A 144,179-nucleotide genomic window follows, 5' to 3' on the forward strand; every position below is an offset into this window, starting at 1 on the left:
GCATCAAAGGTACTTAGAGGAAGAAACTTCAGGTGTTGCTTGTACTTATGAGTCAGGTTGGCAATGAACAAGCGAACCATTTCCTTCTCCTTGGGAGGATCCACCAAAAGCGCAGCTGTTTCTCTCCACCTGCTTAGGTAAGTGGTGAAGCCTTCATTCTCTTTCTGTTTGAGAATGGAGAGTTCACGTTCAGAAGTCTTGGCCTGGATGTTACACTTGTACCGATTCATAAAGCTTTCAGTAACATCCTCCCAGGTCGCGACATGCTTGGATTCCAGAGAATAGAACCACTGTTGACAGGCATGTTCTAAGGAAAGAGGAAACACCGTAGGGAAGAGTGTCACATCTACTCCTTTAAGAGCCATAGTTGCAGAAAAAGCCTTCAAATGGAAAAGTGGATTATCAGTAGGCTTGAACTTGGGAATATCAGCAGTGGAAAACTTCTCAGGAAGCTTCTCTCTTATAGACGAGGAGGTGATAGGCTGTTCCACATAAGTGAACTCTTCGGAAATCTTGCTCATTTGTTCCTTGATCTTGTCCATCGCAGCAGTAGTGACACTGTTTTTCTTGTCTTGCTCTACAGTGCTGACTCTAGTAGTGAGTATCTGCATCATGTCAGACAATCTTTCGATTGTCCTGTTAAGGTTCTCGATGTCTTCCTTAGTGGCCATTGGTTGAAAGTAAACTGGAGACGGATCTTGTGGAGATGACTGAGGTGGTTTCCTTGTACGCCTCTTTGGTATAAGAGGTTAATGAGGTATGGACTCGAACCGTAACAATCTACCCTTGCTTCTTGCCCAACACCGAAACAAACACACTTTTAATGACCAAACTTGACCTTAACCTATCCGGATTAAAAAAAAGAAAAAAAAAATTTTATTTTATTTTATTGAAGCTCTACTTATGAAATTAAAGAAAACATGGGAGGATACCATCCGACTTACTCCGAAAAAAAACGACACAAAAAACGAAACTTCCCTAAAATACGGTCAAAAGTGGTGCATGACTAAAAAAAGTGTGTAGACATAATAAGTGAGTGATTAGGTGAGGTTATAGACGCGTGTTTTGACCGTATAGCTAGACACGACTCAATACTGGACACAAAAATTGAGAAAAAAGACTGACAGGACACATTCCTGGGCACCGTGTCACGGTGCAGACTGGCGTGACACGGTTCAGTCTACCGTCAGACGGTAGACTTTCCCGTGTCACGGCACTGTTCACCGTGACACGGCAGAACATGTCGTGACACGGTGCGCAGTTCCAGGTCAGTTTTGTGATTTTTCAGATTTTAATCGATTTTAAGTCCGTACTAATTACTATGTGAGAATAAAAACCCTCGATCATGGGTTAAACAAAAAGAGCAAACACATGAGGGTTAGCACCAAAACAACACATAGCATTTAGGCACGATGATGTAAAAAAGTTCGCAACCTAAAGTCAAGATCTATGTTCAACTATTGGTCAAGCTTTGGGTGTCAAAATGGTACCATGGTTAAGAGTTTGGACGCGTTAGCAAGACAGCCTCCCTTGAGGGTGTATGCCAACGAGCGGCTCCGCGATTTCGTGATGAAATCGAACTCGACTCCATGGTTTGGGTGGATTTAATGACTCGGATGAACCCTTATTGCCATGAGCGTTTTTGGGTTGATAGAACTTAAATCCCCCGAGGCTAAGACGCATGTAGAACACATACGTTTTTTCATAGAAATCGAAGGAAGTCGACTGTGAGAAAAGAAAATAGGCCACCGGACTGATTTTAGGACTGCCGTGACACGGCAGACTCTGCCGTGACACGGCCGTCAGAAAATCGGACTGGTGCCCTGTTTGCTTTTGCGCGCAACCAAGTTATCCAATTTTTCCTACGGGACAGACCTGAATACAACGTTAAAACGTCTATGCAGATGCAAAAATGCCAAATTAATCACAGGAATATTTTTGCAAGAATCTTTCAAGTCTCATCCACTCATCTTAATTAAATATCGATCACTCAAATAAATAAATAATTAAGAATCCTCCCCAGTGGAGTCGCCAAATTGTAGGCGTCGCTCGAAGGCGCCTACGTTAAAAGCATGTTGTGAATATGCTTGGCACTCATAGGAAGTGGGAATTGACATAATACGATTAGGGACAAATAAAGTAGGGAGCCGCCAACAAGTTTTTAAGAAACTTGTAAACCGTTCACGGATCATAAAAGGCAACCACGAATAAGGGACAACGATAGGCAACAACGATTGACCCGTGAAGGTTACACCCCATTCATAATCCATGAGATTACTAACTCCATATGGTTCGGAACCAAGAAAGGAGGATCGGGGATGATGGTACGAAGTGAGTCATGGAGTCACATTCGCCCGTATTGGCCTCTACTTGATTCTTATATTGAAAAGCATTCCTGTGATCTCAAAGGCATACAAACAATAATTCAATTCGCTCCAAACTATTATTTAACTAAATTGGTTAAATATTAATGCACACATAATTCTAAAAATTTGGTGATCACTTCAATTAATAATAAGATTAAAAGGGATCCTAAACCGGTTGTCCAAATTATCTTATTAGTCGTGATTTTCAATTACATATTCCCTTTAAACATGCAATATGGTGATCAATAAAATAAAATCAACATTAATATTCAAAACCAATTTAATCACAATTCCAACAACATAAAAATCCCAACTAATATTTAAGGGGGACTAAAATTACCATTTTACCCCTGGCAAGCGTCAAAGCCTGAAAATGTGCCAAGGGAGCACACGGAACCCTAAAATGATAAAAACCCTAAAAATGTATCCCGTGACACGGTCAGACTGTACCGTCAGACGGTACACTTTCCCGTGACACGGTCAGTTTTGGAGTGACGCGGGAAATTTTCAGAAAACGGAATGAAAAACGCGTTAAGGGTTTGCGCGGAAAGGACACGGAACATCCCGTGTCACGGCAGACCTCCCGTGTCACAGGAAGTCCCACCGTCAGACAGAAAGGGTTCCCGTGACACGGTCAAACTGTACCGTGACACGGTCAGTTCCAGTCCATTTTTCCGTCTAAATTCATTTTTAACCCTAATTTCTTTCGGCTTTTTAAGTGCCGATTGATAATTTCGGGCTTTTTTTCTGACTTTTACTATTCGGGCTAAAATAAGAAAATAATAAAATAAAAATAAATAAAATGTTTGGGCCAAAAATAAATAATAAAATAATAAAATAAAAAGGTTTGGGCTTAAAATTAATTAACAAGCTTGGGCTAAAATTAAAACTATGCTTTTACCAAACATCAAGACTAATCCATGGACCTTTCAAAAACATGAATTTAATAAAATATGATTTTTTAAGCACTCTCGGGATTAAATACTAAACCCGACCAATAGTGGCGGTGAAAGGTTATTTATCATCGGGTTTGGTTTTGGGGAGACATTTTTAGGTGTCTACAGAAGTCCCCACTTTGACTGAGTTTGTAGAAACGCCAGTTTCGAAAACGATAGTCAAAGTAGCCGATAGGGACGGAGAATGATTTAAGACGTTCTGCGATCCTAAATCACTCTGCATACGCCGATACCTGTAGAAAAATGTTAATTCCACAGATAAAAGAGTAAAGGGATAGAATACGTATCTGGCACCAGTGTGTCGGTGACAAACAAATTTGGCAGCTTCCTAAGCTTGAAGGAATCTACCGAGTGACATTGGTTGAAACGCTTTCCATGCTTGAGGAAAACCGACTGAAGAGTTTGGTACCTTTCTAAGCCTGAAGAAAGCTACCGGATAATACTTTCCATGTCTGAGGAAAGTCGACGAACGAATTTGGTATCATTCTATGCTTGAAGAAATCCACCGATAATGCCTTCCATGCTTGAGGAAAGCCGACAAAGGAATTTTGTGGTTTTCTATACCTGAAGAAAAAATCCACTGATGATGCTTTCCATGCCTGAGGAAAGCCGACTTGGCGGTTTTCTATACTTGAAGAAAAATCCACCGATAACGCTTTCCAAGCCTGAGGAAAGCCGACTTGGCGGTTTTTCTATACTTGAAGAAAAAATCCACCGATAACGCTTTCCAAGCCTAAGGAAAGCCGACTTGGCGGTTTTCTATACTTGAAGAAAGATCCACCGATAACGCTTTCCAAGCCTGAGGAAAGCCGACTTGGCGGTTTTCTATACTTGAAGAAAAATCCACCGATAACGCTTTCCAAGCCTGAGGAAAGCCGACTTGGCGGTTTTCTATACTTGAAGAAAGATCCACCGATAACGCTTTCCAAGCCTGAGGAAAGCCGACTTGGCGGTTTTCTATACTTGAAGAAAAATCCACCGATAACGCTTTCTAAGCCTGAGGAAAGCCGACTTGGCGGTTTTCTATACTTGAAGAAAAATCCACCGATAACGCTTTCCAAGCCTGAGGAAAGCCGACGATTGCTGAAAATTAATAAGTGTATGGTGGTTCGATTATCCCCGAACGTGGGCCACAGATGATTCACAATTTTAAGCCGATTATCCGACCATATTAAATGCTTAAAATGCCGAAAAATAGGCTTTGACGCTTGCCAGGGGTAAAATGGTAATTTTAGTCCCCCTTAAATATTAGTTGGGATTTTCCGCGTAACTGTAGCGAAAAATAATCGCCTAAGAAACTCGGAAAATCAGTCAAACTAGTCAAAAAGCCAAGAATATTCCCTGACCAAGTGCAGTTTTGCCGCGCCACGTCAGCAGGTTCCCGTGACACGGTCAGGGCTTCCCGTCAAACGGGACAAGGATCCCGTGTCATGGAAATTTTTTATTTATTTATTTTTTTTTTATTCTGCTGCTTTTGAATCAGTCACATGCAACGGTTACTTCTCCTTTGTCCTTTTCTGTCTTTAAATTCGCATACCCTGCTTTCATACTTCACCATTTCACATTTCTTCTTCATACTTGCTTTCACACTTCACCATTTTTGCTTCTTGCTAGGAAAAAATTGTCGCGCCACGCTTAGAGTTAACCGCCGGCCGTCGAAGCTCACCGTGACACGGTAATGGCGACCGTGACACGGTTAGTCTACAGATCTGATTTTTTCCTTCTTTTTTTTTTGTTTTGCAGCGGTTTGTTTCTGCTGTTCTGCGCTGCTTCTGTCTGCCGTTGCTGTTTCTGTTTCTTTCCCGGAGCTGCCGCCCAAATCGTCGGAGCTCCGTCAGCCTTGAAGGTCGCCGTGACACGGGACTGCTTCTCCGTGTCACGGTTAGTGCTGACCGTGTCGCGGCAGTCGCGCTGGTGGCCGGAAATTTCTTCGAGTTTTGGAGTTCGAATTTCACCAATTTTGCTGTAATTTCTCGATCTTCTCCTCATTTTCGACCCTCTTCAAACATTCATGTAAGTTTCCTTTGATTTTTGCTTTGAATTTGCTTCACATAAACAATTTCATGACAAACCCTAAAAATCAATTTGGGGTTTTTTTTATTTTGAAGCTTTATGTTGAAATTCTTGCCATGATCTTATTTGTATATGTATACATGTGTGTTTGTGAGAAATTTGAGACAAAAATTGCATGAGTTGATGGAGAATTGAGCAAATCACCATTTTTGGGTGCTACTTTGTGAAATAATGTTCATGTTTTGTTCTTGAAATGGTGAAAAGATGGTGGTGAATCTTGTGAAATGATGTGTTGATTCATATTTTGCATATATACTATATTGTCATGGAGAACATAGTATCATGCAGTAGGAGAACTGTAGTATTAGTTTGTCATGGAGAAACTAAGTACCATAATTTTGCCGATTTTTAGCCTTGAGGTAAAAATTTAGCATATAATTCAATAAACAACTAAATAACTTAGGAAATGATGCCAAGTATTTAGATTTTTATTATGATAAATACGCAATATAAAATGTTTAGGAAATGATGCTAAACACTTAGATTTTAATAAAATTTAGCATATAATTCAATAAACAACTAAATAGCTTAGGAAATGATGCTAAGTATTTAGATATTTATTTTTTATTATAAATATGCAACTTAAAAATGTTTAGGAAATGATGCTAAACATTTAGATTTTTATAATAGCATGCCTAGACGACGAGATTGCGACCTTTCTACCCGCGGCCGGCGTCGGGCTTTTCGGGAGGACACTCCCACTGTCCCTGAGGGCGTGGACGACGACGTCTTGGAGTCCGAGCCTCGGACTTCTACGAGTAGGGGTAGGTGGGTTCCACCTCCGTGGACCCCAGACCAGTTGGTTTTCTGCCGAGAAAATCACGTCTCTCACCGCGCACTCTCCGGCATAGTCGATGGCACACTTCGCCAGCATGGTTCCGGGGCCGGTGATTTGATCCCTCGACTTCACCAGGTCATTACGGGGGATCCTGCTACGAGCGCCCTATGGGAGTCGTCTGGCTTGGTCGATTTCTACGCGGCGGTTGTAGGGTTTCGCATTCTTCGGGGTTGCGGCGCGACGGTTGTTCGCGCATTGTTGGAGTATTTCTGGGATACTACCAACACGTTTCACTTTGCTTGGGGGGAGATGACGGTGAACCCCCTAGACTTCAGCATGATCAGAGGGCTGCGCTTTACTGACTGGGCAGTAGGCTAGACTTGTGTGTGTGTAGTGTTGACTCATGAAAATCGATATGTATATTACTCGAAATGCAGAAAAACAAAAATTTCCTTCATTTTTGTGGAGGGTACCGACTTTCTCCCGAAAAAGAAAGACGCAAAAAAAGAATCGAAGTGTTTGAAGGTGCATGTTGAATGAGCTTAGTCAAATGTTGTGCAAGGATTAATTCATCCTAGGCTTTCTCAATTGTTGACTCCACGATGAAAGTATTTGGGTAACTTAGGCACGGAGGCTAAGCACTTCATACTTTGTGATGCAATGATGAGTGATGTTGATATGACAAGGCATGCTTCAATGTTGTGTTAAGATTCCATGACAAAGGGTTCCTAAGGGAAGTATATTTGGTCATGTATGTGTGATGTGTGTGATAGTGACACTAAAGTTAGGCTGCAAGGGCTAAGTGTGTGGGAAAATATTATTTCAAGAAGAGTCAAATGATGGTGACTCTTAGGCTAGGTAAGCTAATGATATAGGGATCAAGCCCCAAGTCTAGCTCTAAATGAATAGGGATGAACACAGAGAATCCCTTGATATGATCACGGTGTAAGTGTGTGAATGTGAATATGAATGCATTTTTATTACGGCCGCACCTCGATGTGAGGTTGCCTACGTATCCGTTAGGAATCAGGTCGAACGTAGCTCTAGCCGAACCTCGCACAAGTGTGTGTATACCTCAAAAAGGTCTTTTAAGGTTTGTAATGTGGTAAGGCTAAAGGTTATAGAAGAAGGGGATAAAGGCTCAAAACCCTAGATAAGCCCCCAAGGTGTGCAACCTTGCTTTTGAATATTTGTATTTTCATGCTTGAGTTTCTACTCCTTTTTTTTTTAGCTCCTTTTGCTTTAGCATTTATTTTATTTTTATAAGTGTGGGCAATCTCGATCATGCGGTCAATCACTCACTTGGCATTCATGTTTCTCAGGCACGGTACCGAGCACTCGATAAGAGACGCAATATGAGACGTGTTCATATCGAAGACATTTTCATATCAATGACATTGGAACACTTGCCCTTTTGTACACTTTTATTTATTTTTGCTTTTATTATTTTTGCTATTTATTTTGATCTTTTGAAATCACTCAAGCTTTTTTTTCTTTTAGAATTTCATAAGTTACACACCATCCCATCCCAAGGTTAGGTAAATGTAGGTTGAAAAAAAGAAGGGTCTATCGTTAGACGAGGCTCAAAGTGGTTTATGAAGAAAGGATTGTAAAATTGAAAGGTGAAAGGTGAAAGGTGAAAGGAGATATGACGTGGCTACAAAGGGGTGCCTCAAATCATTGGTATACCTTGTGCTTAATTCGACATGGATTTTTATTTATTTATTATTTTTATTTAATGCAATATAATGAAATGATCATATATAAGAAAATAAATGCTCTTTTTATTAAAAAGGGGAAAAGGAAAAAAAACTACAAAATTAATCTAAAGGAAAAGAAAAGGTATCTATGCTAGACTTATTGGGGAAAGGATAAAAAAAGAAATAGAAAAAAAAGAGGTCACGAAATTTTATCGTTGAAGCTCGCCTCTTGTCTTGTGTTGTTTCCTTTATCATCACTCGCTCTTCTTGTTAACCGGAGGCATGGGAAGCTTGTTATTATCAATCAAATGTTGGATAGCCTCCTTTAGCTTCCAACAGCTCTCAGTAGTATGACCCCTACCTTGATGGTACTTGCAATAGGAGTTTGGATTCCATCTCAAAGATCGATTTTCTGGTGTTGGATCCTCGGTAGGGCCAATAGGTTTGATTAATCCTCGATCATAGAGACGATCGAAAGCAGCATCGTAGGTCATTCAAATGGGTGTGAACTCTCGTCTGGGTTTCCTTTTAGATCCTTGATTGTCCATGGCTAAGACACCATTATGGTCAAAGGTACTAACATTATTACTAGAGTGGGCGTTTTCGGAAGAAGAAGGATTGTCGTTCTTCTTTCCTTTCCAGCCACCGTGGTTACTATTGTTAGTAGCTTTTAGCTTTGCGAGGTCGTCTTCGATCTCGATACCTATGTCATAGACGGCTCTGAAAGTATTCAAGTTGTGTTGATATTTTAAGTGCTTTGAATACTTTTCTTGGAGATTCTTGATAAACATCTGTTGAGTCACTTAAGGTTTTGAGTGATGACAAACAGCTGACTAAGCTGGTTCTTGTTGGTTTTATATCATATCAACTGACATTTTGAACAGGAACAGCTATCCCAAGTACTTGAGGCAATATGAAGTCCTTTTGAATCAAAGCATTCAAGAAATATGTATCAGAATGTTCTATCAAGGAAGGCCGTCAAGACTTGAAGATTATGAAGTCTCTCAGATTAGGATAGTTGATCTTTGTAGTCTTTATAATGTTAAGTGTGCATGGATGTTTGTACGTAAGCTATCTGTATCCCTTACTTAGAATATTTAGTGTTGTAGAGATCAGGAAAAGTTGACCTGATCTCTAGGACACTAACAGGTTAGGAAACAGCTGCTTCGTAGCTTGTTTCGTGAACCTGGACATTAGTTCAGTAAATATTTTCTGGAATATATATTTCCTATCCTTAGAGAATATTTACTAAACTAATTGATTCAGTTTATGCAGAGTTGGAGATGAATTATTTCGCATATAACTTAGAATATATTATTCTACCCATTTATGGAAAGTAGAATAATATCTTAGAATATCTCTTATTTACAAAATAAAAGATATTCTATTTTCCTAAGTTATGATCTGAAAAGATCACGAAAGAATTCATCTCCCAACCTTATAAAAGCATAAACTCGATCAGAATTTCGAGTGAGCTTTTCTGAAAAACTTCTCTATCTTTGAAAGCTCGAAATACACTCTAAGGGAAATAGTTAGTTCATCTCTTACAAACTATTTATGCACACAGTAAGGATTGTTTTGTAATTATCTCTTGTAAGCTTTGAGTGGAAGCATTTAGAGGGAAACAAAGGGTTTGTATTGAATCACTAAGAGGTTAGTGATTGGGTAGCATTTACGAGTGTGAGTGCAAGTGCTTGTGAGTTCAAGTGCGAAGTGACACCTAGAGTTAGGTGTGGGGATCACGAGTGTGATCATTTGTAATTGCTTTTGTTTTTCAGAGTTGATTAATAAAAGTAATTAGGGTAGTGGAGGACGTAGGCTCAGAGTTGAGCTGAACCTCGTTAAATCTTTGTGTTGATTATTTATTGAATTTTCTGTTTCCGCTGCAGGACCAGTTCATCACCTGGTCCCCCTACATAAATAGAGAAGAAAATCCAATAATTCTTAACACTGCCCTGTACTCAATTCAACCCCCCCCCTTCTTGAGTACCAGCTGCACTTTCAATTGGTATCAGAGCCTCGGCTTCTTGTAAGGGTAACACCTAGAGAAGTAGATCATGAGTACTCAGGAAATGAATGCTATGGGATATGACAACAAGACACCAAAGTTCAATGGGAAGAACTATGCATGGTGGAAGAACAGAATCAAGAACATCATCATTGGCATTGATTATGAATGCTGGTTGGTTGTTAAAGATGGTCCCTTGACCATTGAGAAGTCTGATCCAGAAGGGAAGCTAGTCCTAAAGACTGAAGATGAATACATCTCCACTGATTACAAAAAGCTGGAGAAAAATGCTAAGGCTATGTCAATACTGCAACAGGCCATTGCTGAGAATGAGACAAACAGGATCTCAGCATGCACCACTGCCAAGGAGATCTGGGATACTCTTGAACTTGCCTTTGAGGGTACCAGTGAGGTAAAGAGGTCTAAAATTGATTTACTTATGTCAAAATATGAATCTTTTAATATGTTTAAGGATGAAGATATTAATACTTGTTTTGGTAGATTCATGACTATTGTAAATGATTTAAAATCTCTTGGTAAAAGCTTTACTGATGAAGATCTTGTTAGAAAGATTTTGAGAAGTTTGACAGGTGAATGGACTCCCAAGGTTACAGCCATTTATGAAGCAAAGGATCTCTCAATTCTATCAGTTGAACAGCTGATAGGTTCCCTCATGACCCATGAAATGCTGGTTGGATCTAAGTCAGAGAAGGTACCAGCAAAAGGAATTGCACTAAAGGGAACAGTCGAAGATGAGGATGATGAAATAGGAATGATGGCTAGAAGGTTTGAAAGAAGTTTCAGAAACCAGAAGGGAAAATTCATCAAGGGTAAGTTTAATAATGCATCAAATAAAAAATCTAACAATTTCTCTGCAACAGGATGCTTTAAGTGTGGTGAGAAGGGACACCTTGTGAAGAATTGTCCTCAATGGAAGGACAACCAGTCCAAGGAAGCAGACAAGATGGCCTACAAAAAGGCCATGGTTGCTGCTGTCTGGGGAGATACAGACAGTGATGAAGAGGGAGATGATTCAAGTCAGTCAGATGTATGTATGACAGCAATACTGAATCAAAGTTCAGAAGAAGATACCAGGTACAGCAGAGGAACCAGCTCAGATGTCCACTGCCTCATGGCAAAGAAGCACCCCTTGGATCAACATCAGGTAAACATTGATCAGATCAAAAAGGATATGCTCTTTTATGATAGAGAAAACTTGATGGAATGTGCTAGTAGTGCTTTAGATCAATGTTTAGAACTTGGAATTGCTTATCATGATTTTAAGAGAAAGTTTAAAGAAAAGTCAAAAGAATATGATATTGCTAATTCAAGTTGTGATCTGTTGGAAAGTGTCTGTGCTAACTTGAAGCAGGAAGTAGCTGAACTAGAGATTGCTTTAGATCAAAGCAAACTTGAAATTCAGAGAATAAAATCTGATATGGGTTTGTGTGATGACAGTGATGATGAATGTGAGAAACAGTTTACAAGTTGTGTCATTAACGTGCTTGATTATAGTGGTGATGACTTGTACGACTTTGATAGTATAAAATCTAGGGCAAGTGCTCTAAATAGGTCTAAACTGTTAGAAGGATTCAACTTGTTAGTTGATGATGTAGAGAAACTATATAAAGCATATGTTCTAGTTAAGGACAGCAAAAGTACTGGTTCTGAAACTGTTTCTAGTAATATGCATGATGAATGTGAAGCTAAAATTTGTAGCTTGCAGGTTGAGTTAGCCCAGCTTAGAAAGACTAATTCATGTGATTCTGTAGTTTTGCATGATTCAAGTATTTCAAAATTGCAAGCTGAGCTTGAAAGAGCTAAGCTTGACTTTGAGATAGTTGTTGACCAGAATTTATCCCTGCATGAAAAAATGAACTTAAAGGACAGAGAGTTCATAGAATTTAAGAAGAGAATGGATAAAGTCCTCCAATCCCAGAACTCATTGAACCAGTTTAACTTTAACTGCTGGAAACAGTGGTAGAAGGGGACTTGGTTATACTGGGAAGGGGAACAGGAGGAACTGGTCTCCCAGAGATACTACATGGTTACAGGAGTATAAGAAAGGTAAGTATGTCTTAGCAAAAGACATGCATGTGTGCTATCATTGTGGCAAGAATGGCCATAAGAAATATGAGTGTAAAGACAGGAAAAGTAGATTGGATAAAAATGAGAAAAATATTAAACAAATTTGGGTTAGAAAAGACTTGCTTGAATCTGTTGTTGGAAAGGGACCCAAAAAGATTTGGGTTCCTAAAGCTAACGTTTGAATTTTTCCTGTGCAGGCTGAAGTGAGAGACAATACCTACTGGTATTTGGACAGTGGCTGCTCAAGACACATGTCAGGGGATAGGAAACAGTTTCTCTCACTTACAGCTCATGAAGGGGGAAAGGTGACTTTTGGTGATAACAGCAAAGGTACCATTCTTGGAATTGGTAAGGTTGGTAAGTCACTTTCCCATGCTATTAGTGATGTATATTATGTTGATGGTTTACAACATAATCTCTTGAGTATTTCACAATTATGTGATAAAGGTAATAAAGTTGAGTTCAAAGACAACCTTTGTCACATAGTGAATTTGCAAACAAATGGACTTGTCTGCCAGGGATTCAGACATGAAAACGTTTACATTACTTATTTAAACCAAATCCCTGAGAACAAGTCCATCTGTTTGAGTGCTGTTTCTGATAGGGACCAGTGGCTTTGGCATAAAAGGATGGGACATGTCAGCTTTAGACTTCTTAACAAACTCAGGTCTCAAGAATTGGTGATAGGCCTGCCTAACATCAAGTTTGAAGCAGATAGAGTTTGTGAGGAATGTGCTAAAGGGAAACAAGTCAAATCCTTTTTTAAGCCAAAGAAAACTATCAGTACCAGCAGACCTCTAGAACTTATTCATATTGATTTATGTGGACCCATGAGAGTCCAAAGTAGAAATGGTTCTAGATATGTGTGTGTCATTGTTGATGATTATTCCAGATACACATGGACTCTATTTCTGTCTTCTAAAGATGAAACTTTTGATGAGTTTGTTGTATTAGTAAAGCAGGTTCAGAACAAGATCAATCATCAACTGGCTGCCATAAGATCTGATCATGGATCAGAGTTTGATAACTCTAGCTTCATAGAGTTCTGCAGGGAACATGGAGTTTCTCACAATTTCTCTGCCCCAAGAACTCCTCAACAAAATGGAGTAGTTGAGAGGAAGAACAGGACTTTGGAAGAAATGGCAAGAACAATGCTCATTGAGAGTTGTCTCCCCAAGTCTTTTTGGGCAGAAGCTGTAAATACAGCTTGTCACATGTTAAATAGGTTGATGTTAAGGCCTCAAATGAAGAAGACTCCATACGAACTTCTTAGAGGAAGGAAACCAAACATAGCATACTTCAGAACCTTTGGTTGTAAGTGTTATGTGCATAATAATGGTAAGAACAACTTGGATAAGTTTGATCCAAGAAGTGATGAAGCTGTTTTCCTTGGTTATTCTTCTCACAGTAAGGCATATAAAGTATTCAATAAGAAAACTTTGTGTGTTGAAGAAAGTGTTCATGTAGTCTTTGATGAATTTAATATGTGTTGTGAGAATGTGCAGGTTGATGACTTAGATGAGATAGGACTTTTGTACTTTACAGGAGAATCAACTGATGTTTCCTTAGAAAAACCAGGTTCACATACTGGTTCACCAGATGCTGCTGGTGAAGGACTTGGTCACAATGAAGGAGATCCTCAACAAGTGGATACTCATGAGGATGGAGATGAAGGCCCCCAAGTAAATGGAGAAAGCAACACCTCAGGGGGAACAGAAAACTTTCAGGACAAGTTTTCCACCCAGGTAAGGGAGGTAGGGGGAACATCTCAGCATACTGGTCCATCTGCGCAAAACCAATTCGATGGCACAAATGAACCAGGGATGCATGATGGTTCTGATGGATTAAATGAGAATGCACCTAGATCTAGCATTTTTAAATATAAATCTTCTCATCCTACTGAACAAATTCTGAGTGATATCAGTAAAGGCATTCAGACTAGGAGAGCAGTTTATGAAAATTTTTGTGCATTTTTCTCATTTTTATCCAATATAGAACCAACTGACTACAAGATGGCTTTAAAAGATCCTGATTGGGTTTTGGCTATGCAAGATGAATTAAATCAATTTGAAAGAAATAAAGTGTGGCATCTTGAGCCAAGACCTGAGAACAGGTCAGTCATAGGTACCAGGTGGGTCTTCAGAAACAAATTGGATGATCTGGGTACTATAGTCAGAAACAAAGCTAGACTGGTCGTGCAAGGTTATAATCAGCAAGAAGGCATTGATTATGATGAAACCTTTGCACCAGTAGCTAGACTTGAGGCAATAAGGATCTTGATTGCCTTTGCTGCTCATAAGAACATTAAGCTCTTTCAAATGGATGTTAAGACAGCATTTCTTAATGGTTTTTTGAAAGAAGAAGTATATGTCGAGCAGCCCCCTGGCTTTGCTGATAGTCGATTCCCAAATCATGTATATAAGCTGGACAAGGCACTCTATGGTCTTAAACAAGCTCCTAGAGCTTGGTATGAAAGGCTGTCCAACTTTCTGATGGAACATGACTATAGAAGGGGAACGGTTGATAAGACCCTCTTTATCAAAACCAGGAATTTTGATTTGATTGTAGTACAGATATATGTAGATGATATAATATTTGGTGCTACTAATCAAATTTTGTGTAGTGAGTTTGCAGATCTGATGCAAAGTGAATTTGAGATGAGCATGATGGGAGAACTAGGATTCTTCCTAGGATTGCAAATCAAGCAAACAGTTGATGGGATCATGATACATCAACAGAAGTATCTAAAGGAACTAATCAAGAAGTATGGATTGCAAGACAGTAAATCATATGCAACTCCAATACCTACAAATGCAAAGCTAGACAGTGATGATAAAGGAGAGAGTGTGGAAGCTACACTGTTTAGAGGTATGATTGGTTCTCTTCTCTACTTGACAGCTAGTAGGCCAGATATAGTGTTTTCTGTGGGATTGTGTGCACGTTTTCAAAGCAATCCCAAAGAATCTCACCTAAAGGCTGTCAAGAGAATACTTAGATACTTAGTAGGAACAGATGATCTGTACTTGTGGTACCCCAAAGGTGGTTCAATTGAACTATTAGGATACACAGATGCAGATTATGCTGGATTCCTAGTAGACAGAAAGAGCACATCTGGTATGGCACATTTCTTAGGTCCCTGCTTGATTTCATGGGGATCAAAGAAACAAAATTCTGTTGCTTTATCCACAGCAGAATCTGAATACATAGCTGCTGCAGCTTGCTGCTCCCAGCTGTTGTGGATAAGGAACCAGTTGAAAGATTTTGGTATTTTCTATGAAAATGTACCTATTTTATGTGATAATACAAGTGCTATTAACATTTCTAAGAATCCTGTGCAGCATTCCAGGACAAAGCATATTGAGATAAGACATCATTTCCTAAGAGATAATGTTGAGAAAGGTGTTGTAGAGCTGAGTTTTTGCAACAGTGAAGAACAAATTGCAGATATCTTCACTAAGCCATTGGGTAAAGAGTCTTTCTGCAAGTTTAGAGTCATGTTAGGTCTGACTAGGTCAAACTAAGAGACCTCTCTCAGCTGTTTTCCCCAAATGATTGGCTAATTAAGTATTCTTTAAATGTGTGCGTGCATCATACCTTTGCAATCTGTCTATTATCTCAGTGTTAATTGCTTATCTCTATGTGAGCAATATTGTAGCTAATTACTTTCAGGATTGAAGGTCATATTGAACAGATGAGCAACTGTTTCAGTAACCCTACCAGCAGAGGAAACAGCAGCAAATACAAACGGATTAATTTTGAAATTAATTTCAAATTAAACCGTGAGAAAATATTTTTTATATTCTTATTTGATTTTAAAATCTTTTAAATATGGCAGTTATTTTCCTCCAACGGCAATTTGTTCTGACAGTTGCAATTATGGGCAGTTGTTCATTTATGGAAGTTATTTCCAAATTAAAATAACTTCCAAATATCTTCTGATCCTCTGATTTTATTTCTGATTGTCTCTATAATTCCTCTTGCTATATATTTGCTTCCCTTTCCTTGCTCCGTGATTATTCATCATTCATCAAAAATTCTCAACTTCTCTCTCTACAAGATCAATTCTTCGAAGCTTAGACAAGCAACAATGGTGAGAAAGGCTGGAACTGGAAGGAAAGGAGGAAGGAAAGGAGGTTCCAAAGCAAGTTTGGCTAGTTCCCCCTCTTCAAAATCTCAAGAATCAATCAAGGATGTTCTTATGAACGTCTCTGAGCAGACTCCTTCACAAGCAACACCAGAAATCAACCCCTCTGAAACTGAACCCATCAAGGCCGTTCCCTTGAGACAAACTCCTTCAAAAGAGAATGTCTTGAAGGAAAAACCTGCCTCACCATCAAAGACTAAAACTTTAACCCCTTCTCCACAAAAATCCAAATCCAAAAAGGCCCCAAAAGAGAAATCCATCGAAACCCTCACTCAAATAACTGAAACCGTTTCTTCAAACCCCAAATCACCTTCTGAGGGGGAACCTGTTAAAAAGATAGCCAAGAAACTTGAAAAACAGTTAGAGGAACTGGCTGATGAAGGATTGGATGAGGAGAAGGAGGACAAGAAGATGGAGGAGGATCTAGATGTAGTGGTGACCAAGGTGGTTGCTGGTACCACTACTGGTTCTGTAAGGAAAAGGCAGACTAGGGCTGCTTCAAAGGTCATTAAGGGCTCAGAAGAGAAGGAGACTACACCATCTGAGCCTAAGAGAGGAGAGAAAAGGAAAGCAACATCATCTGTTTCCCGTATCTCCAAGGCTGCTAAAGGTAAAAAACCTGTTAACCCCAGTACTGGTGCAACTTCTTTAAGTTCTAGGACTGTGTTATCTGGTTGTGGTGTTGAGAATGAATATTTTGATATTCCTGCTTTGAGTCAAGTTAAGGAACTTCTTGAGTTCCAAGGATGGATGTCTCTGTTTAATGATTTAAATGATGCTTTTGTTGGTCCTGTTCGTAAGTTCTTTGTTAATCTGAAGCAAAACATTGATATGTCTGTGGTATCAACTGTTTCTGGGAGTGTTGTACATGTTTCTGAGTCTGTTTTATCTGAGTTGCTGGGTATACCTAGAGATGGTTTTGGTAGATATAGCAGTGATGGGTGGCCCCTAATGGGAGGAGTAACACCTGAGGTGGTTACTCAGTTTTTGTTTGGAAAGAAGGAAGAAGCTGGCTCCCCTAGTGACTTTAGGGAGGCAATTATGTTGGTTCTGCACTCCATGTGTTTGAAGGTCTTTCTGCCCAAAGGTCAAGGCAGAGGTACTGTTAGGATCATGGACATGGTCCTGATCTATCTGATCCTGAAAAAGGTTAAGGTTAATCTGCCTGCTCTAATGATGGAGCACATGTTGTACTGCCATGCTTCATCCCACAACTCCCTGCCTTATGGTTCCTTTATCTGCAAAATCATCAAGGAGCAGAATCCCAAGTTTTCTTTTTCTGGTGAAGTGGTGAGTCTTCAGTTGTTCTCCAAGAAAATACTCACTCAAAAGAATATTGACTACTCTGGAAAGAGGCTGACTTTTGTAGGTCAAGAAAGTAGCCCAAGGGATGCAGGGAACCAGGAGGAAATCACTCCTGAGGATGTGGCAATGCTTCTTGCCAAGTTGGAAAGGCGGGATGACAGGATCATAAAGTTGGCTGCCAGTCTAGTGCTGGCTGAAGAAGAAAGGAAGCTTGATAAGCTTCTGAACAATAGGAAATTCCTCACTATTTGCAGGGTGATTGATCACCTGTTGCCCCTAGAGTCTGGGATGCAGTTTGACTCTACACACTGTAGGATCATTGAGACGGATGATGAGGAATCCTCCAGTGAGAAGGGTCCTGATGCTGAAAAAGGAGAGGGTTCTGAAGAAGAGGAAAATGAATCTGATGAGGAAGAAGAAGAAGAGACAGAGGAAAAGGAGAAGAAGGAAGAAGAAAAGACAGCTGAGGAAGGTTCTGACTTCGAGGAGGAGATCAACCCAGAGGATGAAGAAGAGGATGAAGATGATGATGAATGATCACTTCAGTCTCCCCCTCCCCTTCCATTACCTGCCATAATATTTGCTGTTCCTCCACACTGCTAGACTGTTTTTCATGCAGTGTGGTTTCTATTATGTTTCTAACCTTCTGGTGTGTAATCCTGAACAGTTTTAAGCTTTTTCTGTTTCATGTGATTGAATAACCTGTTTGTGCTAACCTGCAGCATTGAGATTGATCAGTGGTTGAAACTACTGATTTTTGGCTTACTTGCGATATTTTGGTGTGCAATTCTATTTTTTGAATGCTTTTTAATGATGCCAAAAGGGGGAAAAGCAGGTTGAAGTTTCTGAAAAGGCCTTGTTAGACAATTAGATTGAGTCTTTTATTTCCTTGAGTCAGATAATCACAAAAACAAGTTAAAATAGAGAGAACAGTTAGATTAACTAACTGTTTCAGTGTCTTTTTCCAAAAATCCAAAAACAAGTTGTTTCTTTTAAATAAAGATGGCTATCCTGGTCAGTCATCAGTGTCATAAGTCTTTTACACAAGATATCCCTTGTGTAGAAAGTCTAGTAGAAAGTCTTGTCTTCTTAAGTGTAGATTAGAACTTTCTTTACTTTGCTGTTTCTCACTAACGTGCAGGTGCAGGAAACTTCAAAGTGTTTGTCATCATCAAAAAGGGGGAATTTGTTGAGTCACTTAAGGTTTTGAGTGATGACAAACAGCTGACTAAGCTGGTTCTTGTTGGTTTTATATCATATCAACTGACATTTTGAACAGGAACAGCTATCCCAAGTACTTGAGGCAATATGAAGTCCTTTTGAATCAAAGCATTCAAGAAATATGTATCAGAATGTTCTATCAAGGAAGGCCGTCAAGACTTGAAGATTATGAAGTCTCTCAGATTAGGATAGTTGATCTTTGTAGTCTTTATAATGTTAAGTGTGCATGGATGTTTGTACGTAAGCTATCTGTATCCCTTACTTAGAATATTTAGTGTTGTAGAGATCAGGAAAAGTTGACCTGATCTCTAGGACACTAACAGGTTAGGAAACAGCTGCTTCGTAGCTTGTTTCGTGAACCTGGACATTAGTTCAGTAAATATTTTCTGGAATATATATTTCCTATCCTTAGAGAATATTTACTAAACTAATTGATTCAGTTTATGCAGAGTTGGAGATGAATTATTTCGCATATAACTTAGAATATATTATTCTACCCATTTATGGAAAGTAGAATAATATCTTAGAATATCTCTTATTTACAAAATAAAAGATATTCTATTTTCCTAAGTTATGATCTGAAAAGATCACGAAAGAATTCATCTCCCAACCTTATAAAAGCATAAACTCGATCAGAATTTCGAGTGAGCTTTTCTGAAAAACTTCTCTATCTTTGAAAGCTCGAAATACACTCTAAGGGAAATAGTTAGTTCATCTCTTACAAACTATTTATGCACACAGTAAGGATTGTTTTGTAATTATCTCTTGTAAGCTTTGAGTGGAAGCATTTAGAGGGAAACAAAGGGTTTGTATTGAATCACTAAGAGGTTAGTGATTGGGTAGCATTTACGAGTGTGAGTGCAAGTGCTTGTGAGTTCAAGTGCGAAGTGACACCTAGAGTTAGGTGTGGGGATCACGAGTGTGATCATTTGTAATTGCTTTTGTTTTTCAGAGTTGATTAATAAAAGTAATTAGGGTAGTGGAGGACGTAGGCTCAGAGTTGAGCTGAACCTCGTTAAATCTTTGTGTTGATTATTTATTGAATTTTCTGTTTCCGCTGCAGGACCAGTTCATCACCTGGTCCCCCTACATAAATAGAGAAGAAAATCCAATAATTCTTAACACTGCCCTGTACTCAATTCAACCCCCCCCTTCTTGAGTACCAGCTGCACTTTCAACATCCTCACAGACTCCTTTTTGGTGGGGACCTCAATCACCTTGGCGGAATTTTCCCTCCATTTATTAAAGAAATAAGTAAAGCCTTCATTCTCTTTTTGTCTTAGCATCTCAAGTTGTCTATGGTCGGTTTCAACTTGAATATTGCACTTGTACCTTTCAATGAAAGCGTTTACTATCGATTCCCAGGTAGAGGTTTTCTCCTTGTCAAGGGAGAAGAACCATTGTTGGCAAACGGTTTCAAGAGATAGAGAGAACAGAGAGGAGAAAAACTTTCTTATCGATACTCTTAATACTCATTATAGTTTCGAAAGCTCTTAGATAGAAATAAGGGTTATCTGTTGCCTTGAACTTAGGGATGTCAGTGGCGTTGAACTTATGTGGAAGAATTTCCTTGTCCAGCGAGACCCCTTGTGAACTCATGCCCTGAAATTTGTAGTCGCTAGACAGCTTGCTTAAACTTTCTTGCATGAGGTTCATTTGTTGTTGCTTCGCAGGGTCATCAATCTTGAGTGTGAGTAGCTTCAGTGTCTCAGTCACGGTAACCAATTGGTTCCTAAGCTCATTGACTTCCTCTTGAGTTGCCATTATTTTCTTAGCCTTCCTCTTTTGACGAATTGGTTTATCAAAAAGCGAGACCTGAATAAAGAGGTTGTCCTTAATTAATCGCCCTTCTCTCCTCGACCAAGTACTGTGGAAAAGAAATTTTGGGATATTCATTGTTAATTATTTGGCTTAAACTTTATTCAACATGCAATGGATGGAGGAAGTGAAGAAAGGTTGGAATAGAATGTGAAGAAGAATGATGGAGGTAGAGGGATATGAAGAATTAGGAATAGATTATACCCCCCAACTTAAATGACGGAAAAGACCGACTCATGCATGAACTTAAGACATGGTCATGGTGACATATACTCAAAGTGTGTGCTAAGACTAGTGAGTGTAGATGGTGCGTTAAGACTCGTGTCATGACCATGTGGCTAGACTATGTGACTAGACTCGATTAAAGACTAAGTTAAGACCTCACGTATATGCATTAAATTGGATAGGCTTTGGTATTTTAGTCATAACTTTTGATATGTGACTCTGATTTAAATGAAACTAACTTCAAATTAAAGATAAAACTCGGGGCTACAGATCCATATGTTGTACGACTCGTAGTTCTTTCTAGAACGCCAGATATGACCAAAACAAGTTAACAATTGTGCAGAATACGGGAATAAAAATCCGGGTTGACTTAAAGGAGCTATGACTCGATTTTAGGTATATTTATTAGCTCTAATTAATTAATTAATTAATAAAATAAATTCCTTTAGTCATTAATTAGTTTATTTAGGCTTAATCACAAGTCAAACAAACGGTTAGGAAAAACACATAGAGTATGCACAACAGATAATGCACGATTAGTCAAGTAGGCCCAATATGATGCAATGAGTTTGCAACCTAACCATGGCTCTAGTTCTCTAAAGTTCAAGGTATGGTTTATTCAAAGAGGGTCCATGGTTAATTGTCCGGATTCACCGTGCGGAAGCCTAACCGTGAAAGGTTGGCGCGAGTGGATGGGACACCGCGAGTTTTAGAGAAAACTCGCTTCCATGGTTTGGTGAATTTAACATTCTCGGATGTACCCTTTGTTGCACGGAGCGTTCAATCAGGTAGATGGAGCATGAATTCCCAGAGGGTTATGTCCATATGTAGAACACATATGGGTTTCGGAAATGTGAGAAAAAATTCAATTAGGAAGTAGGATCGAGCAAACAATACGAAAAACCGATCGAAATTAGAATGCATATTTCTGGCTCGGTATTGGGGGAGGTTGGCGCCAGCAATCAGAGCCTGGCGCCAGTTTTTAACTGTAGCACCTGGCGCTAATGCTAGCGTCTGGCGCTACGGATAAAACTCTGGCGCCAAGCTCTGGCCTCTGGCGCTACTTCCCACATGCCTCAGCAGCTTTCTATGCTCGATAAAATTTTCCAGTTTCGCGCAGTGTTATTTCGGTCCTAGTTGTGAAAGATATTTCTCAAATTTCCTACGTGTAAAATCCTATGTTTTTAACTCATTACGGATGGTCTTTCCAATGAGATCTTTTTTATGCATATCACAATAAAGTTAATCAAAATTACGCACATGAAATACTTAGAACGTTTCGAGTCTCATCCACTCATTCTAAATCATTGCCGAAACAAATTCAGGAATTAAAATAGAAATCCTCCCCAGTGGAGTCGCCAAAAACTGTAGGGAATGAATTTCAAGCGTTAACCCCTAGCTCGAACCCCATTGTGGTCATACACTAAAGTACGGTGGCGTCAAAAAGGGAAGAAGATAGGCAAAAGAGTCGCCAACAAGTTTTAGGAACTTGTAAACCGTTCACAGGGTGAAGGTTACACCCCTTAACGATCCAAGAGATCGTCAACTCCATAAGGTCTTGAACCAAATAAGGGTTCGGGGATGAAGGTACAAATCCAACCTAAAAGAGATTGAACCTGCCCCAATAATAGGCCTCTACTTTATTTTGATCGTATTCATGTGCGCTTTCTGATTAACATGCAATCAATAGGATTACCCCTAAACCTGTTTAATCTATGTTGGTTGAATATAATGCACAAATAAAACTATTATTGGAGACCACCTGAATTATAATCAAATTAACTCTAACAAGATTATTAATTATCTTATTAAGCGTGATTACAAGTACCAATTCCCTTTAAACATGCATATAAGGCGTGATCAAGCAATAACAATAAATAATATCAAGCAACATAATAATAATCAATAAATTATAATCATAAATAATAATCAAAGCAATAATTATCATAATAATAATTATAATAATCATAATCATAATTATCATGTTAAAGTATAATAATAGCAAGACCCTAGGCATGATACTAACAAGATTAATAACAAACCCTAGCATGTAACTAAATAATAAAAATCAAATCTTTAACCCTAACATGACGCTAACAATCATAAATATTAGGAAGAACATAGGAAGCATCGTAACAATCATACTTAATATTAAATTTACCCTAGACATGATACTAGGAATATCATAATAACAATATAAACATGATTTCTACATCATAATATCAATTAAAAGCATTAAAGCACTTACTTTGATGCCTCGTACCTCTTTCTAATAACAAAATACACACGTTAGTAACTTCAAGGAAAATAATAATCAAAACAATTAAATTAAATAATTGAAAGAGAGATTTGGGACCAAACCCTCAGAAATTAAACCTTTCACGTCTATGGCGAAGGCAACTTCAAATATGGCTAGGTGTTTCTAGATCTTGCGAATGCGGAATTTTGTATGCAAAAGATTAGTTTAGAAAAAAAGAAAGAAAGAATTGATGAATGAGAAGAGAATGAGAGAATTAATGATTGCGAATGAAAACTGATTGTAGTTCCATGAAGACGGAGTTTTTACGTCGTTATTTATAAAGAAAATCAGCCAAAAAGATAAAATTAACAAAACAGAGTCTGGCGCACGCAAAACGAGATTGGCGCCAGCCATTGGCCATTGGGGCCAGGCGCCAATGCCTGGCGTGTGACACCAATCTTGTTTTTGACGCGTTATCTATAATCAGATAAATTATGCCATACAGGAGGATAAAATCATATCTTTCCTCAAAAAATGCTCTTTGATTTTGATTAAAACTCTGAAAAGTCAACAAAAGTCAATTTATCAATGCTAATTGAATTAGGAATGAAAAGAACTTTCTAGAAGAATCTAGAAGACTAAAACCATTCCTAATTGCATTAGGAATTATAAATCATATTAGGCCCTCCCCTAGATCATTGGGCCGTATATAAGGCTCAAACCGGGCCCAGTTTAGTAAATTGGCCATAACTTCCTTAATATACATCGGAATTGGGCTTATAATATATCGTTGGAAAGGTCTTTGCAAGCCTCATCCAACTACACCACTATTGGACCCATATCATGGACCAACCAAATTGGATTGGCTGTTTTCTTAAAATAAGTTTTCAAAAACAGAGAGAAGAGAAAAGAAATTAAAACTATCCGCAACACTAGACTTTCCACACTTTCGCTTCATTCGATTATGATTCGACGTGAAAGGTACTCATCACTAGGTTTGGTTTTGGGGAGACACAAATGGGTGTCTACAGAGGGTATTCTCCTTTGGTGACGTAATTGAGTATATCCGTGTACCACGGTTTTTCTTCTTCTTCTTCTTCTTCTTCTTCTTCTTCTTCGCCTTGGACTGCTTCGTCGTCTTCTATAGCCTGGATGTATGCTGGTTTGTGCCTTTTTTCTATAGTTAGAGGCATTTGCTCGATTTCCGTGGGAATCCTAACCATTGAGGCTAATCTTGCCAAGGCGTTAGCAAATTGATTTTCTCCCCTAGGTAGATATGTGTATTCTACCTTCTCTAACTGATAGGTAAGGGTTTCCAGATAGGTTTGGTAAGGGGCTAGGCTTTCGCTCCTTACTTTCCACCTTTTAGATATCTGATTGATAATCAAATAAGAGTCTCCGAATATCCTTAACTTTTTTACTCCCAATGCCAAAGCTGTTTCAAGGCTTACCACGCATGCTTCATATTCAGCAGCATTCGTTGTCTTGTATTGGCGTCGAGTCTTCTATCGAAAAATTTGCTAGAAAGTCTGACACCACGGATCCTTTGATAGCTTTTTGTGGCATGAACCTTACATCAAACTGGGCTAGATTGACTATCCATCTCGATATGCGTCCATTGAGTGTAGATTTCTCAAATAGATACTTGAGTGGATCTAATCGGGAGACTACGAAGACGGTATGCACTAGCATGTAATGTCTTAACTTGGTTGTGGCCCACACCAAGGCGAGGCACAACTTCTCGAGTGGTGTATAGCGTGCTTCGTATTCGAGCATCTTTTTGCTTAGATAGTAGATTGCATTCTCTTTGCCTTCTACTTCTTGTTCTAGCATAGCTCCCATTGTCTCTTTGGTAACCGTCAAATATAACCTAAGAGGTATTCCGGGAAGTGCTGGTGCTAATACGGGAGGATTTGCGAGATAGGCTTTGATCTTTTTAAAGGATTTTTGACACTCGTCATCCCATATTACTGGTACATTCTTCTTGAGCTTTTTGAAGATTGGTTCACATATTGTCGTCAATTTTGATATGAACTTACTTATGTATTGCAACCGGCTAATAAATCTTCGAATCTGTTTCTCAGTCTTGGGCGGTGGCATTGACATGATTGCTTTAATCTTGGTTGGGTCTATCTCTATTCCTCTGGAGCTTATGACATATCCCAAAAGCTTGCCTAAGGTAACTCCAAAAGCGCACTTAGATGGATTCAACCTCATATTATATTTTCTTAGCCTTTCGAAAATTTTCCTTAAGGCTACTTGATGGCCTGGACGGTCTTTTGATTTCACAATCATATCGTCGACATATACCTCGACTTCTATATGCATCATGTCATGGAGTAAGGCAATTGCTGCACGTTGGTAAGTAGCACCCGCGTTTTTCAACCCGAATGGCATTACCGTGTAGCAGTAAGTGCCCCATAGTGTTATAAAAGTTGTTTTCTCCATGTCTTCTTCTGCTATGAGAATCTGGTTGTAACCTGCGTACCCATCCATGAACGAGAGGAGCGCGTGATTTGCCGTGTTATCTACCAGAATATCAATGTGTGGCAAAGGGAAGTCGTCCTTTGGACTTGCCTTATTTAGATCTCGATAGTCGACACACATTCTTACCCTTCCGTCTTTATTCAGAACCGGGACAACATTGGCGACCCATTCGGGTATTTGGATACCTTGATGAAACCTGTAGTTATTTGTTTTAGAACTTCTTTTATTTTAAGAGCTACGTCGGGTTTCATTCGACGTAACTTTTTTTTTATGGGTTTCATTCCTGGAATTAGTGGTATAGTGTGTTGAGCTATTTCTCTATTAATGCCTGGCATATCTTCGTATGATGACCAAGCAAATACATCGATAAATTCTTTAAGTAAGTTAATTAAATAGGTTCTTTCTTGTTTATTAAGTGTTAATCCGATATTAACTTCTCTTTTATGGGTTGAATCATTTGAGATATCAACCATTTTAGTTTCTTCAATTACTGGTGTTTTCTTTTCGAGTGTTTCCATTGCTTTAATAATTTCTTTGTCTTTTTCATCGTTAATTAAGCAATGCTCGTCATCTTTGGTTAGAGAAGAACACAAGAAATAAGGAGAAGAAGAAATATTATTAGAATCTGAGATCATTACATCAAAGAGTGATATGTCCTCAGAGTCTTGATCACTAACTATTCTAGGAAAGGAAATAGGAAGAGGAGGAGAAGGTGCTACTACTAAAGACCTAGAAGACTCTATAGGGAGAGACTCCGATTCTGACTCTAACTCAGACGACTCTTCAAACATTGGTCCTTGCCCTGTCGTGATGGATATCTTCCTTCCACTTGGAGTAGTCACCTTGATAGTCTTGCGCCACCCTTATAGTGATCCTTCAGCTGGAGTGATTAGCTTCGAGGGATCAAAGCTTTCGCTTTGTAGGACCGTTTGAATTAGCGAAGAGTTGTCTTCTCTGTAAGTTGACTCATTCTTTTCTCTCCCAAGTAATAATCCCATGACGTTAAAGTCAAAGCATGGGGGTGCTTTCTCCTTGTGGACAGGAGTTGGGATTTCATCAGTGAAGTAGCAATCCAAGAAAATCTCAAATCTTGGTTGTCTTATGCTGTTTACAACAAATGGCTCGAGAAATTCATGGCATGGATAGTCCTCTCCTTCTTTTATAAATTGACCATTAAGTGTAAGAGGGTACTGATCCATTGGGATTACTTTCTTTTGAATGCGAGCGTCCCTACGTGCCTTTGACTTTTCCTGGGCTCGCTTGAGATCTTTCCGAGTCGGTTCAAAACCAAGTCCGAAAGTGTCTAACTTAGGGAGGTCAGGTGACTCCAGCGGCTTTGCCGTTCCTTCTTTCCTAGGGTCATCCCAGGAAAATGTCCTTGTTTCTTCAGCATAGCGTTTACAATCATGTTGGAATGGGGGTCATGGCAAAGAGGGGTCCTTTCATCCTCCTGGATTAAGGAGACTTCTTCGTTAAAGCCCCATAAGTCTTCATCATCCTCGTCGTGCTCCACATTAATGATTGGATTTTCTATAGACTCGATCCTCATAGGCGAAGCATCGATGGTAATAGGAATTCCCCCAACTATAGCTTTTACTTGTTGGTGGAGAGATGAGGGGACGACCTTTAGGTCATGAAGCCAAGGGCGTCCCAGCAGCAAATTGGACGAAGCTTTAATGTCTACTACTTGGAAAGTGGTAGCATGTTCTATTGCTCCTGCCGTTACGTTCAGGGTAATTTTACCAAGAGCTTGACGTCGAGTGTTGTCGTAGGCCCTTATTCCTTGTGTAGACGGAGTTAGATTTTCATCCCTTATGCTTAGCATTCTTGCAGTTCTAAGTGGACAGACGTTGATGGCCGATCCGTTGTCTACAAGAGTCATAGGAACATTCATTCTCTTGCAAACTACTGTGAGGTTTAATGCCTTATAATGTTTGTCACCTTCTGGGGGTAAATCCTTGTCAGAAAAGGTGATCAAATTAATTGGACTAGGAAGATCACTTGTGAGGAAGTTGGCTAATCCCTCAGGAGTAGTGTAAGAATCTATCCCAATTTTGTCCAGGGCATTCATTACAGCTAACCTATGTTCTCGAGATGTTGCCAAAAGTTTCCATACGTTCATCTCAACTTTTGTCTTCTTAAACTGCTTAACGATATCATTGTCTTCAATGATAGGTATGGGAACTTGTTGTGTGGTTGACATAGGTTGTGTTGAAACGGGAGGTTGCATTCTCCCGGATCTTGTGAGGACGTCTATCGATGAGTCTTCTTCAGCCCAAAAGTCATCCATGGCGTATGACACAGAAGGTGGAGATCCTATTATGTCTTTTAGATAGAAATCTTCTTCATCACTGTCCCAAACTCCATTAATGGTTGCATCTTCTTCTTGTGGAACTTAGACTAGTTTCTTTTCATCAATCATTTTCTGAACCAAATCTTTGAATTTGAAACAGTTTTCGATAGTGTGACCCCCTGATTGATGATACTGATAGTAATACCTATCTGTCCTTTTCAATGATTCGAATGGTCTCGGTTCGAGAGGTTTGATCTCGCCACTCTCGGAGAGCATTTCAAACATTTGTGCATATGGGATCCCAATTGGAGTGTAGATTCTATTACTCTTCTTGGGTTTTTCAGTGACTTGTAAGGAAAAACGTTTTGCCTCATAAGTCGTTCCCTTGCTAGCTAGAGGTAATGAGATCTTGTTAGCTTCCACAAGATCTTGAATGAGGTTTTGAAATCTGTAGCATTCGTTTGTGGTATGACCGTTTCCTTGATGGTACTTGCAGTAGGATTTGGGTTCCCACCTTAGAGATCTCTTTTCTTGTGTTGGATCCTCTGTTGGACCAATAGGTTTGATTAATCCTTGATAATAAAGACGATCAAAAGTAGCATCGTAGGTCATTCCTATGGGTGTGAATTCTCTTTTAAGTTTATCTTTCAGAAGTGGAACCTCGTCATATTTCTTTTGGGGTTCCTTTCTAGCTTTGAGAGCTTCACGTAGTAAATATGATACCTCCATCATAGACAGTGTGAGCAATTGTATATCTTCCTTACTTGCCGATTCTGGAAGGTTATCCCTGACATCAAAAAAGGTTTCCTCCTCTTTTTCTGTGGCATGAATTTCTTTGATAGGTCTAATGAGAGACGAGGGGTCAACCTCGTTTTCCTCATCAGAGATAGCCAAGGCATGAGTAAGAGGTGCGTTATCAATGCTTGGCTTCTTACTGGCAGGGGGCAATGGCAGTTTGTTGTTGTCGATTAAGTCTTGGATAGCTTCCTTAAGCTTCCAACAATTTTCGGTAAGATGGCCCCTACCTTGGTGATACTTACAGTGTGCATTGGGGTTCCAATTAGCCGACCTCTTCTCGACTGGTGGGTCCCCAAATGGTCCAATAGGAGTTATAAGACCTTTTGCATTTAATCGATCAAATGCGGTGTCATAACTCATGCCAATAGGAGTAAAGTTCCTCCTAAATGGTTTCTTTTGTCCTTGATTGTTCATAGCAAGGACTTCTCCTAAATTAAAAGTGCTAATGTTGTTTGAGTGGTTGTTTTTGGAAGAAGAAGGATTGTCGTTCTTCTTTCCTTTCCAGCCACTATTGGAGTTATTGTTGGCAGCTTTTAACTTAGCCAGGTCGTCTTACATATTGATCCCAATGTCATAGACGGCCTTGAAGGTATGGAGATTATTTTGGTACTTGAGATGCTTGGAATATTTTTCTTGAAGGTTCTTGATGAACAACCTTACAGACTCTTTTTCACTTGGCACCTCAATCATCTTAGCTGAGGTTTCCCTCCATTTGTTAAAGAAAGAGGTGAAGCCTTCATTCTCATTCTGTTTGAGGATTTCAAGTTCCCTATGGTCTGTCTCAACCTAAATGTTGCACTTATACCTATCAATGAAAGCGTTTGCTATGGACTCCCAGGTAGAGGTCTTTTCTTTCTCGAGAGAAAAGAACCATTGTTGGCAAACGATCTCGAGAGATAATGAGAACAGTGAGGGGAAAACCTTCTTATCGATACCCTTAATACTCATTATTGTTTTGAATGCTCTTAAATGAAAATAAGGGTTATCAATTGCTCTGAATTTTGGGATGTCATTGGCATTGAACTTCTGCGGAAGAAGATCTTTGTCCACCGAGACCCCTTGTGATGTAAGCCCTTGAAACTTGTAGTCGCTAGATAGCTTGCTTAGACTCTCTTGCATGAGGTCCATCTGTTGTTGCTTCACGGGATCATCAATCTTGAGTGTGAGGAGCTTCAGTGTCTCAGTCACGGTGACCAGTTGGTTCCTAAGATCATTGACTTCTTCTTGTGTTGCCATTATGGTCTTAGCTTTTCTCTTGCGAGCTATGGGTTTGTCGAAAAGTTGGACTTGTACGAAAAGGATGTCTTTGATTAATTAACCGTCCTTCCTTCCTCAACCACGCGCTGTAATTTAAACCATTATGCGTTTTAATTACTTGACTCGAATCAACGACTTTACGGTTTATTTTAAGGAGGAAAAAAAATAAAAAAATGAAAAATAAAAATAATAAAAATGGGTGCATATTTTTGGCAAAAATAATGTACATATTTTTAGGGAACTAAGTATAGTTTTTAAATTGGAGGATTAATATCCGACTTACCCTCCTAAAAAAAATGACGGAAAAAACGCGCATGTAAGACTCTCTTAGACATGGTCAAAGTATGTGTATTGGTGTGTGCGTTGAGTGTGAGTGACATGCTTGGACTCTTGTGTAAGACCATGAAACTTAGTGCCTAAACTCGATTAACGATTCAACCAAGTACTATTGACAGCAAAAATAACCGAATTAATTAGCAAACTGGTTAATTATACACTAGGTGATGACTCGACCAATAATCCGAACTGTCAGCAAAACGACAGAACTGGCGTCAAACTGTGGAGCTTGGCGCCAGACGACAGAGCTGTCGCCAGGCGCCACACTCCACAAGGTGGCGCTACAGTCCAGATTTTGTCGCCAATACTGGAGCTTCAATCTGGGACTGTTTTTCGGTGTTATTAATCAGCTGGGGTATGCCTAAAGTCGTACTAGGTCAATTCTGATTAAAATATTAGACTTTATTGACTCAAATTAATTAATTAGGCAAAGTTCTTTAAGTCATTAATTTATTTAATCTCAACACAAGTCAAACAAACGGTTAAGAGAAACATAGAATATATGCACAACAAATAATGCACAATTAGTCAAGTAGGCACAATATGATGCAATGAGTTTGCAACCTAACCATGGCTCAAGTTCTCTAAAGTTTGGGATATGGTTTAGTCAATAGAGGGTCCATGGTTAATTGTCCAGATGCACCGCACGGAAGCCTAACCGTGAAGGGTTGGCGCGAGTGGATGGGACACCGCGAGTTTTAGAAAAACTCGCTTCCATGGTTTGGCCTGGTGAATTCAACATTCTCGGATGTACCCTTTGTTGCACGGAGCGTTCAATCAGGTAGATGGAGCATGAATTCTCAGAGGGTTATGTCCATATGTAGAACACATATGGGTTTCAGAAAAGTGAGAAAAAATTCAATCAAGAAGTAGGATCGAGCAAACAATACGAAAAACTGGTCGAAATTAGAACGCATATTTCTGGCTCAGTATTGGGGGAAATTGGCGCCAGCAAACAGAGACTGGCGCCAGTTTTTAGCTGTAGCGCCTGGCGCCAATGCTGGCGTTTGGCGCTACGGCTAAAAGCCTAGCGCCAATGCTCTGGCCCCTGGCTCTACTTCTCGCATGCCTCAGCAGCTTTTTGTGCTCGATAAAATTTTCCAGTTTCGCGCGGTGTTATTTCGGTCCTAGTTGTGAAAGATATTTCTCAAATTTCCTACGTGTAAAATCCTATGTTTTTAACTCATTACGGATGGTCTTTCCAATGAGATCTTTTTTATTCATATGACAATAATGTTAATCAAAATTACGCACATAAAATACTTAGAACGTTTTGAGTCTAATCCACTCATTCTAAATCATTGCCGAAACAAATTCAGGAATTAAAATAGAAATCATCCCCAGTGGAGCCGCCAAAAATTGTAGGGAATAAATTTCAAGCGTTAACCCCTAGCTTGAACCCCACTGTGATCATGCACTTAAGTATGGTGGCGTCCAAAAGGGAAGAAGATAGAGCAAAAGAGTCGCCAACAAGTTTTAGGAACTTGTAAACCGTTCACAGGGTGAAGGTTACACCCCTTAACGATCCAAGAGATCGTCAACTCCATAAGGTCTAGAACCAAATAAGGGTTCGGGGATGAAGGTACAAATCCAACCTAAAAGAGATTGAACCTGCCCTAATAATAGGCCTCTACTTTATTCTGATTGTATTCATGTGTGCTTTTTGACTAACAAACAATCAATAGGATTAACCCTAAACCTGTTTATCTATGTTGGTTGAATTTAATGTGCAAATAAATCTATTATTGGCGATCACTTGAATTATAATCATATTGACCCTAACAAGATTATTAAATATCTTATTAAGTGTGATTACAAGTACCAAATTCCCTTTAAACATGCATAAAAAGTGTGATCAAGCAATAACAATAAATAATAAGCAACATCATAAATATTATGATAATAACAATCATCAAAATAATAATTAAAACCATAACAATAATCATCATAATATCAATCATAATAATAATCATGTTAATCATAATAATAATAATTATAGCAATAATAAAATTATAATCACAATCAAAACAATTATAAATATAATCATAAGTCATGTTAAAGCATAACAAAATAGCAAGATCCTAGGCATGATACTAACAAGATTAATAACAAACCCTAGCATGTCACTAAGCAATAAAAATCAAATCTTTAACCCTAACATGATACTAACAATAATAAATATTAGGAAGAGAATAAAAGGCATCGTAACAATCATATTTAATATTAAAATTAACCTAGACATGATACTAGGAATATTATAACAATTTAAACATGATCATAACATCAATAAAAACCATTAAAGTACTTACTTTGATGCCTCGTACCTCTTTCTAATAACAAAATACACGCGTTAGTAACTTCAAGGAAAATAATAAACAAAACAATTAAATTAAATAATTGAAAGAGAGATTTGGGACCAAACCCTCAGAAATTAAACCTTTCGCGTATAGGGCGAAGGCAACTTCGAATATGGCTAGGTGTTTCTTGATCTTGCGAATGCGGAATTTTGTATGTAAAAAGCAAGTTTAAGAAAAAGGAGAGAGAGAGGAAGATGGTGAATGATTAGAGAATGAAATAATTGATGAATGCAAATAAAAACTGGTTGTAAGTGAATGAAAACGGAGTTTTTAATACGTTATTTCTAGAGAAAATCAGCCAAAAAGATAAAATATCAAAACAGAGCATTGACGCACCTGAAAACAGATTAGCGCCAACGTTGGCTTGTTGGCGCCAGGCGCCAATGCTAGCGCCAGCCGCCAATGCCTAGCGTCAGGCGCTAACCCTGTTTTTGACGTGTTGTCTAAAATCAGATAAATTTTTCCGTACAGGAGGATAAAATCGTATCTTTTCCTCAAAAATGCTCTTTGATTTTAATTATAACTCTAAAAAGTCAACAAAAGTCAATTTATCAATGCTAATTGAATTAGGAATGAAAAGAACCTCTAGAAGAATCTAGAAGACTAAAACCATTCCTAATTGCATTAGGAATGATAAATCTATATTAGGCCCTCCCCTAGATCATTGGGCCGCATATAAGGATCAAACCGGGCCCAGTTTGGTAAAATGGTCATAACTTCCTCAATATTCATCGGAATTGGGCTTATAATATATCATTGGAAAGCTCTTGTCAAGCCCCATCCAACTACACTACTATTGGACCCATATCATGGACCTACCAAACTGGATTGGTTGTTTTCTTAAAATATGTTTTCAAAAACAGAGAAAAGAAATTAAAATTGTCCGCAACACTAGACTTTCCACACTTTCGCTTCATTCGATTATGATTCGACGTGAAAGGTACTCATCACTGGATTTGGTTTTGGGGAGACACAAATGGGTGTCTACACAAGCATATTCACAACATGCTTTAACGTAGGCGCACTTCGAACGACACCTACAATTTGGTGACTCCAATGGGGAGGATTCTTGGTTATTTATCGATTTGAGTGATCGGTATTTAATTGAGATGAGTGGATGAGACTTGAAAGATTTTTGAATTGTATTCCTGCGATTTAATTGGCATTGTCACATATGCATATGCATTTTAGTTTACGCATTTTGCCACAATAGTACGTGTTCTACGTATGTGGCTAGCCCAAGGGATTTATGCTCTATCAACCCGAAAACGCTCATGGCAATAAGGGTTCATCCGAGTTTTTAAATCCACCCAAACCATGGATTCGAGTTCGATTTCATCACGAACTCGTGGAGCCGCCTGTTGGCATAAACCCTCAAGGGAAGCTGCCTTGCTAACGCGTCCAACCTCTTAACCATGGTACCCTTTGACACCTAAAAGCTTGACCATAGTCGAACATAGAACTTGACTTTAGGTTGCAAACGTCATTGCATCATGCGTGACGATATGCTTATACGTGCATTTTTTTTATTGACCTCTTTTTTAATTATTTTTTTTCTCTTATCAGACCCTTTTTTTATTATTAGAGTCGAGCCATAGATTTTTTTTTATTTTTTTATTATTAATTTTTGAGTCACCCGGATTTTTATTCCCGTATACTGCACAAGAGTCAACTTGTTTTGGTCATAGCCAGAGTTCTAGAAAGAGTTTCGTGTCGTGCCACCTTGGATCTATAGCCCCGAGTTTTATCTTTTATTTGGAATTAGTTTCGTCCCAATCAGAGTTGCAGATCAAAAGTTATAACCGATATACTACAGCCTGTCCAATTTAGGTGTCTTCTTAGCGTCAACTTTTATTTTTTATTTTTTATTTTTTTATATATCTTTTCGTGTCAAGCTAGTCTTAGCCAAGTCCTTTAATCCGTGTCAAATCGTATAACATAGGATTACAGATTTTTTTATTTTTTTCATTTTTTTTTATATACCCATGAGTCATAACTCTTCTAGAATTCAAGTCCTCTTCCTAGTTTCTTGTGATCAATTTTTATGCTAACCTTAACATGTGTTCTTTGTCTTTGATTATGGTTGATCTTATTTATGACTAATGATTGCCAATGGTCCTTTGTTTTTCACAACGTCCTCATATCTAGCCATGCGATCATACCACGAGTCTTAATAAACTCACCTAATCACACATGTTGAGTCATTGCACACACTTTGTCTTCGAGTAATGCACTATATTGTTTATGATCGTATACTAGGACCTTGCATGCATCGCTTTCCGTCGTAATAGGAATGAGTGGAGTATTTCCCATAAGTTTCAAAATTGTTTCATACACTCTTCCTTTTCAATCCGAGTATTGAGTTAATGCATTAGATGAGTTCATCCTTACACAGTACTTGAGTCTAAAATCAATAGGCAATAGTTGGAAGAATAAGGGGAACATCACTCCATCCTTCTTTCCTTCCAATCAAAGCATCAACAACAAGAAACTTTTTTCCTCAGTAGGCGGCAAGAAGTAACTCATAGACAGCCATGAAGACAAAGCACGATGCAATCTTCTCACCAAGATTTCATGTTTTCTTCTTCTTTTGTTTCAAACCCTTCCCTCTAAAAAGTCTAGCATAGGTTCTCCTTATCCATGTGTCTACGTGTCACATTTATTACCTTCTTCATAAATGAGCATCTCTTTCTTACATTCGATCATGTGATTAGCAAAAAAAAAAAATATCAATTATCGAACTAAACACAAGGTACATCAATGATTTGAGGCACCTTTGCAATCCTGTCATTCCCTGTTACCCGTTCAATCACATTCCATTTCTTCATCAACCACTTTGAGCCTCGTCTAATGTTTTGCCTTCATTTCTTCAACCCACATTCATTTAACCCTGGGATTGAAAGATGTGTAATTGTATAACATTCAAAAAGCAAGTAAAAAAAGCAGCAAAGCAACAATAAAACAATGTCTAAAGGCAAGTGTTCCAATGTCTTTGATATGAACACGTCTCAAATTGCGCCTCTCCTCGAGTGCTTGGTACCGTGCCTGAGAAACATGAATGCTAAGTGAGTGATGGACCACATGATCAGAGATTGCCTACATTGATTCAAAAGAATAAAAAAAACAAAAAAGAAATTCAAAACAAAAAAATATGAAAAATAAAATTTGCAAAGTCTAATACACAATTGCATGTCTTGGGGGATTCTCTCGGGTCTTAAGCCTTTTACCCCTTTCTTCCTTAAACCTTCAGCTTAACCACATTACAACCCTTGAAAGACCTCTTTGAGGTGTGCACACACTTATGCAAAGTTCGGTTAGAGCTACGTCCGGCCTGATTTATAACGGATACGTAGGCAACCTCACATCGAGGTGCGGCCACATTCACATACATATTAACATTTATATTCATACCCATGCTTGATCGAGTCAACGAATATCCAATTCTTATCCCTATGACCCTATCCATCTAGAGCTAGACTTGGGGGCTTGATCCCACATCATTTAGCCAACCCAGCTTAAAGAGTCACCATTTTGACTCTTCTCACATAAATTTCCATCACCATAGCCTTTGCAGCCCGCCTTAGTATCATATTCACACACTTCACTCACACATCCATATCCATATCTATATGATCTTTCCCTTTAAGAACCCTTTTTCATGAAATCTTGTTTCAACACTGTGCATGATTCATCATCTTTCAAGACAACATTCATTAGAAGAAACATTATATACTTGCTTAGCTTCCTGACCTGAGCAAAATTCATTGTTTCATGCACGCATATCGTGCTTAGCTCCTTGACCTAAGCAACATTCATTATGTAATACTCAATAATCACTTCATCTATATACGTGCTTAGCTTCCAGACCTAAGTGACATTCAAGATTGTTTCTTTACACCATATATGATGCTTAGCTCCATGAACTAAGTTCAATTCATTCATCTATCGTGTCACATGATGTAATTGTCCTTAGCCTCCTGGCCGAAGGACATGCATCACGCATACATTATTTTCAAGACAAGCAATTTAATCCATACGATTCATTTTGTCTTGCTCAAGGAGGAAGTTTAAAACTTCTTCCCTTTTTTATTATTTTCTTTTGGGGAAGTACAAAAACTTTTTCAAAATTTTTATTAAGGGAAGTTCGAAAACAAAACTTCATTTTTCATGTCTTTCTTTTTCGAGAGAAAGTCGGTACCCTCCACTCATGACAAAAATTGACGGAAATTTTTTGCTTTTGCATCTTCGTTTGCTTGTGTCTGCACACACACATATATACACACACACTCACAAGTCATACACATGTCATGTAACATCAAGTCAAACTTGGTCAAGTCAGTGGTTAAGTCAATCACAATATATACGAGTCCATTGGCAAATTTATTTTTGCAGGTCTCATCTACAGCCCACGTTCGGGGATAATCAGACCATTTACAGCCCACGTCCGGGGACAAGCGGGTCAACTACATCCCACGTCCAGGGACAAACGGACCATCTACAACCCACTTCCGGGGATAAGCGGACCATCTACAGCCCACGTCCGGGGACAAGCGGACCATTTACAGCCCACGTCCGGGGACAAGCGGACCATCTACAGCACACGTTCGGGGACAAGAGAACCATTTACAGCCCACGTTCGGGGACAAGAGAACCAACTACAGCCCACGTCCGGGGACAAGCGGACCATCTACAGCCCACATTCGGGGATAATCGAACCACTATCATTTCATGACGCAAGGTTCTCGATACACAGAGACTTGCAATTTCATCATCTGTCGACTTTCCTCAATCATGGAAAGTATTATCCGGTGGATTTCTTCAAGCATAGAAAACCGCCAAATTCCTTTGTCGGCTTTCCTCAAGCATGGAAAGCATTATCGGTGGATTTCTTCAAGCATAGAAAAACGCCAAAATCATATGTCGACTTTCCTCAAGAATGGAAAGTGTCATCCGGTAGGTTTCTTTAAGCTTAGAAAGCTACCAAACTCATCTGTCGGCTTTCCTCAAGCATGGAAAGCATTTCAACAAACGTCATCCGGTGGATTCCTTCAAGCATAGGAAGCTGCCAAACTCATTTGTCACCGATACACTGGTGCCAGATACGTATTCTATCCTTTTACTCTTTTATCTGTGGAATTAACATTTTTCTGCAGGTATCGGTGTATACAGAGTGATTTAGGATCGCATAACGTCTTAAATCATTCCCCGTCCCTATCGACTACTTTGACTATCGTTTTTGAAACCGACGTTTCTACAAACTCAGTCAAAGTGGGGGCTTCTATAGACACCTAAAAATGTCTCCCCAAAACCAAACTCAATGATGAACAACCTTTCAGCGCCATTATTGGTCGGGTTTAGTATTTAATCTTTGGAGTGCTTAAATCCATATTCAAATCCATATTTCTATTTCATAAACCAAACCAATTTCTAGCCCATTTCCCCAAAACATAACTTATTTTCCTCTTTTCGTGCCTTTAAACCCAAAATAATTCATTTCGTGTCCTTTAAAATCATTCATTTCGTGTCCTTTTTATTAAAACATTTAATCCAGTTTATTTTGGTCCATAATCTAAGTCCAATGATTGAATAGTTGGATGGGGTTTGAAAAGAGTTTTCCAACGATATATTATAAGCCCAAATCCGAGTTATAACGAATAAGTTATGGCTAAAATATTAAACTGAGCCCAAACCGAACCTAAGCCCACCTTACCTACGACCCAATGATCATGCGGAGGGTCCAAATTATTTAATCCCATTCCTAAACCAATTAGGATTAATTGGAAGCTTCTACAAGTTTCTAAAAGATCTTAATAATCCTCTTTGAAAAGATAAGATTAAAGAGTTTGAAATTGAATAAAACTTTTCTTTTTGAAAATCCTAATTTTATCCGAATTGAAAGACGTTCAAAGATAGACAGATATTATTTTCGTGCCTCAAATTTTTTATCTAAATTTTATATGGTTAGATAGAACTTGAAATTATCTTTCCAATGATATATTATAATATCAATTCCGAGCTATAACGGAAAAGATATGAATAAAATGTCAAACTCTATCCAAAACTGACACCGTCTCACTATTTCGGCTATATCTTTTATTCTATAAAATATTTTAATCTTATTCTAATTTTTTTAAAAAGTAGACTTCAATATATTTCCAACGACATCTTATTAATCTTATTTCGATTTCTGGATAAAAAGATATGATAAAAACAAAAACCGCAAAAACTGCTGTCTATCGCAAGAGTTTTATCCGATTCGAATTCTTATCTTTTCTTGATTCTTCGACCTTCTTTTTTCTCTATAAATAGGGGTCATATCTCCCCTTTTCCAATCATCAACAAGCTTGATCATCAAATAATTCTCTTCTCTCTTTTTAGCCTAAGTATTAGCCTCCCTATTCTTTCATTCCTTCCTTTAAGCACTCCAAGGAGTCCATACATGCAATACCCGAAGTTATATACTTAAACCAAGGCGTGAAAGTTATAATTAACTGAAGGTTTGGACCAAATCAAATCTATATTTATTTAATTTAATTGTTTCAATTTGATTTATATTTTTATTAAAGTTACTAACGGTTTATTCATGATGTAGCAGTTCAAGGAAACACGAAAAGTGAGTAATTAATCACTTAATTACTCTTATTTTTATTCTTGTTGCTAGTATCATGATTAGGTTTATTATTTGATTTTACTAAAGCTATTATTGTTGAATTTCTTTTAATATTAATGTTTATTCTATTATTATTTATGATCACCATATTGCATGTTTAAAGGGAATATGTAATTGAAAATCACGCCTAATAAGATAATTTGGACAACCGGTTTAGGTTCCTTTTTAATCTTGTTGTTTAATTCAAGTGATCACTGAAAGGGTAAAGTCGTATCCCCAAATCAAAAGTAATACCTAAATCCTCTAAATAATGTAGATAGGGAAGTAGGGTCGAATCCACAGAGAAACGGATCTTTCTATTCCTAATTAACCAATATAATCTAGATTATGAGGTAACCAATATTTTTATTAAATAATAAACTAAACTACGAAGATCAAGAATAAGGAGAAAATAATATATAAAAGGATCTAGGGCATAGGTTCACCAATAAATAATATTCTAGGGTAAAATATAATAATCATTCATCAAAGCATACATCAATCAGATTATAAAGGGCTTTCGCTACGTATTATAATCACACAATTAATTTACCGGTATTAAATCTCATCTTTCGAATCTCGACTTAACCATTTATAAATTAACCTGCCTATTGAAACTAGACCTAAACATTAATTCTCATCTGTCGAATCTCGAATTAATATTTCCAAACTCATGCATAAAAGATCAGGCCTAATCTAGTCACAGAGCATTAAATCAATCAATAGGAAATTAATCTAGCATTGATAATTAACAACAACAAATTACCCCTTCATATTATTTATGGATCCCCTTAAACCCTAGAAATAAAACTACTCACACATAGTAGAAATTAAACCAACCAAAGCAATAAAGCAAGACATGATAAAAGAATAAAGTAAATAACTGAGATTAAGAGAAGAGAAATCGTTACCAAAATAAATCTGGAATTAAGAGTAGAATTAAGAACAAAGGTTTAGAGAGAGAATTCTAAGAGAACAATTAAGAGAGTAAAAGAAAGAGTAAAAAAGAGAAGAAGAGATACTAAAATCGTATTACGGAGGAGTATTTATACTCCGTCCAAAAATCCTAAACTAAAACAAATTAAAACGACGCTAATCGTCAACTAGTAAATACACGTGCCCGATCGGGCGAGGCACCGCCCGATCGGGCGCGCCTTTTTGCTCCCTAATACTAAACTCGCGCCCGGCCGGGCGCGTCACTGGGCGCCAGCCTAAGCTTCTCCCGCCCGTCCAGGCGCGCCTCCGGGCGCCAGCCTCTTTGGCGGGCGGCTCATTTGGGCCAATATTTGGACTACGATTGGGCTCCAATTCTTCGAGCCAATCTGGATTTCCTCTTCCGGTCTTGAATACTCGGTCCATATGCCCCGGTATCACCCATACCGAGCCCTTAATCACCGGTTCGATGGCTCTAACCGGCCCTGGGCTATAAAATCTGGTAATGCTTCTCCAATGTTCGTGATTGCTCCAAAATATCACGGGAAAATACTCCAAAAGCATAAATCCCTGCAAAAGTCAACCAAATCTACAAAAACACTAGAAAACACCAATTAGTAATAAAAGTGGCTCTAAAGAGCCAAAAACACTACTAATTATGACCAAGGGACGGGGATAAACTACTATATAAAATAGACACATTAATCACAAATATTTTGGCATTATGTGTTGCATTAATATTAAACCAATTTATCATAATAATAGATTGGAGCGAATTGAATATTTTATTTGCATGTCTTTCAGATCGCAGGAATCACTTTTCACTATAAGAATCGAGTAGAGGCCAATACGGGCGAATAAGACTCCATAACTCACTTCGTACCATCATCCCCGATCCTCCTTTCGTGGTTCCGAACCATATGGAGTTAGTAATCTCATGGATTATGAATGGGGTGTAACCTTCACGGGTCAATCGTTGTTGGCTATCATTGTCCCTTAATCGTGAATGCCTTTTATGATCCGTGAACGGTTTACAAGTTCCTTAAAAACTTGTTGGTGGCTCCCTACTTTCCTTGTCCCTAATCGCAATGTCAATTTCCACTTCCTATGAGTGCTAAGCATATTCACAACATGCTTTAACGTAGGCGCACTTCGAACAACGCCTACAATACCGGTAATCAGGTGGTTCGCAATAACGTCCACCCCCGGGGTAGTTAACCCCGTTTAATGACGCTATCGTGCTCAGGTGCACCTAAGGTCTTATGGTCTAGTGGTCGCAGCACGGTTACCAAGCCGTACAACCAACGGATGCGAATTGAATCTCACTAATCGGCCTCCTTCGAACCTTCTTCTCGACTCATCGCGAGCGCAAGAGGAAGCTGTCATGGCTTACGTGCCCTAGTGTAAAGCTTCCACATTAGGCCAAAGCGTTGGATCTTAGGATTGACATTGGTCCTAAAGGGAGAACTTTGCACTAAAGTTCGAGCATGGACTGGAGGGAGTTGGACATATCGAAAACTATCCAAACGTGAGACAAGAGCGCCTTTAATCATACCCGCATCCAACCATGGAGGCAGGTACGCTCAGGTGCAATAAGTACGCCATTTCCAAGCGTCCTTGTGAAATGTGCGTCATCTCTTGTCTGAATTGAAGGCATCTCAATTACTACCTAAGGCCTCTCCGACCTTGGTTTACGTCTTATTCAATTCTCACTGGCTTCCTTCCACCACATAGCAAGCCAGATTTCATCGGTTGGTGTGTTCCATAGTCTAATGTTTCCATATAATATAAATAAGAATAAGAGGGACTCATCTCTGAGAGATATGCCTTTTTATGACTAATAATCTTTAAAGAAAGTAGGTCTTCTCTTCCATCAAGGGCATTCCTCAATTCCATAGCCAAGCAAGAAAACAGCTTTAGTGACTAACTAAGGCCCTGTTCTTTTGAGCTTCTGGGCAGAGCAGATTTCAGGATAGCAGAGCAGAGTAGAGCCGAGTAGAGCAGAGCATAGCCGAGCCAAGCAGAGCACAACAGATTTCAACATTATTATTATTATTATTATTATTATTATTATTATTATTATTATTATTATTATTATTATTATTATTATTATTATTATTATTATTATTATTATTATTATTATTACTACTATTACTATTACTATTACTATTACTATTACTATTACTATTACTATTACGATTATTGTTATTGTTATTATTATTATTATTATTATTATTATTATTATTATTATTATTATTATTATTATTATTATTATTATTATTATTATTATTATTATTACTATTACTATTACTATTACTATTACTATTACTATTACTATTACTATTACTATTACTATTACTATTACTATTACTATTACTATTACTATTACTATTATTAAGTGCATATACCATTGATTTAGGTGAGTGAAAACATAAATATATGTATACCAATTTAACATATGTTAATAGTAGAAACATATGTCAATGAACTAACAATCAATACCCACATACATAAAATGTTTCTACAAATTGTGATTAAAATATCAAATGTTTATAAAAGAAATTGTTATTATTATTATTATTTATTTTTTTGAAAGAATTGTTATAATTATTAGAAATTATTAATTAATAATATTATTAAATATTAATTCTTAATAGTTTAAATTATTAAATATTAATAATGATAACTATTATTATTAATTATTATTATGATTAATAAATATTAATAATTATTAATAATTATTTTTAATATTTTTAATTATTTTTAATATTAATAATTATTATAATTATTCAAAATAATAAATTTTTATCATCAATACAATATTAATTATTATTATTATTATTAATTTTATTTGAAAATAGAGCAGAGTAGTGTAGAGCAGAGCAGAGCAGATTTCTTTTGAGCAGAGCAGATTTCTTTTGAGCAGAGCAGAGCAGAGCAGATTTGATTTGAGTAGAGCAGAGCAGAGCAGGGCTCAGCAGAGCAAAGCAGAGCAGAGCAAAGCAGAGCAGCTCTAAAGAACGGGGCCTAAAACGGCTTTCGCGCTAGCTCACCCATTACTTGTTTGAAAGACATCCCGAAAGGGTGCCCCTCCGAGCGATCGTACCAACTGTTATGAGCTGTTGAATAGTATCTCTTTCTACTCCCATGCTAGATTGTTGGTCCTATTTTCATTTCGGGAGGGGAAGTGGACTCGTCCGCATCCACTTATTACTCATCGTCCTGAAAGAGAAGAACGAACCATTACTATGGAACCAGAGATTTCAAGACCTTATTATTCCGCATCAAATAGAGGTTCTAACAGAGAATTCGAGCCTTTATCTATCTTCTCAATAGAGTGAGTTCGCTAGCAAAAACTTATCTACTCCAAGCCTGTCGTTGACCGTGAAAGCCTATAAGAGAAGTAGAAGTAGGCCCATGAATCAGGTCCTCAATCTGTTATAAGTATGGAAGACCTTGGAACTTATTCAAGGCGGAATCGATATCCGCAGGGTTTTCCCTAAGCCGCCTAAGAAAGACTTTCATTCAGATAAATGGCTAGTTGGAGAAAGCCTTATAAGTCAACTAATCAATGAAACTCTTCCTTCAGACTCCCTAATTAGTAGTAAGAATCCTACATCTAAACCTTGTTCTTGCTACTTAGGGACTATAACTCCTAGAAGTCAAACTCGCTCGCAGGTAGGGAAAATAGGTTCACATTCATTCCTAGTTAACCAACAGAGTGATTAGTGGTGGGCAAGAAGGTTTACAGGGTGAGGTAGTTTATTTATTAAAAAAGAATTCCTATGGTCATAGTTCGTTAGCTTTCTAAACTCTTGGAAAATCTACTAGTCATCGCCTTGAGTCTGCCCTTTCTTGTTAGATTTATCCGTCCCAACAACGAACACCTTCCTACTACAAGGTGAGGCTTTCTTGTCATTGTATTGGTATTTCGTTAATAGACCCTTTTTGAAACCTTTTCTGGCTGGGGGCTATGATTGAGACCTAATGTATCTCACAGGTGTGAAAGTCAAGATAAGGAGAAATTCCATTTAAAATGGGAGTAGCAAAACTCTTCTTCATTCCTATTACTAAGATCGAGCTATGAAAGACCTTCAACGAACAAGACTACATATAGACAAGAGTGAATCATACAGAGGCAGAATTCGAGCTAGGAGGTCTTTCTTAAGTGATGATTGAGCACTCAACGGTCTGTAGTCATACGTAGCTAACAGCCAACTTCCCTATCTGTACTTAGGAAGAGGGACCTTTCCTAGCTATTACCTCTTTTGCTGCCAGATTGACTTTCCCTCAACCGCCGTTTAGAGATGCTATCGGAGTAGGAAAGTGATCCAAGTTATCCTTCCTAGCTTACAAAAAGAATCCCTTATCGTCCCGCGACATCTGGTTAGGATACACAACGTATTCTATTCCGAAATAGCATATTCTATAACAACATTATGCCTTTTCGAAGACAGAGCACTCGTGGCAAACACGCTTTGTCCGGGAGGATTCCAAGTCTTAGAATTCATCTCGTTACAGAAGATCTCCCACACCGAACATGCATGCAACTGCTTGTCGCATACTCCTGCTACTCCGACCTACGCTTCTCACATCGCGTCCTTGGTCCTTAAACGGCAGTATATTTTTTTCCAGGTTTTATGAGCGGAAATGGTCTGTAGGCGTCGCTCGAAGTGCGCCTACGTTAAAGCATGTGGTGAATATGCTTGGCACTCATAGGAAGTGGGAATTGACATATTACGATTAGGGACAAGGAAAGTAGGGAGCCGCCAACAAGTTTTTTAAGGAACTTATAAACCATTCACGGATCATAAAAATACAACCACGATAAGGGACAACGATAGGCAACAACGATTGACCCGTGAAGGTTACACCTCATTCATAATCCATGAGATTACTAACTCCATATGGTTCGGAACCACGAAAGGAGGATCGGGGATGATGGTAAGAAGTGAGTCATGGAGTCACATTCGCCCGTATTGGCCTCTACGCGATTCTTATAGTGAAAAGTGATTCCTGCGATCTCAAAGGCATACAAACAAAAATTCAATTTGCTCCAATCTATTATTAGGCTAAATTAGTTGAATATTAATGGAACATATAATTCTAAAATATTAGTGATCACTTGAATTAATAACAACATTAAAAAGGAACCTAAACCGGTCGTCCAAATTATCTTATTAGGTGTGATTTTCAATTACATATTCCCTTAACATGCAATATGGTGATCAATAAATAAAAATAGACGTTCTGCGATCCTAAACCACTCTGTATATGCCGATACCTGCAGGAAAATGGTAATTCCCCATATAAAAGAGTAAAAAGATAGAATACGTATCTGGTACCAGTGTATCGGTGACAAATGAGTTTGGTAGCTTCCTATGCTTGAAGGAATCCACCGGATGACGTTGAAACGTTTTCCATGCCTGAGGAAAGCCGAATGAGGAATTTGGTAGCTTTCTAAGCCCGAAGAAACCTACCGGATGATACTTTCCATGCCTGAGGAAAGTCGACATATGAATTTGGTGTCATTCTATGCTTGAAGAAATCTACCGATAATGCTTTCCATGCTTGAGGAAAGCCGACTTGGCGGTTTTCTATACTTGAAGAAAAATCCACCAATAACGCTTTCCATGCTTGAGGAAAGCCGACTTGGCGGTTTTCTATACTTGAAGAAAAATCCACTGATAACGCTTTCCATGCTTGAGGAAAGCCGACAACTATTGTAATCGGTGAAATTTGCAAGTGTATGATGGTTCGATTATCCCCGAACGTGGGCCGCAGATGATTCACACCTTCAAGTCGACTACCCGACCATATTAGGTGACAAATTTGACTTTGACGCTTCCTAGGGGAAAAATAGTAATTTTGATACCTGATGTGCCTATTTTATATAGTATTTTACCCTCGTCCCTTGGTCATAATTAGTAGTGTTTTTGGCTCTTTAGAGCCACTTTTATTACTAATTTGTGTTTTCTAGTGTTTTCGTAGATTTGGTTGACTTTTGCAGGGATTTATGCTTTAGGAGTATTTTTCCGAGATATTTTAGAGCAATCACGAACATTGGAGAAGCAAGACCAGATTTTATAGCCCAGGGCCGGTTAGAGCCATCGAACCGGTGATTAAGTGCTCGGTATAGGTGATACCGGGGCATTTGGACCGAGTATTCAAGACTGGAAGAGGAAACCCAGATTGACCCGAAGAATTAGAGCCAATCGTAGTCCAAATAGTGGCCCAAGTGAGCCGCCTGGCCAAAGAGGCTGGCGCCCGGAGGTGCGCCCGGCCGGGCGCGAGATTTAACATTAGAGCAAAAAGGCGCGGTCGATCAGGCGCGTGTAATTATTAGTTGACGATTAACGTCGTTTTAGTTTGTTTTAGTTTAGGAATTTTATGGAGTATAAATACTCCTCCGTAATACAATTTGAAGATCTCTCTCTCTCACTCTCTCTCTCTCTCTCTCTCTCTCTCTCTTTTACTCTCTTAATTGTTTTTCTTAGATTTCTTTCTCAAAAACTTTTGTTCTTAATCTACTCTTAATTCCAGATTTATTTTGGTAACGATTTCTCTTCTCTTAATCTTAGTTGTTTATTTTCATTCCTTTAATCATGTCTTGCTCTATTGCTTTGATTGGTTTAGTTTTTATTAAGTGTGAGTAGTTTAATTCTAGGGTTTATGGGGATCCATAATTAATATGAAGGGATAATTTGTTATTATTGATTATTTGTTTTGCATGATAATTTCTTATTGAATTGTTTTAATTCTTTGCAATTAGATTATGAATCGAGCAGATGTAATTTGATTGTGAATTTTTAGCAATATTGAGCCGATGTTAATTTAATATTAAAGGCTATTTTTAATAGGAACTTAGATCTAGTAAATTGCGAGAGCCTGTTAGATCTATGTTGATTAATAAATTGCGAGAGCCTATTAATCATGTTATTTGTGCAATGTTAATCATTAATTATTATATTTTATCCCGGAATATTAATTATTGGTGAACCTGTGACCCTATGCCTTCTTATTATTGTTTTCTCCCTAAACTTATTCTTCGTAGTATAGAATTTATTCCCAAAAATATTGGTTACTTAGATAATTTAGATTATAATAATTAATTAGGAGTAAAAAGACTTGTTTCCCTGTGGAGTTCGACCCTACCTCCCTATCTACTTTAGTTAGAGGACTTAGGTATTTACTTTTGGTTAGGGGATACGACTTTACCCTGTCAAAATTTGGCGCCGTTACCGGGGAAACGGTTTTACTTTTATTTCTGATTATTTTTGTAGTCTAGGTTATTTTCTTTTTGTCTCAGAGAATGGTAGTTCTCTGAGGCAACTCTCACATTTGCTTCTAGTTTTTTTGTTTATGCCCAGGTGTTCTAGATCAGGGTACATCCCATTCGATCCTGAGATCGAACAATCTTTTCATAGACAGAAAAATCTCTACAAGCAAATCCTGGCGAATTCTGGTGATAATAATAATAATCACCGCGATCCTCCAACTGGTTCTAGCGATTCAGAAGTATCATCAGACGCAGAATCAGAGATTGCGGTTCCAAATAAGCTTAGTGATTACTCACAACCAAAGCTCACAGATTTTCCACATCTCACTCCTACTCCAGCTCTTGATGGGGTTCAATTCGAAATTAAACCTCAATTTATAACGATGATAGAGAGGAAGCAATTTAGTGGAGCCAAGGGTGAAGACCCAAATCTTCACATTGCCGACTATTGTCAATATTGTAATACCATCAGGCAAGCCGGGGTCACTCAATACCAAATCAGGGAGATACTCTTTCCCTTCTCTTTAACTGGAAAAGCTAAATTGTGGTTTATGCTTAAATAGAACTGCACTTGGTATAACTGACTGGGAAACTCTAGTTTTGAATTTTTATAATGAGTATTATCCTGCAGAGAGAACAGCCGTACTACGGTGTGCGATTCAGAACTTTGCCCAAGAAGCCGATGAATCCTTATATGGGGCTTGGGAGAGGTTCAAGGACTTACAAAGAGAAAGCCCCTACCATAATTTAGCACAATGGCAGTTAATCCAAGCCTTCTATAATGGCATTGGAAATTCTTCTAGAATAATTTTAGACTCTGCAGCTAGTGGGAGATTTATGAATCTTGATGTTGATGATGCAGGTCAGTTTATTGAAGATATGGCGATACATAATTCTCAATATGGGAATCCTAGAGGATTTGCTAACAAGGGGAAACATAGTGTTGACTCTGTATCCTTTTTGCAAGCTCATCTGACCTCTATCTGCCAAAAATTAGATAATCTTAGCACTGCTAATATAGCCAATGTTTCTGCAATTAATAATAATTCTAATGAGGCTTTCTGTGAAAATTGTGGTATTTTAGGTCATTGGGAACAAGATTGCAGGAGTTCCGTGGAGCAAGTTAATGCCTTTCAAACTTATAGGCAGAATAACCCATACTCCAACACCTACAATCCTTGGTATCGGAATCATCCATACCTTTCCTATCGGAGTACCAACGTTCAAAATCCACCACCACAAGAACCACAGGCGCCACAACAACAGCAGCAGAAATATTACCATCCCAATGCTGGCCAGAAGAACCAACCACAACAAACCTCCTCATCTTCTGACCCTTCTCTGGTGGAAATTAGAGCGACGTTGCTTAATATGCAGAAGCACATGGAGAGTAGAGATGCGACAATTGATCAAATTCTAGCGCACAATAAAATTGTAGATAATCAAATTGCGCAACTTTCTGCTACACTACAAGCCCGCCAACAGGGAGCTCTGCCGGCACAGCCGACCAGGCCTACGGATCAAGCCTATGCAATTACTCTAAGGAGTGGTTCAAACTATGAAGGGCCCTCTATGCCAAGAGTTGATGAACCTGATTTATTAAATAATGCTAATCTTGATTCCGTTAAACCGAATAATGTAGTTAGTAGCCCTGCAGGGCTAAAGGATAATACTAACATATCTAACTCTACATTGTAGGGTACGACTCTAGAGAAGGTGGCTACGCCAGACAAGAGCAACAATGCTCCAAAGCCAATTATCAAACTTCCATTCCCCAATCGTCACTTGAAGACAAATTTGGATAAGCAGTTTGGTAAGTTCCTAGAGATGGTAAAAGATTTGAAAGTAACAATTCCCTTCACTGAATTAATTACACAAATTCCTTCATATGCAAAATTTATGAAAGAAATATTGACAAGGAAAAGGTCTATTAGTGAGGTAGAGATAGTAGCTTTCACTGTAGAGTGTAGTGTCGTACTTCAAAATAAGTCTCCACCTAAATTAAAAGATCCGGGTAGTTTTTCTATCCCTTGTCATATAGGCAATAATCTTGTGATTGATAATGCATTGTGTGATTTGGGTGCTAGAGTTAGTGTCATGCCATTATCTGTGTGTTCCAAGTTGAACATGGGTAAATTAAAATCTACTAATATTACTCTACAAATGGCCGACCATTCTTTCAAATACCTGTTAGGTGTTTTAGAGGATGTCCCCGTTAGAGTAGGTAAGTTTTATATACCTGTTGATTTTGTTGTTCTTGATATGGCTGAGGATATGCAAACCCCAATTATTTTGGGTAGACCATTCCTTAACACTGCAGGAGCATCATAGATGTGAGAAGTGGTAAGTTAACACTATCAGTAGGGGATGATAAAATTGTTTTCAATCTTAATAATGCCCCTAAAAGCCCCATGACTGAGGAGAAATGTTTTAGTGTTAATGTGGTTGAAAATTATTCTAACAATCCCCAAGCTCTTGAAAAAGATACCTTGGAGGCGGTATCTTGTGTTGCATCCATTTAAGATGAGATAGACAAATGGCAGAAAGAAGTCGATGCAATAGAAAGAGCCCTTTACATTACACTGTCGGTCTTAGTTTCGAGGATGAAAAGGTGGAACTGATCAAGCAAGTTGTGCGATTTGAGCCTACGGTAAGTGTTCCGCCAGATCGAGTTGCAAGTGTTGAATGCAAAGACAGTTTGAAGCAACCTTCGATCAAAGAAGGATCTTTAGTGCGTAGCATTGAAGACCACCCAGTCCAAGTCAAGGAGGATCCACCAGATAAGATGAATTGGCGTCCCACAGGGCATGTCAAGAAGCCGCGTCGCAGCCGAAACACCGCTAGACCGGGTGAGAAACCACCCGATCAAGCGTTAGGCCAAGGGTCCTAGTTTTTGTACTTGGTAAGAAGGTCGTGCGGGACCTAGATAAACCAGCGCTTTGCAGGAGGCAACCCGTATTTTTAATGCTTTTTAGACTAGTTTTTCTTTCCTTTTTCTTATGAGAGGAGAGATGAGGGAATTTAATCAGTTCTATGAGTCTTTGTACAGTTTTGAAGGAAAAGAGTTAGCCAAATTTTGAGAAAAGAAGAAAGTAAAAATTCGACAATTTAGTCTCGGGCCCGACCGGGCGAAGTCCGCCTGATTGGGCGTGAGACCTAGGTCCAAAATTTGAGCATTTTCGCCCGATCGGACGATAGGCGCCCGACCGGGCGCGAGAAGAGGTGAAAAGTCGAGCGTTAGATCGCCGACCGGGCGACTCTTGCCCGAACGGGCGCGAGAATCAACGCAAATCGGGCATTTAGATCGCCCGATCGGGCGAATGCCGCCTGACCGGGCGCGAGATCAGAGCAAGATTTACTAATCAGATCGCCCGACCGGGCGCGAGAACGAGTAATGTTGAACAGCCAGATCGCCCTACCGGGCGAGGATCCGCCCGACCGGGCGCGTCCATTTCCGCGTCTTTTTCTTCGTTCTCCTTCATTCTTCCTCATTTTTCTTCTTTCCTCCATTACTTTCTCTCTCTAAAACTCAAATTCTCTCTACCTTCTCTCTAAGATTTCTCCTCCATTCCTCAACCAATTTTAAAACTTTTTACATATTTGTAATCCCCTCTTCATCCTCTACATTTCCATATAAAAATTTTCAGATTTTATTCAAATAAATTTTCATACCCATTTTCTACCTTGGCTTCAAAGAGGGCTAGGTCTATTTTCGGTAGGAGCTCCAGTTCGAGGGAGGAATACGACCCGAATTTGCAACTTCCGTACTGGCCGACGATCCGTATTGCTAGCCGAGAGCAAAAGGAGCGGCTAGAACACTTAATCGGGCGTGAGGTAATTCCTTCTCGGTGGTTACACCGCCCTACTTTGGAATCATTTGGTTTGTATGATTTTGTAAAACGATTTTTAAATGATATTGGCATGAGAAAATTTGTTGATATGCACTATCCTACATTCCGAGAACTTACTTGTGAATTCTTTTCTTCTTTACAAGTTGTTAGTAGGGTTGATAGTACACAAATTCACAAAGTTTCTGCCAGAATTTTGGGTTAATTTATATGTCTTTAAGCCTCGTATTAAGCCTCTATTTATAGGGAATGGGTGCGTTTAGGGTTTCGACATCCTTGATTCGCTAAGTGTTTGAGACAAGTAGCTATTAAGGCTAGAAAAAGTATGTTCTAGACTTAACGCGCTAAGAATCTAGATTGATCCTTTGCAAATGTAGAACGCTTTACAAGTAAAGGCTGTCCTAAGTGATGTCATGTCATGAGAAGATATCGGTTTTAAAAAAGAGTAAAGACGATGATATCCTCTCAATTATGGCATTGTTGATCTAAAGTCCCTTGATATGTCATTGACACTTTAGTCCATGATTTTAACAAGTTAAAAAATGATAAAAAAGAGAGGTGTTTCGGCGTTCGGAATCTACCACGTGAATAGAGGTTTTGACACTCGCTTACCAAAACGAAGTATTCGAGGTCCACAAGATAGAAATACATGTCTCAGGCGGCATATATCCAAATCCAGTGAGAGAGAAGAAAATCAGCGACTCTCTCAGAAGTTTTATCCACAAGATGAAAACAAACGTCTCAGGACTAGGGGCACATGTCTAAATAGGTGCGACTTCGGCATGTCGCTCTTTATATAGGGGGTGGACAGACACCCTAACTGTCCAGTAAGCTAGTAAGCTCACTGAATACCGTATTTGCTTCCAATCGAGAATGTGTCTTTTCACGATGGTTCGGTGCGCCAGTCGATTCGTAATGCTAATGCCTATAGTTGAAAAGAAGTTCTACCGTTTTCTTTATGGGATGTAGATCACGTTGCTGGGGAAGAGGATGCAATTTTACGCAGCACCAACGCCATACAATTTTACGTTGTACGATACGACATTCTTTTTGCTGTGGACGCCAAAAATGAAAATAACGTGACATTTATAAAGTCAGTACAGTAAAATGACAAACCTGTCTATGGGAGCTTTTATGTAAAGCACCACTACGGAACGTTTTAAGAAACGCTCACGAAAAACGTCCAAAACGTATGCTTGGGTTAGGCACAAAGCTTGGTGTGCATGCAGGATGATGCAAAAAACTATCAAAGAAGAAAATAAACTACAAGATGCAAAGAAAATTAAAAGATTTCGATAATTTACGTGCCATTACGTCTAACAAGAGTAGAAATGGGCCGAAGTTAATTTTTAGGTTGAACAATAGGAATATTAGTTTAACTTATGTAGAATTTTGTAAATTATTTGAATTAAATTCTGAATTACCTCACCAATGGCATGCGGACTATAAAATGGGTGACATATATCATGCTTTGACTGGTTTGCCTACTCCTGACCCCCAACATGATAGTACCAAACCTATTCATCACCCTGTCCCAAAAATCTGGCAAAGATTTGCGGGTTTATGTTTTTTAGGTAGGAACGAGCCCCATAATGCCCAATCTAACGAACTAGCTGTCATAGGACACTATGTGTATGGGTTCAGGAAATTAAACATATGTAGGTTTATTATTCACCATCTAAGCAGGCATGCCACGGCCAGCACCACATCTCGCACCCCCATCCGTTTAGGAGGCCTTATCACTCGAATAGCAGTGAAAAAGGCCGGTTTTGTAGTGGATGGACCCCACCAACTGACCAACTGTGGACCAGATACCTATATGACTGCTAGGTATTTTGAGGAGTTGGGGTGGGTATGACCGGATAGCGAGCAGACACCCTTTTGGTGTATTAGGACTCGGAGCGAGCAACCTTTTCCCATCTTTTCCTTACCCGGTCCTGACTTGACCGCCTTTCCCCCAGGGCAACCATCTTACACATATGATGTTTTAGTTGCCAACTCTAGGGGGAAAACACCACCACCACTTGTACCACCACCCCAGCCTCAGCCTCAGCCTGAGGTGGCATTCTCTCCACCTCTCATGTCTCACTCCGTCCCTCATGTTGACTCTGACCCAGTTTCGGACCTTCAGAGTATAGGTCAGGCCTTAAGATGTATCGAGCATTCCCATACTGACCTTAGGAGGATGGTAGGCTCCATAGACCATCGGTTAGGGTACCTAGAGAGGAACTAGGGTAGAGCTCTTTACCCTATATACGATGATTATGCTTGTCGGGGCAACATTCCCGACGACACTGTTCACCCTGACTGGTTTCAGCCTCCACCCCAGGGATACGATAGGGATCCCACTGCCCATGGTATCTACACTGACTATTCTTCCTTCCATGGGTACGGCCAGGACATTCCTTTCGGGGGACCGGCGGGGGAGTGTTTTCATGCTGATTATTTTGGTGGTAGCTCTTCTAGTGTAGGTGGCAGTGGAGGTGCAGGTTTCGGCTCCATGGATGAGGATGATCAGGACTAGCTATGTTGGGCTAGTTCCCGAGCCAATAAGGACATTGTCTGATTCTGGCTTAGGGGAGATTTTGGATTTGGTATTTTTCTTTTCCTCTTTTCTTTTATTTTTAGTGTGTTTTCTTAGGTTACATTTCTTGCTTTCTAGGTTAGTTTATTGCTTTCTTATATTCGAAAAATACAAAAAAATTGAAAAATAAAAAATCCAAAAATCCAAAAATACGTTCCAATGAATTGTAAATTATGCTTCCCTGTGCCCCTTACTTGAGGAAATTGTTTTGATTATTGGTATATGATGATAAGAATTGTGGACTAGTTGATCATGATTTGATGTTTGATTGCCTTGAAACCTTAACATGCGTAAATTTTGCCCAACTACTTGTGAATATAGTGCTTGACTAGTTGATTCATTATTATGCACATTGAGGAGGACGAAGGCATTTGTTCTTTTAGGTAGCCTCCAGATGATTGTAGATACATTTGTTCCCTTCTTGCTACCCATGTTATTGCTTTGACTTTTTGTTGTTTTATTAGCCACATTACAAGCCTATTTTGCCCCGTTGGTTACTAGTCCCAAGCTTGGCTTGGGGGAGCTATTAGTGAGTGAGGTGAGAGAGTTTGTAGTGTGCTTATTATTTGCACAATTTGGGTGGGTTTTTGATAAGTTGTTTTTTTTTATATCATGTTTATTTTTTATAAGCTTGAGTGCTATATTTTCTTGGAAAAATAAAGCATGTTGTTATGAAAAAAAAAGAGAAGTTCAAGGAAAAAAATGTGAAAAAATAAGTGAACTTCAACAGTGTTCAAATGTTCTAGTTGGGGGTTGATCAAAGAAAAAAATAGAGCTTCAATGAAAAATTCAAGTTAGGAAATAAAGTTTGTTTATTCACTCCACTTCTTCATTATTATATTTCTATGAGTGAAATTGTAAAAGTTGGGATTATTTATTATGATTGGAGTATGTTTGGTTGATGTTAGAGTTGGTTATGTTGGAGATGTTGATCATTATTTATTTTGATCATGGGCTTTATTAGGATTTGCTCCCTTAAGCATAGCTTTTCTCTCACTTGTTCCCAAATGATTCCTACCCTTTTACCCTAGCCTTACTTTACAAGCTTTAAAGACCTTCCGACCTTTGTGCATAGAATTGTATAAATGTGAAAGTGTTGTTTATCAATGCAAGTTATGATTTGACATATTTCGAGTTGACTAGTAGGATTGAGCGTTCATTGTTTTATACACACGAGAGTGTGAGTTGGGAGGGCATTATTAACATATAGGGTTGGTTGGAGAGCGATCGAGTACATCTTTTACTCGCCACAAAAATGAGAATTGAGTGCGTGAGCACTAGTCTTGAATTCTATATGCTCTTATGGTTTGCTCTATTTGACAATTGTTAGGGGAGATTGGCAGTTAGATGGATTTGATTGGTTGATTTTGAAGCATGTTTATTTGATTTACCCTGAATCGTTTGTGCTTGATTTTTACTTTTTGGGGTGAAGCATATTTATTGATTCATTGATGAGATCTTTGCTTAGGGACAAGCAAAGGTTTGGCTTGGGGGAGTTTGATGTGCCTATTTTATATAGTATTTTACACCCGTCCCTTGGTCATAATTAGTAGTGTTTTTGGCTCTTTAGAGCAACTTTTATTACTAATTGGTGTTTTCTAGTGTTTTCGTAGATTTGGTTGAATTTTGCAAGGATTTATGCTTTTGGAGTATTTTTCCGAGATATTTTGGAGCAATCACGAACATTGGAGAAGCACGACCAGATTTTATAGCCCAGGGCCGGTTAGAGCCATCGAACCGGTGATTAAGGGCTCGGTATAGGTGATACCGGGGCATTTGGACCGAGTATTCAAGACCGGAAGAGGAAACCCAGATTGGCCCGAAGAATTGGAGCCAATCGTAGTCCAAATAGTGGCCCAAGTGAGTCGCCCGACTAAAGAGGTTGGCGCACAAAAGCTTGCCCGGGCGGGCAGGAGAAGCTAAGGTCGGCGCCCGGTGACGCGCCCTGCCGGGCGCGAGATTTAACATTAGAGCAAAAAGGCGCGCCCGATCGAGCGGTGCCTTGCCCGATCGGGCGCGTGTAATTATTAGGAGACGATTAGCGTCGTTTTAGTTTGTTTTAGTTTAGGATTTGTACGGAGTATAAATACTCCTCCGTAATACAATTTGAAGATCTCTCTCTCTCTCTCTCTCTCTCTCTCTCTCTCTCTCTCTCTCTCTCTTAATTGTTTTTCTTAGATTTCTTTCTCAAAAACCTTTATTCTTAATCTACTCTTAATTAATTCCAGATTTATTTTGGTAACGATTTCTCTTCTCTAAATCTTAGTTGTTTATTTTCATTCCTTTAATCATGTCTTGCTCTATTGCTTTGATTGGTTTAGTTTCTATTATGTGTGAGTAGTTTAATTCTAGGGTTTTTGGGGATCCATAATTAATATGATGGGATAATTTGTTATTATTGATTATTGGTTTTGCATAATAATTTCTTATTGAATTATTTTAATTCTTTGTATTTAGATTATGAATCGAGCAGATGTAATTTGATTGTGAATGTTTAGCAATATTGAATTGATGAATCGAGCAGATGTTAATTTAACATTAAAGGCTATTTTTAATAGGAACTTAGATCTAGTAAATTGCGAGAGCCTGTTAGATCTATGTTGATTAATAAATTGCGAGAGCCTGGTAATCATGTTATTTGTGCAATGTTAATTATTAATTATTATATTTTATCCCGGAATATTAATTATTGGTGAACCTGTGACCCTAGGCCTTCTTATTATTGTTTTTCTCCCTAAACTTATTCTTCGTAGTATAGAATTTATTCCCAAAAATATTGGTTACTTAGATAATTTAGATTATAATAATTAATTAGGAGTAAAAAGACTTGTTTCCCTGTGTAGTTCGACCCTACTTCCCTATCTACTTTAGTTAGATGACTTAGGTATTTACTTTTGATTAGAGGATACGACTTTACCCTGTCAATACCCTTCAACCGTTAATTAGAATTTTCCGCGTAATTTTACTGAAAAATTAACTGCCCAATTTGCGCGGAAAATCGTGCAAATTTGGTCAAAATTCAAGGAATATTCGTTGTCAGCTTCGAAGAGTGTGCAGGACAGAAGCTAGATTTCCGCGCCACGTTGAATAATCCCGCGACACGGTGCTCAATTACCGTCAGACGGGAGGTAATCCCGTGTTGCGGGATTTCTTTTGGCCCAAAAATCCCACATGCCTCGTGCTTCACACCGTACCACGCGCCTGATCACCGTTACTCAGTAACGGGAAACGTGGAACAGTAACGGGGTCATGTAATGGTCATTTTTTGGCTTTAAATATTAGACATTGCTCCCATTTTTTCATTCACCGTTTCTTGTTCTTCTCCTGCTCTCACTTCTCCTCTCCATTTTTTCATTTTAAGCTACTCAGATTCCCGTGCCACGGCGGGGCGGCACCGGCGCACGGCCGTTTACACCGTGTCACGAACCCTGTCACCGTGACACGACGGCGTTGCTGGGTTTTTGTTTCTTTTTTTTATTATTTTTTTTCGCTACTGCTCGTTGCTGCTTCTGCTGCTGTTCAGAGCTCGTTGCTACTGTCGCCGTCACCTGAAGTCGCCGCCGCTACCGCCGGAGCTCCGTCACGTCCTAGGTTCTCCGTGACATAGGCCCTGGTTACCTTGTCACGGCTGCTGCTGACCGTGTCGCGGCGGTTGTGCTGTTGTCTTCACGGCTTTTCGATCTTTTGGAGCTCAAATCTTCATCAATTTTGCTCTAAATTTTTGCTGCTTCTTCATTTTTGGTTCTCCACAAGGATCTATGTAAGTTTCTTTTGATTTTTGTCTCAAATTTGCTTCAAATGAGTAATTTCATGAACAAACCCTTAAAAATCAATTTGGGGATTTTTTTATTTTGAGTTTATGTTGAAATTCTTGTCATGAATTTACTTGTATATGTATGTATGTGTGTTTGTGAGCGATCTGAGACAAAAATTTCATGATTTGGTGAAGAATTGAGCAAATCACCATTTTTGGTACTACTTGTGGGAAATGGTGTTCTTGGTGTTCTTGTTTTTCATGTTGTTCTTTTGCACTTGAAATGATGACATATTGGTTGTAGATCTTGTAAAATATGCCATGACGCGTCGATCTATTGTTTTCGTGCAATTTTGAAACATGTTTTGTGTTGTGTATGTAATACATTGTCATGGAGAACATAGTATCATGCAAATTAGGAGAACATAGTATTAGTTCGTCATGGAGAAACTAAATACTATAAATGATTCCATTATTTTGCTAATTTTTAGCCTTGAGGCAAAAATTTAGCGTATAATAGAAAATGCAATAAATAACTAAATAACTTAGGAAATGATGCTAAGCATTTAGGTTTTTATTAAAATGCAACTCGATATAAATATCAAAATATCTTAGGAAATGATGCTAAGCATTTAGATTTTTATTTTTATAATAGCATGCCTAAACGACGGGATCGCGATCTTTCCACTCATGGCCGGCGTCAGGCTTTTCGAGAGGACACTCCCACGATTCCCGAGGGTATGGATGATGACGTCTTAGAGTCTGAGCCTCGGCCCACTACGGGTAGAGGTAGGTGGGCTCCACCTTCGTGGACATCAGACCATTTGGTTTTTTGTCGTGAGAACCACGTTTCTCATCGTCCACTTGTCGGCATAGTCGACGATACGTACGCTTCGCCATCACGGTTCTGGAGCCTGAGATTTGATACCCCACGTCTTCATAGGATTATCACGAAGGATCCTACTACGAATGCCTTATGGGAATCAGCTGGTCTACTAGACTTTTATTCAGCGGTCGTAGTGTTTCGCAGCCCCCGGGGTTGTGGTGCGACAGTCGTTCGTGTGTTGTTGGAGTATTTTTGGGATTCTACCAACACTTTTCACTTTGCTTGGGGGGAGATGACAGTGACCCCTTTGGACTTTAGCATGATTAGTGGTCTACGCTTCACTGACCGGGCCGTAGCACAGATGTCTGATCTTTCTTGGGGAGCGGCTGAGGCAGCCGATTTGTTATGTCCGATCGTTCAGCATATCAGGACTCAGACGGTGCCTTGAGGTGGTCCTAGGAGCGGACGATCAGAGTTGGCTTCGGTTCTGGCCCATGGTTTTGACATGGAGGAGACATCACCTGAGCAGCGAGTGCGGATCTTCATTTTGATTCTCATTTCCATGACTCTTTCTCCTGATAGGAGTTCGCGTGCGCTCTTTTGCTACCTTCCTTCTTTGCTTAGGATCAGTGAGATAGGATCCTTTATCTAGGCCAGCCTTGGATATGTCGATCTTCTCTTGTCGTTACGTCATGGTTGTAGGCAGCTGAACGACGAGTCCCCTGTCACTGTCTACGGTTTATGGAGAGTCGTAGAGGTGACGACCCTTTTCTCTTCTTGTTTTATTTCAATTTGTTCGACTCATGTGCTCAAAGATTACTTTTCATTGCAGATATGGTTCTACGAGTTCTTTCTGAGATTGGCGGCTCGACGGCGTCGTGGAGCGGTTCATGACTTCCCTGTCAAGGCCAGCTGGCGTGACCGAGGAGAGTCACGTGTGGAGTCTATCTCTGCGCTACGCAGGCTGCTACGCTGAGGCACCTCTTCTGTTTGTGTAAGAATTACTTTTGTTGCTTGTTATTTTCTATCTTGACGTGATTTCCGGTGCTTCATTGCAACTTTTTATGGTTTTCAAGTTGCTATTGATGTCCAGTATCGTCCTTGGGCTAGGATGACTAATCTTCCCGAGGCCTTGCAGCTTTCAGCATACCGCACTGTTTTTGTTGGTACCGGACGCTTTGTTTGGTATCTGGGGGAGCGTGTCGTTCGTCAGCACAGTGGTGATCGCTTTGTGGTGCCCTTGTCTCCACCTGAGTCGATGCTGGACTCGCGCTTGCTTAGGGAGTTGATAAACAGGGGAGAGCGCTACACTTTTCCTTGGCAGGAGCTTGTGCGCATGGAGGGTGATTATGCGCAGGACTTGCTTCCCTCTCTGGCTCCTCCACCCCGTCTTCCTGAGGTATGATTTCTTTTGAGGAGTTTGTCGCTAGTCTCTGTTTAAATAGTCGAATAACTTTATTATTCGATCGTATTTTGAGACGACTATTCGCCGTGTGGGGAGGATTGAAATTCCGCCTCAATCTATCCGCTACCCAGGGCCGATTGGTATTAATGAGGACCATATTGCTGATGCGCCAGAGGGTTTCAGACAGGCGCAGGAGTCTCTGCCTGATGTTTTTGAGCCGGTAAGCTTTTGATAAATTATTCATCCCTTTAAACACCGCTTGTTACTGATTTTTCTTTATTTTGTTCTCAGCCTACCCGCCCGGAGATGATGGGATTCATGAAGCTGGTTGACGCTCTGAAGTACTGCATCATCAAGCTTCGGCGTGGTGCGAGTTGTAAGAGCGGTTCTGGCAATGTTCTTAAGGTATGTTCACTTTTTCTCATTTTTACCATTTGTTTTTATTTCGTACTGTTGACATCTTTTGATTTTGTGCCCTTCAGGAGCGACGGAGGTCCCGCTCGCGCTCGAGGCATAGAGGCTCGGACGAGGGAGAGCCTAGCCGTGGTAGACGATCTCCTGAGGTTCATAGCGGGATCCTCAGCTTTCTCAGCCATTTCAGGAGGCTCCGTGGCAGCAGCCTCAGTCCTCCCAATCGTTCCAGCATTTTCAGGGTTGGGGTCAGTGACAGCAACAGTCGTTTTCTCAGTCTTCACAGCCTGAGCTTAGGCCTGTTATCACTCCTGTGGATCCTGGCTTATATTCAGCTCCATCGTCTGGGGTTCCTCCACCGGAGTCGGGCTTTTTTTCAGTTCCATTGTATGGGACGATGCCTCCACCGACGATTCCTACTTTTTTGAGTTAATCTGCACCATTTATCAGTTGGACGGGTCTTGCTTTGAGTTTGACTACTACAGGAGTTACAGGGACTAGTAGGGATGCTACTCCTCGTACCCGAATGATGGCGGGACTCTTTGGCTCACCGCTCCCATATTCACAGGCTGGAGATGACACTGATCCTCACTCTTCTAGTTCTACAAATTTTTTACCGAGAGTCTTTATTTGTACATACTGTGATGACACTTGACGCTGCTTATTTATTATGACTCATTTTGTACATTATTCACAGTTTATGTATTTATTAGTGTGTGTTAGTGTGTGCTTGAGACTCATTGTGTGTGATTGTGTATTTATTAATGACGCGACAAAAAAACGGAAGTGAAGTAAGTGGAGGGTACGGACCTTCCCCAAAAGAAAAAAGAAATAAAAAGAAAAGAAAAATATGAATAAGTGTTATAACCACTCCAAAATAAATATGTTTGGAAATGGGACGAGGTTTATAACTTCCCCAAAGAAAAAGAAATAAAATAATAGTAGAAATAAGAGCAAAAAATAAAATAATAAATAATAAAAATAAAATGATAAAAATAAAAATAAAAATATTAATATTAAAAAAAAGTTGAGAATTTTATTAGGAATGAAACTCTCGAAAAATAGAAGTAAAAAAAATAAACAGTGAAGATAAAACAATAAAAAAAATCCGGATAGATACAGGAAAAGGATAAAAAAACGCGTGGGTGCCGCGACACGGCACCGTACACCGTCTCCCGGCAAAATATGCCGTGTTGCGACACAAATTCCCGTGTCACGGTGCGCGTATTCTACAACGGTGTGGTTTACGCGTATAGAAAGATAGAATCTGAGTAGTTCCGAGCGTTTTTGCTATAAAATAGGGCCAGTATATTCGTGATATGCATAATTACGAAACACAAAATAATTAGAATTTAATATTTCGATAATAATGTCTCAGAATTTTGATAATACATTGCGCGACTGGTCTTATCCTTTGACCAATGCTGACAAAAGAGAATTGGAATTGTTTCATGTCAGGGGTTTACTAGCCCTGAGACATGTAGCGATTGAACATGATTTTCTTAGGGCAGCATTAGACTATTGGAGTCCTGAAACACATTGTTTCAAATTTGATTACGATAAAATATGTCCCCTGCCGGAGGAATTCGGTGCCATCTTTGGATTTCCTGCCAGAAATCTTATTGTCATGCCTACCCTACGTGAGTATTATTACCAAGACTTTGAACGCCATCTGAATCTAACAGATCCATATTTGAATAAAATTGTGTGTGGTAATGAAGTAAACTTTGAAAAACTTGCAAATTTATATTTCAATCGCCCTGTCTCTAAGTCTTATCATGTATACCGTAGAAGGGCTTATATTTTTTGCATGTTTATCAAGCTTTTATTAGCAAACGGTAGGGTAGGACATGCTTGTCTAGCATCTGTGCTTGAACATGTTGAATCTGGGAGGTCTCCTATGCCTACGTGCCTTGGAGAAACATTTTGTGGCCTTGACGAAGCAAAGGCTGACCGGAAAGCCATCACGAAGGGCTCTCTAGTACAAATGCAGGTAAAAACACACTCCAAGTAGCCCCCATGACACAAAACAGGCACCGTGTCATGGTGGCCTTCTGCCATGACACAATGAATTCTGTCGTGTCACGGTGGAATCTGCATTTTTTTTTCAACTGATTTTTTTTAATTCTTTTTTATGTAGATTTGGTTGATGGAGCGTTTAGAACTTTTTGAAGCCCCCGACGATATTGAAACATATGGTCCCAACGATCTAGTCCGCAGGAAGAAGAATTATCCTGTGAACATGTCATATGAAGATTGGAAGAATTTCTTTGCAAAAAGAGAATTTTCCATTCGTTGGGTGGTGCCTTAATGGAGGCTTACTAGGATGGTTGGTATGAATGATACTCCGTATTGTTGTGTTCCTTGTATCTCAAGGCTGACCTTTTACTATCCTTCTCGACTGATGCGACGGTATGGACTTGAATAAGTAGTTCCGCGCTATAACGATAGCCCTCGTGAAGTATCGTTGCATCAAAGTAACGTTCACAAGTGCAAGGCTTATTGGATTTAAAGACCTTTGTGGACCGTTTCTGCAAGTAACCAAGCTCCTCCTCGCTTATCTAGTGCATACAAGGCATGGTTGAATCCTAGAATTAGAAGGGAACGAGTCGGATTACGCAAATCTGATGTGAAGAGCCGTCTTGGAAATAAGAAAGCGCCTCCTAAAGATCGTCTAGGTCCAACAACACAAGGGATTGAGTTTAAGGCTCCTATAATGCCTAAAAGAAAGAACTATGTGAAAGGGAAGGGTAAAGAGAAGATGGTTTATAGAGAGAAGCAACCAAAGAATTCTAAGAACGGTGAAAGGAGTGGAAGTTCGACTAGGGGTGTGACGGTTCGGGCTACGAAAGACACATTAATGGTGAAGGCCGACCTAGTTGAAAAAGAGGAGGAGGTTCCTAAAGTGAAGAGGGATTAGATCAATATTGCTTTGCTCATATGATTTATAATTCATAATTTTTAAAATAAGGCGTCGGACTTTTTTTATATATATATCCGAGTCAAGGAGTCGGACGCAATGGAAGAATGAAAATAAAAAAAATCGAACAAATAACTGAATTCGTGAAGATTGCGTCACTAAAAAAAATCGGAAAGTCTAAAATTCCACCGTGCCACGGTGGAAAGTGCCGTAACACGTTGGTAATTCCCGTGGCGCGGCAATTTTATTTTTTTTTTTTGAAGGTCCACCATGCCACAGTAGAAATTTTCCATGACACGGTAGAGTTTCCCGTGGCGCGGCAAACCCCTTTATTTATTTTTTTTTTACTACAAGTTCACCGTGCCACGGTAGAGTTTCCCGTGGCGCGGCAAACCTTTTTTTTTTTTTTACTGCAGGTCCACCGTGCCACGGTGGAAATTTGTCGTGACACGGTAGAGCTTCCCATGGCGCGACAAACCTTTTTTTTTTTAGCTCCATTTTGTCGTGACGCAATGTTGAACTGGCGCGTATACTTGACCAACGGGGGAATGATTTTAATTTTTTAAAAGTGGTCGGGCCCCCTTGAGGGGTTGCCAATGTATCCTTAAAAAGGAATCAGGCCAAACGTAGCTCTATTGGGTCATGAACCCATGCAACTAGGCATAGAATTTCTTAAGTTGATCCAAGTTGGTTAAATTGTGGAAACCGTTACCGTCCATGTCTACCAATGGTGTCGCTCCGCCGGACAAGATGGCTTTAACAATGTACGAGCCTGACCAATTTGGTCTGAATTTTCCTCTTGGATCCAACACATTTTTGCGAAGTGCCTTAAGCACCAGGTCACCTTCTTTGATGTTCCTAATCTTGACTTTTTTATTGAAATGTCGCACCATACGCTGTTGGTAGGTTTGGACATGATGCAAAGCTGCCAAGCGTTTTTCGTCAAGTAAGACTAATTCATCATATCTTGATCTAATCCAGTCGACTTCATCTAGTTGGCTTTCCAACGCGATTCGAAGAGAAGGGATTTCGAGCTCTATTGGTTGTACAACTTCAACTCCATATACCAAGGAGAAAGGGGTAGCTCCCGTTGATGTACAAACAGAGGTTCGATAACCCCAAAGGGCGAAATGTAGCTTACTTGGCCAATCTTTGTAATTTTCCGTCATCTTTTTTATGATAGTTTTCACATTTTTGTTGGCCGATTCGACCGCACCATTTGTTTTTGGTTTGTAGGGTGATGATCTGTGATGCTTGATATGATATTTCTGTAATAATTCCGCGCATTCGGCTTGGAAATGCTTTCCATTATCACTGATCATCTCATGAGGTACCCCATAGCGGCATATGATAATTTTCTCAATGAATTGAGCTACGTGTTTTGCCGTTAACTTAGCATATGAGGCAACTTCGACCCATTTGGTGAAATAGTCGATTGCTACGAGGATAAATTATTCATGCCCCCCTTGTCCTGGTGGCGTTATCTTTCCAATGATGTCGATACCCCAAGTAGAGAAAGGCCATGGAGAGGTATATGTGTAGAGAAGCGAAGGTGGAACGTGTTGTAAATTTGCATAGACTTGACATTTCATATATTTCTTGACCTATTCGTGACAATCTCTCTCCATGGTAGTCCAATAATAACCTTGTCGTTGAATCTTCTGGACTAACATCTTAGCATTCATGTGCGTTTCACACATGCCGACATGAAGATTTTCCATGGTTTTGTGTGCTTCTTTCTTGGCTATGCATAAGAGATTTATTCCTAGTGCAGTCCTTTTGTAGAGTTCTCCCCTGATGAGCACATAATGTGAGGCCAAGAGCCTCAAAAAACGGCGTGCCCTTTTATCAGTATTAGGAGGGTATTCTCCTCTTGTCACGTAGTTAAGGATATCTATATACCATGGCTCTTCATCTTCTTCTTGCAATTCTTGTTCATAATCAAGTATGTGAACATAAGCCGGTTCATATCTTCTTTCTATGGTCAACGACATTCTGATTGTAACCGTTGGAATTCGTACCATTGATGCTAATTTAGCTAGTGTGTCGGTGAACTGGTTTTCTTCTCTAGGAAAGTACGTATATTCTACTTCATCTTGTTGCTCCGTGAGATTTTCCAGATGAGCTTGATACGTAGTGAGACTTTCACTCCTCACCTTCCATCTCTTGGAGATTTGGTTAATGATTAGTGAAGAATCACCGTAGATTCTGAGCTTATTAATTCCCAAGGCGACAACTGTTTCTAATCCCAATATACTTGCTTCATATTCTGCGGCATTATTGGTGACATCAAAGTCGAGTTTCATGGAAATTGGGATATGCTCTTCATTGGGTGATACAAGTAAGACTCCTACACCACAACCTTTTTGGTTTGAAGCTCCATCGAAATAGAGCGTCCAGCTATCATCTTCGGTCATGAGTAAATCTTCGTCAGGGAAATCGTACTCATCTTCTTCTTTCTCAACTTCTTCTAGCGGGAAGTCTGCTAAGAAGTTAGAAACCGCAGAACCTTTGATGGCTTTTTATGGTACAAATTTCAACTCAAACTGAGCAAGATTGACTATCCACCTTGATAATCTGCCATTGAGTGTTGCTTTTTCGAACAAGTATTTGGATCCATCTTGGACACGACATACACTGTATGAGTGAGCATGTAATGTCTTAGTTTCTTTGCATCCCACACAAGTGCGAGACACAACTTTTCAAGTGGTGTGTATTGTGTCTCGTATCTTTGAAGTTTCTTGCTCAAGTAGTAAATTGCATTCTCCTTGATTTCGATCTCTTGTGCTAGCATTGCCCCCATCGTTTCTCTTGTGACCGTAAGGTAGAGTCGAAGAGGAAAGTCAGGTATTGTTAGCGCTAGCACAGCTGGGTTTGCTAGGTACTCTTTGATTTTGTCGAAAGCTTTTTGGCAATCATCATCCCATGTGACTGGGACATTTTTCTTAAGCTTCTTGAAAATAGGTTCACATATCGCTGTGAGTTTTGATATGAACCTACTTATATATTGCAGCCTTCCAATGAAGCCTCGAATTTCCTTCTCATTCTTAGGCGATGGCATGGCCATGATCGCTTTGACTTTTGTGGGATCTATTTCAATCCCTCGAGAACTAATCACATATCCAAGTAATTTGCCTGACATGACTCCGAATGCACACTTTGCTTGATTTAATCTCATGTTGTACTTGTGGAGTCTTTCAAAGAACTTGAGAAGTGCAATGATGTGGCCTGGGCGATCTTTAGACTTAACGATCATATCATCGACATAGACCTCCACCTCTTTGTGCATCATATCATGTAATAATGTTGTGGCTGCTCTTTGGTAGGTGGCACCCGCATTTTTCAACCCGAATGGCATTACCGTATAGCAATATGTACCCCATTGTGTGATGAATGTGGTTTTCTCCATATCTTCTTCGGCCATTAATACTTGATTATATCCGGCGTAGTCGTCCATGAACGATAGGAGTGCATGGTTTGCTGTGTTATCGACCAGAATGTCAATGTGAGGTAGAGGAACCCATCTTTCGGGCTTGCCTTATTGAGGTCCCTGTAATCAACACACATTCTGACCCTTCCATCCTTCTTTGGGACTAGAACCACATTTGCTATCCACTTTGGATACTTTGATGAAACCTGCGACCAATTGCTTTCTGATTTCTTCTTTAATTTTGAGAGCCACATCCGGTTTCATACGGCGCAGCTTTTGTTTGACAGGCTTCATACCTGGAATGAGTGGTATCGTATGCTGAGCTATATCCCTGTTAATTCCTGGAATATCTTGGTATGACCAAGCAAATACATCAACAAATTCACTAAGCAAGTTAATTAGCTCTTTGCGTTCATCTTGACTTAGTGTTAATCCAATTTTTACTTCTTTAATAGTCGTATCATTGGAAATATTAACTGTTTCTGTGTCTTCGATAACTACCATTTATTTTCATGTTCTTCCATTGCTTTTATTATTTCTTTGTCATTTTTATCATTAGCAAAGAAATATTGATCAGGGTTAGGGGAATGACACACATCGTAGGGAAATCGAACCAATAGTGGCGGTGAAAGGTTTAGAATACACACTAACGATCTTTCAGTATCGAACTGACATAGGTGAGAATCGGACCTACACCTACCTTACGCCAAGAAGGGATCGCTTTGGTAACGTAGTTCGGTGGAGGCCATCCTACATCTGCAGGTCGTTAGACCACCCAGAGAATACAATTAAAAAATGTAAAATTTGGCGGAAATTCAACACTTTGCAATCCTATGAATTGAGTTTACATTTTTTGGACTTGCCAAAATGCATATCGAAATATGAATGAAACCAAAAGTAAACCACTACCGAAGCCCCCTAATTTTTTCTTGAAGGGGAATATAAAATCTCGAGAGTAGAGACCGCTCTCGAAGATCTTTCAAGATTAAGGATAGTTGTTCGAGCTTCGGCTCCCCCGTAGTGGACCTCGCATTATCGAGGGTCCTCGCTCCTCTGTTCTCCTAATTAGCACTTTGATTTGGGTCCAGTTCCTGCATCATTTGAATTATTTGGACTTTTCGCTCAAACAAGTCCTGCGCTCAAATGTGGGCTATGTAGATTTCGTGCGCAGGGGCGAACCCGTCGTATCTCATCAAAAGGCGGCGCTTGATGTCTAAGAAGGATTCCCCACCAATAACCCGATCATCTTGATATGGAAACTCTTCTATTTCCGCTTCGGCAGGAGGTAGGAGGTTGAGATCAGGTAGGTCCACTGCGAGAACGACCTCATGATTCATACTATACGCTAAAACGAGAACCCCCCCCCCCCCAACTACAACATGCCATTTGACACCTGAGGAAGGTACAACCCAACTATGAAGTACATCAGCAGATGTTACAATAATACGTATATGAGTTTTGGCTGGTACAACCACTCTATTGTCCACTTCTAATAAACGTGATTGACCCAATTCTAGATCATCTTCTGCAATCATATAATTGTCAAAAGTAAGTGATTGTTCTAATGATGGTATAGCAATGAACAACAGTATTAAAATTACACAATGGATGAGTTCATCCATAGTGTAGGATAAAGTGAAAAAGAAAGGTATTTGAACCAAGGCGGGCTGAGGAGGCCCTATGGATGAGTTCTTCCAAAAGGTAGCAATTCATCCCATTCTTCGGTTGAAGCTGCTAATGTTTTTTTTCGCCTTCAAGCCCTTATCCCGGACCGGACAGGGGATGTATGCAAACGATGCAGGAATCTAAGTTGAGTGATTCAGTAAGATAGAAGAGAAATTTACCAGTTTGTTTCCTAGTTTCCTACAGGAAGCTTGACTCACTCGACCAAAGGAAGAGGAAGCGAGACCTTTCTACTAGTTAAAGAGGTAGGAGAAGAAAGGGATGAGACGTCTGGAAAGAAAGGAAAATAATGTTTATTTATCCTTCTGGGGACTTTAAAGAGCTAAACCCCAGTCCTTTTTCTGCCCAAGAATGTAGAATTTATATTCTATTCTATTTGGCTCTATATGGCCTTCTAATGATCCTCATGTGGAGAATCCCATATGAAGACAGAAAGGTGGTTTTCTCAATAAGAATCTAACTGTCTGCTCGCTATCTGCGTCTCGTGTAAGGGCATAAAGAAGTTACTCGAGTGAAAGGAGAGGTGAGAAGATACTCGATCGTAGGTAGGGAGAAGGATCTGGCTATGAGACTTTACGAGCGAGCTCTTTCGTAGCTGCTAAAGAAACGAAGCAAGTCGAGCGAAGTGAGGGGAGCTAACGCCTTTACCTTAAATATAAGAGACTTAACTATCTAATGTACCAGTGAAGTAGCCCATGGGTATGGGATACGAGCGATTTGCTTTCACGTATTCAATGTAGGTACGTACTTACTCATATAGACAGCTTTGAGTGACTACACGTACCTGCCCTCTCCTTACAATCGAGTGGTTTCACTCCTTAACAGGACAGTGACTGACGTACCTTGTTCTTGATGTCTGACGTCGTTCATGATATGCTCAAAGAAGGGAAGTGAGAATCCTCAAACTAACCAGCAACCAGCCAAGGCAGAAGAAGGGAAGAGTGGAATTAGCCACTCTTTTAAGAAAGAAGAACGAAATAGACTCGCTTGAGTCACTCAACAATAGGAAAGGAACGAAGTGGGGGAGACAAGAAAGAGAGTAAAAAGGAGTCAGTGAGTTCATAAAATAAATAAGGGAGAAGGCTAGTTTGATTCCTAGTTAGGTTTCCGGCTCGGTACTTCATTCGTTTTCTGTAAGAGTGAGTAGGTAAGGTCTAGTTGTTCGGATTAAGATAACTAGTACGGCGGTGACTTTACAAAGAGAATGGAAGCTTGATAGCTGTAGACACCCATTTGTGTTTCCCCAAAACCAAACCCAGTGATGAGTACCTTTCGCGTCGAATCATAATCGAATGAAGTGAAAGTGTGGAAAGTCTAGTGTTGCGGATAGTTTTAATTTCTTTTCTCTTCTCTCTGTTTTTGAAAACTTATTTTACGAAAACATCCAATCCAGTTTGGTTGGTCCATGATATGGGTCCAATAGTAGTTTAGTTGTATGGGGCTTGACAAGAGCTTTCCAACGATATATTATAAAGCCCAATTCCGATGAATATTGAGGAAGTTATGGCCAAATTAATAAATGGGCCCGGTTTGAGCCTTATATGCGGTCCAATGATCTAGGGGAGGGCCTAATATAGATTTATCATTCCTAATGCAATTAGGAATGGTTTTAGTCTTCTAGATTCTTCTAGAAGGTTCTTTTCATTCCTAATTCAATTAGCAATGATAAATTGACTTTTGTTGACTTTTCAGAGTTTTAATTAAAATCAAAGAGAATTTTTTAGGAAACTACGATTTTATCCTCCTGTACGGCAATTTTTATCTGATTTTAAGAAAACAAGTGATTTTCTGAATCAGAGCCAAACGCCAGATGTAGCGCCTGGCGCTACGCTTGGCGCCTAGAGCCAGCATTGGCGCCTGACGCTAACGTTGGCGCCTAGCGCCAATAGCCAGCGTTGGCAATGATCGAGTTTTATGTGCGCCAGACTCTGTTTTGATATTTTATCTTTTTGGCTGATTTTCTTTATAAATAACGTATTAAAAACTCCGTTTTCGATAACCAGTTTTCATCAATAATCAATCTACGAACTCTCATCAAGATTCTCTTGTTTTTTTACTCTCTCTTTCTCTCTTTTCTAAACTAGCTTCTCTCAAATATAAAAATTCCGCATTCATAAGATCTAGAAACACCTAGCCATATTCGAAGTTGCCTTCGCCCTAGACGTGAATGGTTTAAATTCTGAGGGTTTGGTCCCAAATCTTTATTTCCATTATTTAATTTATTTATTTTGATTTTATTATTTTCCTTGAAGTTACTAACGTGTGTATTTTGTTATTAGAAAGAGGTAGAGGCATCAAAGTAAGTACTTTAATGGTTTTTATTGATGTTATGATATAGAAATCATGCTTAGATTGTTGTTTTGATTCCTATTATCATGTCTAGGGTAAATTTAATATCAAATATGGTTGTTACGATGCTTCTTATGTTCTTCCTAATATTTATGATTGTTAGTATCATGTTAGGGTTAAGTATATGATTTTTATTGCTTAGTGACATGCTAGGGTTTGTTATTAATCTTGTTAGTATCATGCCTAGGATCTTGCTATTATTATGCTTTAACATTATTATGATTATTTTTTATGGTTTATGATTATAATTGTTATAATGATTATTTTTAATTATGATTGTTTGATTTTAATTTTATTATTTTGATTATTGTTAAGTTGCTTGATTATATATTGTTATTGCTTGATCACACCTTTTATGCATGTTTAAAGGGAATTGGTACTTGTAATCACGCTTAATAAGATAATTAATAATCTTGTTAGTTTTAATTAGATTATAATTCTAGTGATCGCCAATAATAGTTTTTTTGTGCATTAAATTCAACCAACATAGATAAACAGGTTTAGGGCTAATCCTATTGATTGTTTGTTAGTCAGAAAGCGCACATGAATACGATCAGAATAAAATAGAGGTCTATTATTAGGGCAGGTTCAATCTCTTTTAGGTTGGATTTGTACTTTCATCCCGGAACCCTATTTGGTTCAAGACCTTATGGAGTTGACGATCTCTTGGATCGTTAAGGGGTGTAACCTTCACCCTGTGAACGGTTTACAAGTTCCTAAAAAACTTGTTGGCGACTCTTTTGCTCTATCTTCTTCCCTTTTGGACGCCACCGTACTTTAGTGTATGATCACAGTGGGGTTCAAGCTAGTGGGTTAACGCTTGAAATTATTCCCTACAATTTTTGGCGACTCCACTGGGGAGGATTTCTATTTTAATTCCTGAATTTGTTTCGGAAATGATCTAGAATGAGTGGATGAGACTCGAAACGTTCTAAGTATTTCATGTGCGTAATTTTGATTAACATTATTGTCATATGCATAAAAAAGATCTCATTAAAAAGACCATCTGTAATGAGTTAAAAACATAGGATTTTACACGTAAAAAATTTGAGAAATATCTTTCACAACTAGGACCTAAATAACATTGCGCGAAACTGGAAAATTTTATCAAGCACAGAAAGCTGCTGAGGCATGTAGGAATTAGTGTCAGCGACCAGAGGATTGGCGCCATATTTTTAACTGTAGCGCCAGATGCCAGCATTGGCGCCAGGCGCTACAGCTAAAACATGGCGCTAAATTCTTCCAATACCGAGCCAGAAATATGCGTTCTAATTTCGACTAGTTTTTCGCATTGTTTGCTCGATCCTACTTCCTGATTGAGTTTTTCTCACTTTTCTAAAACCCATATGTGTTCTACATATGGACATAACCCTCTGGGAATTCATGCTCCATCTACCTGATTGAACGCTCTGAGCAACAAAGGGTACATCCGAGAATGTTGAATTCACCAAACCATGGAAGTGAGTTTTTCTAAAACTCGCGGTGTCCCATCCACTCGCGCCAACCCTTCATGGTTAGGCTTCCGCGCGGTGCATCTGGACAATTAACCATGGACCCTCTATTGACTAAACCATATCCCGAACTTTATAGAACTAGAGCCATGGTTTGGTTGCATTCATTGCATCATATTGTGCCTACTTGACTAATTGTGCATTATTTGTTGTGCATATACTATGTTTTTCTTAACCGTTTGTTTGACTTGTGTTGAGATTTAATAAATTAATGACTTAAAGAACTTTTCCTAATTAATTAATTAATTTGAGTCAATAAAGTCTAATATTTTAATCAGAATTGACCTAGTACGACTTTAGGCATACCCCTGTTGATTAATAACGCCGAAAACAGTCCCAGATTGAAGCTCCAGCATTGGCGCCAAAGTCTGGACTGTAGCGCCACTCTGTGGAGTATGGCGCCTGGAGACAACTCTATCGTTTAGCGCTACACTACACAGTGCGACGCCAATCCTGTCGTTTTGCCGACAATTCGGATTATTGGCTGAGTCATCACCTAGCGTCTTATTAATAAGTTTGCTAAATAATTCGGTTAAATTTTACTGTCAATAATACCTTGTCGAGTCATTAATTGAGTCTAGTCACACAGTCTAGTCCCATGGTCTTACACAAGAGTCCAAACATATCACCCACACTCACCAGTCTTAGCATACACTTTGAGCATATGTCACCATGACCATGTCTTAGGTTCATGCATGAGTCGGTTTTTTCCGTCATTTAAGTTGGGGGTACATTCTATTCCTAATTCTTCATATCCCTCCATCTACATCATTTTTCTTCACATTCTATTCCAATCTTTCTTCACTTCTTCCACCCCTTGCATGTTGAATAGAGTTTGAGTCAAATAATTAACAACGAATATCCCCAAATTCCTTTTCCACAGTACTTGGTCGAGGAGAGAAGGGCAATTAATCAAGGACAACCTCTTTATTCAAGTCTCACTTTTTGATAAACCAATTCGTCAAAAGAGGAAGGCTAAAAAGATAATGGCAAGTCAAGAAGAAGTCAATGAACTTAGGAGTCAATTGAATGACATGACTGAGGTGTTAAAGGCCTTAACCCTCAAAATTGATGACCCTGTGAAGCAACAACAAATGAACCTCATGCAAGAAAGTTTGAGAAAGCTATCTAGTGACTATAAATTTCAGGGCATGAGTTCACAAGGGGTCTCGCTGGACAAAGAACTTCTTCCGCATAAGTTCAATGCCACTGACATCCCAAAATTCAAGGCAACAAATAACCCTTACTTTCATCTAAGAGCTTTTGAAACTATAATGAACATTAAGGGTATCGATAAGAAGGTTTTCCCCTCTCTGTTCTCACTATCTCTTGAAACCGTTTGCCAATAATGGTTCTTCTCCCTTGACAAAGAGAAAACCTCTACCTGGGAATCGATATTAAACGCTTTCATTAATAGGTACAAGTGCAATATTCAAGTTAAAACCGATCACAGATAACTTGAGATGCTAAGACAAAAGGATAAGGAAGGCTTTACTTCTTTCTTTAATAAATGGAGAGAAACTTCCACTAAGATGATTGAGGTGCCCACTGAAAAAGAATCTGTGAGGATGTTTATCAAGAATCTTCAAGAGAATTATTCAAAGCATTTAAAATATCAACACAATCTGAATACTTTCAAGGCCGTTTATGACATCGGAATTGAAATCGAATATGACCTCGCAAAACAAAAAGCTACTAACAATAGTAACCACAGTGGGTGGAAAGGAAAGAAGAACGACAATCCTTCTTCTTCCGAAAACGCCCACTCTAGTAATAATGTTAGTACCTTTGACCATAATGGTGTCTTAGCCATAGGCAATCAAGGATCTAAAAGGAAACCCAGGAGAGAACTCACATCCATTGGAATGACCTATGATGCTTCTTTCGACCGTCTCTATGATCGAGGATTAATCAAACCTATTGGCCCTACCGAGGATCCAACGCCAGAAAATCGATCTTCGAGATGGAATCCAAACTCCTATTGCAAGTACCATCGAGGAAACGGTCATACCACTGATGAATGCTACAGGTTTCAAAATCTCATTCAAGATCTCATAGAAGCAAACAAAATCCCATTGCCTCTCGCTAGCGAGAAGACTGGGTGATGATGAAGCGAATGACACAAGACAAGAGGCGAGATTCAACGACAAGATTTCATGACCTCTTTTTCTATTTCTTTTTCATTTTTTCCTTTCCCCAATAAGTCTAGCATAGGCACCTTTCTTTTCCCTTAGATTATTTTTGTAGATTCTTTATTTCTTTTCCTTAAATAAAATGAGCATTTTTTTCTCTTGCATATGATCATTTAATTTCATAACATTGCATTAAAAAAAAAATCATTGTCGAATTAAGCACAAGGTATATCAATGATTTGAGGCACCTCTTGTAGCCACATCATATTGCTTTCATCCTTCAAATTTACAATCCTTTCTTCATAAACCACTTTGAGCCTCGTCTAACGATAGACCTTTCTTTTTTCAACCCACATCTACCTAACCTTGGGATGGGATGGTGTGTAACTTATGCAATCTCAAAAGCTTGAGTGATTTCAAAAGATCAAAATAAAAAATAATAAACAAAAAAAATAATAAATAATAAACAAAAAAAAAATAAATAATAATAAAAGTGTACAAAAGGGCAAGTGTTCCAATGTCTTTAACATGAAAATGTCTTTGATATGAACACGTCTCAGATTGTGTCTCTTATCGAGTGCTTGGTACCGCGCATGAGAAACATGAATGTCAAGTGAGTGATAGACCGCATGATCGGGATTGTCCACACTTATAAAAATATAAAATGTAAAAGCAAAAAAAAAAAAGAGCTAAAAAGGAGTAGAAACTCAAGCATAAAAATACAAAGATTCAAAAGTAAGGTTGCACACCTTGGGGGCTTATCGAGGGTCTTGAGCCTTTATCCCCTTCTTCTATAACTTTTAGCCTAACCACGTTACAACCCTTAAAAAGACCTTTTTGAGGTATACACACTTGTGCGAGGTTCGGCTAGAGCTACGTTCGGCCTGATTCCTAACGAATACGTAGGCAACCTCACATCGAGGTGCAGCCGTAATAAACATGCATTCATATTCATATTCACACAATACGATCATATCAAGGGATCCCCTATGTTCATCCCTATTTACTTAGAGCTAGACTTGTGGGCTTGATCCCTACATCATTAGCCTACCTAGACTAAGAGTTACCACCATTTGACTCTTCTAAGAATAATATCTTTCCACACACTTATCCCTTACGGCCTAACTTTAGTGTCACTTTCACACAAATCACGGATACATGACCAAATGTACTTCCCTTAGGAACCCTTTGTCATGAAATCTTAACATAACGCTGAAGCATGCCTTGTCATATCAACATCACTCATCAATCATAATTGTTACTGCATCACGAAGTATGAAGTGCTTAGTCTCCGTGCCTAAGTTACCTAAGTACTTTCATCATGGAATCAACCATTCAGATAGCCTAGGATGGATTAATCCTTGCACCTTGAGAGATAGTATCAAACAACATTTGACTAAGCTCATTCAATATGCACCTTCAAAAACTTCGCTTCTTTCTTTTTCACGTCTTTCTTTTTTGGGAGAAAGTCGGTACCCTCCACAAAAATGACGGAAAATTTTGTTTTTGCATTTTGAAGTCACATTGAATCAACACTATGCACACACGGGTCATGAGTCACACGTGTTATTTCACTTCGAGTCGAGTCAACCTCAAGTCAATCACAAAGAGTCAAGTTTATACCTTGAGTCATGTCAAGTCGATGAAATCAAGCAACGTTAAACCTTAGGTCAGCCCTAAGATGATTAAAGAGATTAGCAAAGTTCTATAGTAAAAAATAATTACAGGTGCAGCAGAACAGGGAAGACCCTACTCCAGCGCCGGACGAAAACATCTAGCGTCTGGAAATAGATTTCAGCGCTTGGCGCTAGATCACAGCGTCTGGCAACAGAGTCAATTTTTGGCGCCAGAGATATTTCAGCAGCGACAGAGCTCGAAGCCTCTCAAAAAGGTGATTTCGACCTCATACAGCAATTTCGGGTTCCTTGGTACGCCAGTTAGCCCCTATAAGCAATTTGACATGATTAAGTAGTCGGTTTGATTACAGCCTAAGTGATCGACCTGACGAAAGATCGTCTCACTTAGCTTAAGCGCCTAAAACACTGGTTCATCACAATCGGTTTAAAAGCAAGCACTTAAATGACAATATTTCCAAATATGGATTGTCGCACATTTTTATTAAACGACAAATTTTTCCCAAAATTGGATTGTCATCCCCAACTAACAATATTTCCAAGAATGGATTGTCGTGCATCTTCTTCAACGACAATTTTTTCAAGATTGGATTGTCATCTCTAGCAAAGTTTCCAAGCATGGATTGTCGTGTTCCTTCTCTGTTTGGCAATTTTTCCAAGTTTGGATTATCATCGCTGGCAAGTTTTCTGAGATTGGATTGTCATACACCTAGTTCAATATGGCAAAATTTCCCAAAGGATTGTTGTAGGATTCTATTCATCATAAAAATCGGCAAAGGTTCCTCAACGTGGATTGTCATTCATTTCAGTAAGTGGTAAATTTTCCCGAAGTGGATTGTCGATCGACTCTTTTTTGGCAAATGTTCCAAGACGCGGATTGTCAATAGTGGCAATAATTTCCTAAAAGGATTGTCGCACAGTGTTGGCAAATTTCCAAGTTGGATAGCTTTCAAGAGTTATATTCCAAGATGTGAATTGTCGATCGTAGCAAAATTCTTATGACAGATTGTTACGAAACATTGGCAACTTTTCCCAAAAATTGGATTTTGGCAAATTTTTCGAGATACGGATTGTCGCTTCATCGTGACAACATTTCCAAGGATGGATTGTTACGAAACATTGACAACTTTCCCTAAATCGGATTGTCATACATCATACATGAGTTGTGTTGGCAACTATTCCCAAATAAAAGAGGATTGTCATCATAGCAAAAGCACGGACATAATGGTTCACAAGCAGAAAACCGTCGACGTACTGGCATAACAGAAGCAAAGTTCAAGCGAGCTTTTAAGGACCGACAAAGCGGAGATCTTCGGTAATTTTTCTTGGAAAATTATCACAACAAATGAGGATTGTTTCAAGCGAAGCAATCTTCGTTGGTATTCCCTTGGACGTGGAATATTATCATAGCGGGAGAGGATCGTTTCAAGCGAAGCAATCTTCTAAATTGGGAACAGTTACAAGCGTAGAAGTTTTCAAGCGGGATGGCATTCTCTTGGCAGGAGGTCATCAAAACTATAAAGCAACAGCAAATCGGTTATTTTCAGAGACGTGTGCTCGACGGTGCAAGATATGCGTTTCTTAACTCTTTTATCTGTTTAACTAACGCTAGTTTTGCAGGTATCGGCGTTACAAGAGTGGTTTAGGATCGCAAAACGTTCTGAATCATTCTCCGTCCCTATCGATACTTTGACTTTTGTTTTCGAAACTTGCGTTTCTCCAAACTCAGTCAAAGTGGGGGCTTATGTAGACACCCATTTGTGTCTCCCCAAAACCAAACCCATTGATGAGTATATTTCGCGTCGAATCATAATCGAATGAAGTGAAAGTGTGGAAAGTCTAGTGTTGCGGATAGTTTTAATTTCTTTTCTCTTCTCCCTGTTTTTGAAAACTTATTTTAAGAAAACAGCCAATCCAGTTTGGTTGGTCCATGATATGGGTCCAATAATAGTGTAGTTGGATGGGGCTTGACAAGAGCTTTCCAACGATATATTATAAGCCCAATTCCGATGAATATTGAGGAAGTTATGGCCAAATTACTAAAATGGGCCCGGTTTGAGCCTTATATGCGGTCCAATGATCTAGGGGAGGGCCTAATATAGATTTATCATTCCTAATGCAATTAGGAATGGTTTTAGTCTTCTAGATTCTTCTAGAAAGTTCTTTTCATTCCTAATTCAATTAGCATTGATAAATTGACTTTTGTTGACTTTTCAGAGTTTTAATTAAAATCAAAGAGCATTTTTGAGGAAAATACAATTTTATCCTCCTGTACGGCAATTTTTATCTGATTTTAAGAAAACACGTGATTTTCTGAATCAGAGCCAAACGTTGTAGCGCCTGGCGCCAGCATTGCGCCTGGCGCCAATAGCCAGCGTTGGCGCTGATCGAGTTTTATGTGCGCCAGACTCTGTTTTGATATTTTATCTTTTTGGCTTATTTTCTTTATAAATAACGTATTAAAAACTCCGTTTTCGATAACCAGTTTTCATCAATAATTAATCTACGAACTCTCATCAAGATTCTCTTGATTTTTTACTCTCTCTTTCTCTCTTTTCTAAACTAGCTTCTCTCAAATACAAAAATTTCGAATTCATTAGATCTAGAAACACCTAGCCATATTTGAAGTTGCCTTCGCCCTAGACGTGAAAGGTTTAATTTATGAGGGTTTGGTCCCAAATCTTTATTTCCATTATTTAATTTATTTATTTTGATTTTATTATTTTCCTTGAAGTTACTAACGTGTGTATTTTGTTATTAGAAAGAGGTAGAGGCATCAAAGTAAGTACTTTAATGGTTTTTATTGATGTTATGATATAGAAATCATGCTTAGATTGTTGTTTTGATTCCTAGTATCATGTCTAGGGTAAATTTAATATCAAATATGGTTGTTACGATGCTTCGTATGTTCTTCCTAATATTTATGATTGTTAGTATCATGTTAGGGTTAAGTATATGATTTTTATTTCTTAGTGACATGCTTGGGTTTGTTATTAATCTTGTTAGTATCATGCCTAGGATCTTGCTATTATTATGCTTTAACATTATTATGATTATTTTTTATGATTTATGATTATAATTGTTATAATGATTGTTTTTAATTATGATTGTTATGATTATAATTTTATTATTTTGATTATTGTGATGTTGCTTGATTATATATTGTTATTGGTTGATCACACCTTTTATGCATGTTTAAAGGGAATTGGTACTTGTAATCACGCTTAATAATATAATTAATAATCTTGTTAGGGTTAATTTGATTATAATTCAAGTGATCGCCAATAATAGTTTTATTTGTGCATTAAATTCAACCAACATAGATAAACAGGTTTAGGGCTAATCCTATTGATTGTTTGTTAGTCAGAAAGCGCACTTGAATACGATCAGAATAAAGTAGAGGCCTATTATTAGGACAGGTTCAATCTCTTTTAGGTTGGATTTGTACTTTCATCCCCGGACCCTATTTGGTTCAAGACCTTATGGAGTTGACGATCTCTTGAATCGTTAAGGGGTGTAACCTTCACCCTGTGAACGGTTTACAAGTTCCTAAAAAACTTGTTGGCGACTCTTTTGCTCTATCTTCTTCCCTTTTGGACGCCACCATACTTTAGTGTATGATCACAGTGGGGTTCAAGCTAGGGGGTTAACGCTTGAAATTATTCCCTACAATAGTGCTCTTTCTTATTAAAGAAATGAAGTAAGGGAGGATACTATCTTTCTTTCAAAAGGAAGATGGTTGAAAGGAACCCAACAAAGACTTCCGATAGGTAGGATACCTTTTATATGAAAGAATCATCTTTTATGAATCGGCTATCAATGTGCGTTTGCATTCTTAGGCCAAGCCAGCGAGGTTCCAACTCCGCATGCCCTTACACAGATCTTCCGTCACTTTCATACGCCCCTATCACCCATTAGTTCATTTTCTCGCCCGAAGCCTTAGCATGGTTCTTAGTAGGATTGACCCACCCTTAGCAGGGTACCAAAGAACATGAGTATTCGCAAGTCTTGGTTGCAATTGGCTATTAGGGTTTAGTATTTAAGCGGCTGGCTAATGTCGTGAATTCACCGGATCTTTCCTTAGCCTTTAAAGGCTAAGATCTTTGAACCTAAGCCTATTGGCTCAGATCTGCGAACCTTAAGTGACTTCTTTTCTGCATCAGTTTATGAGAAAGAATGGAGGATGAGATGCGAATCGAGTTCGCTTTGGTCTTCTCTAGAAGATCTATGATTTAGTAGCAGAGAAGGGTATAGCTTGGAGCCCGCCATATCATCAAGAAAACCTCCCTTCATCCCAGATGAGCTGAGCCCTGAACATAAAACCATGGCGTCGAACAACGACACTTCTTTCTAAGCTTCTTTGTAAGCCTTGACCGTCTCATCGGCTTGCGCCTTCTTTCTTTTTGTGTTACCACGTGAAAAATAGCTCCTGGCTACAACATAAGAGCCTAGATTCTTCACTTTTCAAAGGTGGAAGTTCAGTCAATTAAACATCAATAGAGACCCAAGAGAGAATAATAGAAAGGCAAAGCATAGTTGGCCTGTAGCGAAGTGAGAGAAGGTCGTCGGTGTTCTCATTCATCCCTTCTTTCCTGATCTGATGCTTTGATCAAAAGGCCAATCTCAATAATTCAAAACGAGACTTTTGAACCTCATATGTCAAACCCATTAGATAGGGATATCGCATTCTCTGTATAGAATCATGATCAATCCAACAAAGTCTCATTCAGACCTGTTGATATCTATGCCATGATGTGGTTTGATTCGGAGGTGAAAGCGTTTTGGAGCTAAGACCTTTCAGGTTTGTAATTGGATTCCTTCACCGCTTTGAAGCTTTCCAGTTAGCTTATTAGTAGATACTGGGTTGAGGGTGTAGAGTAAAATCATTTTATAAACACTCATGATATTCCACTTTTATACTCTTTTATTTCCCTTCGGGCTAGTAGAAGGAAAGCGAAGTAACTAAGGGGTATAACTGACGAGCTGTGAAAGGAGTTGCTCTCTTTCTCTTCCTTTACACAAGTCCATGCACCTACAGCTCGATCTACTAGCGCTCTCTTCGATCCTTCTAGGTCAAGACCTTCGCTTGTTTTGTTGACCAAAGAGCGACCTTTCGTCCTTTCCATCTCCCACCCATGCATGATGCTTACGTCCTGTACTGAAAATCATACCAATTCAGATTGAGCCAAGATCGGCAAAGCATAGAATGTGGGGTTGAGAAACTAGTTTTCAAGAGGTTTCAAGATACTCGACTGAAAGGAAAGAGATGAAGTGACAATGAGGTCATCATTCAAGCATTTGGGCTTTCTTTGATGATGGGTAGGCTTGTTCCCTTTTGTGGGCTTTCATCGAAACAGACCCAAGTCTTAATTTGTAGGATGGTCCATGTACATGTAGGCTTGGGTCTTTCATTCGGGCCCTATTGGGGCACCCTGTGGGCCAATGCGTATAAGCTTGGGCTTTATTAACGTGGCTCATTTGACGACTCCGTACATGGATGTCACGAGTCCATTGGCATAGAATATGGAATCTTTTCCACGATAGCTGGTTGTACAAAGCTTGTTTGTTCATATAGGCAGTGTGATTTGGGGATCTTTTGTTTACTCCACAAGGTAGCCAGAGCCAGCCAGTTTTTCACTAAATAGGCATAAGAGTATTTGAACTGCAAATAAGTAGTGCGGAGAACTAGTCAGAATTGGGCCTGCCATCCAATTCGTGACGTGGATGATCTGCCGAAACCATTGCTGACTTCACCACGATCGATTAGGTGAAACGGTTCTGCAAAGTTTGTTTGTTCATACAGGCAGCGTGGTTATAGTTGTTAGAATTAGGTTTTCCATGCAATTCGTACTGCATGGCGAGACTCCTCTACCACTCTATAAATGGAAGCTCGATAAGTGTCTTCACTTCATAAAATTCAAATAAAATAAATTGATTACTTGCATGTATGGCTATGGATGCTGCAAACAGGCTTTATGCAATTGCTGCCGAAATGGGGCAACTGCAAAATGAGATGGAATAACGTCGTAGAGTGCTAAACCTCTTTTTGAGGAGTGTTAGAACATCATGCCAGGAAAAAAGTGCGCATTCGCGCTGCCGTAGAGCGTATCGAGGATTTGGAGGGGAGGCAGCAAGCGCTGTGGGCGGAGCAGCAAGCACTCATAGTGCAGGCTGTCACCCACGGGCACCAGGAAGACTAGAATAGAAGAGTCCGTCGACTCTTTCTAGAAGATTTAAATAAGTGTCTATAGACGCAAAGTAGTGTGATATTTCAAGTGAAGTGGCGAATTAACATTTTATTTAAGTGAGTTCAAATTAGATAAATTATATTATAATTATTTATAAATTAACAAATTACATGAAGTTACGTATATATTACATTACACATTATTGACCCATATAATATATATTATATTACATTGACCCATATAATATATATTATACAATAAATTTTCAAGTGGAGTATGTTAGAAATATGATTGATCAACCTCATGTAGTATATTCAGATATTAAATTTTTTCGGCCAACTTGTTGAATCATGTCTATTTTGGAGTTATCAATGGGGTAAACACATGAGTTGCAATAATTTTATATAATATGAGTATATTCAAAGGGTTTTCACTCTCAATCATGTTGTTGATACTAATTGATTATATATTGAAAAGTAAGTATCTGATCATTCTTTAATCTCACGTTTGATAAAATAAGCCCAAGGCATAAACTAAACCCTATAATGTTATTCAATTTCGTATTTTATTAAAGAACTCATGACTATACATGAAGAATTTCAATTTCACAAGTTATTTGTGAAATGCGGAACGTTAAATGATTTGAATATTTTGCTTGTGAAGCTGTATTATTGTGTAGAAATGCAAACTATACTCCAACAGATTGTGCCTTATATTACCCACATTTAAGAAATGTTTTAACAGACTGTTATCAACAGTCATTGTATTTGTTTCCAGGCCAGCTTTGGTAAAAATATGTATTTTAAACCTTGTTTAAGCTTAATGAATAAAGTTAAGAGATTGCAATAATTGTTTCCATTAATATATCAAATTAAAAGATTGTAGTACATGTTTCCGTTAAATTTTTTTGTTACAAAGCGTTTCCGTTAATTTGCAGTCAGATATATAAAATAATTCATGCCTTATCCGATATTTAGTTTTTGCATCACAATATTCGCCAGCAACACCTTACTGCTGGAATCCACCACCACCGCGACAATATCACCGTCTTTAGGCGTGCAGCACTAACATGACACCACTATTGTTGTCGTGCTTGAATTGATAGCCCGTTCCGTTTAGACTCAATCTTCGTTTTTATCTGAATGTCGATAGTCATTCATCGTGGTTTTTGTTGCTAACTTGCTATGACTACTTCTGGTTTTTTGTTAATTTTTTCGAATCAATTTGATATCTTAGGCATATGTTGAATCAATTTTTATAATGTGTGAATTTATGATTGGTGAGATTGTGAGAAAGTAGAAATGTGATTAATTTTTGTATAAAATGCTGATTTTAGTTGCTAATTAGTTCATTGGGCTGAAATACAACACTGGTACTATCCTCTAATTTGAGTGTGTTTGCCTCATTGTGATGGCGCAAATGGACAGTTATCCTCTTTACAAATCCAAGATGTAAGTCCTATAAGTGTTTTTTTTTTACTATTAGAATCCTAACTCGTTTTTTGACATTGATGAAATGTAAAATGTTATTTGGTCTTATTAGTACTCTGTATAACAGTGTAGGCAACCTTTTATATTCTTGTATGTCAAATCGGCTAAGATGAGTGCTTATAATAGTAAGCAGAATAAGCAATCCTTCAAGTTTTGTTAAATGTACTTTGGAATTGCTTAATTTGTTCTCTCTTTTTTTTTTGGGAAAATCTTTAATTGGGAGTGTGCAATTACTACTATCATTTTCTTTGTTCGCAATGTGCTTAGGCACTTAGCTAAACTAGCTCCCTAGGTCTTGATCTTGTCAATAATATTAGTTTTATTGTATTGTGATTTGTTCATCTTGTCATCCAATTGTTTTGTCTTTTACATTAACTAGGTTTAATTTGTTCAGAATTGTGATTTTGAATCGGATATCCAAATCCGAAAATATTTGAAATTGTATTTGAATCCGATCCAAAAATTTCGGATATCGAGTACGGCGGTTGATTTTTTTTATTTAATGCTGATGTACGTGGAAGAAAAAATTCGTCATAAATTACTCACCACATGAATTGTAAATATTTTGTTTAATAACCATGTCTAGGCAAGTGAACTTATTACAAATTGTGTTTAACTTCCAATCTTCTTTACCTATCCAAATGACCATGAAGAAACAGGATATCAAAATCACCATGTGGCTATTATTACGAACAAAGAAAATGATAGTAGTAAGGCACTCAATGAAACCTATCCATCCCCTTTGAGGGAATTTCGCTCCAAACAAAAGAAGGAGTTCAGGCACTTCCGTCAGATATGAGATTTAAAGATATGGATTTGTCCCAGTCGTTAGAGCGTTAAGCCACTCATTCTCTTAGGTCATCTCAAAGCGCTTAGTCGAAAGACTTTGGGTCTCCGAGCTTAGCCGCCAGGCAAAGGCTAGACGGAAGAAGGTCTCCAAAAGCCCTATTTACGGCTTTGAGAAGAATGGGCACTCAAACCTATCTTTCATCAACTGCTCTTGGCCTTTCTTGAATTAGGTGGTCTCGCTTTGAAATAGAAAGGTTGCCTTAGGTTGAGTTTAGGAGTTCTCTCTCCCGGGGGGGCAGAAGTAGCAGAAGATGTTATTGCTCCTACAGAATACCTTGCTTCAAATCTCACATGGGATAGGGTCAAAGGAGCGTGGCGAAGATGAGATTGGTTACTATTTAACGATGGAAAGAAATAGCCTCATTCGTGGACTCGTGCTGCTAATAAAAACCTTTCATTCACTTCGAAACCAAGACCTATAGTAAGTACTTTTTCCCGATAAAGCCTTATATGTAGACAGTCAAGCCCGTCTTCTTATCTGGATTCATTGAGTCCTGCCATTCAATTCTAGGCTCAAAGAGGAGGTTTATCCTGGCTGGGCTCATATCAGCTTATTAAGTCGGAACTCACTCTCTTTCCTTTTAATACAGCAACTCCTATGTATAGATCATCAAAACATCAAACAAAGAACTTCTTTTAATTAAGAAAGAAATGTGTGATACTGATATTGAGAAATGAAGAAGCATGAAGGTTAACCAAGTGCCTTAGGTATGTAATCGCTTAATAACATTAACGAGAGGCACTTCCTTTTCTTAATCTTATTCACATCCAGAATCACTTTACGCTCTGGGACCGATTAGAGGATGTGTCCAACGATCAAAATAAGCAAGCCTTGCCGCATCCGATAGAAAGAAAATATATGCCAAACTTATATCTAAAAGCTAAGGGTGTGGACAATAGAAGGTGCAAGTTTTTCCGGGGCAATAAATATTATAACTATCCAATATGATTCTAGTTTATGAATACGAAAGCCTTTGGAATCTAATAGTCTTTCATATAGGTGGTAAGAAAGAAGATTATAGAACAACCTATTTTCTTCCTATTGCCCGTGGGTGTGGGACTGGTCATTCCCGCTACGCACCTTGCCTTACTAGCTTTATTGTGATCCTCTTTTCACTCAATCCTCTTCTGCATCACCAGTGATAGTTGACCAAGAACTCCTACTACCACTAGCATCGGTTACTGGAACAACCGATGATTTCACTCTAACAACAGATATGGGTAAAGCACCGGTAAGACCAAGAGCAGAAATGAATGAAGACAGCTTCTATGCCAAAAGCGTCTGCGTTGAGGAGATCTGGGTCTTCTACCCGGTGGTATAGGACTGGCACTTAAATTAGCTGTGACAGTATCCGTTGGTGCCATTGTTAAAATGAGTGTTCCCGCTTCATCTTCCCCAATATTCTTAGATTTAGCAACAGCGGTATCAATACAATAGATAGAAAGACTCATCTGCCAGTAAAACTCTGACAGGATGACTCTTATTAGGTATGGGATCCCATGATAGTTAGTTCTAAGGAAAGTCTTCAAGTAAATTTCCCCCTTAAAGAAAGTCCAGATCGGTTGGTGATGTCTTCTTACTATAATTTTTCTGATCTGATAGATAGAACGCGGATGGGTACAGCCTTCTAAGCTACAAAATAAAGAATGTCGTAAAAAAAAGTAAAAAAAAAACCCGGTTATAATTCTTCCCTGGCTCCACTATTCCCTTTCTCTATTTTAGAACGGAGAGCGGGCAAGGCCTCCATTGTAGCCTAGCTATTCGCCTTTCTTTAAGACGATCCTGTAACACACTCTTATTGAGGCTAGGCTTAAGACCGACTACTCATTTTTTTCGAGAGCGGGGGAACTTCACTTCGAGGGAAGCTTTTTTCCTCGGGAAAACTCAAGAAAGGAAAGAAAGACCCGTAAGCTGCTTCTTTGCTCACTGCGATTGCGATGTCTTATTATATTACTCAAAAGCTCAGGAGAAATTTTTCCCCGACTCTTTTGAATGTGAATATTGAGTGAAATCCCTTAGCCTAAAAGTCTTCCTTGGCCTTAGCTAGTGTGAATCCTCCTCTAAAGAGGATTGAGGTGTCCCACGGGCGTAAAAACAGTATTTTTTCTAGGCGACTTCCTCTTAAAAAGGAAAGGAACCAGTTACTTCCACCCTGGTGGTCTCCTAAAGAAAGGGAAGTCTTTCATGGAAAAGCTTTTGAGCTCGGGTTCCTCATAACAAACTTGGTCGAAAAACCCAAGTCTTGATGCCAATGTTGGCCCGTAAACCCTTTCTCAATGAATGGAGAGAAAGTTCGCAAATCACCTTCGTTTGTACTGGAACTTCGTGAACTAAATGTTAGCAAAGCCTATTATTCCATGTTCGGGTATTTGTGCCAGTATTTACGAACTTTAGGTTAAAAAGCTAAATAAAAGAAAGTCAAAAGAAAAGGCGGTTACTAGTGGATCCTGTTGCCATAAAGTTCTCTTTCATAGTCAGGCTAATGAAGAATCTGATGAGTTGAGCAATGCATTATTTGTTGATAGTCCTCTCTCCTTGAGAAGGGTCAAAGCTGAATCAGAATCTCGGACATGCGATTGACCTCCTAGTGGGGCTACTCACTCACTGTAGTCTACACCTCCTCTAAAGCTAATGGGCAGAAAGTGAGAGCTTCTACCCGACCGTAATAGTCTGACTTCATTCATAAAGATCTTGGCAAGCATATAAGGCATAACCGGTGGAGAGCTTACTAAGGTAAGCAAATCACCCTTTCTTTATCACCGTCAGTATAGTAGCAATAGACTGATCTTAGTCCTTTGACTCATAGGATTCACCACTATAAGGGAAGTGAGCCGAGGAAAGGCAGTGAAGGCTCGACTCTGCTCGGGTGGGTGAAAGCCCCGGGTTGCTTAGAGAAAGGTAGTTTACTTTAAAACTTAAATAAGTAAGCAAGTAAACTACCTTTCTTTTTATTTGTTTTGGTCTAAATCGAAGCTCTTGCAGTCCTTAATACTTTGCAAGCACTAAGAAAGAGTTCTACCTTTTTGGCATGCTAAAGCAAGGTAAGAGATCTCTTCTATTTCCCAAAGCCTACTGAGCCAAAGCTTCATGCCCGACCTTAGATCGATCTTGCAAAAAGCACGTAGACCAACCGAAGCAAAGACTAGCAGCGGATCTTGTTCACTCTTACTACATAACCTGTACTGTGCCTATGAACTCATCTTAAGCTAAGGAAAAAGATAGAGGAAATGGCTACGCTCTTTCTTGCTGTTGTTCCTCAAACACTGACACTAAGATAACAAGTTGTATATCTACCTAGATGGAACTTCTTCATTTTCTCGCCCGACAGAGGGCTGCTTTAAACGGTATTACCATAGACCCGAGAAAGTCTTGCCAAAGTTCTCCTTTGTTAAGAACCTCCTCCGGACATGCCCCTGAGACTAGTGCTACTCCCTGGCTTCCTTTGCCCATCTGAAATCTAATGACAAATTTTTTATACGGTCAGATCTGCAGCGCTTAATGATTCAATCACAGCTGATACACATGAAGTGAAGTTAGCTTTCTTTTCTAACTCTCACACCGGATATTCAACAGCAGATAGGCTTAGAGCTCCTACGTACAAACTGGATATTGAAAAGAGCGCTTACTCTTCTTGCAGCGGAGTCGTTCACAAGAGAAAGACTAGCTGTAGATTTAATAGCAGTTCCTTACTCTAACAAGTAAGCAAATTGACATTACCTTCTTTTTTGACTAACAGGGCAAGGGCATTCGATGCATCTGATTCAATTCCCGGCCCGCCCTCTCTTTCACAACCAAGGAGTACACATCGATGAGCTTAAGTAAGCGTTTTTTTACTACGTTGATGCAACAAACTCTTTCTATTCCATGAGCAGACACCCTTCAAGAGCTTTCATCGGCTTGCTTTTTGGACCTACCTTGAGAAGGGAAATTTCTCTTTTCTATTCAAAAAATTAAACACACTTTTCACTAATAAGTATTTGGAATTCCTTAAATATTTTTTTGAGAAAATACTTTTGCAAAGTTTAATGTAGTAATGGTAATTAAAATCATAGTTATCATATCACAATACTATGTTTTACACTTTTCAATATTAAGTGAAACTATTTTATTCTATTTTGATGATCAAATTTACCAATGATTATAATGGTTGTACAGTTGTATGTACTTTATACTTAGAAATCGTTTATAATAAGATAAAAACGATATTGCAAAGAAATTAATGTGAATTTGTTGAATGGGTTCGTTGAGAATCTTGAGATAGATACTTGGATGATTTAGACACCAATTTTTGGCCTGGCCAAATTATACAACACTTTTATAAGTATAAAGTGACACAAATAAGATATTTGCGTTAAAAAAAAATGAAATATACAAAATTAATACGAGTAATAACTATAGTACTAACTAAACTTCCGTAATAAGAGTTATAAGACTAATAACTTTATTAATGATATCAAAACTATAAAAAATAATGAACCCACGATAACTACCGGTACATATATATGTGATAATCACATCTATTTTAATCTAAAGTTCCTAAGGACTATTATTGCATAATAATAATAATAATAATAATAATAATAATAATAATAATAATAATAATAATAATAATAATAATTTTGTATAGTTTAGGTCATTTTGTTTTATTTCAATTCGGTAAATTTTAATCCATCAAAATGGAACCTAAATAATTCATAAGAGTAACAAAACCATATAGCTTAATAGTTACTTCGTACTAGTTACTTCTTATTTTTCAACTTTTTTGCATGTTGCATATATTCAATTAGTGATTGTCGTATAGTAATTGTTCGTAAGAATAGCACAATCATACACTCTACTTAATTAGTGGCAACATACAGTAGCATGTTTGCTATGGTTTCAAACACTTCTGCCATTTCACATTAGTTAAATTCTATGCCGACCACATAAAAACTTATTCTATGTTCACTACTCAAAAACTTTAGAACTCATGTTTTGACAACTAGCTCAACTCAAGATGAGTGCAATAACTTCTTATAATCTTGGAATGTCCCACGGAAAGGATTGTTGCAAATTAAGTGTTCATCTGACTAACCTGCATAGACATAGACATCACTTACCCAGTTAAGGATTGTTGTGTTTGTGCTCCAATGGTTGGTTTGGTACAGGTTATAAGTAACATTCGAAGGAAATGGTAATGAGTTAGGAAAGTTTCACAAAAATGTCCATGATAGTGCAATAAAAAGTTATGATGAAAATTTCAACACATACTTAGAGGTGAGGAAGCATTATCACAGACATTATTGGACTTAACCTCACTACCATTACCATTACCATCAATTGGGGCAAAAGAGCCAAAAAAAAGTATTAATAAATAATAGCTACAAGCTACCGCTAAATAAAAGAAAACAATACCCTCAGTATTCCTCCTTGTAACATAACAAGACCCTGGGTAAGAGTTTCTACGTCATCTAAATCCTACAGTTAATTTTAAGTACCATAATAAAACTATGTCTGAAATATTTCAATTGAAACGTCTCCTTCATAGAACAATAAACTCACAATCCAAATTGAAGGATTCTTCACATAACTTAGCAACTTCTATTGTTAAAGATTGGCAATATTCTACTATGAACAAATGTATTATGACAGAACAATATTGGGAAATAGCATAAACAAATCCATCTGATATAGCAAATACATTTACTAACTGTTAACCTTTAGTTCCCCATATTATGAACAAATAATTTAATCCTCATTATTTTCATATTTTTGTGACATGTCAGACACAAACGGAAAAAGAGAAAATGTCAAGCCATTATTTTCATATTTTTTTTCATTATTTTTGACGCGGACTACACTCAGAAATGGACTATGCAACAAAGAACTTGACTTTTCAATTCATAAAAGTTTGTTAATTTAATAATTCATCCACCTAATACATTCAAGATTTTGAGGGCATTGTTGTCTCGCCCATCAGCACTCTTTTATACGAAGCAACCAATAACCACAACGAGGAAAATACTTACATGATGATTTGATGGCTCGTCCAACAATAATAAATGTGGCTTCTTGAAAGTAATCTTAGCAAAAGCTACTTTGCTTTTTTGAACACCTGTAACAAAAAACCATTGTATCCATTAATGGGGTCCCAAAACTTCAACAACCATAAATTGCATGATCGCCGAGAAGAAGACAAGATTAATTTAAAAAAATAAATCAGAATTGGATATAGTTTTCCGCATCCATCCTGCAAGCTAAGAGAAAGTTTCAACGATTACCAGCATACCAATATGCTAAAAAGGAACATATATACCAGATAAGGTGTACATATGCTGAAGCATAAGATTTCCAGTTATACCAAATGACCTCTCAACTTCTGTTCAAGAACACCCTGAAATATTGACATATATAAAGTTTTTAGAATAGTCTGTTCATATCTTTCAAGTATACAATGAAAGTCACTAAAGAAAGTTTTCCACCATAAATTCCCTCCTCAACATGTTCACCAATTTTGCACATATTTCTCTTTGCCAAATTATTTAATGAATGCGACTGATTAGTGATTAAGTAGGTAACTGCATCGGAGACTAACTACAGTTTAATGCCAAAAATTGCTGCCTGGGATCCTCTACTGAAAGTCTGAAACTGTGGACACCTTAAAATAGGTTGTTTCTCACCGGATAGTGGGAAATATAGATAACACAATATCGTAGGTCGAGGGATTCTGACGGAAGCTGCAACTGCCAAATAAGATTATTCAACAAAACTTAATTAATGAAAGTACTCAACTAGAGAGAGGCCAATTGTAGGGAATAATTTCAAGCCTTTAAATCCCACTAGCTTGAACCCCACTGTGATCATACACTAAAGTACGGTGGCGTCCAAAAGGGAAGAAGATAGAGCAAAAGAGTCGCTAACAAGTTTTTAAGGAACTTGTAAACCGTTCATAGGATGAAGGTTACACCCCTTAACGATCCAAGAGATCATCAACTCTATAAGGTCATGAACCAAATAAGGGTTTGGGGATGAAGGTACAAATCCAACCTAAAAGAGATTGAACCTGCCCTAATAATAGGCCTCTACTTTATTCTGCTCGTATTCATGTGCGCTTTCTGACTAACATGCAATCAATAGGATTAACCCTAAACCTGTTTAATCTATGTTGGTTGAATTTAACGCACAAATAAACTATTATTGGCGATCACTTGAATTATAATCACATTAACCTAACAAGGTTATTAATTATCTTATTAAGCGTTATTACAAGTACAAATTCCCTTTAAACATGCATAAAGGTGATCAAGCAATAAAAATAAATATCATCAAGCAACATAATAATCATAATAATAATAATAATAATAATAATAATAATAATAATAATAATAATAATAATAATAATAATAATCATGTTCATGTTAATATTAAAGCATAATAATAATAGCAAGATCCTAGGCATGATACTAACAAGATTAATAACAAACCCTAGCATGTCACTAAGCAATAAAAATCAAATCTTTAATCCTTACATGATACTAACAATCATGAATATTAGGAAGAATAAAAGGCATCATAGCAATCATATTTAATATTAAATTTACCCTAGACATGATACTAGGAATATCATAATAACAATATAAACATGATTTCTACATCATAATATCAATTAAACCAATTAAAATACTTACTTTGATGCCTCGTACCTCTTTCTAATAACAAAATACACACGTTAGTAACTTCAAGAAAAATAATAATCAACCAATTAAATTAAATAATTGAAAGAGAGATTTGGGACCAAACCCTCATAAATTAAACCTTTCACGTCTAGGGCGAAGGCAACTTCGAATATGGCTAGGTGTTTCTAGATCTTGTGAATGCGGAATTTTGTATGAAAACAAGTAAGAAAGAGATGAATGAATTTAAGAATGCTAATTAAAACTTATTGTTGATGATTCTTGATTGTAGGTGAATGTAGATGATGAATTGGTGAATGAAAACGGAGTTTTTGATATGATATTTATAGAGAAAATCAGCCAAAAAGATAAAATTAACAAAACAGAGTCTGACGCTCAGGAAACGAGGTTGGCGCCAACCCTGGCTAGCTGGCGCCAGGCACCAATGGCTAGCGCCTGGCGCTAAGCCTGGTTCCAGGCGCCAAGGCCTGGGGTTGGACGCCAGTCTTGATTCTAACGCGTTTTCGAAAATCCGATAAGTTTACCGTACTGGAGGATAAAATAATGTAATTTCTTCGAAAATGTTATTTGATTTTGATTAAAACTCTGAAAAGTCAACAAAGTCAACTTATCAATGCTAATTGAATTAGAAATGAAAAGAACCTTCTAGAAGACTAAAACCATTCCTAATTGCATTAGGAATGATAAATCATATTAGGCCCTCCCCTAGATCATTGGGCCGCACATAAAGCTCAAACCGAGCCCAGTTTAGTAAATTGGCCATAACTTCCTCAATATTCATCGGAATTGGGCTTATAATATATCGTTGGAAAGGTCTTTGCAAGCCCCATCCAACTACACCATTATTGGACCCATATCATGGACCAACCAAACTGGATTGGCTGTTTTCTTAAAATAAAGTTTTCAAAAACAGAAAGAAGAGAAAAGAAATAAAAACTTTCCGCAACACTAGACCTTTCCACACTTTCGTTTCATTCGATTATGATTCGACGTGAAAGGTACTCATCACTGGGTTTGGTTTTGGGGAGACACAAATGGGTGTCTACACCAATCCTTCTTCTCCTTCTCAAGCCAAGAATGCAAAGACACCTACTACTACTACAAGTTCACATTCTCTTTACTTGTACTGCCTTAACAGATTTTGGTGAGACATTTTCACTTCATTTTCCTGAAAATGAGACTTCTTGAGCTCACTAAGGATTTTTTCCGAAGGCTTTTGCTTTAAAGGGTATGTAATAACTTATGTAAATAAATAATATATAGTATTACCTGAGGGTTACTGTGTAGAATTTCCTTTTTTTTTAAACGTGTCATAGTATAAACGGAGTGTTAGAGTAGTCTTCTAAATAAATGTATTATTTGCTCTAATTAATCCACATGGATAGAATAGAAGAAGTTAGATAGGTTTATATAGCTTGATACGTTGGTAATTTATTCTCATTATGGTAGATGTTAGGGTTGGTGAGTGCACAACGGAAGCAAATTAAGATGTAGATATCTATAAGATAATTAGGAGATAGGTGGAGGCAAGATAAGTAGTAAAAATAGACACACGATACTGTGTGACGACGAGCACTTTTATTCCATTATTTGAAAGTAGGAGAGTATAAGTATTCTTTTAATTAAGGGTTTATATTACAATAGGACTCTCTCTATATTACTCTCTAAGGAGTATTACAAAGTAGGAATAGTGGATTTGTAAAAAAGTAAATAGTACAAGGAGGTGTAGTATGTAGGAAGGCTTGTGTATGGTATGGCTTCTTGTGTTGTGTTGTATATCATGATTGAATGCCCATGACCTATATTTATAGGTGTAGATGGAGCTTGGAGGAAATGGGCGGAATATTTTAGAAATTCCTCCATCATTCTTGTATCCATAACGTTCTAGAAAATTCACGAACCATGTATTATATTCTAGCTAATAGCTTCCAATGTCAATAATGCTCTAGAAAAATTCAAGTGGGATATTATTCTAGAGATTCCAGAAGTCTCTAGAATATGCACAATACTCCACCAAAAAAATGGGTTTATAAAATTTGGGCCATACCCAACAGTAGAATAGAAGTAGCTTGTTTATATAGTTTGGAACAAGTATACGGAGTATAAGTTTGATATTTCAAAATTAGAATCGTTAAAATATTTCATACAAATGAAAAACTTCATTTTGCATTAAGTTGAATCAATCCTCCTCATGTAAGTCTCTAAATTGAGTCGCTTTCAAGTTAAGTCTTTTTATTTTAAAGAAAGCTACAAAAGATAATGATATAGACGAGATTTGATATTATATTTTGGATAGCACCCTTAATACTTTTACAATTAAACTAGTTGACATCCACAAAGACTTACTTTGTAGTTCAAAGTGAGTGGATGTGGTAAACTACTAAACTTGTAATTTGTAAAATCTTGGGGACTTGTTGCTTTGCAGTTCGATCGCGCGCTCTCATATGTGCACTAAGAAGAGTTTTAAACTTTTATGCACGGTAACAACTAACAAGCTTATTGTTTGTACCAAGGTCTCTAATAAATGACGAAGATGTTATCAAAATAAAGAGCATGGTTTTGTTTTCAATTCTTTGCTGGAATGAAAATAAACACTTGATGATGATAATTGTCTAGGAGTTATTAGTGAGATGAAAAGTAATTCCACACTAAATTAAAGAATAACTTCATGAACAATATACTTTGGGGTAGCTCACTATTGTAAATGGTGACTTGTGAGTAACTCACCCGATGAGGCACTTCTCTCTTCCAGGTAACTAACAACATTGGACCGTGTGCATGAAGTTCATTATTTTAATTTTTTTTGCTTTTTAATTGTGTGAAACGACGTTGTTTTGCATGAAATTGCCTGTTTTTTATGTGTGTCAATACACTACAATGGACACTTGATACCATTTGAATAAATGTAGCCGTTAGATACATGCATGAACATTTGCCAAATATTTGTATAGATTTAAAAGTGTGAAATATCTTATAACGGTAATAAAAAAAAAGGAAAAATGCACTTTAATAATCCCAACTATTGGCGATTTACTTAGAATAATCCCAACTAAGGATTATTTTCTAACAGTCCCAACTTTGCCTCTTATTTTCTTCCAACGGTCCCAACCGGTCAACTATGGGTCAACAACCTGTTACAACAGGTCACATGCCACATGTCAACACACGATTGGTCCAAAATAAAAAAAAATCAAAAAAATAAAAAAATTAGAAAATACAAAAAAAATCAGAAAATTGAAAAAAAATAAAATAAAATATAGAAAAAAATAGAAATTTGAAAAAAAAAAAAAAAAAAAAGAAATTCAAAAAAAAATTAAAAAAAATCCGAAAATTACAAAAAAAAAATAAAAATCAGACAATTAGAAAAATTTCAAAAAAATTAATAAAGATTAAAAATATTTATAAAAAAAATTTAAAGAAACAAAAAAAAAAACACCCAAAACCCACCCAGCCACCCCTCCCACCACCCCGTAACCCTAGCCAGCCACCCTCCCTCCCCTTCCCCCGTCGGCGGCCAACCCCTTAAACATCCAAAATGGCCGGCCGACACCCGCGCCTAACTCGAAAACTATCCGGTCGGCCCAAAATACCCCCGAAACCACCCCCCTCACTATTTCCTGACCCCCATAACCACCATCTCCTCTTCTCCGACCCTCGAAACAACCCCACCTCCTTTCCCCCACCGTCAAAACGGCGGTAAGGGAAAGGAGGAGGGGCTGTTTTGATGGCCGGGGAAGTGAGAGGGGGTGGTTTTAGGGGTCGGGGAATAGCGAGAAGTAGTTTCGGAGGGTGGTTTTGGGTCGGTCGAGTGTTTTCCGATATGTGTGGGTGTCGGCCGGCCATTTCGGGATGTTTTGGGGGTTGGCCGCCGGCGGGGAAAGGGGAGGGAAGCTGGCTGGGAGGGTTTTGGGATTTTTGTTGTTTTTTTTTTTCTAATTTTCTTATTTTTTTAACTTTCTGTTTTTTTTTTTTTAATTTTCTGATTTTTAAATGAATTTTCTAATTGTATTTTTATTTTCTGTTTTTTTTTAAAAAAAAAATTTCCGCTAATTTTCTTTTTTTTTTCCATTTTCTGATTTTTTTTTAATATTTGATTTTTTTATTAATTTTATTTTTTCAATTTTCTGATTTTTTTTTGAAGTTTCTGATTTCATTTAATTTTCTAATTTTTTAAATTCTAAACTAATCACGTGTTGACACGTGGCATTTATAAAAAAATTTAAAAAAAAAATACCTATTCAATAGGTTACCGGTCATTGGGACCGCTGGAAGAAAATAAGAGGCAAAGTTGGGACTGTTAGAAAATAAACTTTAGTTGGGATTATTCTAGGTAAATCGCCAATAGTTGGGATTATTAAAGTGTATTTTTCCTAAAAAAAATCTATATTGCTTTTCAAAAAAAAAAAAAAAGTATCGTTGAGTTTGTCATAATTTTTTCTATAAATAGAGTCCAATATTGACATATTTTTCACAAGTAAATTTTTACCTTTTCTCTATTAACCCACAACATTCAATTTTCATATTGTCTAAATCTAAAAAATATTAACCCTACTTATGGATCCTAATAATCCAAATCAAGGAAATATTTTTTACTCCCCAAAAAATCCAAATTACCAAATGAATTCCAATTCTCCAAATTTTCAAGCTAATTTGCAATTTGACCCAAATACCCTTTCTAATCCAAATGTTCAAAGAATGTAATATTATAACATTCCTAATCGGCCAATAATACCTCCAAATCAACCATTGTCTAACCAGTTCCCACAACAATTTCCAAACCAATTTCAACAACAATTTTTGCAACAATTTCCCCAAAATTATTTATCTAGTGCAACGTTTCCAATGTCTCAACATTTTGGTAACCAACTAGGTAATAATCCAGAAACTCCTGAGGGTGATGGAAGTAGTAACAAAACTCCTCCCTAAATCAATGCTACTGATGATGACAATGACGATGAAGAGGTTGACGTGGTAGATCCAAAAGAGATTAACAACGCTTCCAGTGGTAAATGGGGAGCACAAGAAGATGATGCACTTGTATCCGTTTGGATTCATTGTGCGCTTGATGATCCAGAAAAGGCGACAAATCAAACTTTAAGGGATATGTGGAAAGGTGTATATGCTTTGTATGAGCTAGCTAGGGTAGAAAAGTCTTTTGTCATACAACGTAGGACTTTGAGAGCTATGAAATGTCGATGGGGTAGAATTAACAAAGAATTAAATATATGGTTTGGTTGCTACGCAAAAGCACAACGTAAAAATGGGAGTGGTACCAACAACCACAATGTTATGACTGATGCTCAAGAAATGTATAGAGCAGCACAAAATGGAGCACGATTCACTTTACTCAGTGTGTGGGAAGAGCTGCGTAAATGTGATAAATGGAGGCCAACAAACAAGCAAGTGCAGGAAACCAGTGAAAGTGGTAGCTCCAAAAGGTCAGAACCAGATACTCCTACAGATGACGGAAGGCGTGGACGACCCGATGGGGTGAAAATGGCTAAAAGAAAAGGTAAATCAGTTGCTAGTTCTGGAATTAATAGTTTAGATTCGTTTACCCAAGCCCTATCAAAGATGAATATGATAAAAGAGCAATACTTAAATGTTGATGAGAAGCGAGCAAATATAGCAAAACAAATGTTGGATTATCAAAAGGAGCAAGATGACATGAAGAGATAGAGAAAAGAGGAGAAGAAAAGGTTCAAATTATTCAGTGTTCTACTTGCAAAATCACACCTCACCAAAGATGATGAAAAACTTCTTTAGAAACTAAAAGAGGAATTTAGCCATCTCTTAGGCTAGTTTGAGCGTCTTTTAAATTAATTTAAGCTTAAATTTGTAGTTTGTCTTAAGTTGTGATGTTTAGTTTATTAATTTGTAATGTTATGGTTATATCCTTTACTGTTGTAATGGTTTTATTATTTATTTCAGGAGTGTTTTATTTAGTTATTGTTATATCCTTTAAAGTTGTAAGTCTTTCATCTTCTGGAATGGGATGTTAGACATTATGTTGCAATTGAATGGCAATTTGAGAACATTATCAATAATATTATATATCTACTAGATTAGCGTTTTCCCATACAATTAATTGTAATTGGATAGAAATCTAATACTTTATCTAAACTCTGATCGTCTAGGGTTGTGTGCATTAACTTTAATTGTTATTAGATGGAAATCTGGATATCTCATCAGAAATCTCATCATCTTGAGTTGTGTGCCCATATACTTATGAATTTCTATATATAGTGGTTTACCTTTGTAGTTAATATATGCAAATGAAAATACCTTTTGTTACCAAAAAAAAAAAAAAAAAAAAAAAAAAAAAAAAAAAAAAAACCCTAAGTGTAAACACTTGTTTCTACTTTCCCTTTGTTTTATTTTTTTTATTTTCAAAAATGGACTTTGATTCAAATTCATCAAGTTCAGGAGTTCGTTTATGATTATATGGTGAACGAATATGTTGAGTGGAACGAATCAATTACTCAACGACGTAAAGAAGATGAATTGATTGAGGAACGAAGCAATCAATTCTGTTGTTATCCCTCTTGTGACCTCATCTTTTCAAGTTCCATCCACTCATGTGTGAAGAAAAAAAGGGAGTATGTACCAAGAGACCGTGAAGATGTTGACTCGAGGTTATACAACGACTACTTTAGTCCACAACCACTTTACAATGACGCTATGTTTCGTCGTAGATTTCGCATGCGTAAACATGTTTTCCAGCGTATTGTTACAAAACTAAGTGAAAGTGATGTATATTTTCAACAAAGGCCTGACGCTACCGGAAGACTCGGTGCATCTGCATTACAAAAATGCACAATAGCTATGAGGATGTTGGCTTATGGTTCAGCAGCTGATGCAGTTGACGAATACCTCAAAATTGCAGCAAGTACAGCTAGAGAGTGTCTTGGACACTTTGTCGAAGGGGTTATCTCAAATTTGGACAAGAATATTTGAGGAGGGCGACACCCACAGATGTAGAACGAATTTTTCGTGATAGTAATGTTCGTGGATTTCCTAGTATGTTAGGGAGCATTGATTGTATGCATTGGGAGTGAAAAAATTGTCCACGTGCTTGGAAAGGAATGTACCAAGGAAGAAGTAAAACAACAACCATCATTTTAGAAGCAGTTGCATCACAAGACTTGTGGATATGGCATGATTTTTTTGGCACACCAGGCTCCTTTAATGATATAAATGTCCTTCAACGGTCGCCAATGTTTGATGATATTTGTGAAGGTCGAGCCCCATAGGTTAGTGATAGGCTAAAGTCGTATCATCTAATCAAAAGTAATTCCTAAAACCACTAACTAAAATAGATAGAGAAGTAGGGTCGAATACACAGGGAAACGAGTCTTTCCATTCCTAATTAATTAATATAATCTAGATTATAGAGTCACTATATTATAGATATGATGAAATTAAACTAAAGGAGATAAAAGTAGAGAGAAACCAATTAATAAAATCCTAGGGTATAGGTTCACCAATAAACAATATTCCAGGGGAAAAAACATAATAATCAATCAACAATGCATCAATTAATCAGATCATAAAGGGCTTTCGCTACGCATTACAATCAAAGAGTTAATTTACCGGTATTAAATCTCATCTCTCGAATCTCGACTTAACCATTTATAAATTAGTCCACCTATTGAAACTAGACCTAAACATCAATTCTCATCTCTCGAATCTCGAATTAATATTGTCGAACTCATGCATAAAAGATCGGGCCTAATCTAGTCACAGAGCATTAAATCAATCAATAGGAAATTAATCTAGCATTGATAATCAACAACAATAAATTACCCCTTCATATTATTTATGGATCCCCACAAACCCTAGAAAGGAAACTACTCAGACATAATTAAATATAAACTAAGAAAAACAATAAATTAAAGGAAACATGATGAAAGAATTAAAGTAAATAACTGAGATTAAAGTAGGAGAAATTGTTACCAAAATAATCAGAATTAAGGAGTTGAGTTAAGAACAAAGTTGTAGAGAGAGAAACTAATCTAAAGCTAAGTAGAGAGAGAAAGTCTAAGAGAAGAAGTTAAACAAAAATCAGTTATATCGTACTTAAACACTCTAAAAAACATTCCTAATTAGAAATTAAGTGCTCGTCAAATCAGTTGCTCCAAAATCACGCGCCTGATCGGGCGAAGGGTCGCCCGATCGGGCCCGCCTTTTTCTTCGCGTTCTCTTCTAAGCAGCCGCGCCCGATCGAGCTAATGCTTACCCGATCGGGCGCGCCTTGGCCTTTCTAGCAGCACCTTAATTGCGCGCCCGCCCGATCGAGCCCGATTCCACCTCGAGGCTTGGACTTCGATTGGGCTCCGATTCTTCGGCCCAATCCGGATTTCCTCTTCGGGTCTTGAATACTTGGTCCAAATGCCCCGGTATCATATATACCGAGCCCTTAATCACCAGCTTGATAACTCTAACCGGCCTTGGGCTTCAAAAACAGTCGTGCTCCTCCAATGTGCGTAGTTGCTCCATGAAAACCCGAGAAAATGCTCCAAAAGTGCAATTTCCTACAAAACTCAAGCAAAACTACGAAAACACTAGAAAACACCAATTAGTAATAAAAGTGGCTCTAAAGAGCCAAAAACACTACTAATTATGACCAAGGGACGGGGGTAAAATACTATATAAATTAGACACATCAGTTAGTTTCAATGTTAACGGCAATACATATCATATGGGATACTATCTTACAGATGGTATATATCCAAAATGGGCAGCATTTATCCCAGCAATCAAGCTTCCACAAACCTCTAACAAAGATTATTCACATAAAAGCAGCGCAAGAAAGTTATCGCAAAGATGTTGAACGTGCCTTTGGAGTCTTATAAGCTCGATTCGCTATAATACGCCAACCAGCTCTTGCTTGGTCAACAGAAATCTTATGGAAAATTATTATGGCATGTATTATCATGCATAATATGATTGTTGAAGATGAACGAGAAAGTTATTTGCATTAAGATGCATCTGAATTTATCGCTGACCAACCTCAAAATGTTGGTGAATCATCAAACCAAGGTGAAAACGAACTATTCATAGTGAGACGTGGAAGATTAGACAAACTAAGTTCAGTAGGTTATACGGCAAATAGAAACAATGTACGAAACAGAGAGATTCATATGTCATTAAAGAAAGACTTGCTTGAACATATATGGCGTCACTTTGGTAATGAATGATGGTAACTAGTAGTCGAAGAAAGCTTTTTAGTTTTTAGGATATTTCCGTTATGTTTTTTCTTATTATTATTAATCCAATAATTTGATTGTAACATTGTTGTTTTAATTTATATAATTATTTAATGTATGTAGTTATTTTAATAATTTTGAAAATACTCATGCTCAACAAGATTAATTTAAAAGTTTTTAGAAATAATAATTAAAATATAAGATCATAAATTAATTGTTTTTGTAGGCATTAAAATATTATCAAATTAAGTATTGTATGTAGTGACTACTTTAAAACGAAGTAATTAAAAGTATTGAATTTGTTAACATTAAATCACTATAATTAAAACATAATAATAATATTAATAATTGGTGGGGTATTGATGATGTAGGAGAGAGAATTGTGGGGTAACTCACCATTGTAGAAAAATTAGAAGAGTGACTTACAATGGTAACTCATCATAGTGGGAAATGATGTGGAGATGATGTGGAGTAAAAAGGTAAGAAAGAGAAAATGGTGAGCTAGCCCACCAATGTGGGTGCTCTTAGTCTCACAATAAAATACTATAATATCATCTTATACAACGCGATGTCAGAGCATAGAAATAGAGACGAAAGATGAGATCTAAGAGCATCAGCAATGAAGAGTATGCAACAATCCTTTCCCAATTTCTCTCCTTTCCTCCACTTGACACATCACACTCTCTTTCTTCCACATCACTTCCCATTATCTCCATCCTTTTACTTATCCTCTTTCTTAAATATTTCCAACATCAATGAGTATCCTTTCCCATATACTCTCTCCTATTTAGATATACCCCACCATATATTCTCTCTCCTATTTACACACTTAATTATTATTTTAGTTTGTAAAATATGTTTATTATTATTATTATTATTATTATTATTATTATTATTATTATAAATCGAACAAAAATACGACAACTAATACATTTTCACATTAATATACAAGATTAGTAAAATACGAAATACATGAATTAAAAGACATAAATTAAAATTTTGAAATACACGGATGAAAATAAGCAACGAAAATAACACACATAATTTAAAATTATTAAAATGCTAATTTCCAACCGAGCTCCTTGACCTTGCCCATAAATGCTCAACCAAGTCGTTCTTTAATGCCTCATGAACTTGTTTGTCGCGAATCTCCCCTCTTGAAGCTATCAATCTACTAAAATTATCAGGATCATACTGCCCAAGAGTTACGGTAAATGTTGTTGCATTTGTGGTTGAGGACGACCCTTGCATATTTTAAGGTTGTTCTTGAGCGAATTCTAGAGTGGATCTTTATAGTTTAAATATGTATCACGCTCGTCTTCAACTATCATGTTGTGGATGATGATGCAAGTCATCATGATTTTCCACATCAACTCTACACTCCATGCCAAAGCAGGCTTCCTAATTATTGCAAACCAAGCTTGTAACACACCAAATGCACGCTCAACATCCTTTCTAGCACTCTCTTGACGTGTAGTGAACAATTTATCCTTTAAGGTTTGTGGGACTGCAATAGCGTCTATGAATGTCGACCATTTTGGATAAATCCCATCGGTGAGATAATATCCTTTGTTGTAATTATTTCCGTTAATAGTGAACAGAACTTGTGGAGCACGATTATTTATTATATCATCAAACACCGGAGAACGCTGAAGTACATTAATGTCGTTGCAGGATCCATGCGTCCCAAAGAAGGCGTTGGTGTTTTTGGTTTTCTGAAATAAGTTACCGTTAACAAGTTATAGCCGTTATAAAGATTTAAGTCACAAAAAATACGTGACCACTCTCGTTGTGACAAGTGTCACAAGATAACTTGTACATGTTTGCCATTTGACCGTTGGTTTTTGACGTTGGTTTGGCATTTTGCCTCCATCAGACACATTTCCCTTTTTTTTTTTTTGTTTTTTCTTTTTCTGTTGTTTGCTTTTGCTTGCTTTTGCACATGGAACGAGGCATTGTTTCCTTTCCACAGAAAGGAAATGCTAGTTTATTGTCCAAGAGATGATCCTTTTAGCTACTTCGGCATTCAAGAGGAATCTAAAAAGTACAAAAAAGGATGGCTAAAAGGAGAGTAATCCTCTCCATTGCTGATGCTCTAAGGCTGCCACTCTACAATCTACACCATATTCACCCTTTATCTTACCACATAAGAATGTTGATATCTTCCAAATCACATCCCATACAAGTGCAACCAGCCAATCCACCACTATATGACACAGTAAATACTTAGTTTTTACGTGCAGTGTTACATTCTTATATTGCGGATTGCACTACTTGCTGTAGCCTGGTTTCTTCATCTGCTTCACTTAGCTCAGTGTTATCATTGCTGGTCTGAAGTTATACGGGTCGCTCTATAAATAAAACAGCTGGAGCATTCTTCCGCAAGAGCTGAGACAATTGCCACCCAAAGTCACCACTATAACTTTATAAGTCATTATCAAGGATAGTAGAAAATACAAGGGACTGCATGAACTTGCATTTTTGAGCATTCATCCCCCTGCCATTACAGAATATAGTCTACTCTACTGGAAATTCATCAGCTCAGAAAATTATGAGCTGCCACATTGGTTTCCTGGGAGGGTAAAGATTTGATTCTATCACAGTAAGCTGTACTGAAATCATATTTTACTTCAGAAAGTTCTCAGGCTCACATCTGACTTATATGGTTCGGCTTACTCTTCAATGTTCTGCCTATTACCGGTATCTCATGTTTCAACACTTTCAAAATGAATTCACTAAGTGAAATAAAGAAGCTTAAGTGCATTAAAATGCCTTCACATGAACAGCCATCATGTCTACTCTATTGGCACACATCAATAGGAGTTACCAAGCACTTTGGAATAGATCAATTGATAAATGAGTTATTGACGTACAAAGAACAAGGGTAATATAACAGCATAGTCCAGATTATGATTCTTTTCAAACCAAACTAGATACCCATATTGTGTATGGATATTGGATAGAGAAAATCAAGCCTGGAAAATATAAGTCTTCCGGAGGCTTTGCTTATCTACAGCTTGGGTAAAATCTCCTTTAGTATACAGCAGACTACAATGTAAGGCAACCCCAATGTTCAAATACATGCCTGACTTTACTACTCTGGAGCATTAACAATAGCCACGACACTGATAAAAACCCACACATGTCAAGGTGAACTTGGGTTAGGTGTCCTACATACTGCACCCTCTTCAGCATAGATTACAACAGAACAACCACAATAGCTCATAAATCCATGAACAGACAAATATGAAGCAATCAGGTAGTAAGATTTATTTACTGCATTTAATATGCAGCAATTTCTATGGGTATTTGTAACAGAGCTTATTCATAGATCAAAATCAGTACAGCATGAAAACTGTGAAACACGCCTGATACAGTTAGAAAGTGCACAATATGAACACAAGTGGAACTCCTCTGCTTTTTAGCTTCTTAGTTTGTATACAAATTCAAGCAACTGGAATTATTGCTCAACTGTATATAAGTAACAAACGTTACAAAAGAACAAAAAAATATATTGTATGTCACACAGCTCTCTCTCTCTCACCCTCAAATACTGAACAACCACCAAATTTCGACGAAGGGACAAAAAAAACACCCCAGTAAAAAAGATCGGGAAAAAAAAAATGAAGGGGCAAAAGTTACCCTTGGACAAACAATCAAATTATCTACTGCTTTCTATTTCCAATTCTCCGTTTTGCTTCTGCTGATGTTGGTTGCTGCCTTCTATTTTTTTGTATTTGACTTCCGTTTGGTAGCTTCTTTGATGGTGAGGGGCTTAGAGCAGGAATCATCGACTTGCTGTAATCGTAAATATTGCATTAGCATGCATGAAACAGTATGATTAGATGAAGATTTTGATGGGAAAAAATAGTAGTGTGAACAAAAGTTCATATTTTTTGAGCTTTGAATAACAAATTTAGAGAAGCATTAGTGACTTTCTTTTATACAGTGAAGTTAACTGCTAGTCAGTGCTTACCTCAAATCTGGACTCTTAGCAGGCCTGCCATCAAGTTTCTTGGACTTTAACCCAATACTACCATTGGAAAGTGTAGGGAGTTTACTATGATTGAATTGCCACAACAAATCTGGCTCAGACGAGTCACTTGTGGCAGCATCAAGCTCGTCCAAGTCATCTGCATTAGTCACTTCGAACTGATTACTTCCACTGAACATACTATACGATTGTTCTGAATATAGTTTGGTGTCTTCTGGAAAATATTTTGGGTAGAAAGAATCAGCCAAGGGTCCATTTTCTGCGGTTTCCCAACATAAACGAGTCCCTACTTTCGGAAGTGAATCTTGTTTGTTTACCATTATCTTGTCTACCCATTCACCAGAATCAAGGTCCTTCTCATCGTATCCATACTTTTGCCCAGGACTATTTACAGGGGGCCATGGAGGTGAGTTTTTCAACATTTCGTCGAGATCAAAGCTTTGCCTTTTTTGTCTTGACGCAGACTTGTTACAGACCTGCAAATTCAAAGATTAGATTCTCCAACAATTATATTCTTGTCTAAGAAAAACCAGCATGACCTCTTCCATCATATCATCACAAACACCTTTTAATTGCAATTTAGAGTAGTAGTATTCAGTCTGTCTATCTAGCTTTTTGTTACGGAGTATTTAAACAAAAATGGCTTATGCAAAGAGGTGTCTCCATATGTAATGTCAAAACAAGAAGGTTGGTCATAAAGAAACAACCACTCTGAACTTATAAGTAAAACACAGCACGTATAACTTCAGTCAGCTCCAGCACTACAAAATCACGACACTTGTACATTTTATCCCTTTCATATGCTCAATTTATAATGATGAACTTTCTTAGCAAGATTCATAATGTAGCCATTATAATTACCTCAAAGTTGGCTATATCTCCCATTGATTGTTGATGTCTACTCACATCAAACAATGTTCCGCCATTTTGATTGGTACGAAGGGGAGAAGGAACATCAGCTTTCCCTCTATATCTTTCAGGGCTGCTGGATCCCGACTGGTGAGAACGAACAGATTCTGCATCCTTCCTTGCCAAGGCTGCCTTAAGAGTGGCAATCTGAAACAGATGCAAGAAATAAAATATGAGAAGTGTATAGGTGAAAACACTGGTGAAGCATGCTATGAATACCAAAATCTAGCTTTTACCTGCTCCTTGAGCTCCTTCACATCTGCACCGTCTTTATTTACTCGTGCAGCACCAAGTTCAACAGTGGCTACTCTCTCTGCAAATTTAAGCGTACTTAGACTCTCTCCTACAGCTTCAGCTTCAGGACTTATGTGAACAAACATCAGTGTTTTGGCTTGCCCTCCTGCAATGACATAAAATCTTATCAGCCAATAAAACACATATAATTTGAGAGTTGAAAAATATTATGCTGGTTGTAGTTAGATAGTTAAGACATGACCTAGAGAATCTTGGAGCAGTTGTGTTAATTTGCTATTCCTATATGGGACATGTGCGTTCTTTTGTGCCAGCGAAGCAATCACATCTCCTAAAGCTGATAGAGATTTGTTGATGTGTTGTGCCTCTTTTAATCTGTCTCCAGTCACCTCTGATTTGTCTACCCTTTCACTACCCGCCAAGTCAACCAGATGCATACAGCCACGCAGTATGTTGCCAGTTGTCAAGTCTCTCCCTTGAACATGAACAGTCAAACAGCTGCAGATCAAAAAGATCACAAGTTCAGAATTAATACGAGTTCAGAAAGAGAAACCAACACATTGAAAAGTGTATAGTTCAACACCTGTGAGAACGACTACTACGGTCATTGAGTGCTGTTGCACCAACTGCTCTGTTGCGATGTCCAATATTCATCAGATGAATGACATCAGATGTTGATGATACTGGAACAAGACTTGCTTCTGGGACATTGAGTCCGTTCTGAGAACTGTTACGAATTTCTAATGTATAAATGGGTTAAGGAAAATAGCTGATGGTAGAATGATCTTGTAAGTATTGAAGTATGTGGTACAAAATCAATTATTAATGAATGTCCAGTAAGTCGAAAGAACCATGTAGTTACATCTCAGCAGCAAACGTACATACCCACAAAAGAAATGAATTCATGACTATTCAAAAAGTGAAAAAGGATATCTTTTATTAAGCCCGTCGCTCACAAGAAGATCTCTGACTTGCTCATTGTATATCTCAATCATCTGGACAGCAACATCATAGCGAAAGGTGTCTTTCCTCTGCTCTGCGAGATAGAACAAGTCACCCAAAGACCTGTAGTTTACACCTTGACTCTGCTCTGTGAGATCTTTTGGTCCAGACTGAAAATGAAGATACAAATAAAATATAGGGCTCATCAGTATGTTTGGAAAACAAAATTAAAATAGGAGCTTATTAATAGAATATCAGTTTAAACAATAGATTACCATAGTAAATGTTTTTCCAGAACCTGTCTGCCCATATGCAAATATACAAACATTGTAACCATCAAGCACAGAACGAATCAGTGGCTCCATATCTGAGAAGACTTCAGCTGTATTACATAATGAATGACATTGAGTTAGAAACTTTCTGAACAAAGAAGAGAAAATGTTAATAGTATTACATTTAAGAAGGGCCAAAAACTAACCCTGTGTTGCTGATGGACCAAATACTTTGTTAAAGCTGAATGATTTGAGACCTTTTCCATGCTTAGAAGGTGCTCTGATGGTAATATTCCCTTCCTCAAAGTGATCAATAGAACTTATAAAGCTTGAATTCCCACTTAAGAAAGGCCTCACTCGACAATAAACCCTAATACTCCCTATTACGAGGATATCAAAGAGTTAGTTTGCTTTAAATAGGCCTAGAAGTTTATCATTACTAAACCAGAGAAAGAATGAACTTTAGGCAAATGTAGCATTCAATTTACCCTTGAGATCTTGTACTTCATTGTACAACCTACGGTTTTCTTCAAGAACCTTGTGATACCCACTAGCAGCTTGAGCTAGGCTATACATGTGTGAGCCTAACAAAGGCAACATCAGCAAGTTTTATAAGTCATAACCCTCAATTTAATTTCCTCATTTCACTTATTTGATACAATTTGATAGGAAATGACCAAAAAAGCAAGCATATCACCATACCAAGATTGTGGAGATCCTCTTGGAACTTTGTTTGTATAAACTGCATGCCAGCTTTAGTTGTACGAAGAGTGAGTTTCAACTCCTACAAAGTCAGTTAGCACCAATAAGAACCCTCAAGATGGATGAAAGTTCATGCTAACGAATAGAGACTACATCAATTTCTAACCTGGACATCTCTTCCTTGACGATCAACGATCTCTTTTTGCTTCACCATTTGACTTCTCATTTGTTCAGCATTAATTTGATTGCCACATAAGCTCTCTTGCTTCTTGGTCAAAGAGTAGCTTCTATCTCCTACCTTCAGTATGGCATTAAAAGATGTCATATAAAGAGAAAAGTACTAATACATGAAGCTAAATTTGTCTCAAAGCCCTTTCATACCAAAAGTTATAGTGTTACTTTAACTTCACATGCATATATTCATTAAGGAGATACGATCACTTGCCTTAGAATTTTCAGAAGACATCTTTGAAAAAGGCTTCTTCCCATGTGGTGCAGAAAATTCTTTTGCTGTAGCTTGGCTTGGTTGATAAGCCTTTAGTAACACAAACAAGGGTGGAAATTCAATAAGCTTAAAAAGACCGGCAAATTTTAGAATAAATCTGTCGCACAAACGGTTCTTTTAGAAGCCTATCTACATACCATATTGTTTTGCGAACCCATGCGTTGCTCGAACTCCTCCACAACCTTACTAAGAACTGATTCAACCAACTGCATTGCATAAAAGGCTAAGTTCAGGGAAAAGTACTGGTTAAGTTGACGACACTGTAAATGATGATTATAAAGTATATATATCATCACAAAATATTCAATCCTTTTCAAACACACAGGTGAAATAAGTCAAGAACTAATAGCTTGCCTATGGACATTTGCCACCTGCCACCGTGGTTAGCAACACTTTCTAGAACTAATAACTGAAGCATTGTAAGCATCTCCACAGTTTTTTTCTTTAAGTGTGTGCCTCGAATGGCAAAGTTGATGAATACTCGGTGACAGAACACTTTTATGTTGCCAATAACTGTTATGCTAGTAATATTGAAGTGAGTGTGCACGCACTATCATGGACATTAAAATGCGGCTCTTTGTTAAAAACTCATAACAAACTCATTTACATTGCCGCATAACCAAACAAGGATAAATCTTTATAACTATGTCATGCTTCCTGCTAATACATCCAAACTAACCTGTGGGACTTCTTCAGGCTTCTTATCCATTAGAAGTGCTTGTACAAGTGAGCTCAGGGACTGAGAACTTGGCTGCAAATAGGTGGAATAAGTTGTTACTTGAATGCTATGGACATAGTAACATTTAAAAGCTTCAACGCCCATAGTAAACAAAAGAAGATGGCCATTATTTTGCACTAACCAGTTTGTTAGTGTCAATGTCGTGAGAAAGTGCATTCAAGGATTTATCAGTCATTGATGGATTCCTTGTCAGTGAATTTGTGAAAGGCTCCGATTTTGTACGCACAAACTGTTTCACCGAAGTGGTGGTGGGTTTCACATTTCCACTAAATTTCCAGACTCCAGTTCCTCCGGCTTGCTTCCATTCATGATAAGATTTGAGAGCTAGAACAGAATTCACCACCCTTGCTGGTATCCCTCCCTAAAAACACAAAGGCATAAATATTACAAAATGAGCAGACCAGCTGAAATCCTTGTTCTTATACACTACAGTTTTAGTTATAATGATCAGCACAGCGAGGCTTTTAAATCTGCAAGACATCTTAGCAGCAATAGCATACTAAATCCTTACTTGTTCGAGATCAGATGCCTCGAATGTAGGAAGTCCCATATTTTCTGCTGCTACAAGAAAGTTCCTAACATTTTCAAAGTACTGATAAGCAGATAAAGCTGCTCCATCAGGAAGAGAAGCAGAATCTGCAGGACTCTCCACCACCTACAATTGTGTCATCCATTACATATCAGCAACATTTCAGAAACACCCAGATGAGCAAAAGGCGAAAAAGAAGATCAGACAAGAGCAACAACCTTTGGCACAGCACCAGGTTGAACCCTATTAAGGACAGTGCAAAGGATCAATCCACTTCTCAAACCAAGCCTAAACTCTTCCTCAGATGGCTCCGCCGGTAAGTCTCTGGCGGCGACAACCCCTACATTTTTCCTAAGCCAACTAGCTGCTTCATATCTTCTCATTGCTACATAAAGTACATCAATGAATTTTCATTTAGCAATTTAGCATCAAAAAACACCATCCCCCAACACTATTCATTCTACAATATAACAAAATGATCCCACAATTTTATACAATTCAATTCAACTAATATAAGTTTGAATTTCACCGAAATTATCATAGTACATACACAAAAGGCCAATTAGTTAGGGTATGATTTAAGAAGAACTGATCCAAAGCCTAAATTGCACACATTAATTGAACTTTAAAATAAGGAACACAATTTGGTTTCACAAATTAAAAATTCTCATAAACTACGACTTCATAAAAAGTATAGACAACCCATATGAGTTAGTAAAAGTAAAAGCAATTCTAAATCCTTGATCCAAAAAAACGGGTCGACTACATGAACCAAGAATTTATTTCCCGTGATCGGGTCACTTCTATCTAGTGTTACATACTTACATAACACTTACAAACACATTTTTTTCGTGTCATATTACGAGTTATAATTTAGTACAACCATTTTAACACAAATCAAATCACATTCATATTAACAATTTGAATAATTAACTAATCAAAAGGAAAAAAAACATGAAATAACAATTAAAAACAGAGGAAATTATACCAGCTTCCTCAGCTCTTCTGGATTCTAAATCAAGACCTTTGAGTCGATGTCCATGTTGTTGAAGAACATCTTCAACAACAGAAACCACACTAAACGATAAAGCTTCACTCGTCGCCATTAAAACCCCACCAAAAATATTCCCAAAAAAAACAAAATTATAAAATCCCAAAAAAATATATCAAACACCCACCAACATTAATCGGGAAAAAATCAAAATCAAATCAAATCTTAACAAATCAACCCAAAAGAAGACAAAATGGGCAAGTAACTACAACAACCCAACTCCAAAAACTCCCAAAAAAATTCAAAAAAAATCAAAAAATTCTTCAGAAAATCTGTATTTTGTCAATGTTATGTCTGATTATAACAAAATAATCATCTGTGGTTGAAAGAAAAAGATGAATAAAAAGGTAGGTAATAAAGAAGAGTCGAAATCTTGAGCGGTTAGATGATAGAGATTGGAAAGGGTTGATTGATGGATTGATTAATTGATAATCTCTTGCTTTGAGAATACTACAAATACAAAACTCAAAATCTCTCTGAAAAATGATGATAATCCGCCATTTTTAAGCTTTTTAATTAGTATAAATTTGATGAGAGCTGTTTGAGATTGCTTTATAGTTGTAGTAAGATACCAGAGTGTAGTGTGAGAGAGGGAGTTGTAAAGGGGAATATTGAGAAACGAAGCAAAATCCGAAGCAAATAGAATAATGGTTAATTATAACTGTATTAAGGAGTGGGTTTTTGAATTTGAGAAGTGTGTTTATTTTTGGGGGTGTCAAATTAACGTCTTCTTTTGTTTGATGGTCAGTCACTCTCATGGTTGCACCGTCTTTCTTGTGTGACTTGCACGCTCACTTTGGATATACAAGTGAGAGAGTTTGAGGGAGTACATTTGTGTTGTGTAAATAAGTCAAGGTTTGACATTGGGTCGTGTCGGGTTTATCGTACACTGTGTCTAGTAGTCGATTATAAAAGACTAAAAAGAGTGTATTTAAGTCATATACTCCCTCCGTCCCTAAATTACATTTCTACTTCTCTGTATTATGTGAGAGATTAATGCTAGAAGTAGGAATGTAATTTTAGGACAAAGGGAGTACGTATTAAATATTAATGTTTATGTCTATGTTTATTCTCTTTCTTATGAAAACTAGCTATGTTATTTTTCACTCAATAAGGCTCAATTTTTATTACTTTATTTTTGCTGAGTTGAATGGATTTCGTTTGAACTAAAAATAATTTTGCTGAAATTGAATTGTATTAAATTATATCAGTAAAGTAGATTTGAATAATTTTTATGCTCAAATCATTAGCAGAAATTGCTATATGAGATGAATTTCAGATCAAATTGTTTATTCAAATTTTAAAAAAAAAAATAAAATTAAAAAAAAATTATACGAGTAGTTGTTTTTACTACATTACTACTAAAATTCTTTGTGACGTGAAAGGGAATAATATAAGGCTTTTTAGATAGGAAAAACAATATTAAATAAATAAAATTCAACTTTAACAAATATAAGTTTTACTCAATTATGATTAGAAAAAAAAAAGTTAAAAATAAGGGGAAGATAACTAGGCTTATATATTATTTCGTTATATGTTATTTCATTAGCTTTATGGTTTTACTTGATCAATAGTACATGGGTTACTCGGACAGTATTATAAAGTTACTTTGTTATTTTACAAGCAGCCACATGGTGTAACTAGCCACACAAAATACGCTAATCAATTATTCATTGACGAACAACAATTTAAGGAGTAAAATTATTATAGAACTTACTGAAATGTACTTCGTGGCTTAATAATAATAATAATAATAATAATAATAAAACTTTGTACTTGCTTCAAAAATGTACTTTGTATTCTTTCCAAAAAAAATTTACTTTGTATTATTCGTTGTATTTTTTTGTATTTGGTTTTACACGTACACATTTAAATTTTGGCCCTGAAATATTACTTCATTTTTCTTTACTTGCAACACAACTTCATGATATGTACTTTGAGATAGAGATTTGATAATATATATATGAGCATAATTTATATACATATACGGTATACCTAATCCTTCCATGCATATTCATCGTGTTAAGATTTTTTTGATAAAGTCACTCGTCTATCTTCTCTAATCACCTTCTAAAAATATGTGTTTTGAGGCTTTGTTGCAAATAAAAGAGAGCGGAGAAAATACTAAATTTAGGCCTTAGGGATTGAAATGGAGGTAAGCTCCTTCATGACTACCTAATAATTTTCGTAAAATATGTCCTTTTAGATGATAAGGGAGAGGGAAGGCGCAAAATATTATCTTGTTTATTTGTTATTACAGTTACTGATTTTTACTAATTAAAACTTATTTTTACCAAGTTGGATTAATAATTATTGTACTAAATTTGAAAAATTCCAAAAGTTAAGATTATTAAAGCGAATCGTCTAAAGTTGGGATCAATTCTTGTTAAAAGGTGAGATACATAGTATCAATTACCCCAAAATTTTGTTTTATTGAGGCAAGAAAAAATGTTACTCCCTAGTCCCTCCGTCCCTAAATTACATTCCTCTTTCTATCAGATAGAAAGAGGAATGTAATTTAGGGACGGAGGGAGTACCAATAAGCTAACTAGCTACAAAGAACTACATAATGCATTTATGTTCACTTGTAAGAGTTCTCAATTTCTCAAACAACTTTTTCTTACCATATTAGCAGCAATTGTCCAAATAAAATTTTAATTAAATTTCGAAAACACTTAATAGAACATTATGAAATGTGTATCTATAAATTAATAGTAGATGATTCTTGTCAAAAAAAAAAAAAAAAAAAAAAAAAAAAAAAAGTAGATGATAGGTTGGCTTGTCATTTTCAAAAGTCATAGACCTCATAATCCTAAATTTTGTCATGAAAATGCTCCAAATTTGGTCAAATAATACCTAAGCTAATTGACATAATTAATTGTATATTGCCAAAGTGCTATGTGACTTGATCGTCCCGATATTCCATGAAGCTGCTTCCCTGAAACTTAGGCAATTATAAATTTTATATGTACAACTACGATTTATGTAATGTATGAGTATAAAGTATATGATATTAATAATAGTTCGTAATACATATTTCAACAACATTCCTCAACTCTAATATATCATCAATCATAAAATTAAACTTTTTTTTTTAAAGTCATCATTAAATTAAACTAATTGTGCACAATTGTACCTTTTGTTTTTGTCTTTAGTCTCAAAGATGCACCTTTCTTTTTCTTAATTATTTCAATTCTTAGGCCTAATCTCTTTTCTTGGTGCTTAAATAAACAGCTAGCAAATCCTCAATTAAAGCTGAGTATCCGCTATAAGTATGACGGCTCACTCTTAATGAAAACTAGGTTAGGTCCCGTGTCATACACAGTAATTTTACCCTTACTTTATAAAATGATACGATATGATTGCATCATATTTACCCTTACTATTCCGCTAGAATATATAGAATTACATTTCACCGGTATTCATATGTGTGGTATAAAAAAAATGTGTAAACCTGTTGCTAATTAGTAAATTAGTACATAGTACAATTTTAGAAAATATATTGTATTACCTTCATTGGGCAAACACAAGCTTTCACCAAAAGAGTCTAACAACATACAAGTTTAAATAAACTACCATCCTAATTTCAATTAAAAATAGGCAAATTAACCTACTAGTGTCCACTGTATTACACTTGTAACTTTATAAGTAGGGCATATTCTGATTGACTGAACTGAATTGAACTGAACTTATTATTGGAGTTGAACTGAACTGAACTGAATATTTCATGAGAGAAGGAAATTACAAGCTGAACTGAACTGAAAAGCAAGCCCGTAGTCATTCTTCCTATAATTCTTCTAGATATATGTGGGACAACAATAGTCCTAATTAACTCCCAACTCACATGTTGGTTAAGACTTAAAATTTAATGCATGCTTGGTGAACAATAATAATCGAATTTATATATTTGTTGTATGGTGAACATGCAACATTGTAACATTAATGCATCAAGCTCCTAATCAGGTGAGCCATTAGTTCATCATCACATGAAATCAATCTTTCAATTTATTGTGCTTCATTTAATGTAATAGATAGAGTTAAATGTAGGAACAAATTCTGAACAATTGAACAATAGGTCTAGTGTAAGACAAATGTGTCTTATAACAATAGCTTAATTGAACGGTAGGTCTAGTATAAGACAAATATCTTATAACAATAGCTTAACTAAGTTCAAATCACTTAAAATTCATCCTTTTACGACTTTGTCTTTTATGTACGTAAATAGGAGAAACAGAGCTGAGTATTTATTGTTATCGAATGGGATATCTAATAATTTCAATAACACGTACTAAAAGTGATACACACATATGTTGATATGTAACTTATACCCTAATATATAGTGTGATTATCGGTTATGGTCTAGGTTTCCAATTTTCGAATTGAATATACTAGATTGGTTTTTGCTCGGCCCGAATCGGTCTAAAGACACCCGCTACATACTCAAACCAAAGTTTTCTCATGTAAACACTTCCTTATCATCATGATTCATTGCTTCTAGCATAGGTTATTAAGGAATTATCTTTGGTTGGACTATGTCAAGTACTCCGTATAAAGCAAAACATTTCTATTCCTTAGCTATAGTTGAACACTTCTTTCTAAAAAAAAAATGAAAAAATTACTTGTAGATTAATTAATTAATACGTAAAATGCATGAAAGTGAGTATTTAAAAAGTGTTTTAAGTAAAAGAAAAAGGGCCCACAAGAGCATAAATAAGCTGGTAATGCATCATAATCCAAGGTTTGAGTAGTTTGTTGAAACCGCCACCACTTACCCAATCAGTCATTTTGATCATGATTGTCACACTTAAGTGTTTTTTAACGACAATGTTTTATAAAAACATACTGATTTAGTGCTCTTCACTTCATTTTTTGTATTTTATTTTTTGTGTGGGAAGAGGAGGAGTAAAGATAACTTATTTCATGTCTGTTATTTATATAAATTCTCAAGTAAGGGTTTGTAAGTTTAGCGAAGGGATTATACAGATATCCAAGTTCAATACCTTGTAGAATTTGTTATAGTGTACCGTACACTCGGAATTATTTGCTCATTTAATAAATGAGCAAAAATTAATGAGAAAATAAGTTATACACCCGAGTGTACAGAACATGCTTTCTACGCAAGCTCTTTAAAAGAGGAGACAAGGTGTCTATGATGCTTCTACATTGAAAGTTAAGAAGACCGACGCCTTCTTTATATGAGGTTGATACTTCAACCTAGTACAATCTTTGCGGACTGGGTCCAAGATGGACAATATCTACTAGTGAGTGGACTCATATTAACCTAGGTTAGTATAAAAGTTATTGTAAATCAAGTTAACAACATTTTTTTCACACATGTCCTCCAAAAATAAAATTGGAGTTACCGTTAAGTAATGGATGTTAGATTGTTTAATACGTCTTTTTCCGCCAAATACTCTATTTAACTTGTGATGATCAAAATTGTTTGTGAGCAATTGTGAAAATAAAACGTTTCGATTATAAACAACAAAAGAACTTAAAATTAGTACTAGCATTGCATTTAAAAAGTATAATTGAATCGTTCTAATGTTCAGTAACAATTCTTCAAAATGGTCAATTTAAGTAATTGATTCAATTAAGCAGATAGAGATTTCTCTTGAAAGAATAATATGTACAATTATAAGAGTTGAACTTCAAAAGTACAAAGCGAATCCATCAAGTATTCACAATATGTTCATAATATTGTTTGGTGAGTGTTTTTCTTATACAGAGACACGGAGTACTTTTCAATTAACTAATATAGAGTAATTTTAGAAAGGAAAACAAATAGTACTACGTAAAATGATGCTTATTATTAAAATTTATGTCTTTTTTAATGTATATCAAATTTTATTTACAATTTGGTGCATGGTTAAGGCACAAAAGAAACTATAATTTAAAAAAAGAAAGAAAGGAAAAAAAAAAAAAAAAAAAAAAAAAACTATAATTAAAATTACAATTTGGTTGCGAAGGACAAGAAGAAGTATTTATCTCATTTTATATAATCCATGTTAACTTGGATTGTCCATTTGTCCCACTAAGGGATTAACCACCCACGTCTAATTTTGACAAATGCTAAGTAGTTGAGGGTAAAGTTGTCAAACGGTGTGTAAAAAAATCAACGTTCAAAAAATTCAAATGAGTGGTTCGGAAACTAATTAAAGGAGGTTCGGAATAACGGAACCAAAAGAGCGGGTACCCACCACCTTTGCTTTTAAACGGGTCCCATGCGTCTTTTAACATGTGTCATGCGGTTAGTTTTTGACCTTTTTTTTCTCTTTATATTTCATCAAAGTTTTTGACATTATTATTCTTAGAAGATTTGATAAAACCACATGTCTGTCTTCTATGTTTAAGAATGACAAGTGAACGTGTGCCATATCATGTGAATTTTTTACCTTAGTTATTCTAGTATGCGTAAAAAATTATTTCCTCAGTTTTTCTTTTATTGCATTATAAATAAATACTTTAATACTTTTCACGTAACCTTCTTTGACCATTTTTTGTAAGAAAAAATATACTCCCTCTGTTTTTTTTTTTTTTTTAATGCATCACTTTGATTTTTGCACTATTCACATACCGTGTTGACTTAATATTTTGACCTCTATAAAATAAATACATGTTATTATATAATATATCATTAGATTAGTCATAATGTCTAGTTTCTTAATATAATTTTGTTATAATATTTACTAATAGACAATTAAGATATTAATGGTCAAAGTTGTGTCTCAGCAAATGTGTCAATCAAACTGATGCAAATAAAAGAAAACAAATGGAGTATATAGTCATATGAGATCTAGTTAGATTTGTCTCAAAATCTATTTTCAAATATCAATTTATAAATTCTCTAAAAAGAAGGAGGTACGTTAATTTATTATAAAACGGGTTAAAGTTATCATAAAAATATTTAAAGTTACCCTTTATACTACAATACTTATTAATTTTCTAATAACAAATTTTATATTATAAAAAACTTATAATTTATTAATCATATTAACCTTTATTGTATGTAATCATTAATTTACACATTAAAATAAAATTCAAACTATTGACAAATTTGTAATTACTCTTGAAGAGGTTAAAGTTACCCTCAAACTAAACATCTTAATTAGATAAAATTAACGTACACTCGCCTTACACAAGGCTTATTGATATCAATTTTTAATAATCTTTACAAAGTAGTATAATCAAATATATTAATAGCCGAAATAATACATTGGCAAGCGTGAAATCACTCATGATGCAATAAAATAAGAATGGAGGAAATATATATTACTCTATTCATAGTGATAATTAAAACATAGTTAAAAATTAAATAGATTTGAGTAGATTTTTTGGATAATAATAGATTAGTTATAATTTTTTTTGGATAATAATTAAAGTTACCCTCAAACTAAACATCTTAATTAGATAAAATTAACGTACACTTGCCTTACACAAGGCTTATTGATATCAATTTTTAATAATCTTTACAAAGTAGTATAATCAAATATATTAATAGCCGAAATAATACATTGGCAAGCGTGAAATCACTCATGATGCAATAAAATAAGAATGGAGGAAATATATATTACTCTATTCATAGTGATAATTAAAACATAGTTAAAAATTAAATAGATTTGAGTAGATTTTTTGGATAATAATAGATTAGTTATAATTTTTTGAATTAGTTTTAACAAATAATAATAATAATAATAATAATAATAACAATAATAACAATAATAATAATAATAATAATAATAATAATAATAATAATAATCTCCGCGTCAGATTGCATTATGGAAGTTCCAACAAGGGGATCATTCTTCGGCCTGGTTGCGGACGGTCCCGATATCAGGTTTGGGTCAAACTATGAATGGTAAGACTAACCGTAGTGTTCTTTGCTACCGGTTGGGTGTTCCTTTGTTCTCTGTTTCGACACCGTGTTCTGCTTGCTCAAGGGTTTTTGATGGGGATATTTATGAGGATCAATGGATCATGCAGTGTCTTGTGCTGGGATGGTGGGTATTAAACATTGGCACAACGTTGTTCGTGACACCCTTGTTGATATTTGTTTTCGGTTTGGGATTTCTGCTCGAAAGGAGGTTAACGTTGGGTTGACTGGAGAGAACGACGGGGCTCTTCGACAAACAGATGTGTTGCTTTATTCCTGGGACAGAGGCCTTGATGTATGTGTTGACTTGACGGGTTCTTCACCTTTGACACAATCGGGGTTTTCGTTCCTGGTCGTGTTGGGTTGGCGACGGCTCAGCGGAAGCGGGACAAGTATGGGACGCGTTGCAGGGCTATCAGCTATGGTTTTCTACCTTTTTCCTTTTCTTCGTTGGGGGAATTAGAGAATGATGCTATTGGATTGCTGAAACGGGTCCAGGCGTTCGCTAAGACTCATGATATTGGTGCTCGTGCAGCTGCTCATATCTTCAGCAGGATTGGGTTCGCTATAGCTAGAGGGGTGGGGGCCCAGATTGTATCTCGGCTCCCCACCAATTTCTTGTAAATTGACTGACTTTGTAGGTTTTTTGATATTTTTATAATAATAATAATGTGATGATGATGACAACGACGACGATAATGAATTCAATCGGTCTAATACGTTTAATCAGTTATAATAAATTCACTAAGATCTAATAAATTCAATCAGGTTTAATAAGTTTCAATAAGTTCGTTAGAGTATAATAATTAAGTTCATATACAATAAGGCGAAGAGAATACACCCTTAAGTCGAATTAGACCTTATTAAATCTTATTTTAGTTGTAATTTGTACAAGGGTAAACCTTATCAGAATTTATTAAATCAAAATCGAACTTATCTAAACTTAACTGAACTTATCAAAACTTATTATACTTGAAAGAAATAAGTGAAAATAAGTTGAATAGAACATACCCTAAATTTTTCGTATTATTCAGGAAAATTTCTCAAACTTTTTTTATTTCCAAATCATCACATGATTTATTTTATATAACCAATTTACCATATTGTCGACTTGTAGTAAATCACCATTTTATTTCCTTCCCAATTTGGCTAATCCGCATACTTTTAGTGTGTGCACTTTGTTGTTGGCCCAACGATAACATGGAGCGTGAGTGGACTCGCTTCATAAGTATCCCTCTTTCAAAGGAGGGCCCTCCTATTCCCTACTCTTTAAGTGTAAAAGATCATTGCTGTCATCAACAACAATTCCAAAATTTTTGGATATTTTGTTTTGATGTTGTAATTTTGAGTTTAAGATAGTGTGAATGTGTGATATGTTTGCCTCCAAAGTTTTTCATGTTTTAATTGTGTGCATTTGTCATTATATGGAGTATTTTATTTTCCTGATCTAATGCGTAGTAATTAAAATTTGATATTTCTAAAACATTTAATGAAATTAAAGTAATAAGATTTTGCATGAATTCAAAAATAAGATCTTACATAATTTTTATTATTAGAGGTAATATAAAAAATTCCTTTAGATTTTGAATAATTACAAAAAATTTAAGAAGAAGAATCTCTATTACTGAGTACTTTGTATACAAGCGAGGGGATGAGGGAATAGTGAAACATCTTATTTAAGCATATTTAATGATAATAAATTCATACTTATATATCTCTATTATATAAGTCAAGGAATGAGGTGATGATGTCCACCCAAAAAATGGTAAGGAATAATTATGCAAGGGCTAGTCAATCCTCCCCTTTTAAAATGCTTCAATTTGAAACCTACTTTTTTTCCTGGTATTTAGAGAGTTACAAGGGTGGGATAAGAATCAATCTTAAGATCTCCTATAAGTCTATAACAAAGAGAAAATCACTAACCACTTGAGTTATCCTTCACTTTCAATTTGAAATCCACTTAACAAGTCCATCAAATTCAACGCCCAAATATTTGTTATATCACTACTTAATTAGTTACTCCGTATTTGTTTGTAATACTTGGATATCCATATACAGTGTTTTTATCATAACAACATTTTTTCGGAAAATTATATTAAGAATTAATATTTATGACAAATTAAATTTAAAGTCCCTTGCATGATCCAAGATTCCAAGGTTTAACTTAGGGTTTGTTCTAACTTTTCTCCTAAACTTTTTTACTCCTTTATCTTTCAGGTTTTTTTTTTTTATTTTTTTTTATTTTTTTATTTTTTTATTATTTTATTATTATTATTTTTATTTTTAAGATGGGAAAGTGAGGTCAAGCAAAACAAAGGGTGCATAATCATAATCGGTACCAACTTATCAAAATGATCTCCTCTTTTTTATATCTTGTTTTGATTTGCTGACACTGATATTGCAATGGAATGCATATGATCACTAATGATGGTTTTGTGCAACAGTAAATTTGTGGTTTCTATTTGGTCTATTTCCATTCAATTCTCTTCCACCATCAAATAAAGGGCCAGTTGTCAAAATATGATAGGAAGTGTTATTTAGATTGAAAATGTCTACCCAATTTCTAGTAGAGTAAATAACTTTGTTAAAAACCAAAATAATCCTAACTCCTAAATCTAATAAGTTTCGATTAATTTGAATTCGGATTGGATTAAATTTTAAATGGGAAGAAACACTTGCACTCTAGCATGATTGCTTCAAACAGAATAATTCTTAGTGTAATAAAGTTACATTATACTGCGTATAATGTATAATTTACTATTTTTGTTCAAGCATTTGAGCAAAGTTCGTATAAAAGATGAAAAAAAAGGCTAGAAAATAGTAGTTGCACTACTAAGAATCTTTTAACCAACACCTAAATATAAAATTAGAATCGGTTAACATTACCAAAGCACATAAAGGTCAGAGCTTTGCTTTTAAGGATGTCATTTTGTTCAAAGGTTACCTAAACCCTCCTAAGTTTGGTGCCTACTCTACTAAGCGTTGCTACTTGGAAGAGGTTTGCTTTAATTGAAAGGAAATCCAGTACTAAACTAGCTTTATATATAAAAGGGAAGTAGAATTAGCACTTCCTTTCCTTTAATTTAGCATATATATATAAATATATAAATATATAATTAGCATAATTAGTCTTGTGTATTGTGCAATGCACAAAAGGTGAAGTGATATTGATATACATAAGGGATAAACTATATTAACTTCATAGAAGTAAGAAGTTGAAAATTAGAGAAAGTGATGTACATAAGGGAGAAACTAAAATAACTAATACGGAGTAAGAACTAAGAAGATTAATACGTATTAGAGATCAAGAAAACAAAAGGGGTTGTTAAATATCGCCCTCGATTATCTAACTAACGCCCGCAAAATAAAATTAAATTACGTAATTAACTTTATAATAACGATTATAAAAATAATTAATTTTACCTCAATTGCACACTTTTACTGTACACAAAACTTTTTACCGTTCTCTCTAGTGGTCAACGGCCACCGACGTTCATTGGACAACCACCCCAACCACCGTGAAATCAAACAAATTTTTTAAATTTTGCAAAATCAACTTCGTTAGATCTTATGGACAACGACGAAATATCAGAAACACAACCTTTGACCCTCGCCGAAGGCTCATTGAATCGTACAGAATCGGTACGTTGCGTTCATTTTTTTAAAAAAAATTCGAAACCCAGGAAACGCCCAAAATTTTCGAATGCCCTAGGCTGAAACGCCTAGATTTTTCGAAACTTCCTAGGACATACGAAAAAACTAGGCGTTTCAGCCTAGGTCATTCGAAAATCCTAGGCGTTTCCTGGGTTTCGATTTTTTTTTCTTTTTTGTTTGTTTTTTATTTCACGTATAGGTTGATTGTTATTGGATTTTACACTTCCGAAATTATTATTATTGTTATTAAAATTATTTTATAAAATTATAATATTGTATTAGAATGATTATAGGGTTTAAATTATTATTTATATAATTGAATATATTAAGTTTTTTTATAATTAGTTGTGTTGTTAAAATTGTTATTATTATTATTATTATTAGTCGTGTTTGTTGGTTCTTAACTTTTATTAATATTTATATAGGATTCTGAGTCCGAGGGTGGTGATGGTGTGGACTATAGCGGACATTTTTTGACTAATGAGGTGTTTACGAGTTTTGAGGATGCTGTTCTATGGGCACAAAATGTTTGTCGACCGCTTGGATTTATGTTAGTGAAGTCTTCAATTCTTACAAGACCGATCGAAATGGTCGACCGTATCGATATATGAGTTGTGATCGTGGAAAAAAGGGCATGATAAGAGACATGATGAACACGATACGCAAAGACACCAAAAGCAAGGCAAATAATTGTCCCTTCAAACTCAAGGTTGAGTATGTCAGAGTAGTAAATGGTTGGAAGCTTAGTTGCAATGCAGGAGTAGCTCCGTACGACAACCAACATACCTACAAATTAATACAAGTGTAAATCAACTGTAAATAAAAGCATTGTAAAACAAATAGTATTACGTATCGTTTTATACCTCATAGTCACCCAGCTGGTCAAGTCGAGTACGAAAGGACACGAGACGCTGTTGATGCTTTCGCGCCATACCAACGTCCCATAACCCTGCACGTGCATATGGAACGTCTCGCGTCAACACACCCTGGTGAGGCCGAAAACATGGAAAGTACTCGTATATCCAAGCCTGTAGAAGAGTTAGACAACCCGTGATAGAATCACATCCATTTCGGGTGGCATGCCCGAGCTGACGATACAAGTACGCTAGTGTAGCTGAACCCCAGGAGTATCTCGTCAACCTCTCCAAGTTATGCTCCACAAACAACTCAGTGAGAAAAGAAGGGTGGGTACGAGAACCGCTCTTGTCAGTAAAGATCGTGTTACCCAAAAGGACCCACATGTAACCAATGACCTGAGTCGCCTCTAGTTGCTCTACACTGCGACATCTAGATATAATCTGGTCAGTATGGACGCCACCGTTCCTATAGATGGCAGTCTGAGTCTTCACCTGTAGCTCCTCCGTAGTCAACTGTAACAACTCGGCTGCAAATGTCCTATACTGGTCACTAGATAGATCATCGGCAACCATATCCCCATCAACCCGAATACCAAGTATGTGGTGTACGTCGTGCAACATGATGGTCATCTCACCAAAAGGTAGGTGGAATGTGTTTGTGTCTGGCTGCCATCTCTCCGCAAAAGCAGAAATCAGCGGAAAATCAAGGTGGTCGTGCATAATGCTCGGTAGGTGCGACAACCCAGTCTGCCTTATCCGCGTAGTAGTGTCTGCCGTAAAATCCTCTATCCATTCCATCAACAATCTACACACACCAGCTCTAGTATGACACCGCAAAAACCGTCGATCTTCCCCATCCCAAATATATCGAGCAACATCGGCCCCAAAACTAGGAATAATGGTCCCAACCTCGGGTCCACCATCCATCGGCCCCTGAACAAGCCAATCAGACGCTACAGTTCGAGGTGCTCGTGAACTCGTAAATCTCCCATCAGGACCTCTCGTCACGACAGTCGGCTGCTCCTCTGCATCTACATCAGCCTCAACCTCATCTTCCTCAGGTCCATCATCCTCGTATCTCGAACCCGAACCAGAAACTGAACCAGTAGTCCTCAACAAAGCATTAGGACCGCCTCCCTCTTTCTCATCCAAATAAGTCTCATCCACTTCTCTGTTGCGCTCTGGTACTGAACTAACTTCCCGTATACTAATCCCCGACCCCCTATCTCTCCTAATCGATGCATTAATACCGCATGATCTAGCATGTCGTGGACTAGAACCCTCGACTACATTCTAAATTTAGAATAGAATGGAATTAATACTTGTGCTTTTTAATCTAATGAGTTTAAAATGGCGTTAATATAAAACAAACAAGCTCGACCAAACAATATTTCTAATAAATCACACCTAAATATCTAAACTTTCAACCAAATACTAAATCATAAATTTAATTTTCTAAAAATTAAACTAGTACACATATTAAGCTAATTTAATTTTCTAAAAAATGGATAACTCGAAAAAAAAAAAAAACCAACAGAAATGTTAGTTAAGTTTTGCTTCACTGCACGGGTTTGGCCCTCACAATTAATTTGATAATTTTGTATTCTGCCATGATTCCTTACTGCTCTAACTTTCATATTTGCATACTTTGAAAACAGGACCATAGATTGATAAAAAATTTGATGTATTGAAAGACAACCCAATAACATATTATAGGTAATAAAATTTACATTATGTATTAGTTGGTCAAAGATAAGTAAATAGTGGCAAAGCTGATGCCTACTTTAAATACAGTTTAAACATTTCTCCCTTGTATCTTTCTCCAATTTTGGGGGCTTTCTGCTCCTTTTGGCAGGTTGTGTTTCTTTTTGAAGTTTGTTTCTTGTAGCTCTACCACTCTAAATTCATATATGGAGTGCTTATATTTAAAATATTTAGCTATTTGACTATATTTTGATAATCCGATCCATGTTTCATTTTAATAAAAATGTACTTGATATATAGAAGAAAACTAACTAATATATTTTGATAGTTTATTTCACAATATTACTTGACAAATTTTTTTTACACTAACTAAATTAGTGTTAAATTGATGATAATTTTGAAAATTATGTAGCCTAGAGCACAACTAATTTTTTCCTCAAGTTGAAAGTAATACTACACGAAGTAATGTATGCTGTAATGGTTTTGCTTATACACTAGAGCATAACAATCCATGAAAATGAAAGAAATAGCCATTCAAAAAATAAAAAATGTTTAAATCTAAACATACAACCAAATAATCAATAACGAAAATGTTCAAATCTAAACATACAACAAAAAAAAAAAACAATAATAATAAACCCCAATTGCGGAAAATCCAAAACTACGAATTTATATAAAAAAATATTAAAATCAAGTGAAACGCCCGTTTTTTTCGCACAACCTAGGCTGAAACGCCTAGATCTGGCGTTCAACCGTGTGGTTGAACGAAAAATCTGGGCGTTTCACCTCAACCGCCCAGATTTCTCGAACAGCCGCATGGTTGTTCGCACGAACTAGGCGTTTCAGCCTAGGTTGTGCGAAAAAAACGGGTGTTTCACTCGATTTCAGAAAAAAAAAAAAAAACTGACCTTCTCACCGCCGGCGACCGACTTCTCTTTGCCCTTCCTCGGCATCGTGGCTTGTAGATCGTGATGGTAGTGATATTGGTGGGTAGTATGAAGAGGTGGTGGTGGTGGTGTTGGCGGCGGTGGCGGTGGTGGTTGTTATTTGGAGGGAGAATTTATGTTAGAGTGAATAAGAAGTGAGGGTTGGGAGGGGGTAAATTCTGATTTGGGGGTAATTTTTTTTTTAATCAAACAAGGGTAAATTTGTAATTTTAGTTTAATTTGCGGGCGTTAGTTAGATAATTGAGTGCGTCGTTTAGCTTTCCACAAACAAAATAATAAATAACTTTTTTTTTAATTTCTTACTATTTTTAATTTTAAAAAATTCCAAATTAATGACATAAATTCGTAGGATTTGTACATACACATTTGTTTTTTATATATTACGTACTAAATTTAGATTTTAACAAAAAAGTTTCTATAAAAAAGATTCATAGAAATAAATATACGAAATACCGGTATCAATTTACAACAAAACTTATGATTTATAATACTAGTATATATATTTTTAATATAAATTCATCCTCCCTAGTCGTTATGGAAATTGGCTAAGACATAATTTAAAGTATATTATGAAAAAATCTTAAATACTACGTATTAGACATGTTACTAATCTCTTATACAAGTATATTACTAAAAAATGATGAAAAGCATAGCATTCTTCCACTACTTTTTGGTGTGTACCAATATAACTTGGTTGGGCCGACCATGCATATGATTATGAGGCCACTTTTTTTTTTTTTTGGCTGCCCTGAGGCCCCTGACATTCCCTTCTCATCATCCATTTCCCTTTAGAGGGAAGATGAGGCCTCTTTGTCTTTCTGATATTTTTCATTGACAAAATATATTTTTTTTTAGGAATAATTATTTGATTTTCCCATTAATAATGCAACAATTTTGATAATTTTTGTGGTTGTGTACACTAGGAAGTGTATTATACTATAGAAAGTTTAGAAACTACAAACTACAAGAATATCAATACGAGTAGCATTTAAAATCAAATTACAAAGTAATAATATACGAAGTATACATAAACTCAAGTTTTCACACATTATGCTTTTAAATCTACTAAGAATAAAAATAATATTCCGTATTAAAATTCTAATAACTTTGTAATAGGCTTATATTTGGATAGATTTCGTGATACTATTGTTCAATTATAAATCAACGTTTTAATAAATAGTATAGGTTTACTTAGTTTTTTCATTGATTTATTTTATTTTATTTTTTGGCAAAACTGGTCGTTAAAGATATATTCACTTTTACTATGTGCTCCATTATTTTTAGTGTACAAAAAGTAAAGTTAAAAAAAGGGATTGAGGAGAATGGACAAAATAAATCATGAAAAATAAAGGAAGCAATATAATAGAGTGGTCCTATCAATCCATTGATCTAAACTCGTATTAGTATTAATATTTGTATAATTAGACAAAAGTGAACAACCGGCCCTTTTAATAGAACTAATGAGTTGTCAAATTATAAGCACCATTACCTCCAATATCTTTATGAGTGCAATTAGTCTGGCCTTTTTAGATGGAAAGACAAGATTATTTTACTAATCCAATACTCAAATACATTTTAGAAATTTCCATTAAATGTATACATTAATTTTACGAAAATAATAATAATAAATTGGTGCAAATAGTTAAAGAAAAAGTATATTTTGTTTTTACTTTGATGTGGGGTATAAGGTTGTATCTTACAAAATTGGGCATAGGAAAAGTGCATTGCACCATCTCATCCACAAAATAAAAAAGAATAACATCATTGGATTTTTTTTTTTTTTTTTTTTTTTTGACAAAGTAAAAAAGAATAACATAATTGGAAATTTTAGCACACAAGAAATGCATTTTCCAAACGGTATCCTAGACAGATTGAGCATCAACGTCTCTTTATAACTGTCATTTTTAGAAGTTAGTAATGTGTAGCTTATGTCATGAAAGAGATAAAGATTGGATGGATTACTTTTTCCTTAGATTCTACAATGCATTTGTTTTTTGTATGACAATAAAATAGTAAACTCGTAATAGTAACGAACAAGCCTAATGCAATGAGCTTCATATACTTTCTTTCTTCTTTCGGGTTTTGTAAAATAAAGTTCTTTTTCCATTAGAGTTATGAAATGTAGGTCATTGTTTAGGATAAGTTTCAAGATGAACTTTTAGCTGTGGTTTTAATGGTCTTTAAACAGATGTGTTATTGTACAGATAATATACTTGAATAAGGAGGATTTGGAGGAATGGAGGGGAAGGGAGGAAAGGAGGGAAGAGTGAATTTTCCCCATTGTTTGGACGCGACGCGACATGTCTGAAGGGAGAGAGAGAATTAAAAGGGTCTATGTTGAGATGAAGTCTTTATCCAGAATGACTTGCGTTTGTTTTAGACACAACTGAACTCTATTGGTACTAAATACTGATTAGGAACATAACAACCTAAGACCTATGACTATTATGTTAACTGTTCGTATTTTGTTCATTCCATCGGTATGCTCCCAAGTACCTAATACGCACATTCTCCTATTACCTCCCTTCCCTTTGTAAGTTATCCATCCCACTCATACTCTTAATATCGTACTTCCCTAGTGCTGTAGTTATCGTAATGTGACACAATTCACAACTTTGAACACTACGTGCGTCAGTGCGTGACACAAATCACAACTTTGAATGCTACGAGAAAGTTAGAGTGAGCAACCTATATGTAATAAGGAGAGAGGAAGAGAACCAGAGCCAAATATGATAACACTGAAATTATTTAGAGGTTACCAAAAACTAATGTTACAACTATTGAAGAACTAAAGAAGTACTGTGTATATTGCTAAGATTAGAAAGCGAAGAGAATATATTTAAAACGGATTGAGACACCACACATCATACTCAATAGGTTAAAGAGCTTTATGTACACAAAATTCTCAGCGTAAAACACAAGTACCTCTGCAGCACTCAATACTACCAACAGAGCTAAAATCATACTTCTTTCACAGTTTCACAAATATTGTCACAGCCTTTTAAAAGTTGATAAATAGCTTTTGTAATTCTATTTTTACATTTTTCATCATCATCACTAATAATTAATCCCACCCCTACATCCGGTGAAAAAAATGAGCTTCAAACATATTTTCCTATCTGGGGGTAAACCTAGTTTCTAGGCCACCAAAGAATAGAGAGAAAATCATAGTTGCAGGTTTGGCATATCCACAGTAATTCATCGAGGCAGAAGAACAGGTAAAAACTCCATCTGAAATTTAAAGTGTATGATGTTGTGTGTCAGGTTGAAACATACTGACCAAAGACCGGTGAATCATCTCGAAACTGGTAAAGGTAATCATAGCAGCTGGTGTAGTCCTAAGCAAATTGGTGGCACAACCACGGTAAAATCCAGCGATGCCATCTTGTTGAAACACTTTCCTGACACAATCAGTCACCCCTAAGTATCGTTTCTCTGAATGATGCCCTTGCTCTTGAAGTCGTGATCGAACAACCTGCAAGATAATTTTATTCATATTAGGGCACTCAAATCCAATTCTATTAAAATGGGCCCCAAAAAATGCCATCACTGAGCACCAGGAAAGGGATTAATTGCAGAAAAAGTCCAAGAGATTGATGAGAAACAAAGATCATAATTCATAAGCTACGAGAAGGTTGAGAGAACATTCCATGCATTGTTTTCTTTAAACATTAATCCTTCAGCAAACAATTACAGAAACTGAACCTTAGCCATCAAAAAGGTTGGTGGAAATATGAACTATTCCAATGCAAATATTAGATAAAGTATCTCTCCTTCGATCTAAAATATACATTATCTCCTTCCACAAATATACTTGAAAATATAAATGGCTCACGTTCTGTTTTACTCAATGAGGATAGCCTACTATCTCCTTTCACGTCTGCTTTTAGAATAAATTAACAAGTACAAATGACACACATAATCACTTTCCTAAAACTCCATGTAGAGTCAGGTATTTATTCTGGGAGGACGTATTATAGTTGAATATGTGTTAACCACTAAAAGAGGTTGATAACAGACATCTGATTTCTAAATTATTTACCACTGCAGCTTGTAAGACCCACTCAAACCAGCATTCTAGTAAAATAGAATATGACATCTGATTGTTGATGTAAAGATCAATTTCTAAAAAAAGTCCTCGTCAGTCTAGGGCATTCTAATAATCAATAGATAATCGAACAGAAAGTGCCTGAGCTGACCATCAGAGAAAGTCTTAAATTTCTAGAAGCATCATACCTCATGAGGATATGTCAATGTAGATGCAAATATCTTCGATACTGATGAGGCAATTGCAAAATTACGCGCAGGAACCTTATCGACAGAAGTGTCATCTATACAAACAAAATTTTGGTTATTTTTCTAACATAATATGAGAGATCTATTCAGCTCATTATCGTTTTAAAGTCTAATGAACAAAGTGAAGTACCTTTGTTGGCCAAGTAGCTTTTAACTTGCTCATATATAGGAAATTGGATTGCCACATGACTTACTCCAGCCAATGCAGGGACCAGGCCACTGTTAATCCAAATACATAAAGGTCATAAACACAAAGTCAATATTACTGTGAGATCTACACAATGGGTCGTCATAAAATGACAACAAAAAAAGCAAAGTATAACTTAAAACATCCCAGATTTAACAAGGACAGTTACATAAAAGAAGTTAACTACAAATTGTGAGTCTTAAGTGAAGTCTCTTCATTCAAAGTGGAGTGAATGACAAACTATTCTATGCCTTTAGGAATTTTAAGCCAAATTATACAGTATGGTTCAATAATTTGCCTGCTACTTATCATGAAACAGTGCAGTATTACGTATTGGGATCAACAATTGAATAAAAATCAACAATAAAAGGAATTGTTCACTATAAAATGTGATTGGAGGCTATGTAAAGAACAAAAAAAATCCTCAATTAAGATTATCAAAAAAATGAAAAAATGTCAATTGGAATAGCACGAAGTAGTGCACCAACCGGCAACCCCCAGAAGGCTTGTATATTTTAACACTGCTTTGCTTGCTCGCTCTATTTAAACCTACATTTTTAAAGCAGCAATAAAACCCGGTGTATTGTAATCTTTTTGATATGATTTTAATCTTGAGAAATGAAATATTATGCTTCTGTGCTGCACCTCTACTCCGCAAAAGTCTTCAAATTTCAAGGTTTTATGTTTCCCTATTCTTTATTTATGTTTCCCTATTATTATTTACATCAGCAAAATGTTGGTCTTTTGCGTTTTGCCTTCCATTTCAATGATTATACCCCTCGATTATCCAGTCTAAAGACATTTACTTTGTTCGATCTTCAGTTGGCTATTTAATAAACATTGAAGTCTCATACTGGAGATTTTAGAAATTTTTTTGATGAATCCATTTGAAAAATGAAGACAGCAGCATTTATGACCCAAAAGGCATCAAACTGATAGAAACATAGCAAATAGTAGTTGACATCTCTTTTAAAACAAATTTCATGATAGGGTTTTCCATGTACATGTGAGAAGGATCCAGAAAAGGGGTGCTCTAATGAGGATCCAGAAAAGGGGTGCTCTAATGAGGATCCAGAAAGAATTCATGCTGTCATGCATATAGTTCACAATACGAGGAATCAAATTAGGCAGTAAAGTAGCTGGAAGATAACTATAGCCCTGTTCTCTTCACCTCACTCAATTTAAGTTCAGTAAATATAATATTAGTTGAGTACATATTAGTTAAGTTCAGTTTTGTAAAAAACAAATTTAATCCATAAAATTAGTAACATTAAAGAAACAATATAATAGAGAATTAGTAATATAATTTAAGCTCATTAAAAATAATTTAAGTTTAGCAAAAATAATTCAAGTTCAGCAAAAATAATTTAATTACAGTAAAAATAATTTCAGTTAAGCACTAATAAGGTGAAGAGAGCAGGGCCTAAGTGTATTTCCAAAATTAAAAATTATTTGTAGATAAATTATGCCTTATTTATAAAAAGAAGATTCTTGCTCACATGATTATTAACCCACAAATACTCTCACAAATGAAATGAATGAAACAGGATTGATTTTTAAAGGTTCACTAGGGTTAGCACTTGGCAGACTAGAGGGGTATCCACTACATAGTCAATATCGATCAGTACTTTAATAAGACAAAAGAAGATCTAAGAAAGATAATTGTTTTTTGAATAAGAACAAATTAGAAACAGGCCATTGGGTATATAAGCCCGAATATCTGGGAAAGAGCACAATAATTGATGGAAGAACAGATCTTTCTGAACGAACAAACTGTTATGAAAAGAAATTCTTACGCATTGACACTGATCATCAAGTAATCTATATAACCCACATATATTCTAATGGAAATTATACAATTGTTACACATTAAACACTTAGGAAAAGAGTCATGTGAAAAGGACAATGGATAAGAGAAATGAAGGTTTGGGCTTTAGAAAATATTGGTGTTGCTCAGTTTGGTTCAGGGATTTCAAGAAAAGAAGGTAATCAACTACCGTTATTCCCTCTTATGGTATTGGTTTGTCCAACTTAATCACTCCCTTTACCCCTATGATTTGCCAACTTTCTTCTACTATGATTTCCCACCCCCTGTGAATCACCCTTAACACCAAACTCTTCTACACCAAACAACCTTGACAAACCTTATATCACAGCACAAAATAGCAACCACCACCTAAGCCACCATGCCACCACCCCACTGACGACCACACCATTGCAGCCACCACACCACCACCCCACCGATGACCACACCACTCGAAACTACCCCATCCCAGTCTTGGACCCCACCCACAAGAAACGTACCCTTCTCACTTCAAAAGCACACCCCCATTAAACTTTCGACACAGGTTGTCTTGGGTTCACTAGAACCTTATTTTATATCATTATCAGGTTCCCAACCATTAGGGATGAAAATGCAAATGCTACTCCAGTATGACATGCAATTCAATTACTTTTAATAAAGCATGCAATTCAACTTGGTAGCATATCTATAAGAAAATATGAAAGAACAGATAAAAACATGGGTAAAACAAAGTAAAAGGGATGGAGAGATATTCATTATGTCATCCGATATAAAACAGAAGATTTTGCCGCCGATCACTGTCTTTATTATTCAAAACGACATTAAATATAGCATATGAGCTGGTCGAGGTGTAGGCACAAACCTATATAATCCACGAATACCCTCCTCGTGTGCTATTCTCCGCAAAGCAGACAGAGTACTCTTATATGGAACTACACCCTTTCTCATTCCTTGCGTCTGCAAAAAAAAAAAAAAAAAATAAATAAATAAATAAATAAAATTGAATGCTTAGTGCTACAGTACGAATTTATTACGGATGCACAAAAGGAGAGGTGGAGCCTCAATAACACTCAGACTACCTCGCAGGCGAATCACACATCATTGACAATAATGAATAATAAAATGGGAATTCATTATTACAAAAAATGAAAAAAAAATATATACCTGGAATCTCGTCTTTACAACCCAAAGAGGATTTGTAACAATGATTGTAGCAGCCCCAGCTCCAGAAGCAGCAATCACGTTTGCGCCCACTGAAAGTTGAGGATTCCCATCTACAAATGCACCACAACTGGACATATGTTACAACAATACAACTAGCAAATAAAGGGCAGGAAACTCAGAAAATATACTATGACAAAGCTCTAATTAACATCCGGCATCAAAAGAACAGAGAAATTCCATACTAAAAATGTTTAGAAGTCAGCAACTAACCATCTGAGCCAAGAAGGCTCTTAAACTGTTCGTACAAAGTAAAATACACCTGCAATCAATGTAGATTCAAGTCACTTAGATGAAATCAGACAAAGAAAAAAATCCCAGCAAACAAATAACCAGACAGAATGCAAGCTAAATATAATAGACACACAAAGAACACATGCTCTGGGCCATTCATAATTATTCCCTGTTAAGAGCGCTAAAAAAGGGGGGAGAGAGAAAAATAACTGAAAGTGAGGCTCTCCAAAGAAATGACTGCAGAAACATTATGTCATGGATTTAACTTCACACAAGGTAGCTGGCCCCAAGTGGCTTGAAACCGGGGAAAAACAAAAAAAAAAAAATTTAAAAAAAAATAAATAAAAAATTTTAAAAAATCAAATTCAACAACTGAATCCTTAATCTCAATACTGGGGTCAACTACATGAGCCAAAATTATCTTCTGAGATCATAAACCATTCTTCTCCCTCCCTGTCCTACCCTCGAGTGCTATGAGCTCCTACACCCAATTCTTCATAAAAATCTTAAATCCTCCCATCCAAGTCAGCTTGAGTCTTTCTCGACCTCTTCTTAGACTATCAAGATCCCACCTCTCTACTTTCCTTACAAGCACTTCATTTGGTCTTTAGACCAAATGCTCAAACCAACACAATACAATCTCCCTTATTTAACCTTCAATATCCGCCACTCCAACTTTTATTCAAATTTCTTCATTCCTACTTTTATCCCTTAAGGTGTTTCCAGTTTTCCACAAATCCATCTTGCTGCATCTTTGCTACTCTCATCTTTCTAACATGGTCCTCCTTAGAAGCCTAACATTGAGACCCGTATAACAATGTTGGTCTAATAGCCGTCTAATAGATTTACCCTAACGCCAATGGTATGCTCTTAGCACAAAATACCCCAGTGCAGTTCTCCATTTTGGTCCACCCAAATTTAATCCTTTGGTTCACATCTTTTATTTCTTCATTTTCTGCAAAATTAATCTAAGTTACTTAAATCACTCGCTCTTAGACGACTCTACAGTCCACAGTCACTAAATCCCTCTTATTGCTAAAGTCACAGTCCATGTGCTCTGTTTAACTCCGACTTAATTAAACCCATGGGATTCCAACGTTCATCTCTGATAGAGTGTAAACATACTCCTAGGCATCAACCACCAACCAACGCTTTTGGTTGAGATGGCCCTTTAACAATGGTACTAAGATTTAGCATGACACAAAGATCACAGGTTCAAATATCATCCCCCCCCCCCCTCCCCACTTTCAAGTGGAACATTTTGCGCTAGGTATAAAGAAGGCCCATGCCGCATCCACACTTCATGCCCAACGGGCTCTCATGTGAGGGGGAGTGATAGAGTATAATCCTGGACCTCAACCATCAACTTTTGGTTGAGTGGTCCTTTAAGAGTCTCCAATGTAATTATAACAATTAAATAATATATACTTCCTCCATTCCTCTAATATTGCAACAATTATCATTTTAGGAAGTTTTACAAATATTGCAATACTACCATATTTGTACATGCTTTCTCTCTATCTCTATTCTTATTACATGAATCCCTATATTTATTTATTTTCAATCTCTCTCCTCATCTTTTGTTAAATTGTGAATTGTGACTCACACATCTAGTAGGGCTAACTTTGAATGCAGAGATATCTCAAATATATGTGATTTTGATGTGATTCATGTTGGAGGTGATAGCTTGTTTTAAGATCTTTCCAATGATAAGTCATATGCCTAATTCCGATGAGAAACAAGAAAACTATGGCCATCTTACGAAGAACTGACGCTGCTGGAAATATGCTGACGAAGTACACAACCAAGCACGCCCATGCCTAGTTGAATTTCAGTTTTTTAGTTCGGCTTTAGCTTAATTATTTTAGGGATAATTTCCTAAAATTATATTTTTTTTCTATGACAGCTATTTGAGTAATACTTGGGAACAATTTAGGGTTTTTATTAGGGTTTCCTTGTGTTATAAAAGGACCCTTTAGTTGATCGATTAGATCATACCTTTTGGGCCATTAGATTTAGGACTCCTTGTATTATTCTCTTGCTCTTTCTCCATTATAGTGAAGAAGCTCTCGATTCCCCCACCCCTAGATGTAGGTCTAATTTGACCGAACCACGTAGTTCTTTATTTATCTTCTTTATTGTTTTTCTCGTTTTTATTTTTTATTGACTTGTTCCGCATTAATCAAACACGATTAAACCTTAATTTCCTATCATCTTCAATTACGTGTCTTCCCTCCTTGTTGCAACATTAGGGGAATGGAGGAAGTAAAAATTTCTTTAGAGAAAAACATTCCAAAATATTGCAGTGATGAAGAAGACACTCAAGACCTACGCTGTTCAGTTTAGAATATTGGATGCTTAAAGTAAAACTTCTTATATTGCATATTTGCATTAAGCTTTGGAAAATCATAAACCAAATATATAAAATTTTCCTCATATTCAGTTCAATAGAAATAAGCATGAATTCAACATATGTCATTTCATGAACAGACAATTAAGCAAATATTATCTCTCCACCAGATTGAACAATTGTAACTAAATGCATCACTTAATTTTACTGACAGAAGCGACGACGACGACTGTGAACTGCAAAATTTGAACTATGAACCCTGCCATTCACAGTTGGAACTTGGAAGTAAAATGGTGAGAGAAAGAGAGAAGAGGAAGCAAAAATGAATCTGTTGAGATGGATTTACAGAAGATTTTAAGCTGTAGGATTAAGAGACGAAGTGCCTCCTTGCTCCACAGTAATTTTAACAAGAAGATGCTACTAAAACCTAAGCAGATTAGTCCCCCATTGAGCAGTAGCAAGTTTAAAAAAATAAGGGCAAAGACTGAGAATTTGTTGATGGGTAATGGCTATATAATGTTCTTTAGATGGGAAGCCTCGCTTGAAGAGCTAGATTCACAAATGAAGAAGCTAGGAAGAATTATTGCATGGTCCTGGATTAATGCTTCCACGGTACCACCTCTCACAAGTCACAATAAGAATTTCACTAATTACGAGTATCTTTTAAAAGATAGCAGCTACCTCATCGTGAGAGAAAAGAGTAATGGTCTATGATTTTGCAATACGACATAAGGTAAGTCAGCCTCTAGAGACTAATGAAACGTCAAGCTGACAGACCAAGCTTAGATCATTAAGTACGTTAGCAAGAGAAATCAGCCGTCATTTAAAAGATACAAAATAAATCATTGAGGGATACAAGAGAGGTTAGAGTCGATTCTAAATATGGCCCCCTTTAACAATCTCCATTAGTTCTTATAGGTCAAATCTTGAGATCTTAACAGTTCTATCAGAAATTCCATATTAGCTACTTCTTATCAACCATTGACCATAAGTCAAGCTTATGGTGTAAATAAACATTTTCCTCCATGGTCAAAATCTCAAAATAACTTTTAAATCAGTTTCAACTTGTTTCAGTAAGGCAATATCGCTCAACAGACCAAACACTTCCTAGTCCCACTCCTGGAAAATCCTTATGGGATAGTCATCATTGTTTATGAATGAAGTTTCATCAATTTCACCAAAAAATAGTCTCAGTTACATTACCTTTACCTTTATCTCACTTAATAGATCAAAAAAAGCATAGACTCCATACGAGTTAATAGGTGATGCATCCCCATAGCACCCTACCATACATGCAGACATGCTAACTAACCATATGTTTAAATTGTTATTCACACAAACCCCATAGATCACGTATGCACAATGATATTCCATTTCAATATTAATACCGATAAAATAAAGCTATTAGGTTATAGATGAAGTAGATGAGCGATAAAGAATCCTATTAACATCCCACATATGACATATAATTCAGAGTAGAAAAGAAAGAGAAAATTTGTCCACCCTAACAAGAGCCAATGACCACGTTCAACACCATTATATTCACCGGGAACGTCTTAACACATCATTTCAAGATGTATAAGATCAATAAAAGTATCAGGAAACTAAAAGCTTAAGCCTTTCACTCAACCACTTCCTGTTTCCCATGATTATTACAAAATCTACAAAATCACTCTTTATATTGAAACATGAGCTTGTCTCAGTGTATCTACAATACTGAAGAGGGAAAGAAAAATTATAAATGATAAATTTTTACAAAACTGTGTTTAATAAACATTCACAATGATAACTTGTCTTCAGAGCTACCATGAGAAATTGCACTCACAAAAAATATAAACCATGTTTCAAGTACCATGAAAACGGTGCCACTTACCGCCCAATTAGGAAGCAAAGCCAAGACAGTAGGAGAGAGACCACGATACATTCCACGCAAGCCCTCTTTATAAAATATATGTTCTAAACTAGATACAATGATGCTACCTGTTTGAAATAAAATTCCAAACGTCAGACATTGGAAAAACAAAACAGTTGAAATAAGAATGTTGATTGCTAAAGAAGCCAAAGCTTTACAATGAAATTTCACATGCGTAGGGAAAATAATCATTAACAAGTTAAGAAGCAGTAAACAACCTTAAAAAGAAAACCTAAGAAATAGTAGTAAATTAAACAGAGGAATTTACACAGGACACCTGCAAATGTTTAAGGGGACTTTGAAAAGGCATACAATTCCCGCCTTCCCGGTCTACGTTCTAACAAAATGAGGATGGCATGCCCTTTCTAAGTATAACAGGCATTTAGCAAAAGATCAAACTTTCATTTGCATCTATATTTCTCTATAAACCATCACAATCGGCCACAGATTTCTCCTTGAGTTCCTAAAATCTATTCAAAATCCTATCCTTTGACATCATGTTATCCTTACTAAAAGGTAACCTCTTTACTAACATTACTTCAAATATTAGCAGTTTAAAATTTAAATACATGAACCCCCCCCCCCCCCCCGGCCCCTAAGGTACTGAATGTTTACATGTATAGCACAATCTTTAATCACCAGCTATTAATTCCAAATAGAAGGAGCAAGTTAGCAACAAACATGATCCAATCTTCTTCTCCTAATCTCCAATTTTGCCTACACTGTATAAACTGAACTGGCATATAACATTAAGAATTTATAACCAATTCAACCTTTTATCTCAATTCTCATCAAACATTAAGAATTTATAACAAGGGCGGGTGATGAGAATCGATCCCAAGAACCCGGAAATCAGGAGGGAAGCTCCAACCATTTAAACTATCCCTCACTCTAATCAAGTTACTTCAAAGGGAAGCTCTAACCATCTGAGCTATCCCTCACTCTAAATCACCTTATTTCAAATACTAGCAATTTGGATAAACATGATCCCCCTTACTGTACTTAATGCTTACAACCCTAACATGTATACTTGTATAGTGCGACCTCTAATCATCAGCCATTATCCCAAATAGAAAAAACCAAAAACATGAACCAATCTTCTTTTCCTAATCTCCTATTTTTCCCACACTGTAATCTACTGAACTGGCATAAACATTAAGAATTTACAACCAATTCAACCTTTTATCTCAATTCTCATCAAAAATTAAAAATTCCAACAATTAGCCTAACCAACATAATTCTAATTCCACAATTAAATTCAAGTAATAAATTAATCATCAAATAAAATTCAAATACTAATTAAATATTGACTTCCCTTAAGCAAAAAACACTAGAAAATTTAATATTTATTGCATTAAAAAAAAAGTACCTTTTGCTGGTCCATTTCCAAGAGTGGAAAGGCCATGAACTTGAAGTCTAGTTTTAATAACATCTAAAGGACAAACAAAAGAAGCTGCAATTACACCTGCAAAGCACAAATTCAAAAAATTAATCAAAAAAACTCCCCCAATTTCAAATCAACAATCCAATCAAAAATTCGCGGTACTCAAAAACTCAAATCAAACAATCCACGATCAATACCAGCAGCAGCACCGGCACCGGCATTACAAAGAATCGAATTATGAGAATCGGCGACCGCCATTACAGTAACAGTAAAATCGGTGACAACAATCAAATTGAAATCTGCAAATCTCCTGAATTTGATGAATTTGAGCAGAAAATGATCGAATTCCAAAACAATCCTCCCTTGAGAGGCTGATTATCGAGTTACAGCAGACTTGCATTGCCAGAAAAACTACAAAATAGTAGTCAACTTCAACTAATATGACTGGTAAAACAATTCAATTCGAGATTTCTAGAGAGAGAAAGAGGATGAAAGTTAGGGTTTCCGATAAGATCGAGGTAGTGAGAGAATTTTAGAGAGAGAAAGCTTAAGGAAGGGCTTTCATGGCGTCGGAATTAGAGGAGAGAGAAAATCATTGAGTGAATGAATGAATCTGGTGAGAAATTGAGTGAAGATGGAAATTGCAGAGATTTTTCAGAACTTTTTGTCTTTTTATTTTTTAATTTTTCAATTAAACTAAATGTAGATTAAATAAATAAATTTTCAGGTAGTTGGGAAATTCAAGTAAATCGATTCGCCACGGCTGGGGCCCGTAATGGTGGGGCCCTCTTTTGGGATGTGAGGTGAATAGTCACACGTACGTCGTCGATCACGTGGTGCTGGAAATTTCTTTATTTGTTTTTTTTTGGAGCATTTTTTTTAGCGAGTCTCGTGGGTGGCTGGCCGCAGAAGAAGACCTTCTACCGGGATCATTTGGGATTCGGCCCCTGATAAATTATTGTAATTAGTTAATTAGTTAATAAACTTAAATAACCTTCCTTTTAAAATATTGATCTTGCTAACGAGCGCCCCGGGGCGTTAGATAACGATAAATTATATTGATTGAAATGGTATTAAATTAGGAATTCATGACAAAATCACGCGTCGTTCGGTGTAATTAATGTTATTTTTACTCTAATATTTGCACTTTAATTATCTTATCTAACGCCCCGGGGGCGCTCATTAGCTTTTGCCTTAAAATATTAGAACATAGTGATTAGTTTAAAGCAAGAGGCAAAAGATTCAAATCCCGATCCCTTTAAAATTTTTGTTCTGCCACTGGCTGGCCGCAATATAAAAAGTACTCCTTAAAATTTTTAATTTACCACCCAAAAATATTACATTTTTCTAACTTACCACCCAAATATTTTTTTTATTTTAAAATACCACCCAATAATTTAATTATTCACTCAGATTCCCACCCAATTTGAATTTCCGGTTGTATTCTGTCACATGGGCCCCTTGTAACGGCTAATAACGGCTATTTTTTGCTTCTATTAGTTTCTCTTCCCCGATTTTTCTCCCAAATCAATTCACTTAACTCAATTTTTCATCCCATCTTCAAATTCTCATCAATTTCTGCAAATTGGACCACAATTGTAACTGGAGACGCAACCCTAACTCCTAGGGAAAATCATTTCGCATCAGGTAGCCTTATTTTTTTTCTAGAAATTAGGGTTCTTGTTTCAATTGAATTGGGGGAATTTTTGTGGTTACTTATTTTGGGCATTGCATGCGATTTCTTTGCCTTGTGTAGACTATTAGGTTATGTACTAGGACTGAATTGGGGTTTCTGTGTTCAATATGTGGTTGATTATGAAATACCTTTGTTGAATTTTATAGCTACTAATTGTTTGGGTTGTTTGAGTTGATTGGAACATAATTTAAGTTTCTATTGTTTATTTGTTGTTGGAACTGTTGTGGCAGAAATGGAGGAGAATAAGGTGATTCTCAGATTTAAGTATTTGAGTGTTGTTATTGACATTGAATATGAGATTGGCAAAAATAACTTGCAAGATACAGCAATAACATTTGAAGATCAACTTCGTGATATGGATGATCCAGTAGAAGGATCAATTGACCTCCTGTACCCCATATTCCAGTATATTTATAAGGGGAAGTATAGAACCTTAGAGGATGATGGTGATGTGTTCAAGATGATTAGGAGGTTACCTAATCAGAACATATACAACATACATGTAGGGAGCACTGATGACCCTGGTTTCTTGGTTGACTGTATCCTTGAGTACATAATGAAGAAAAATGGGACTTGGCCACCCCCTGGTTATCCTCATTATGGTGGCCAACCACCACAGTGAATAGGTGTGGTTGAGCAACATATGTATGATTTATGGGTTGATGGATGTTGTTGCATAAACTAACATGTCCTATGGTTATTGCAGGTTAGAAGATGTGTTGGAATCAAGCAACTTTTACTTAACAGCAAGTTGATGAAAGCTGAAGTGACCTCTGTGAAAAGAGATGATGATGACTTAACAGGGCAAAGAAGATGATGAAGATGTCTTGGTTATCACCAACTCTGGCAATTCAGTCAACAAGCTCCTAGTTTATTTTGTTGCTTTGTGTTCTGTTGGTTGTTGTAGGTTTTGTTGTAGTGAGCATATTGTAATTAGTGGGAGGTTATGTTAAGGCTTTCACTGTTGTACTCTGTCTTTTTAGTTGAATGAAAAAATCAACTTGTTCCAATTTAAATCTTGTTTTTTGTTTTTAAAAGCTTTAATTGAGTTTGGTGCTTTAAACAAAGATATGTTCAAAACTAAACACAACATCAGTAAGATGATCAAATTAGGCATCAAACCTCAAGGTTAATTAACAGTGCACTGAATAAGTAAAGTTGGACAACATTAAACATTGTTCACTGTGACAGCACAAAGTATATGCAATAGTCACAAAACATCCAAAAGGTTAAGGTTAACTACCATTGTCAAGTTGCTCAAAATATTACAAACATCATTATATATTAAGTTTGACTTAAGTAATACATCTAATCACTAAGTCTAACAGTGTTCAACTTGGATCTTGTCTGTCTTGTGGAGGTTGAGGGAGCTGCTGCAGTAGAAGCTTGAGTCTGACTACCCTGACTCTGCTAATGCTGCTGAGTCTGCTGCTGACTCTGATAATGCTGCTGCTGACTGTGACTATCTTGCTGACTCTGACTCTGCTGCTGCTGTCTTTTCCTCTGATCTTCTTGGGGAAAACTCTTTCTAGCAATGCTATTAGGTCCTGGTGTTCCACCCAATGCAGCACTCTGTAAATAAACAACTAAATCAGTAGGGTGGTTTCATTTACATAACAAATTTTTAGAAGAAGGTATATGCATTTTTACCTTTTTCACAACCCTTTCTTCTTTTTTCTTTCTCTGGTCATTGACCCAGCTAGTGTTCAAAGGTGGCCTTCCACCATCTTTCTTAGGGGAAGACACAGCTACTGGGGTCACAGTTGCATTTTTACATGTCTTAGCAAAGTGCCCTAGTTGCCTGCAATTCTTGCAAGTGGTCCTCCTTTTCACAGGCTGCTGATCCTGGTTCAAGTTCTGGCTTGGCACCTCTCCCTTCTCCAACTTTCTCTTCTTAGACTTAGGTCTGCCAGGTTGAACTTTGATGGCTGGTGGAAGTGGCTGCCTGAGCTTGACTTTATCCCAATGATGTGGTCCAGGCATTGATTCCATTGCTACTTCAAAGTCAAACTATATTGATTGTTTTTGACAAAAAAGCACATACACAGGCATATCAGAACAGAACAGAACAAACTCAAACATGGCAGAACATAACAAAATCATATCATACTTGAAAACATTAAAAAGAACACAATTTTATTGATTCCATTCCATACCAGTGTTATGGCCCTTGCTGCTGACCCAGAAAAGCTCCTTGAATGTAGCTCCACTGAATTGCAACTTGAAGTTTGCCCATATATGTCTAACACAATACCTAGTGTCTGCATATGGAACAACCTTTTGCAAAGCTTCAAGCAGTCCCTAATCATATAGCACACAAAATGCATTAGCTCCTACATATTTTTGTAACCAGTGTTCAAAGAAGAAGACATAATGGCAGTAGTAGGTACCTTTTGCCTATCTGACATAAAGGTATAGCCCAAACCTTGATTTTCATCCTTAAGGGATTTCATGAGACTTTCAAGGAACCAGACCCAAGTCTCAGTGTTCTCTATTTCAGATGTGGCCCATGCAATAGGGTATATATTGTTGTTGCCATCCTTACCTACTGCAACTAATATTTGACCAGGGTATGGACCTTTCAAGTGACATCCATCAACCCCAATGAGTGGTCTACATCCTGACAGAAATCCCTTTGACAAAGGTGCAAGACATATGAACATTCTCAAGAATAACGGGGGCTCAGGCTTATCAATCCCATCAACTACAACATTGCACTCAGTGCCTGGGTTGTATTTCATCAAAGTCTTCCCATAGTCCCACACTCTTGAATATTGTTCTGCTGCACTTCCATATATCATAAGCTTGGCCCTTGCTCTAGCCATCCAGGCTTTACTGTATGTGATTTCAATACCTAGATCACCTAAAACCCTCCTTCTAAAGCTTTTCAGTTTCCACCCTGGGTCACTCCTCCAGTCCTCAATATATTTGTCAGCTAAATATTCAGCAGTCAGATTC

General features: G+C 37.1%; 5 protein-coding genes and 1 pseudogene across 5 annotated transcripts; 2 read left to right on the forward strand and 4 right to left on the reverse strand.

The window, feature by feature from the left end:
- Window positions 1-67,393: 67,393 nt before the first annotated feature.
- On the reverse strand, window positions 67,394-74,107 carry LOC145625296 (uncharacterized; annotated as a pseudogene).
- Window positions 74,108-96,840: 22,733 nt separating this feature from the next.
- LOC145625297 (glutathione S-transferase T3-like) lies at window positions 96,841-97,677 on the forward strand. The gene is made up of 2 exons (XM_081678357.1): window positions 96,841-96,868; window positions 96,959-97,677. The coding sequence occupies exons 1-2, from the start codon at window positions 96,841-96,843 to the stop codon at window positions 97,675-97,677; spliced, it is 747 nt and encodes a 248-aa protein (XP_081534483.1).
- Window positions 97,678-98,442: 765 nt separating this feature from the next.
- On the forward strand, window positions 98,443-99,251 carry LOC145625298 (uncharacterized). The gene is made up of 2 exons (XM_081678358.1): window positions 98,443-98,949; window positions 99,078-99,251. The coding sequence occupies exons 1-2, from the start codon at window positions 98,443-98,445 to the stop codon at window positions 99,249-99,251; spliced, it is 681 nt and encodes a 226-aa protein (XP_081534484.1).
- A 3,233-nt stretch (window positions 99,252-102,484) lies between these two features.
- LOC145625300 (uncharacterized) lies at window positions 102,485-103,037 on the reverse strand. Its single transcript, XM_081678359.1, has 2 exons — window positions 102,984-103,037; window positions 102,485-102,922 (listed from the first exon to the last, which is right to left on the reverse strand). The coding sequence occupies exons 1-2, from the start codon at window positions 103,035-103,037 to the stop codon at window positions 102,485-102,487; spliced, it is 492 nt and encodes a 163-aa protein (XP_081534485.1).
- A 1,625-nt stretch (window positions 103,038-104,662) lies between these two features.
- On the reverse strand, window positions 104,663-111,729 carry LOC145615737 (kinesin-like protein KIN-14I). Its single transcript, XM_081670774.1, has 19 exons — window positions 111,040-111,729; window positions 110,270-110,436; window positions 110,034-110,177; window positions 109,644-109,883; window positions 109,463-109,534; window positions 108,921-108,989; window positions 108,714-108,813; window positions 108,445-108,569; window positions 108,279-108,360; window positions 108,065-108,160; window positions 107,783-107,956; window positions 107,580-107,686; window positions 107,294-107,474; window positions 106,946-107,105; window positions 106,607-106,860; window positions 106,347-106,510; window positions 106,063-106,257; window positions 105,184-105,677; window positions 104,663-105,005 (listed from the first exon to the last, which is right to left on the reverse strand). The coding sequence occupies exons 1-19, from the start codon at window positions 111,155-111,157 to the stop codon at window positions 104,873-104,875; spliced, it is 3,075 nt and encodes a 1,024-aa protein (XP_081526900.1). The 5' UTR covers window positions 111,158-111,729; the 3' UTR covers window positions 104,663-104,872.
- Window positions 111,730-129,001: 17,272 nt separating this feature from the next.
- On the reverse strand, window positions 129,002-140,200 carry LOC145624119 (nicotinamide adenine dinucleotide transporter 1, chloroplastic-like). The gene is made up of 9 exons (XM_081677078.1): window positions 139,723-140,200; window positions 139,511-139,606; window positions 138,103-138,209; window positions 133,859-133,907; window positions 133,589-133,698; window positions 133,287-133,381; window positions 130,564-130,652; window positions 130,374-130,468; window positions 129,002-129,612 (listed from the first exon to the last, which is right to left on the reverse strand). Exons 1-9 carry the CDS (start codon window positions 139,781-139,783, stop codon window positions 129,376-129,378), a joined length of 939 nt encoding a protein of 312 aa, XP_081533204.1. The 5' UTR covers window positions 139,784-140,200; the 3' UTR covers window positions 129,002-129,375.
- Window positions 140,201-144,179: the final 3,979 nt, after the last annotated feature.

Source organism: Chenopodium album, chromosome 3 (assembly GCF_948465745.1).
Source record: "Chenopodium album chromosome 3, dcCheAlbu1.1, whole genome shotgun sequence".
In the NCBI taxonomy this organism is placed as follows: Eukaryota; Viridiplantae; Streptophyta; class Magnoliopsida; order Caryophyllales; family Amaranthaceae; genus Chenopodium; species Chenopodium album.

Bases quoted from the DNA above. Each gene is read 5' to 3' on its own strand.
- LOC145625300 (XM_081678359.1), bottom strand. From the start codon at position 103,037: ATGGCAAACATGTACAAGTTATCTTGTGACACTTGTCACAACGAGAGT. The intron at 102,923-102,983 runs GTATTTTTTGTG...AACTTATTTCAG, and splicing joins GTCACAACGAGAGTGGTCAC to AAAACCAAAAACACCAACGC.
- LOC145625297 (XM_081678357.1), top strand. From the start codon at position 96,841: ATGTCTCAACATTTTGGTAACCAACTAG. The intron at 96,869-96,958 runs GTAATAATCCAG...ATGACGATGAAG, and splicing joins ACATTTTGGTAACCAACTAG to AGGTTGACGTGGTAGATCCA.
- LOC145615737 (XM_081670774.1), bottom strand. From the start codon at position 111,157: ATGGCGACGAGTGAAGCTTTATCGTTTAGTGTGGTTTCTGTTGTTGAA. The intron at 107,957-108,064 runs GTAAATTGAATG...TCCTCGTAATAG, and splicing joins TGAAGTACAAGATCTCAAGG to GGAGTATTAGGGTTTATTGT. The intron at 106,258-106,346 runs GTAAAAGCTAGA...CATCTGTTTCAG, and splicing joins TGAAGGAGCTCAAGGAGCAG to ATTGCCACTCTTAAGGCAGC.
- LOC145624119 (XM_081677078.1), bottom strand. From the start codon at position 139,783: ATGGCGGTCGCCGATTCTCATAATTCGATTCTTTGTAATGCCGGTGCC. The intron at 133,382-133,588 runs GTATATATTTTT...TTTTTTTTGCAG, and splicing joins TTGTAAAGACGAGATTCCAG to ACGCAAGGAATGAGAAAGGG. The intron at 130,653-133,286 runs GTTTGTGCCTAC...TTGGATTAACAG, and splicing joins GGTATTCGTGGATTATATAG to TGGCCTGGTCCCTGCATTGG.
- LOC145625298 (XM_081678358.1), top strand. From the start codon at position 98,443: ATGGTGAACGAATATGTTGAGTGGAACGAATCAATTACTCAACGACGT. The intron at 98,950-99,077 runs ATTTGAGGAGGG...CCACGTGCTTGG, and splicing joins TCTCAAATTTGGACAAGAAT to AAAGGAATGTACCAAGGAAG.